General features: G+C 42.0%; 2 protein-coding genes across 5 annotated transcripts; one reads left to right on the forward strand and one right to left on the reverse strand.

Moving 5' to 3' along the window:
• The first annotated feature begins 32,044 nt into the window (after positions 1-32,044).
• Positions 32,045-77,702, forward strand: TRIM24 (tripartite motif containing 24). Of its 2 annotated transcripts, none has more exons than XM_033163124.1 (19): positions 32,045-32,499; positions 48,129-48,247; positions 48,822-48,969; positions 50,231-50,363; positions 52,295-52,411; positions 54,717-54,831; positions 57,538-57,684; positions 59,335-59,452; positions 61,979-62,256; positions 62,722-62,889; positions 67,845-68,024; positions 69,652-69,787; positions 70,565-70,625; positions 71,040-71,208; positions 71,595-71,887; positions 73,762-73,897; positions 75,163-75,237; positions 76,639-76,788; positions 77,437-77,702. In XM_033163124.1, exons 1-19 carry the CDS (start codon positions 32,118-32,120, stop codon positions 77,644-77,646), a joined length of 3,135 nt encoding a protein of 1,044 aa, XP_033019015.1. In that variant the 5' UTR covers positions 32,045-32,117; the 3' UTR covers positions 77,647-77,702. The 2 variants fall into 2 exon arrangements, with proteins under 2 accessions (XP_033019015.1, XP_033019016.1); XM_033163125.1 differs by having other exon boundaries at positions 62,725-62,889.
• Positions 77,703-80,007: 2,305 nt separating this feature from the next.
• SVOPL (SVOP like) lies at positions 80,008-105,724 on the reverse strand. Of its 3 annotated transcripts, XM_033163309.1 has the most exons (15): positions 105,620-105,724; positions 104,229-104,320; positions 101,751-101,849; positions 99,889-99,960; positions 98,811-98,935; positions 97,494-97,557; positions 96,696-96,821; positions 96,102-96,230; positions 94,512-94,585; positions 90,366-90,577; positions 89,572-89,683; positions 85,454-85,535; positions 84,257-84,346; positions 82,921-83,034; positions 80,008-80,215 (listed from the first exon to the last, which is right to left on the reverse strand). In XM_033163309.1, exons 1-15 carry the CDS (start codon positions 105,696-105,698, stop codon positions 80,204-80,206), a joined length of 1,482 nt encoding a protein of 493 aa, XP_033019200.1. In that variant the 5' UTR covers positions 105,699-105,724; the 3' UTR covers positions 80,008-80,203. The 3 variants fall into 3 exon arrangements, with proteins under 3 accessions (XP_033019200.1, XP_033019202.1, XP_033019201.1); XM_033163311.1 differs by lacking the exons at positions 80,008-80,215; positions 104,229-104,320; positions 105,620-105,724 and adding exons at positions 82,317-82,465; positions 102,406-102,434; XM_033163310.1 differs by lacking the exons at positions 80,008-80,215; positions 104,229-104,320; positions 105,620-105,724 and adding exons at positions 82,317-82,465; positions 102,278-102,345.
• Between the last annotated feature and the right edge of the window lie 7,051 nt (positions 105,725-112,775).

Here is a 112,775-nt window from a genome sequence, read left to right on the forward strand (position 1 = left end):
TAAGGTCATTTTGAAGTGTGATCCTGTCCTCTGGGGTATTAGCCACCCCTCCCAATTTGGTGTCATCTGCAAACTTGATCAGGAGAGCCAGTTTGGTGTAGTGGTTAAGAGCGGCAGACTCGTAATCTGGGGAACCGGGTTCGCGTCTCCGCTCCTCCACATGCAGCTGCTGGGTGACCTTGGGCTAGTCACACTTCTCTGAAGTCTCTCAGCCCCACTCACCTCACAGAGTGTTTGTTGTGGGGGAGGAAGGGAAAGGAGAATGTTAGCCGCTTTGAGACTCCTTCGGGTAGTGAAAAGCGGGATATCAAATCCAAACTCTTCTTCTTCTTCTTCTTCTCTTCTTCAGGATGCCCTCAAGCCCATCATCCAAATCATTGATGAAGATGTTGAATAAGACTGGGCCCAAGACAGAACCCTGTGGCACCCCACTAGTCACTTCTCTCCAGGATGAAGAGGAGCCATTGATGGGCACCCTTTGGGTTCGGTCAGTCAGCCAGTTACAAATCCACTGAATGGTAGCATTGTCTAGCTCACATTTTACCAGCTTCTTTACAAGAATATCATGGGGCACCTTGTCAAAGGCCTTGCTGAAATCAAGATAGGCTATATCCACAGCATTCTCTTCATCTACCAGGCTTGTAATTGTGTCAAAAAATGAGATCAGGTTAGTCTGACATGACTTGCACCCAATTATTATCTCCGCAGTCTTTACAACCCTGGACAGCATTGTTCTTTCCCTGCTGGTTAGGCTTGAACTGTTCAGAACATATTGCAGTTACTGTACGTTTTTCTAGCAACAAACATTCACTTTCTTTGCCTTTAAATTGATGGGAGGAGTAAATGAAATGAATGGAGAATTCAGCTGGAGAAGGGTCTTTATAACCATGTGTAGTGGACTGCAATCCTTGGGATAAGAATAGGCAAAGCTTTTCCTAGTTTCATATTTAAAGGTGTTGGAAGGTATGTCATCACAGTGAGCTACTGGGATGTCACTGGCCCCAAGAAATGTCACACAGTTTATGTCAATTATATGAAAGTTGTAAGACAAGAAAGCAAGCACAGATAAAAGTGATGCAAAACCAAGAAGCAGAGGGAAAAGAATAGTTTCTTGATCATGTTGTTTGATCTGCTTGTGTTGTCGGCAATTGAAATCTCCACTATTTCTGTATGCAGAAAGACATACAGTTCAGTATTCCTTCAATGCAGAGTAAAGTATAAATAAAGCAGGATACTATAAAAGGATACAGCTGAATATTAATGTTTCTTCTTCCTTTGGGAAATCAGACAGCAAAACTATTGAATTGTCTGGAGCTTAGGAAGACAGCAGTAGGCTAGCCACTGGAATTTCTCTCTTTTTCCAAAAGGGTTTTGATTAAAACAATCCATGCTGAGCTTTGTTCAATGGAGAGTTCCATTACTACGCCACACCAGAGCCACTTATTCCCTGAGGCAAATAAAACAAAGTGTTAGGGGGAGAACTATAATGATACCATATTTCCAAGAAGCCAACCAATTGTCAATATTTAACTTTTTGTAAGACTCCAGGCCCGCAATGCTAATTATTTGATAACATCCCAAAATTATACCACTTTATTTAAAGGGGGAGCAGAATCCCTTTAAGGCTGCAGTCCAATTAATACTTATCTCTAAGAAAAGCCCATAGATGTTAGTGGGAATTCCTTTTGAGTAATCTTGCTTAGCATAGGATAGCAATATATCTGTTATATATCACTATCATCTTTAAGGTTTAGATGTTAAATTGCTGTGTTAATTGCTGTTAGTAACCTTGGGGGTCCCAAGACCAAAAGGTGAGATACAAATGTTTTTAATAAAAATGAACTAAAAGTTGAATTGGAACAATAATTTAAATAGGAGTATTTGTTAGCTCAGGGGGGGAAATATAGGTATAAAATGAGAATTCCTGAATGCCAATATCCAAGTTTGGGGCAAGTACCCTTTGGTGAAAGGGCAGAGATATTTAAATCACAAAATATGCAGGAAAGTAAAGCGTGGAAATAAAGGCTCTTAGACCTTTAAAATATATCCTTGTGAGTTCCAAAACTTCCCTCTTCCCCAGTGTAGACCACACGTTTGGTAAGTTAAAAACTGGTTTACTTACAAACACTTCAAAGGTCAGATTTATGTGCTTTTCCATTCATCAGTCAGAAAATTTTCACAGTAAAACTTGGCTTAGTTGCAAAGTGGTGAAAGTTCCTAAATTATTAGTATAGGAATTCAAGAGAGCCTTGTTAAGAACCATGTGACTTAGCTGGAACAACCAGCTTAGGGGAACAAATCTTCATTACCTAGTCCCTCCCAAGGTGAGCTAAACCTGGCAGGACAGCTTACTCTATGGTTTTAACCCCTTCATGCATTAATTAGACTCAAGCATGCTGGTTATATGAGGCTGCTTTTCCCATAGCATTAACAGAATATGCTTACAGTATTTTGCTAGAATGGGAAACAAAGGATGAGGAGGTTAAATCAGTAATGATTAAATGGGCACAGGATTTTGGGCATAATATACAATTTGGGGATTGGGAAAAGTTGTGGAATGTGAATTTGAAATTTATAGATTGTTCTTTGTTGAAGGAAAATTATATGAAAATGATGTATAGGTGGTATATTACACCAGTCCAGATAGCAAAAATGTACAAAACTTGGATTAATACATGTTGGAAATGTAAGGAAAAAGAAGGAACTTTTTACCACATGTGGTGGGAATGTAGAGAAGTTAAAAAGTACTGGGAAATGATCTATAATGAATTGGAAAAAATGTTTAAAAGGACTTTTGTAAAAAAAAAAGCCGGAAACTTTTCTATTAGGGATTTTAGGACAAGATATACCAAAGAAAATAAAGAATTTATTTATGTATGCTACAACTGCGGCGAGAGTTTTGCTAGCACAAGGATGGAAGAAGGAAGAAACACCAACGAAGGAACAATGGCAAGAAAAATTGATGAGCTATGCGGAACTGGCAAAACTAACAAATAAATTGTGTGAAAAGGACAATCAGGACTTTAAGGAAGAATGGGAATTTTATATAAACTATTTGAAAAAACAACGAAGAGACTTAGATTCACTGGCAGGATTCGAATAAACATACACAAACTTTATTAACAGATTATGAATTTGAACAACAGGAAAATAATATTTTCAATTGAATAACACGCAGAAACAATATTCAACCAGCAAAACAGTTAAGGGAGCTGGGGGAAGTCCTGGAGGGGGGGATGGGGGGAGAGGGAGGGAAGGGGGGAAGAGCGGGGGGGAAGGGGAAAATGTATTGGATTGGATTGTTTGATAATTTGTATGGATTTAAAACTTTCTTAATAAATAAATAACAGAATAAGCCTATACAAGTCAACTCAGAAAAAGCCTCACTGACTTCAGTGGGAGTTAACTGCAGGTATAGAAAACATGTTTGTTCTGACAGACTTTCCCAGCTAGATCGTTGTGCATTTACCATGAGTGTTAACTTGTTAAGGTTTTAGTTACATTTTAAATGTATTTCTTGTGTTTTTCACTGTTTTTAATTGTCATCTATGTAAATTGCCTTGAGATGGTGGTTTAGAAGTGGAATAATAATATGATTTATGGCCTATGATTAAGATTTCACATTGACAATACCAATGAAAAATCTTGACGTACAGTGCTGTCTCCCAACTATAGAAAGGAGTATGGAAATGCATGTCTTTTTGTTCATACAAATAGGCCTGCTATAGCCTACGGGATGAGATCTCTGTGAGGAAAGATGCTCTCAAATCTACTGCTCAAGTGTGCTGTTTGTGCTAGTGGTCACAGAAGCAGTGTTAAGTGCTTTGAAATTAGTGAAGTATCCATGGGATTTCAACATTTAACTTCAAAAACCAAACTGTAAATTTATAAGGGGTATGAGTGTGTTTTTAACTTGATATTGATAATGGAGTTCATCAAACTATAAACCTAAAAATTGTGTGTGGGGGGGATATTGTTCCGTCCCAATTTAAGTCCTCAACTCTCTCCTGTAAAAATGAGACCTGACACTCTGAGTCCCACAGAACAGCAGGCCAGGTTGCAGATGAGAGGCATTAATAAGCCCTCTGATCACTGAGTGTTTTTTTCTAAGTGGTTCTATCCTACTGTGCAAAATGGTAATGAAGCAATCAATTTAATTCAGGGGCATGAGAGAGAGAGAGAGAGAGACTGAGAAAGATTCTCTGGAGGACTTGCTTTCTTTTTGAGCTGCTGTCCCCTTCCCAACCCTGCAGCTTCAGTCAGTGTCTCAAGAAAGAACGGCTTCTCCAGTTTCCACTTCTGCTGAACCAATGGCAACATGGCCACATTTTGTGAGGGGGCCTTGATAATATGTACCAGCCAACTGCAGCAAGGCTAATGCTTAAGGGCCCCTGCCTTGCAAGCAGCTTTTTAAGGAAGCCAGAAGATGATGCTCAACTAATGTAGGCCTCTAGGATATGTTGGGCTTTCTGTAGTATTCATTCAGATACACATGGGAGCACAGATGCTCTATCTCCATTGCATCTCTCTGAAACTCTGATTTGTATGTGCATCTGAGGGAGCATTCATGGAAAACAATGCATGTAGACCATTCGCCCTGAGATGCACATTGAATGAGCATACTAATCCTGTATCTATTGTCAGGAGGAGTTGGAATATGATGTCACAAATCTTGTGGCAGCTTAAAAGACTAACAATTCCCCCCCCCCCAAGGCATAAGCTTTTAGGTGCATGAAGTATTATCCTGAGTTGCACATACATGGCTGGGGTAGAATTACAAACAGTGCAGTCAGAAGGAAATGAAGGGCAGGGAAGTACAGTCAACAATACACCTGTTGTGTACAGAGGCGTAGGAAGCTGCTCGGGCACCCGGAGTGGCAAACACGACGTGCACCTGGGGTGGGGTGTCGCTACGTACGACGCATGCGTCACTACATAGCGATGCTGCGCATGCATGCTACGTAGCGGGTTGCTGGTTGTGGTGCTGGCAAGCTGCGAGCAAGCTGCGGAGTGAGGCTTTTTACTGGGCGGCTTGGGAGGCGCTGTTGCCCCGGTATACAAAAGCCTCACACCGCAGCTTGCTTGCTCACCTGCTCGGCGCTTTGCTTCCTTTCTGCTCGGGCTGCGGGCGGAGGGGAGGGGCGGGGCGGGAGGAGGCGCTTCTCTTCAGCCGCAGACGCCCCTCCCTGGCCTGCCCCTCACCTCCGCCCACAGCCCGAGCAGGAAGGAAGCAAAGTGCCCAGTGGGTGAGCAAGCAAGCCGCGGAGCGAGGCTTTTTACCGGGCGGTGGGGCAACAGCGCACCCCCCACCTCCCAAGCCTACAGCAAGTCTGGGGAAAGGGGGAGAGCTTTGCCGCTTTGCTGGCGGCCCGGACGGGCTGTCATGGCCATCACTCGCTGTAGGCTTGGGAGTCGCAGGGGGCGTGCCGAGTTTCACCTCCCCCAGGGTGGCACATGGGGCAGACAACCCCTACTGCACCCCCTTGCTCCACCCCTGGTTCTATGTTGGAATATTCTAGAAGAAACTTGAAAAATGGTCTTGAACAAGTTGCTAGGCAACAGAAAATTTCCCCAGCAACAGGTGCCTCTATTAAGGGCATGTGGCCAATAAAGGTCAGTCAGTATGTAAATGAACAGAGTTGTAAATGAGTCAGCAATTGAGTCTCAGAGCTGGATTTTATTTGTTTCATTTGACCAGTGTAAATTTTTGTACATAATAAAGATTCTCTGTAAAAAGAAACTCTTCTGCAAGCCTGGAAAAGAATACAACTCAAGAGTAGATGTTCGCGTGTCAACAGTGTATATATTTAGATACCGGTAGATGCGTATACTGTATATGTGTTTAAATTCATTAAGAATGCCAGTGGGTTTGTAGCTACCTATACTAGTCTGAAACTGAGGCACATAATGCCTGACAAAAAGCCTGACAGAAGATTATAATTGTGATGATCTTCTGATTCCCCAAACTGAATCCATTACAAGTGGCGTGTTGAGAACAGACATTTTGGCATTGGTAAGCCAATTAGCACGTGTAGTGCAATAAACATTCACTGTATCAAACCATTCCATAAGTGAGAGAGCACCGAACCCTTTGCTGAATTGTAATTCGGTGGTTTCGTGTTGAAGTCTCCCTTGAGGTATCTCTGTTTCAGTACAGCCGCCTTGGAAGATGAGTACTGCAGGCCAGTGGGCTGGTGATTCCTTACCTCTGGATGGGCTGGCTCTTGGATGGGCTGTTTTGATTAGCTATAACCCCGACCAGGAGAAAAAAATATCTTATAAAAAGCAACCTTAAAAAGAAAGTGCAGGTAAGAAAAGCGCTCATTTCTCTACTCCTATACAGTGATACCTCAGGTTACATACGCTTCAGGTTACATACTCTGCTAACCCAGAAATAACGCTTCAGGTTAAGAACTTTGCTTCAGGATAAGAACAGAAATTGTGCTCTGGCAGCGCAGCGGCAGTGGGAGGTCCCATTAGCTAAAGTGGTGCTTCAGGTTAAGAACAGTTTCAGGTTAAGAACGGACCTCCGGAACGAATTAAGTTCTTAACCCGAGGTACCACTGTATATGTTGAGCTTTAGAGCTCACACACAGAAACATTCTCCATCACTTTATAGGGATTTAGTAAGATCCAAGATATATCATGCCACAGTAACATAAATTTTTGCACAGAGACTGTACATTGTTCTCTGTACCACAAAACTCCTTACTCTCATGTAGAGCTTTGGTTGTTTGCAACTATATAATCAGTCTTAAAATGAATCCCCAATGTATGCAATTCATGCTGTATGCTTCTGAATAGCAGTTGCTAAGATCACACAGGACTTATTTAGAGAGAACCAAGAAGAATGAGAGACAGGAAGTGAAAACCAGGGTCCTTCTGACCTGTTCTTATAGTCAGCATAACCTTGAGAGAGAGAGAGAGAGAGAGAGAGAGAGAGAGAGAGAGATATAACAGGACCAAATTGAACTAGATAAACTCAGATTCTCTGAAGGAATAACCCAAACATCAGGAACCTTCTGCTCGTTTCTAGGCAGAATGGAATCTTACTTGTCAGCTATAAACTTCCAGCTTGCTCCAGCTTATATCACACAGAGAAAGTTCCAGAACCTTCTTGAATCGAATTGAATCGAATCGAATAGATCTCTACACTTTAAACCAATGCTTTCTGTACTCAAAGATGCAAGCCATGACATATACTGCGGTAGTTAATGAGGATATAAAATTAATTTCAGCAAATCTGAATGAGCTGATATTATTAGGTCCAGTTTCATACGCTTTAGTCTGTCCCCAAAAATGTTCTATGAGAGAGAGAGAGAGAGAGAGAGAGAGAGAGAGAGAGAGAGAGAGAGAGAGAGGTGCTGGTAATGGTGAAGACAAATGCAATGTTATAAAGCATGATGGAAATGGTTTGAACACGTATTTGCTGCATTCTATGCTATGAAATTGTCGGCGCAGAACTGTCGAACAGCTCTTACTGTCAGGAAGTTCTTCCTAATGTTTAGGTGGAATCTTCTTTCTTGTAGTTTGAACCCTGTGGCACCCCACTAGTCACTTCTCTCTAGGATGAAGAGGAGCCGTTAATGTCTGTCTTCGCCCTAAGATATAGTTCCAACAATATGTTCATAATCAAAAGAAATTATATAAAGAGGTCACAGAAGATTTTTCTAGGAAGACTGCTCTAGATATTTAACAGATGTGAATGTCTGCTATTAGAGCCAATAAATGTTCCCAAATCTTGTTTTTATGCTCTAACACTTGCCTACCTAATACTTTCCTATCCCTGTCCAGATAGGCCACCATCCAAATGTGATGGAAGGCACTCTGTGCCGCTGAGGCCACTTGGGCCTCAAGCAACAGCAATTGACCCAGAAGTACCTGCTCCTTCAGAGGGAATGTTACCCCATCAAGAGCAGTCCACCTCCCATCCATCTGGTCTAGGGAACTGCCCACCAACAGTGCCTCTGTCTTTTCTGGACTGAGTTTCAGTTTAATGGCTCTTATCCAGCCCATTACTGATGCAAGATAACGGTCCAGTACATCCATTGCCACTCATTGGTCTATTGGGCCATATAGTATTTAAGGCTACAAATCAATACATTTCTACTCAGCTCTATTAATATGGCTTACTCCCAGGTAACTATGTATATGATTGCAGTCTAAAACATTTATAAACTGGAGCATGACAAATGATGGAGATACAACTTACAAACAGCAGCAGTTCATACATTGTGGAGCTGACAAAAAAAATGCTGTATTAATCCTCAGTTTTTCAATGTATTGAATAAATGATGGGTTATAATATACATGAAGAACCGCTACATCCTTTAACTGAATGGTTATCTGAAACAGAAGAAATTAAGGACCTAGAAAAGACATCCACTTTTGACTGCTTTCAGAAGGGTAGTGACATAAACTTGTGGGGTGGTAAAATAACTATCCTCCAATAACAGGTTGATTGTAAAAAAATAAATACAGATAATTGTCCCAATCATAAAATAATTGAGTGTGAGGGAAGCCAAATTGTTAAGAAAAAGGTTTTATTTGCAATCTTTTGGAATGGCAAATTTCATGAAGATATGGAGCCCACACTGTTGTTTCAGTTAATATAATTTTCTAATAGTTCTTTTTCTTTGTAAGATGGTTACTAGGAAAGCAAAAAATATTTTCAGTTCATCATTAGTCAAATCTTCCTTTCACAAAGACATCTGTGCCTCCCCCCCCAATAATATAGCAGAAATGTTTGAAATGTAGGGTTTTCTCAACCTCATTTGTATAGATTTGACCTGTTTCATTAAACAGAAGGCCCACAGAGACAGATTCTTTCTTTCTCTTATTAATTTTAACATTAAATATGCCATTCATGCATTTGAGATAATGTGGTCCAAGCCATAAACCATGGGATTTCAAGCAAAAAGACATATGAACGAAACACATTGTTCACTGTGAATTTGCTAGTTCATTATTGTCGTTGGAACCATGAATACTTAAAAATGGAATATTTGAACTTAAAGCTGGGGAATTCCCATAGGGATAAACGGCAAACAGCATACTAATCATGCACATCACAGCACAGTCGTCCCCGTCCCCCCCGCAGATATTGCAACCACCCACCTTTATCTCCCATATTCCACTAGCTCTGTAACAAAAGCCCAGCTCCTGGGTATTTGAAGATATCATCCCCGTCTGCAGCCACAATTAATATTATATGACAGAAGACTGGCTAAACCCATCCACCAAGCCCTGCAGCCATCTGTGACAGGTCATAAATATTCAGCCCACAGATTTGGAGCCCTGAGACTGTATTGTACATTTTATATTGCTTTTCCTTTTGCAGAGGCACAAAATAGGTGTGTGTTGTGATGGTGCAGCAGAATAATACCGGAAACCAAGCCTATCCCCCATTTTCCATAGTACTAGAGGGTTCAGTGAGAAGCAATACACGGTTTGGTTTCCTTTGGATGAGAGACCACTGGAAGCTTACGGTGTCTTCATTGATTATCTATGTTATTTGCAGATGAGTGTGTGTAGAAACCAGCCTACTCTGCAAAGGTGAAATTTACATGAGCTGCTTGACTCACTTATGCCGCAAGCCCTGCCCACTGTTGGCAAGTGGCCTCCAGAAGATTGCCCAGATGGGAAGGTGGCCCTTGGTCTGATAAAGCATCCCCAAGCATGACTTCAATTAAATTTTGCCTTCATGTATCTTTAAAATCACAGCATCAAGTATTCTTCCACATTTGATCATAAAAGTAGTAGTAGGCTGTGGTTGACTTAGTTGAAATACCAATGCCACTCAAGTATAATGTAAGATTTTATGTGGTCATATAATATTTATTCGGAACTAGAAAATGCTTCCCAAAGACTGTCTCTTTTCTCTTTCACCCATCAGAGCCTTTCTTTACCACTTAAAGGACATGGTTGAATTTAGCTGTATTAATGAGAATTCGCCATTTGCACATATCATTCCCATTAATCTAAATGGCATGTGAAATCAAACAGAGTCCACAAATAATGGGGCCTCCCCCCACCTCTCTTGCTGCATAATGAGTTCAGGGAAGATCTGCCACCCAATAAGGAAGAGAATGGATGTCTGAGAATGCAGAGAGAAATGAAAGAGTTTAAAGTGTCCTACATAAAAGGCTGTGTAAGGCATTCTTTGGAAATGAATGCAGGCTTCAACAAAAGATGAGAGAAAAGGGGGCGCAGGGAGAACCTAGGACTTCATGCTGAGATGTGTCATGCATACAAAAAAAAGGTTGCTAAGGTAATATATAAGGCGACCATCTAAAGGGGAATGAACTGTAGGTAATGGAATGCAGGCACAAATACAGTTTGACAAGGGCCAGACAGGATATATTAAGGTCTGGCCAAGCTCTTGGAGATGAGGCATGAAGACATCTATGTAAAAAGAGGGCAGGATTGGGGAGAAACAATGACACCACTTTACAGGGTATTTTTTTTTAAAGACTGCTATTGGAGTTTTATGATCAGGTTTATTATATTCAACAATTTAAAAGAGTCGTTATCAAAAATGAAAAATCATGCATGTATTTGTGCATTTTCAATTAGCTCAATTCCATGCAACCTCCCACCCCAACACTTTCCCACTGCAAGCTATCCAGTTTCTCAGTGTTTTCCTGTGTGTCAGATCATAATTCTCTAAGAGGTCTGCACTGATCTGATTAGACATCTTTAGGTGATGATTTCTTTGAAATGTAGGACAACGATTGCCATTGATCAAATGCAAATATCTCAGAATCATTAAAAGAATAAGGCAACACAGAAAGTGACTGGCTGACTTTACTCTTGTTAGACCCTGGTAGACACACATCTAATATATCAGAGAGATCTTTAGAATTAAGAGGGACAAACATACACTCCAACATTTCTCCAATGAAAAAAGGGACGTCCTATTCCATAATGATTATTTTACTATTTATACCCTAAACATCTTACTGGGTTGCTCCAGCCACTCTGGGCAGCTTCCAAAATACTGTATATAAAAACATAATGAAACATTAAAAAAAACCTTGCTTATACAGGATTGCCTTCAGGTGGCTCATCTATGGTGGGAATACCCACATCTTGCTTTCTTCTAGAATAAGATTTATCAGGAGATATAAAAGATTATTAAAACGCATATTCAATTTTCTCCCCGTTATCACTACTAAATGTGTGGACAGATGCTATGAAGACATTTTGCCAAAAGAAACTTCTGACACAGATGCTGGCAAATTGCTGGAAAAAATCTGACTATATCCTTATGGTATAAAAATCTCTGGAATTTAGTTATTGCAGACAAAATAATACATAAGTGACAGGTCTCTAACAGACAGGAAGATCCTGATAATTTCTATTCAGTATGATGGGACTTTATTTAATATACTTTTGTTTCAGACTTACAGACATCGCTCCCCATGCCATCTAGAGAAATATGGTTGCCATGATTTTAGATTGGGTGTAGTTATTTAATATTTAGGTTTTGTTTGGCCTGCCTTTGGTTGGATGTATTATTGAACTTTTATTATTGTTTACTTGTCTTTGTGGTTCCATAATTATTTGAAAACAATAAAAATGTTGCGGTTTTTTTTTAATGGACAAAAGAGATTGGTAGGAATTAAGGTCAGTGTGAGATATAGTTATCAAACGAAACAGAAAAATCTCCTGTAGAAGCTGTGCTCTTTTTTTAGGGGGTGTGGGGGAAGGTTCTGGTACTCACCATTAAGTTGTTATAGTAAGTGCCACACTTCTAACATTTGAAAAAGAAAAGGGTACTGCATACTATTGAGTATATCCCCAGAAAAAAAGCAGTGTAGAAGGAGCAGCTCATATTGAAGAAACTTGGATAAATGAGAGTTAATATAATATACTTTGTCTGGAAATGTTTTCTCCAAATGAATTTTAAAGAAAGCATTTCTTAAAAATAAATAAATTGATGGCTGTATGGAAATATATAGATCAAAATTAAACTTTAGAAGAAATGATGCTCCATGCTTCTTTCCTTCTCATAATATGTAGTATGACTTTATTTATTTATTTATTTATTTATTTTCATCAACATCATCATCACCACCTAAAATTGCTGGTTACTACTGTATACAAATATTACAACACATGGCATTCTTTGGTTCATCACCCTGATGTCAACTCACATCACCAGCTGTTGTCATGAGATATGGCATATGACTCAGTGATGCTAGACTATACAACTAAACATGGTTGAGAAGGGAGAGATCAGGCTCATGTCTCCTATAAGTTTTAGTTTCATTCATGTTGTTCCTTCTCTCCCATGCTGAGACAACAGCTCAAAGAACCTGATGTATGGATCTAGACCAGGGATGAGAAACATTTTTGTTTGCATTATCTTCTGGTCAGCCTTCTGAAGTCTCGCCAGTAGTGGGCAAGGCCAAAGTGGGTGGAGCCACAGACAAAAGTTTACCTTTGTATAGTAAGCTAGTTTGCACACGCGCACACACACACACACACACACACACACACACACCTTTCTGCCTACCATCTTGACCAGGGTTTCCCTAACTTGGGTCTCCAGCTGTGTTTGGACTACAATTCCCATCATCCCTGACCACTGGTCCTGTTAGCTAGGGATGATGGGAAGTGTGGTCCAAAATCAGCTGCAGACCCAAGTTTGGGAAACCCTGATCTTGAGTAATGAGTTATCATCAGAGTTCAAGGATACAATCCAGTCAGGTGTTTGGATGTGCAGCAGGGCCATTGAATTGTCTGGGCAGGAGAAGAGGTGTGTAGCTTTGGAAGAGGTCCAAGTGTGAGACAGATTCCCAGAGAGCCACATTTGGCTCCTGGACCTAAGGTTCACCACCCCTGATCTAAACCCATTTCTTCTGCCATGTTGTGGACACCTCAACCCAGCCATTGGTATGATCAACCCCCTTTCCCTGAACAACATGGCTGTGCCACCCTAGGTACTTATTCTGGACTGGGAAAGGTCAGTTAGATGGCAGGATGGGGGACAATGAGAGATTCATCTTGTTCATCTTATAAGATAGTCTTTCTCAGGAGTCAAAATTAGTAGTGGCTTGCAATTAGGGCAGAACAGAAGACATCCAAACCACTTCCCAGGTAACTACTATTTGCAACACTGTACCATCAGTCCCTAGCTGCAAACTGCCTGTTCAGTTATGTCTGAAAGCATGAATTAATTAATTAGTATGATGAATGAGTCAATGCACTCATCACAGATTAGAAATATGGATTGCCCATTGAACTTCAGTTAATCAGAGCTGATCCTCTGCGAAAAGTGTTGTGGCTGATGGCATTGCAATACGGGCAATGAATGCAAAATGCAGGCAATGCGCTTAAGATGAATTTTCCAAAGAATAAATTGTGTGCATTACTTAAGCAAGAAAGACCTGGATATCTTCAAAATATCTTCTTCGGGGTACGGTAATTTATACTCTTTTAACATTAATCTATAAACAAACCAGTTAATTTATAGCCAAGGCGGGTGAATGATGGTGAGGAGGAGGAATAATTTTAAGTAAATTGGCTGTTGCTGGTGAATATAATGGATTTTCTTATTTAAATAACAATGCCTGGAGCCAGAGTCTTGTGTGCACTCTGACATGCATATGGAACTGCCGCTCATGCAAGATTGCACCATTTACTGCAGAGCAAAAAGTTATCTGAAGAAAACTTTCAGCTGGAATTTTGGGCGTGTGGTGAATGATGGGGACTTACTTAAGGGGGGGGATTTATGTAGGTTTTGGGGGCGGGGTGGTTTACAAGCAGCAACAGATTTCCTTTTGGTTGCAGACTCACAATGGCTACTACTGCACTTTGAGAAAGCATACAGACCATACATTTAAAGGCGCTCCCCAAAGAATTCTGGGAACTGTAGCTTTTTAAGGGTGCTGGGAATTGTAGTTTTGTGAGAGGCATACTAGTTTCCAGGATTATTGACGGGATGTGTAGCAGGGGTGTAAGAATTCACACAAAGCCTACCCAAGGATTGGAAGAGGGGTGAAGACAATAGGGAGAGAGAATTTTGATTCACTCCTCTGCCCACATCCATGGTTGGAACACAAACATGCAGATCAGATTGCACACCAGTGAACCTTTCAGAGCATCGTTCTTCATAAAATACCACTGTTTCCAGGAACTGATTAATGAAAACTTGTTGATACATGCGGAAAGCACCACACTTTCTAGGTGCTCCAAGAAGCTAGAAAAGTTTTTGTTTTTTTTAATGAACCAGAAAGCCCTTGGACCATCTCATTAAAGAAAAAGTAAATGGGGACAAACAATACTTGGAAAGAGTTCATAGACTTGAGATCTAATACACATGCCTGTGTTCCAGTCTGCGCATGATCTGTTGAATGTGGACTGGGAAGGTTCCACTCCAAGTTGTGGAGTGAACCAACCCTCCTCCTTACAGACATTCAACGGGATGAGCTTACCAGTCTACTCATGTGCAAGAGATACAAACTGGATTGATACCATTCTATCTATTCCTAGAAGATGAAAGCATTTTATTAAGAAGCTGTACACGTGTCATTACAAGAATGAGGGGTGGGGAGAGGGCTTGTCCCAATCCCTTTTCAAAGGTCATCATCACTATGCAGCACGATTGCTTCCTTGTTTCTGCCTTTCTAGGCAAAAGTAGTGAACAGGAGATCTTACAGCAGCTATATATCCTGAGGAGACAGATGCCAGAAACATTGAAAATCTTCTTTCAAGAAAGGTATTTCTGCCAGATTTCTGGATACCCTGGTTTTGTTATACATGTACAAAGGCAGAACAAAGAGCTATGTTTGGCAGTAATCTCAACTGTTGATAGGAATCTTCACATCTCCACTGGGAATGACCACAATCTCATTGAATAATTTAGTTTCGGATCTTTCAGAATGGTTAAACATTGTTCATACTTGCATAACCAAGTCTGCAATTAGTATTCTTTCTGGCTGGTTCTTTGCCAAGCTACATAATAAGGTTTTAAAAAGCACAGCCTTACCTCCCCCTCCCCCGCAATTTGTGACACCCCCCCCCCCACAAAAAATCCACCTGGGGGTGGGTAGGAATTAGCTCCTGATCAGACTACTTTGCCTTTTTAATTGATGCCAGTATCAAGGCTATTTATAACTGAAGCACACCAAAACTCCAACCATAACTTTTTAAAATTTACATCTACAGTGATCTACACTGAAATCAAATAAAGCTGGTATAACCATCACTTCTTTTCTATCCAGGTGATGCTATACTTGAGGATCTGTTGGCTGAAGAGAATCACCCCACCATCTTCAGTGCAGAAATGTGATCAGACTGACAGTGAGGTTGCTACCAGTCTACCCGTTGGCTGAGCAGCCATCCTGAATTGTTTACAGTTTGTGAGGAAGTTATACAGTGGAAGCTATTTATTTAATAGCCATTCCATTTTGTTAGCAGGGAGGTTATTCTACACTTTCCAGTGCACTCTCCGTTATTATTTTTTACTGCATAAAGGGTCTTTTGTTTGTTTTGAGAAGCAATTGAATCCCATACCCGCAAACTAGTGAAAGTGTCCCAAGAGCAGTGCAGGAAAATATTGATGGGTTTGAAAACTCAATCACTTGCCAAATTTCTCCTGCCTCTGCATTACTTTTGGCAATGAAGGCTTAAAAGGTAAAGGGACCCCTGACCATTAGGTCCAGTCGTGTCCGACTCTGGGGTTGCGGCGCTCATCTCGCGTTACTGGCCGAGGGAGCCAGTGTACAGCTTTCGGGTTATGTGGCCAGCATGACAAAGCCGCTTCTGGTGAACCAGAGCAGTGCATGGAAACGCTGTTTACCTTCCCACCGGAGTGGTACCTATTTATCTACTTGCACTTTGACGTGCTTTCGAACTGCTAGGTGGGCAAGAGCTGGGACCGAGCAATGGGAGCTCACCCCATCGCGGGGATTCGAACCACCGATCTTCTGATCAGCAAGCCCAAGAGGCTCTGTGGTTTAACCCTCAGCGCCATCTGCTTGGGAGCTCCTATTTGCTGGAAGAGCGGGGCATCCTACCCTTTGGCAACCCTTGCTAGCAGGAACACTTCATATGCCATTTGACTTTTAACCTTTTTTTGTTATACCATGCTGAGTGTTCTAATGTTATCATTATTGCTATTTATTAAATATGGTATTTTCTGGTTTTATTCAGTGCTTTTTCCTGGGACAAAACAAAATAAAAAATAAAATAATTCCTTCCAGTAGCACCTTAGAGACTAAGTTTGTTCTTGGTATGAGCTTTCGTGTGCATGCACACTTCTCAAAGTACCAGCACCTTCCCCCCACTCAATGTTAAAAATGTGGCAGTTACTGTAACTACTTCATGGTAAGTTCTAGAACTTAAAAAAACAACAACGGGTATATTATATATGTTTATTATTATATTATATTATATTATATTATATTATATTATATTATATTATACAGTCATACCTCGTGTTACAAACGCTGCGTGTTGCGTTCATCACGGGTTACGAACACGACGAACCCGGAAGTACTGGAACAGGTTACTTCCAGGTTCGGTGGTTCGCGCATGCGCAGACGTGGAAAATGACATCATGCACAGAAGCGCCAAATCGCGGTGCACATGGTGCTTCAGGATGCAGACCTTTCAAGTTACGAACGGGGCTCCAGAACGGATCCCGTTCATAACCAGAGGTGCCATTGTATTATAGATAAAGGGTGGTTCAAGTTGGCTCTAAAAGGCAGTTTATAAATATTTTGAATACTGAAACAAACTAATACCGGTATGTACATTGATGCATCTGTACTTCTAAGAATTTGCTGAACGAGCATGGAAGTATTATATAGAAATTATATGTATACTTAATTAAATATATTCATGCATGTGCACAATCTTAAATTAATGCTTTTTGCTTGAGAAATACTGTTTCATTTATTTATGACATTTGTTTGCTGATCATCTAAAAAATACTCTTGGGACATACAAAGCAAGACAATATTAAAATTGTTCCATATAATAGAGATAAGTATAGAGTTTATAGCTCAGATTGAAACCAACAATAAACCACAACAGCTTCAGTGAACAGGTGTCTACCTGGAGCTGAAATTGCCATAAAGTACCAGGCAAGCTTCTCTAGGGAGGTACTGTCACTTAAAAGGCTCTCTCTTCAGTAGCCAGTTGCTTCACCTCACTTGGAAGGAGCACACCGCCCAGGGCCTCTGAAGAAGATAAAGATCTCATGGTTCAGGTAGGCATTTGTGAAAGGAAGCAATCTTTCGGATGATTTGTTCCCAAGCTGTTTAGGGATTGATAGGTTTATAGCAGCACCTGAAATTGGGAAACTTACCAGGAACCAGTATGGCTGGCAAAGTATTGGCAAAATATAATCAAAACACCCAGATCTAGTTAATAGACCTGCAGTTTCATCAAGACAGTTTCAAAAGGGAGCCCTACTTGCACTGCATGATGCGAGGTCACCACAGCATGGATAACTGTGGCTAAGCTATCTTCATTCAGAGATGATCACAGCTGGTGCATCAGCTGCAGCTGATAAAAGGCAGTTGAAGCCACAGTCAGAAGCTACTTAAGCTTTTAATGATAATGTTGGATCAGGGATGGGCAACGTGTGGCCTTCCAGATGTTGCTGGATTCCAGGCTCCCATCAGTGCCAGCCAACATGGCCAATAGTCAGAGATAATGGGAGTTATAGTTAGCAACATCTGAAGCAGCATAGCTTGCCCATTCCTGCTTTAGATGGAGCACAATCTTTTCTAGAATAAGTTGAATACCATTTACCTGGGAGAGGAAACACTCACCAACACTCTATATTTGCGTTTTGAGTCTGTTTTTTCAGCCTTTCTCCAATTCAGGATGTATACTGCCTCATCGGTGCCTGATGGAAATGAGAGAAGACTTGGGTGTCATCTGCATACAGGATTTTAACCATATGCACGTTTATTTGATATGTGGGAAGAGAATGATTAATTATATGAGTTTTATTCAATTAAAATTATTTAAGCAGGATTCAGTGTAATGCTTTTGTAATAATAAATTAATAATCATTTGCAGATTTTAAAAGTCAATTTTATTAACCTGCAGCAGCAGCAGCAACAACAACAATAGGGAAGCGAAAAGTGTGGACGCAGGACACTACACCTATATAAGACAATACACAAAACTAAGTTTTTGTTTTTTTTAAGAAATTGGACAATCAATTGTAGCAGATTTATTTCATGTGAATTTTGAGGATGAAAATCGCTCAATGCAAGATTCAGTTCTATATGCTCTTACCAAAAAGATATCAAATGGGAAAATCAGCAGCCTAAACATGTCTGAGATGTTATCTTGGCTTTACTTTTATTAGTCAATATGAGAAGAACACAATGTCTCCAGCTTTGTAATATCAAAGATACATGAGGGAACATCTGCCATTATGACAGAATCATAAACCACAACACTGAAATCCTGACACATTTTCTCTGCAGTGAGAACATTCTCAAGATGAAACAACTGACAAATTGCCTAGATGAGAATATATTTTGCAAAAATATTATCTTTAGACATGACAGAGTCTGCAAATTTTCTACATCTGCTTCAAATGGTTATTTTTAAATAATGTTATTGGTGAGTAGTATTTTTCATGTGAGATCTATTCTAAAAGCCATGATATGAACAGTTAGCCTAAGGTATCAGTTTTGATTCTCAAGCACTTAGTCAGTGCACACAGCATTAATTTCAACAGGGCAAACATTAGCAGAAGCTGTGTCTTCAGCCTACAAATACACTTGTCACATTTGATTTAGTATCATTTTTCTTAGTAGGCGACAATAACCACATGCTCCTCAGACTCACATGCTCCTGCATGCTAAAATTATAGGCTTACGCTGCAATCTAAATCCTGGCCGAGCAGCAGCAGGGCTTAATGGAGTGGTGGAGCAACCATCACATTTGCAGCCTTGGTGCTCATGCCACTTGGGAAATGGGGCATAATTCATTGGGCCTAGATCCATCAAGTGAGAGCATGAGGTAATCTCAGCTCCTTTTCCTGCCCACTGCCCTCAAAATACCCAATTTTGAGGCTTTCTACAGTTTGCTATCAGTAGGCATCCCACTAGCAGAACTTCTGCCCAACTGTACATTCTCTTACATGCATTTTCTACTCTTAAGATTTTTTTGGGTCTTTAAGCTTAAAGACCGTAATTGTTGAAAAATCAATTCACATTCTACTCTTTTAAAATATATTTTACCCTTCAGCCAGCTGCTTGTAACATTCTGGATGCTGGGAAAAAAATGGTTGAGGCTCATTTGGAGGAACTTAAATTGAACTGTGATTTGAACACGAACTATTCATTTTGTAAAGGGATAAACATGAACTAGAATGTGAAAACACAAACAGAACTTTTGAGGCATGTTGCACTTGAACTATAAGTAGTTCCTTTTTAAGAGATAAACTTTCCAAGCTCTGATATTATCACACTGAATGCTTGCAAGTGGCAGCCAGTGAGGTGGAGCAGGTGTGAGAATAATCTAGCATGATGGAATCACATAATGCATTTTGTTTTGGTAGATGTTCCAGGCGGCAGAAGAGGGAGATGTAGAACTACTGCTTTCAGCAGAAGCCTTTCATTCCCTGTAGCCTTTGTCAAGCAGGTACCCTCCAGCTGCTTTGGTCTACAATGCTCATCTGTCCCAACTGTGATGAGAGAGGTAGTCTAAAACAACTGGAGGGCATCAGGTTGGAGAAGGCTGCTGTACTGCATTGTTTAGTTCTGCCCTGACAAGCCTTTCATAGTTTCACAGTGTTCTTTCCCCTTGTCTCTGACATAGCTGTCAACTTTTCCCCCCTTTTAAGGGAAATTCCCTTATTCCGAATAGGATTCCTCGCAAGAAGGGAAAAGTTGACAGCTATGGTGGTTCAAAATGGCTTCCTTCAAGAGAAACTACAGAACATCACAATAGCTACAATAGTTTGACTTGCTCAAACTTTTTAGTTTTTAATTCACAAGCTATTGCAAGAGATTTCATAAGCAACTGGTGGGGGGCAGTTTTGAAACAAGCTGCAGAGAAATTGTTTCCTGTAACCAACTGTGATTATGAAGTTGTGTGAGATCTTCATCCTGCAGGTAATTTGACCATATGTCTTAAAACCATGTGCATATTTTCTTGCAAATTTGTCCAGCTCATGTAAATAGGTGCAATCGCTGTTTAAATGAAAATATGCCTGTTTTTCCTATGCAGCAAAGAGATTATATTGAATGACTGCAGGTTTGATTTCATGGTGCTGCTAGGCCCATTTTTCAGTTCCACAAACAAGAACGGAAAGGAATGAGGAATTCAAGGCCACATCTTTCAGTTTTGCTGTCTGCTTACTTCCTCATTATAAAGGGCAGGCTTTGTTGTTCAGTCGTTCAGTCGTGTCCGACTCTTCATGACCCTATGGACCAGAGCACGCCAGGCTCCCCTATCCTCCACTGCCTCCCGCAGTTTGGCCAAACTCATGCCAGTCGCTTCGAGAACATTGTCCAACCATCTCATCCTCTGTCATCCCCTTCTCCTTGTGCTCTCCATCTTTCCCAACATCAGGGTCTTTTCCAGGGAGTCTTCTCTTCTCATGAGGTGGCCAAAGTACTGGAGCCTCAACTTCAGGATCTGCCCTTCCAGTGAGCACTCAGGACTGATTTCTTTAAGGATGGATAAGTTTGATCTTTTTGCAGTCCATGGGACTCTCAAGAGTCTCCTCCAGCACCATAATTCAAAAGCATCAATTCTTTGGCGATCAGTCTTCTTTATGGTCCAGCTCTCACTTCCATACATTGTTGTTGTTGTTGTTGTTGTTGTTGTTGTTGTTCAGTCGTGTCCGACTCTTCGTGACCCCATGGACCAGAGCACGCCAGGCACGCCTATCCTTCACTGCCTCTCGCAGTTTGGCCAAACTCATGTTAGTTGCTTCGAGAACACTGTCCAGCCATCTCATCCTCTGTCGTCCCCTTCTCCTTGTGCCCTCCATCTTTCCCAACATCAGGGTCTTCTCTAGGGAGTCTTCTCTTCTCATGAGGTGGCCAAAGTACTGGCGAGGCGGTGGTCCAGAAGATCATGATCGACCATGTCAAAGGCTGCTGACAATTCTAAGAGAATCAGCAGTCCCGACCCGCCTCAATCGTTGTCTAAGGAGATCATCTGTTATTGCAGTAAAGGACAGTCCCATAAGTGATGGGTACTGTACGGATCACAGGTTTCATGCAGCCTTTTATACTCTTTTACATACAGCTTACACCATGCTAAGTACCAGTTACAGGTAGGTAGCCATGTTGGTCTGCCATAGTCAAAACAAAATAAAAAATAAAAAAATTCCTTCCAGTAGCACCTTAGAGACCAACTAAGATTGTTCTTGGTATGAGCTTTTGTGTGCTAAGTACATAACCATGCTAAGTACATAACTAGTTCCATGTTGTCCATTCCACGTCAGCCATGACATCACATCTCCATGTCAGAACATCCTACAAGTCATACTAGTACAATAAACTAACCTTCGATCAGTAACAACAAACAAAAGCAAATTACACAATGGTTAATCATTAACCTAATCAAACATAGATCTTGGATCTATGCAGTTTTATGATATGACCATGTATTCCTATATGCATTGAATTACCTTACTAACATTCTTAATGTCTTTTATTGCTATACTAGTGGTTTCAGCCCGTTAAAATAACGGGCGCTAGAACATATGTGGTGAATTTTTTTTAAAAACTCACTTTTAAAAAATATTTCTTCTTTTTTTTGGGGGGGGGGGTTAGAAAATCCACCAACCTGGTTTCCCAGTCCTGCCATGCACTGTCCCTTCCCTCTTTCTTCCTGGCACTCCAGTTCTCTCACAGCCTTCCTCTCTCTCTCTCTCTCTCTCTCTCTCCTCCCCCCCCTTATGCAAACATATGTGGGGGGGGGGGGAGTAGACAGGGGCGCACAGAGTCTCTCCCAAAAGGAGAAAGAGCAAACAAACACGCGTCTCTTCGCTTCTCTTTCCCAATACTTTAAGATGGGGGGGGGATTAAGGGCTCAAAAATCTACCGTATTTTTCGCTCCATAGGACGCACCGGACCATAGGGCGCACCTCATTTTTAGAGGAAACAAGAAAAAAAATATTTTTCTGGTTTTCTTCCTCTAAAAGCCCTGGTTTTGTTGTTGTTTTTTTTTTTTGAGGATCAGCTAAAAGTTTTGCAGCTGTTTCTGCAAAGGGGAAAGCCCTGGGTTGTTGTTTTTTAGGATCAGCTAAAGGTTTTGCAGCTGTTTTTGCAAAGGCAAAAGGCCTTTTTTTAAGGATCAGCTAAAGGTTTTGCAGCTTTTTTGCAAAAGGGAAAGCCCTGTTTTGTTTTGTTTTTGGTTTTTTTTTAGGATCAGATAAAGGTTTTGCAGCTTTTTTGCAAAAGGGAAAGCCCTGTTTTGTTTTGTTTTTGGGTATTTTGAGGATCAGCTAAAGGTTTTGCAGCTTTTTTTGCAAAGGGAAAAGCCCTGGGTGTTTTTTTTTTAGGATCAGCTAAAGGTTTTGCAGCTTTTTTTGCAAAGGGGGGAAAGCAAAGCTCCTTTTGCAAAGGGGGAAAAGCAAAGAGGAAAAGCCCCATTTTTATGGGGTTTAACTCACATTTCTGAAAAAATCTTAAGGAAAGGGAGCCATTTCTACTGTTTGTAGACAGATAATCTAATCAGCCAGTCACATGTCCTGGGGAAACAAACAACCTCCCTCTGCAGCACATTCAACAACGGAGGCCTGGGCAAGAGGGCAGGGCTGAAAGGGAGCCAGGGACTCTTATCTCTCTCCCGATCTCTTGCTGATCAGCTGCTGAGCAGGGTCCTTTCAACACCCCCTTTTCTCTTTGTAAAATAAAAAGCACAATCTGCTTTTGGCCCCTGGGCAATTCAGCTCCAGGGACCACCAGGGAGCACCATTCGCTCCATAAGACGCACAGGTATTTCCCCTTACTTTTTAGGAGGAAAAAAGTGCATCTTATGGAGCAAAAAATATGGTAATTGTTAGGCAAAGCGACATCGCGGAAGGGGACAGCTGAGCGGCGGCTGCAGCAGCTGTGGCAGCGCCTCGGCTTTCAGCAGCGACAGCAGCAGCGTGGCCTCCCTTCTTGACGTCCCCTCGTCCTCTGGAGTGCCGGCGTTCTGAATCAACCGCCCGCTTCAACTGCCGCCGCTGCTCCCGACCCGATGTCTCTCTATCCAATCCCTGTGTCCCTGGGGCACATGCTCAGTAGCGCAAACCCAGAGACACACGGACTGGACGCAGAGACACTTGCATTTTATATATATAGATTGTGTTATTTACCTTTCACTACCATGCCAGGGCTGGTGCAAAATCCAGTCACCAACCTGGCTCCATGCCTGGGTAAGCACTTCCAGTGCACGCGCATGAAAAGTTAAGCAGCAGAGTGCCCAGACATGTGCAGTAGAAGAAATCCAGTGCTGTGTCCAAATAGAAACACATGCAGGCAGCAAAGCTCATCAGTATTAATTTACTGAGGTTCAGCAGCATAAGAACATAGTTACAGCATCACTGGATCCCCTGTGATGCTGAAAAGCTTCATAACTGAAGAACGACAAAAGACAAATGAAGAACTCCAGCCTAGAGGTCCAGATATATTTTGGATTTGTTACCTTGGCTCTTTACAGACTCAGCAGAGTTAAATCACAAACAGGTGCACACCTGCCATAACAAAGATAAAATCTAGCTGACTACTCAGAAACTGTATGTTCTACAGCTACACCCATTAAAAAAACCACCCTGACATACAATGTCTCAGCAATAAGCAGCACTATACCAAACTATTCAATTTTTGATATTAATTCTTGCCAACATTAGTTCTTGCCAACTATGATTACACACAAAGCACAGCATTCATATTTGAGAACACAGGTCCTTCATATTTGAGTATAGGTTAAGCTGACAAGTCAACGTAGGGTGATGACTTTTTTACAACTCATTTCCCTGTATCATAATTTGATGAGCTTTCATTAAAGATTAGATAAAATCTAACTTTCAAAGAGATTTGATAAAAAAAACCTCACGCACAAAATGATTTAAAAAATTTTATTTATCAGTTTTTTGACCATTTTTTGAAGTCACTGTAAGCAGATATAAAATTGAACACAAGCTTTAGAGTCACATATATATAACATTATATAGGGTCATCAAACACACAAGGAAGTCAATTATTCACGATAATGTCATTGGACAGGATGAATCTCAGTGGGAGGTTGTCCTTGTTGCGGCAGGAGTCGTGCAAGTCTTGCATAACTTTGATCACACGCTCACAGCACTGGTTGCTTTGGGCAATGTTGATTGGAGATTTATCTGTTTTCCAGTTGGTTTTCAAGCATTTGAGACCTCTTGGGTAGTCATTCAGAACTGCAGATAGTTCATCAAAATCTTCAGTGCGGAACAATTGACTGCTGAACCAATGGTCAGCCCATGAGTAGGAAATGAATGAACAAATTTTACACAGCCTGTTCCGGGTTTCAGGCATCAGAATAAACGCAAGAAGGGCTAGAATGGCAAGAGAGTTCCAGCGTGCATTGCTGATGTTTGGGATCTGTAGAAACTTCACGAAGGGGATCTCATTCCTGTCAGTGTAGAGACGGAAGACACGAGTGAGGTGGTATAAAAACTTCATGTCGTCTCTCCAGCCGCCCGTTTCCTTAATCTGAGTTTGACCGTTGCTGAAGGCTGCTTTCAATTTATCATAATTGCTCATCAAATCCTGCACAAGGAAGTACTCGATGTTTGGTGATGGAGCTCATCATCCATGACAACGCAAAAAACACGATCCAGCAAGAAGCACAAAAAGTCGTTGACTGGCAAGTTAAACTACAAGAACTAGCTGAGATGGCTCTACTTACAAATAGCATTAGAGGAAATACTAAGCAAAAATTTATTGGAAAATGGGAAATTTATAAAAATTATGTGTTAAAATACAACAAAAGTTTTGTTAGCATGCCAGCATTTGAGGGATAAGGGAAGGGAAGTAGAATAAAGGAAAGATGGTGGAGTAATCAAACTTTGAAGAATGTACTGGATAGTAACTATACGAGAAATTGCTGTGTTGTAAGCATTCAATTGAAACCTAGTTGAAGCAAAGGGATTTGTCAGGAAGTCGGACTAGAAGATGATGATGATGATGATGATGATTATTATTATTCCTTTTCTCTTTTTTCTTCTTCTATTATAAAAGGATTGGGTAAAAGGTAATCGGTCCAGAAGGATGAAAGTAAGACACAAACAACCAATTTGTACAGTATTTAATTTTATTAAAATTTTGTATTGGTTTGAGCTGGTTTGGTAAATCACTGGATAAGACACTTATTTTTATTTGATATGCACTTGCTATTTGTTAATTTGAATTTTCTTGTGGAACAAAACTATGCATTTGTTGTTTGCCAATTTGATTTTTTTTGTAAAATAAAACTATGCAATAAAAATAAAAATTGAAAAAAATAAAAAAGGGGGAAAAAGAACGCGATCCAGCACATGGTGCTGGCAACTGATGAACTTGGGTTTGGGGTGACCTTTCTCTTCGAACATCTGCTGCAGTCGAACAACAACGCCTGCCTTCTTGCCGGTATTCACGCGTGTTGTGTCGGCAACAATCATCAAATTGATCCCCACAGGTTGAACTTGTCTAAAACTTCGTGGAGTCCTACGTAACAAATCAAAGAAACTGTTATTGAGTTTCTATATCCAATTATCCATCCATATATTTTATTTTAAAACAAGCAAAAAAACAATTATTATAGAATAATTGTTTTTTGCTTGTTTTTAAATAAAATATATGGATGTCTGCGCATTTTGCGCATGCACAATTATGGCGCACATCATTCTATGATTTTCTGGAATATTCAATACAATTCTCTGGTGAAAAATTATTGCACAGCTCTGTTTGCTGACTCATATTATATATAAAATACTAGCTGACCCAGCTGCGCCCTGCTGCAGCTGATTTTGTGAAATAGAAGTTCCCCTGTTTAACTTCCGTCTGCCCCTTCTCTGTCCCCACCCCCGTTTTCAATTACCCGTTTGTGTGTCCCAGCTGCACACAGGTCGTGGAGGGGCCGCCGGAATGTTGTTGCTTCTTGCAGTGGGAGAGGCAAGCTCGCAAATGGCTGACGGAGCTCTGCCAAGGGGAAGCTTTTTTTTAGCTGCAGTAACAGTATAGACAAGGGACCCAGGTGGTGCTGTGGGTTAAACCACAGAGTCTAGGGCTTACTGATCAGAAGGTCGGCGGTTCGAATCCCTGCCACTGGGTGAGCTCCCATTGCTCGGTCCCAGCTCCTGCCCACCTAGCAGTTCAAAACCACATCAAAGTGCAAGTAGATAAATAGGGACCGCTCCAGCAGGAAGGTAAATGGCGTTTCCATGCGCTGCTCTGATTCGCCAGAAGCGGCTTTATCATGCTGGCCACATGACCCAGAAGCTGTCTGCAGACAAATGCCAGCTCCCTTGGCCTATAGAGCGAGATGAGCGCCACAACCCCAGAGTCGGACACGACTGGACCTGATGGTCAGGGGTCCCTTTACCTTTACCTAACAGTATAAACGCTGCTAGAGGGCGATGTTTTGCTACCTCTCCTAGAATCATAGAATCATAGAGTTGGGAGAGACCACAAGGGCCATCCAGTCCAACCCCCTGCCAAGCAGGAAACACCATCAAAGCATTCCTGACAGATGGCTGTCAAGCCTCTGCTTAAAGACCTCCAAAGAAGGAGACTCCACCACACTCCTTGGTAGCAAATTCCACTGCCGAACAGCTCCCACTGTCAGGAAGTTCTTCCTAATGTCTAGGTGGAATCTTCTTTCTTGTAGACATTAGGAAGAACTTCCTGACAGTGAAGGTTCTGTAGGTTCTTTTCCCAGCATGCCCGGCAGGGTCTGCTGGCTGAGTTTTGAGGTCCCAAAAAGGGGCTTTTACCTTGTGCAGGTGTGACATTTGTATACCCTATGTTGCTAAGAACACTCCCCATAGTGGAATGTGGTGTTGTGTCCAAATCTGATACAAATTGGTCAAGCGGTTACGGAGCAAGGCCTTCGCCAACAAACATCCAGCTTGAACATTTATATATATATAGAATTGTTAATACAATTTTATGAAATGGTAAAACGGCATACAAAAAAATTAAAAATGGTTTGTGTGTGACCTTTTTAAATATTTCAATGGAATATACCTCATTTTAGTCTTTAATAGGCAAAAGTTCATCCATTTGTGCTACAGGAAATAATTTTTGAGAAAAAAATTGAAAAAGTCATCACCCAGCCTTTGCTCAATACAGTCAGCGTTCCCTGATACATTAATTAGTATTTAACATCCAGATAAACAATAAAACTTTCCATCATTTCTATTTTCACGTTTATCCTAGTCTAGATGTTCTAAACAGGCATAGGCAAACTTGGCCCTCCAGATGTTTTGGGACTACAACTCCCATGATCCCTAGCTAACAGGACCAGTGGTCAGGGATGATGGGAATTGTAGTCCCAAGACATCTAGAGGGCCAAGTTTCCCTATGCCTGTTCTAAAGTAACTTGGGAGCAATTGGGGGGAAGCCATTTCTCCCTTCACAACCTTATGGGGGTAATCTTGATTTTGAAAATAGAGAGGTAGTCCTTTTTATAGAAGAAGCAGGCTGGGATTTATACATTTGATCAGTTAATAGGATCAGATAGAGAATTTGTCATTTTCAAGTTGGATAGCTAGTGCCAAATGGCAGTATCTCTTCCACTACTGCACCTTTTAGAGTGTATTTATGCAGTGGCGTAGCAAGGGAGGGGCGTAGGGGGCAGGGTGCCCCGGGTTCCAGGGGAGGGGGTGACACTCCCCGGCCCCTCCCCTGCTGCCCAGCACCCCGTCCGTGCTTCTGACCCGCCCATGACCCGCCGCTCGCTCGCCCACTTTTCCTCCTCTAAAAGCCCTGGGTTTTTTTTGAGAATCAGCTAAACGTTTTGCAGCTTTTTTTGCAAAGGGAAAAGCCCTATTTTTTTGAGGATCAGCTAAAAGTTTTGCACTTTTTTTTTGCAAACGGAAAAGCCCTGGTTTTTTTGAGGATCAGCTAAAAGTTTTGCAGCTTTTTTTTGCAAAGGGAAAAGCCCTGGTTTTTTTGAGGATCAGCTGAAAGTTTTTCAGCTTTTTTGCAAAGGGAAAAACCCTGTTTTTTTGAGGATCAGCTAAAAGTTTTACAGCTTTTTTTGCAAAGGGGGAAAAGCAAAGCTCCTTTTGCAAAGGGGGAAAAGCAAAGAGAAAAAGCCCCATTTTTATGGGGTTCAAGTCACATTTCTGCAGCTTCTAAAGGAAAGGGAACCTTTTCTAGAGTTTCCAAACAGATAATCTAATCAGCCAGTCACATGTCGCTGGGGAAACAAACAACCTCCCTCTGCAGCACATTCAACAACGGAGGCCTGGGCAAGAGGGCAGGGCTGAAAGGGAGCCAGGGACTCTTATCTCTCTCCCGATCTCTTGCTGATCAGCTGCTGAGCAGGGTCCTTTCAACACCCCCTTTTCTCTTTGTAAAATAAAAAGCATGATCCTCTTTTGGCCGCTGGGCAATTCAGCTCCAGGGACACCATTCGCTCCATAAGACGCAGAGATATTTCCCCTTACTTCCGTGTTTATCCAAAAATAAGACACCGTCTTATATTTATTTTACTTAAGAAAATAAGCCTATGGCTTATTTTCGGCGGTGTCTTTTTTATTATTAAGTACCGTATAGTTCTGGGCACCTGTCTCCTCCTGTCGCGGCCGGCGTTGCTGCTGCTTGGTCCAGCTGTCTTGGGGCACGCGGCCCTGCTTGGCGCCGACCCGGCAGGCCACCTCCTCTTCCTGCTGGCTCCCGGAGGCTCGGGGCGGTGGGCGCCGACCTGGCAAGCCTCCTCCTCTTCCTGCTGCGGTTTGACGCCTGGAACTTGCTGTTGCTGCTGCTGCTGAAGTACTGACAAAGTGCCCAGCAGCGCCGTACGGAGCACCCCGAGCCGCAGCAGGAGGAAGAGGGAGGAGGCGGCTTGCCAGGTCAGCGCCCAGCAGTGCCGCACGGAGCGCCCTGAGTCGCAGCAGCAGGAGGAGGAGGCTTGCCAGGTCGGCTTCCAGCAGCGCTGCGCTGAGCGCCTTGGGCCTCCGGAAGCCAACAGGAGGAGGAGGCGGCTCTTGCTGGGTCCCGCTGGCTCGTGGCTCCAGGCGGCGCGCACTGCAGCTCTTGCTGGGTTGCTGGGCGTTTTGACGGGGCTGCACCAGCAGCAACATCCGGGTCTGGGTGCCAACCCGACAGGCCTCTTCCTCTTCTTTGGCGCCCTCTAGAACTGCGCCCAGCACTACGGCTTATTTTTGGGGTATGTCTTATATTTTGTGAATGCTTGAAAATCCTGCCATGGCTTATTTTATAGGCACGTCTTATTTTATGAGAAACAGGGTTTTTAGGAGGAAAAAAGTGCGTCTTATGGGGCGAAAAATACGGTATATTTGTTAAGAGACTTATACTTCAAGGCTGGATGGATAATCACCCACCTTCCACTATTTGGACATATATTAATATGTATGTTTAAATCAGGATTACTGTTTCTGTTAATGTGAGTTGAAAATGTTTTATTTCCTTTTTGTTGTATTTGCAAAATAAATAAAAAACTATTAAAAATGAAATTGACATGAACTTAGTCAGTTTCAAGTAGCTCAGCATGGGCTGTATGCTCTCCCAATTATCTCTTCCATATAATTTTTTTCAACAAACATTTGCAGCAGAGATTCTTACTCCAGTGTATCTGTATTGCATTTGAAATGGTGTCTTTATTGTTAATAGCTTTGAGGTGTTTCATGTGAGGTGATTCATAAATGAACAAAATAAGATGAGGCAATTTCTCCCCCTACCCTGTCACACCTAGTTAATGGACCACTATGATTTTGCCTGTTTAGTATTCCATTAAAAGTCTTTGTCAAAATGCAGAGACACATTGGTAAATAAATGTCTCCTCCTTGCTTTATTCAGGTTTCCTATGATCAGCAAGATGACCAGTTTCCATTTATTTCAACTTTTTATCTTTTACTACTTCAAAGGGAACAAAATGTTCAGGTATTTCAGCATCAAAGAGATTTGTTCCTTTTTCTGGGTGACCTAAAGGGAAATTAGGCATTTCATGTGAGATGTGGTTATACATGCTTTTATTTATAAATAGTTTGTTCAAGATAAAAACAGGATTCTGAACAGTGGATTTTACTTGCTACCCCTTCACTTCAAGATTCTTTCCACCAAATTGTTTGTTGTGAAACTAGTTTTTTGCAATTTGTTAATGGCAGCGATACTGCCCTCAGAGACATGAACCTAAGGACTGGGAGAGTTGTAGTCTGTTAAGCTTCAATTACATATTCAGACTGGAAACAGTAATGTAGTAGGTTTTTAAAAATAGGATGATACAATATACAGCTCCATGGCAGTGCTTTAAACACAGGTCTGCTACAGTGTTTTTGCTAGATCAAGGGAAGACAGCACACCTCTGCAATGCCAGGAGTTTGTCCCAGCAACTGCCCAGCTTTCCACTGCAAATTTATATTGGGTAGTGGATACAGTCTCTTTCAGAGCAGGTCTGCATAGTAACAGAAGTTTCACTTGTTTCTCAGATAAATGTGGTATTCTCCTTAACCCAGTTAGAACATATGTTAGTTTGTCTATATGGTCCAAACGGCTACATTCCTGTATGTGTTTTTATTATCGGTACTTCTGAATAAGGAAGCCTCTTGCTTTCTCTGCCGCTTCTTGGCCTTTGAACAGTTCAAAGGATCAACTCACACAGCAAGTAATACTGCACTCCTCCATACCCATGTAAACAGAAAGCAAGACATTATAGGAGTGGTCACCAACCACTCAATCATGGTACAGCCAAACAAACACGCATCCCTACTATTCCAACTAACTCCCTACAAATAGTGCACTTTTTCCAGTAGCATGCCTCAGCAGAAGATGAGAAGCCCGGCTTGTTCCATCAGCTCTGCTGGAAAAGCTGCTCTTTCTTGAGGAGGCAAGCTGTCCTCTGGAGAAAAACAAGGGTGGGTGGTCTTTGGCATCTCCTCCCATCTCTCTCCTGCTTCAGGAGCCACTTTGCTCACCGACTTATTTCTGGGAGAACACAGCAGATATTCCTTCTAATTCAAGGAAGCTTAGTTCAGGACATGTTCCAGTTTTCCCTTGGACCAGTTCTGGGTTTAGTCTTCTCAAGGATGGGGTGCGAGGAGAGAAGATCCTGGTTTTTCTTAAGCGTAGCTTCTGGTGGAGTTGGCACTGAAGGGCTGGCCAGTTTGCAGACCTGGGGAGAAGGTTCACCAGCTGCCCTGCAGAACTCCTTGGAGGGGGCTCAGTATCCCTCAGGGGTGTAGTAGCTCCAGAAAGGAAAGAGTTAATACCTTCACACACTCCCCCCCCCCATTTGCTTCGATGGTGCTTACCTGCTCTTTCTGAGGGGCTTGCAAAGCACTAGGGCGGAGGGGGTCGTGGAAACAGTCTCACTTCACTAGTACTTTACTCTGCCCCATCGCTGGTTCGTAGGAGCAAACCAAATTGACCCACAACCACCTACCACAAGCCGTCCCCGTCCCCGTCCCCGTCCTCCTTCTCCAGGCGTCTTTCGTCCTCCTTACGCCGCCAGGCTGCTATTTCTCTCCCTTGGCCCGAAATGAACCCCCCGCCCCGAATTCGACCATGCCCAGAACAGCCTGCCAATCCCACCGTTTATACAAACGTAATAGCAGTTGGAATCCAAACGGTCGCCAGGCACCTGAGGAGGAAAATGACGCTCTGAGGCTGCTACGGCGAGAACCCCGAGGAGAAAGGGGCGGAGCTTAGAGGGGGACGATAGAGGGGGCGTGGCGTGAAGCGGCGGTCCTGTCACTGGAGGGGGGCGTGAAGGGGGCGGTGCATCGGTAGCCGTTGACCGCGCGTGGCTGTGCGCGCTGGCGACCTCCTCTCCGGGTTCGGTCAAGAAGCAACCGACGTCGCTGCTCCCAGCGGCCGTTGAGGGGCGGGCGCTCCGCTCGTAAGAAGGCGGCGGGGGGGTGAGAGCAGAAGCGGCCGTTGGGAGAGGCGTTTCGCGCCTGAAGTGGCCGGCGCCGCCGCCGCCGAACAATGGACGAGCCTATGGCGGGAGCAGGGCCCACCCCGGCCGGTCCTGTCGCCATGGGTGGGGAAAACGAGGCTGAAAGCCGGCAAGGCCCCGCGGACCGGGCCGAAGGAGAGTCGCGGCTCAACCTGTTGGACACTTGCGGGGTGTGCGGCCAGAACATCCAGAGCCGGCGGCCCAAGCTGCTGCCGTGCCTCCACTCGTTCTGCGTGCGCTGCCTACCCCCTCCGCATCGCTACCTCATGCTGCCGCCCCCCGCCGCACCTTCGCCGGGCGCCGGCGGCCCCAAAGACCCGCCGCTGCCTCCGCCGCCGCCTTTGCTTCAGCCTTCCCCGGCTCCCTCGTCGCCCGTCGCCACGCCGCCCTCGCCGCTGCACTGCAACCCGGGTAAGGAAGCCCGCTCGGCGGCCGTGTCACGACTGGGGGTGAGGAGGAGGAGAGCTCGTAGTTACCTCAGAGCAGAGCGGGCGGTTGTCGCGATTCCTCTCAGCACTTGATACCGGAAGAAATGATAAATTGAGGCAGGGTTCAGTTGGCGAAAAGTGGCGCTGAGGCTGAGGATGGAATAGCGCTCTTTGTCATGGAAATCCTCCCCCCCCCCCCAACTCCTGAGGCAGGAGAAGTGGGGAAGTGAGGGGAGGGGGAAGCATTCTTCTCCACGTACGTTTCAAAGACGAGTCCCGGGGTTTGCAAAATGGGTTCCTGGGCCGAGTCTTACCTCAAGTTGAGCCCTGGTTCCGTAGCGGCATGAGCTGTGGTAGCCAAGTCGGGAGCTTGCTTCGTGGGGTGCGTAAATATGCACAGGCTGAGAGGCAGCCGTCGAGAGACTTGAAGGCAAGCAGGCATGTGAAGGACCCAGTATCCCGGGAGCTGGCATGCGAAAAGCAAACAATAGTGTGTGTGTGTGGGGGGGGGGGATATGTTCATTTTGAGGTTGTGGACTGGAGGCAAGTGTTATGAAGACACAGGCTCTCCACAGAGCTCTGGGATTTATGCTGCTGGCCAGGAAACTTGTGGGATTTTAAACGTAGGGCGCTGAGATCCGATGTAAAACGCCACGTTTGGGAAGGGAAACCATAATGGACTGCAACTTCCCATTGTTTATACACTGCATCCTGTGCTAGCATAGGTGCGAGCCAACAAATCCCCCCTTCGGGGGCTGGGCTCCTTATTATCCTTTCTGAAGCAGATATGGTCCAAAAGGCAACTTAACAGAATGGTCCAAAAGGCAACTGTCTACTCTGTTTTGTTCCTTTACTGAAGATGTTGGGGCTGATGATAAGCACTTCAAAAGTAAAGCATCAGTCCTCGGTTTTGCTCAACAAAGATGACAGGGTAGTAACATTTTGTTATTTCTTTGTACTTCAGTAAGGTACAGCAAGCTAAGTCTTTTCTTGGTAGTTTTTTTTTTGGAGGGAGAGTTTCTTGTCCCTCTCTCGGGTTCTCAGTTTCTTCAGAAAGTGCATTTTTTACTGAAAAAAGAGCTATTCCTGTGCATATCTTGTCTGGATGGCAGATATAGCTAACATTTGTCGCTAACCCTTGACTCATAGTAAGTATGTTGTGTACTTGAGGGAGATGGCTTGTATTGATAGTGATGAGTGTGTTTGAGGATAGTCATCTATGCAGGTTATATATTTATCTCTCTTAAAAAAAAAAATTCCTTGAGCCTCCTATATTGTCAAGGATTTCCCACACATAATTTCAAACGTAATATGTTACTTTTTTCTTACCTTGAAAACTATATACAATTCTTCCAGTGACATGTTTTTCACTCTAATATGTCTGTTGTAAAGGTAATTCAGCTTTTGACCTGTCCGATAATTTTTCATCCATAGCAAAATTATTATATTGCATGGTAAGCAGTGAAAGCTCTTTTTTCCATTGTTCTACTTCCCAGACCAAAAATACTGTACAGTGGTACCTCTGGTTGCGGACACGATCCGTTCCAGGGTGCCGTTTGCACTTCGAAAAGTCTGTAACCAGAGTGGCGCTTTTGCGCATGCGCGAAGTGCTGATAGAGTGCTTCTGCGCATGCGCGAAGCGCACAGAACACTTCTGCGCATGTGCGCACAGCAAAACCCGGAAGTAAACACTTCCGGGGTTGCCATGTTCTTAACATGAAAAAACGCATCCTGAAGCGGCTGTAACCCAAGGTATGACTGTATACCAGTTTGGAATTTTTGTTGTAAAAGTTCCTATTGGTGTTATGAGTTTGGGGGCAGCTAGGTTGTATGCTTGAGCCCCCCTTCTAATTCCTGGATCCAGTGTAGATTCAATTATTGTAATAGCCAGACCTGCCTGGTTATGGCCTTCTAGGTATGAGTCAGTAGGAGAGCAAAACAAGTGGTTCTGTGCTAGATGACAAATGAGTGGGCCTCCCTCCCTCAACTGTTTGTTAGTTAGACAAAAGGCCAGAGTAGAGTTTGAGTGCTATTAGCTAGAAGCTGGGTGCAAAAGCTGCAGGCTAGAAAGGCAGAGAGACAACCATAGCTTATTTCTGCTGGAATTCAAGGAGGACCTGTGAGTGAGGTGTGGAGATTTTAAAGCAGAGGTTGGTGGGCCATCTGCCACTGATGCTTTAATTGAGATTTCTGCATTATAGGGGTTGGACTTGAACAGTGTTTTGAAAAGGACTTTTGGAGATGCAACAATCAGCTGATCATAAGCCTTCTTTTACTGACAAGTTTTACATACCCCACACCTGATTGTCATGTGACAAAGGTATTTGCGAGCAGAAGCAGTAAAGTGTAGAAAGTGTTGGAAAATGCTGAAAAGTGCAGACTCATTCAGCTAGCTGACTCACTCTGACTCATCCTCTAGATGACTCATTCTTTGTACAAATATTGTATCAATTACAGCATGGGTAGGCAAAATAAGGTCTGGGGGCCGGATTCGGCCCAACCGCGTTCTAAATCCGGCCATGGGCAGTCCGGGAATCAGCGTGTTTTTACATGAGTAGAATGTGTCCTTTTATTTTAAATGCATCTCTGGGTTATTTGTGGGGCATAGGAATTCGTACATTTCCTCCCCCCCCAATATATATATTCCAGCCCCCCACAAGGTCTGAGAGACTGTGGACTGGCCCCCTGCTGAAAAAGTTGCTGATCCCTGAATTACAGGAAGACACATGGAGCCAGAAAGTATGAATATAATGGGCTCAGTGTGCTCTCTAGCCTAGTCTAATCTTATTCTGTTTTACTTTGCTCTTCTCCATTATGTGTTTGTAAAGAAGTATGATTGCCTCAGTAGAGTTTTATTCATTTACTGTGAAAACTGTGTTTTTGACTTTGCTGCGTGACGCTGATATACCGTAATGCCAGGTGTAGGGCAGGTAAGGTGTGTGTTGACTGAAATGGCAGTTCCAAGAGGAGGCCAGGTGAGACTAATTCAGTTTGTGGACTGGGACCTGCCACCCCTATTCTAAAATCTGTTTTGGCTTTTCCATACTTTGGTCACATGTTATTTTAATGAACATAATTCATTTTGCAATAGCTCTTTTAGCATTCCATTTTTGTGACTTTCACTCTTCTGCAGCTACTTTTTTCATTTTTTTTTTACTATTGTTACTATCCTGACATCACTATACATGGCTCAAGAGTTTACAGAGGTCAGTGAACAAAAATTGTACAGGTTCTTCTCCTCCAAGAAGCATACCATCTGAAATGTACAAGAACAGGGTATGCAAGAAGAGACTTGGATAGAAAAAGAATGTGAGCAAATTGCAGTTACATATCTGTATTGTACAGCTGAGGAAACTGTTTGTAAAGTGAGACTTGATGTTACTATTTATTTAAAATATTTTAGGGCATCTTTCAGTGCAAGTTTGGCTTGGGGTTGCTTATAACAAATATCAATAATAAAAACCACAGTTTCAGAAATACCAGGGATATGCTGAAAAGGAAAAGGTACGAGAAAAATCTGGATTAGGGGAGGGAAAAGTGTGGGAAGGCAGTGATTAGGAGAACGTCATATAGGCAACAGATAATTAATGGAAGTACAAGATGCTTACTATCCACATTAAACAACTATGAATGAGTCCCTAGTGTTTGCCTCATTGATCTTAATGACATGTGCACGTAGCAGTGTTTCAGATTTTCCAGCCCAAGATATAAGGAGATTGCATGGGGGGCCTGTACAGTATATTGTATTCTTTATACAGCTTTTGTATATGTCAGCATTTAGACTTTCTACTTTAAACTACATATTTTGTGCAGGGATTTCCTCATTGACTATTTTGTTATTGCAGGAAATTTGCCTCTTAGCTTCAGTGTATTCCTGTGCACTTTCAAGAACTTCACAGATCCATAGCCCCCAACACTGTTATTGGGGTGGGTTGTGCTCCTCCTGGGGTAGTTTGTCCACCTTTGGTCCCTACGCTGCTCTCAGCTCTCACCTGTGGCTCCTAGAAGCTGTCAGCATGTGACAGTGGCCACAACACAGAAAATGGCTTTGACTGGTTTGCTAAACCAGGTGAGGGTAGCTATTGGGTCTCAAACCCTCAGTGAAGACAGGCCCTGACCAGGGCCGTCTTAGAGGGATCGGCTGCCATGGCGCGGCGATCCCTCGGCGTCCCTGGTGTGCCGCCTCTCCGCCCGCCTCCCTCCCGCACTGGCCGCCCCTCAGGAGGGGGGGTGGGCGAGCGGGGGATGAGGGGCGTGGCGCTGGAGCGGCGCGGGGCTTTGCGCACCCTTCCAGCGCTCCAGCTGGGGCTCCGGGAGGCGAGGGCGGCTGGCTTTCAGCCCGCCCGTGGGAGCGGGGGTGGGTTGGGGAGGGGGCGCCCAGTATGCCGGTGGGCTCGCGGGGGCGCCCCTGGGGGGCTCGGCGCCCTGGCGCAGCGCGCCACCAGGCCCTGTGGACGTGATGGCCCTGGCCCTGATAGATTGAGCGGGCAGAACCAATACAGTGGTGCCTTGCTTCTCAAACTTAATCCCTTCCAGACTTCTAAAAACAACCCCAAAAACAGCAATTTAACATGAATTTTACTATCTATCGAGACCATTGGCAATAATCAATGTACCCTGTACTATAAAATAAATAAAATAGTATTGTAGATGATAAAAAAATTTTTTAAAAAAAATCTTACCTGCACTGATGATAGTCATTGTTTGGATGGAGGGCTTTTATCCATTTCCGCAGTCACACATTCAATCAATCAATCATAAAACAAAAAACAAGCCACAGACACAAAAATGAAAAGGCAGCAAAAACAAAAGCACCAAATATCACCTCAGAACACTGCAATCAGAAAAGGAAGGCTTTAATTATGATGGGGGGGGGTCTTAAATTTGCTGCTTAAGGGTTAAAACGGGAGGGGGGAAGAATTACGATGAGGGGGACTCAACTGCGCAACAGTGAAAACTTCCAGGTTTGCAGTGTTTGGGTTCCGAGCTGTTCAGAAACTGAGCTGTTGGAAAACCGAAGTACCGCTGAAGTGTGACCAACAGTCAAGAAGGTGGTTGCTGCTTGGGCCCATCAACCTGGGAAAGTAGCCCATCTAGGAGAAGAAAAGCTGATCCTATATTTCCGCTGCCTTGTGGCTATACTCATTTGCAAGAAAGACTTCGGGAGTAAATCCTGAGGAAAATTCTGTACTCTTGTCTTGCAGGACATCTTCAGGAGAAGAAAAGGCTAAGGAGTAAACCGTACACAAATCTTGAGTGCAGTCCCTAATATGGTTAGATGTGTCTTGTACAACTCCTGTAGCAAAGTACAGTGGTACCTCAGGTTACAAACACTTCGAGTTACAGACTCCACTAACCTGGAAGTAGTACCTCGGGTTAAGAACTTTGCCCCAGGATGAGAACAGAAATCGTGCGCTTAGCTAAAGTAGTACCTCAGGTTAAGAATGGTTTCAGGTTAAGAACGGACCTCTGGAACAAATTAAGTTCATAACCAGAGGTACCACTGTAATGCCAAATGTGGAAAGCAGCAGTTATGAGTTAACAGTCTCTGCGGCCACAGCAGGTGCTGTGATTCTCCACTGGTTTGACTTCACCCCAAGAAGGACACCCCAAGAAGGACAGATGGATGACAGCAACAACAATCACTGCTATTCAGCATGTGGTGCTATCATGCTGGCTCAATTGAGATCTGTGTGACAGAATTTTAAGAACAGTTAGAAGTTCATCCACAACTTCGATGCTCTGCTGAACTAAAATGCAATGAACGAATGGAAGAGATTGATCTGCATGGCTATAATTCTGTTCCTTAACCAAAACAGTCTTGCGGGTCAAATAGGGATGCTCGGTGGACTAGCTTTGGGGCTGCTGGCTGGAGGTTCTTGGCATAACAACACCAATGCAGTCAGTACATTCCAAGTTGGTTTACTCATTTATCTTTTAGAAATTGAATGGTTTATATGCACATAGCTCATAATTATGCCAGTAAGCTCACCTGAGCCATGCAAGAAATCATTGCTTTGTGAAGAGCAGGAAACCAGGTTCTTCCTGTAGCATGCAACTTGGTCTGTGCTATCTAACATCTGTTGCAATGCACACACAGCCAAAACCTATTACTTATGTTGTTCTTTGATTAAATTGTTAAGGAATGATTTTAATTCCATCTGCCTTTCTTCACTCATAACATAGTTATGGTAGATAAAAGCAGGAGCTGTAGAAAGTCTGTATGGTTTGTTGACTTGCCCTCCATTGTTCTAGAGCAGTAACTACCAAACATTTCCCCCCACAGATCACTTGAAAATTGCTCAAGGTCTTGCCAGGTCACTTACAGTAATTGTAATGTCCTGTGCTACATGCAATATGATATGTAATCCCCCACTTTTATTTCTTGTATTGTCAGAGCTCCCACCTGAGCTACCAAATTTTAGCCTGTTTTAGGACTGTTCCAAACTGACCTGGTGCCTCATGCTTTGGCACAGGTCCTCACTTTCCCTGTCCCATGCACTTTTTTTGGGGGGGGGGGCTGATGCTTTCCCTAGGAAAATCTGATCTTTTATCACTGAATCAGAGCAAATATCAGTTTCATAGTTTGCCATTTACTCCAAATGTGGTAAAGAGTGGGTTTGTGTGGGGAAAGCACCAAGGGTAAAAAAAAGTGCTTGAACACAAACATGGAAAGCCCGGACCTGTGCCTAGAAATGTGGAGCAGAGGTAAGTATGGGTGAGCCCATAGTCTGACTTAGGAGCCAGAGAAGAAGTGGTAATATGCTAGGTTTACCATTTTCTATCAGAAAGAACACCCGGTTGCTCCAACTGCAAGTAGCCATGGTACTACAGAGCCACAGAGAAGCAGAGTATGACCTTTGCCATCTGCCAGAGGACTATGTTCTGCTGTGTTGAGCAAGTTCAATTAGCTATGGATGATGGGAGTTGTAGCCCAACTAATCTCTGTTGGAAGCCGCCCAGAGTGGCTGGGAAAACCCAGCCAGATGGGCGGGGTACAAATAAATTATTATTATTATTATTATTATTATTAGTGATGTTAAATTATCAAGAATAATATTTTGAAGAATATTATCGAGAATATTCTCGATTAATGAGAATATTAGAAAATTTTCATTTAAAATAGGAGAATACTCATATACTCATTTTAATGCATTGAAAAACTTACTTATTGGTCAGCAGGTCAGCACTGTTGACATATAGGGAAACTTACTGTTTAGTAAAGTACCACAGTGAAAATATATACCGGTAAGCACAAGCCTACTTGTCACTTGCAAGTATCAAATTAAAAAGTAAAACTTGTTTTATAGTTACAGTTAAAGCATTCTAAGATGATGGCACCAGTAATTGTCATGTTAAGGTTTGGTATAAGGAAACTCAGGAGTTAAATCATATTTTATTCTTCCATTAGAACATATACATGTTATAGGACAAGTCAAAAAATACAATTGGCATGTTAAGGTTTGATACACGTAAATTCAGTAATAGGCTATCTTGTGCTTCTAATAGCTCTAACACTTAATAACTGTTTTGGTGACTAAAACACAGCTTGAAAAACAAAACTATATTCATACATATAAAAAAGAAGCCATTAACATTAAATATATTATGATAAAATATTTCAGTATGTCAATCTCTGGTAAATAGCGCCTTGTACCATTGAATGGCACTGCAAAAACCAGTCAAAGGTAAAGGGACCCCTGACTGTTAAGTCCAGTCACGGACAACTCTGGGGTTGTGGCGCTCATCTTGCTTCACTGGCCGAGGGAGCCGGCGTTTGTCCACAGGCAGCTTCCAGGTCATGTGGCCAGCATGACTAAGCTGCTTCTGGCAAACCAGAGCAGCACACGGAAACACCATTTACTTTCCTGCTGGAGGGGTACCTATTTATCTACTTGCACTTTGACGTGCTTTTGAACTGCTAGGTTGGCAGGAGCTGGGACCGAGCAACGGGAGCTCACCCCATTGTGGGGATTTGAACCGCCGACCTTCTGATCGGCAAGCCCTATGCACTGTGGTTTAGACCACAACTCCACCCGCAAAAACCAGTTACTGGCACTAAATAAAAATATAGGAACGTCAACTGTTTAAATCAAGGCCACCTCACATGTTGTTACACATAATTGTATAGGCCTATATACTTTAAGTGTTGTTGTTGTTGTTCAGTCGTTCAGTCGTGTCCGACTCTTCGTGACCCCATGGACCAGAGCACGCCAGGCACGCCTATCCTTCACTGCCTCTCGCAGTTTGGCCAAACTCATGTTAGTAGCTTCGAGAACACTGTCCAACCATCTCATCCTCTGTCGTCCCCTTCTCCTTGTGCCCTCCATCTTTCCCAACATCAGGGTCTTTTCTAGGGAGTCTTCTCTTCTCATGAGGTGGCCAAAGTATTGGAGCCTCAACTTCAGGATCTGTCCTTCTAGTGAGCACTCAGGGTTGATTTCTTTGAGAATGGATAGGTTTGATCTTCTTGCAGTCCATGGGACTCTCAAGAGTCTCCTCCAGCACCATAATTCAAAAGCATCAATTCTTCGGCGATCAGCCTTCTTGATGGTTCAGCTCTCACTTCCGTACATTACTACTGGGAAAACCATAGCTTTAACTATACGGACCTTTGTCGGCAAGGTGATGTCTTTGCTTTTTAAGATGCTGTCTAGGTTTGTCATTGCTTTTCTCCCAAGAAGCAGGCGTCTTCTAATTTCGTGACTGCTGTCACCATCTGCAGTGATCATGGAACCCAAGAAAGTGAAATCTCTCACTGCCTCCATTTCTTCCCCTTCTGTTTGCCAGGAGGTGATGGGACCAGTGGCCATGATCTTAGTTTTTTTGATGTTGAGCTTCAGACCATATTTTGCGCTCTCCTCTTTCACCCTCATTAAAAGGTTCTTTAATTCCTCCTCACTTTCTGCCATCAAGGTAGTATCATCAGCATATCTGAGGTTGTTGATATTTTTTCCGGCAATCTTAATTCCGGTTTGGGATTCATCCAGTCCAGCCTTTCGCATGATGAATTCTGCATATAAGTTAAATAAGCAGGGAGACAATATACAGCCTTGTCGTACTCCTTTCCCAATTTTGAACCAATCAGTTGTTCCATATCCAGTTCTAACTGTAGCTTCTTGTCCCACATAGAGATTTCTCAGGAGACAAATGAGGTGATCCGGCACTCCCATTTCTTTAAGAACTTGCCATAGTTTGCTGTGGTCGACACAGTCAAATGCTTTTGTGTAGTCAATGAAGCAGAAGTAGATGTTTTTCTGGAACTCTCTAGCTTTCTCCATAATCCAGCGCATGTTTGCAATTTGGTCTCTGGTTCCTCTGCCCCTTCGAAATCCAGCTTGCACTTCTGGGAGTTCTCGGTCCACATACTGCTTAAGCCTGCCTTGTAGAATTTTAAGCATAACCTTGCTAGCGTGTGAAATGAGTGCAATTGTGCGGTAGTTGGAGCATTCTTTGGCACTGCCCTTCTTTTGGATTGGGATGTAGACTGATCTTCTCCAATCCTCTGGACACTGCTGAGTTTTCCAAACTTGCTGGCATATTGAGTGTAGCACCTTAACAGCATCATCTTTTAAAATTTTAAATAGTTCAGCTGGAATATCATCACTTCCACTGGCCTTGTTGTTAGCAAGGCTTTCTAAGGCCCATTTGACTTCACTCTCCAGGATGTCTGGCTCAAGGTCAGCAACCACACTACCTGGGGTGTATGAGACCTCCATATCTTTCTGGTATAATTCCTCTGTGTATTCTTGCCACCTCTTCTTGATGTCTTCTGCTTCTGTTAGGTCCTTTCCACTTTTGTCCTTAATTGTAGTAATCTTTGTACGAAATGTTCCTTTCATATCTCCAATAAGTGTATAAAGCATTAAAGCTATGGTACCCTTGTATGGCCAAGGGTATAGAATTGCTAAGAATAAGGTCACACCAAAATAGAAAAAGGCTGTTACATATAGTTGAAATACATACAAATTCAAATGTTCATCAAATTAAATGAATAGCATTTTTAAAACTTAAAAAAAGTTTTCTGTAGCTCACATTTCAGCACTGCCAATGGTGAATGACACAATGCTCAGTAATGTAACTGGATTAAAAAAAAAACTTTATTCATTACTTACACTGGCAATATCACAGCTTGACTTATTATTTACTAGATTTTTTAAATGTGGGTTGTAAAACTGGTTCTTACATTGTAATTTACAGTTTGTGGAAAATATTCTCTGGAGAATTTTCTAGCAGAGAATATTCTTGAGAATATTCTCATTCTCAAGAATATTCTCATCTCACTTCACTAAGCCCAACAGCATGGTTGAGAAAGGCGTATCTAGATTCATAGATGGCCAAAACATTAATGGGCTTCAGGTGCATAGTCAAAACATATCTGTTCTTCCAATCTCTGAGTCTGAAATGGTTACTGGTATATACTGCAGCAGTAGTTACCGGTAGTTTACTGTTTACATGACTTAAATTGTTGATGTTTTATGTATTTTATTAGGTTGTTATGTTTGGTATTAGGGAAATTCCTCTGTAGTTACTATGTGATGAAAAGCGGTATCTAAGTGCATTGAGAGGAATAGTTATAGCTCAGTGGTAGAGTCCCTGCTTTACATGCAGAATGTCACAAGTTCAATTCCTAGCATCTTCAGGGAAATCTGTGGGTGCCCAGCCCCTTCATGGGGAATTTTGTGGGTGCTAGGGTCTCAAGGGCCCCAGGGAGTTGACACCTATGCTGATACTTCCTGCATTTTGGACATGAATGCATAGATCATATTTCTGAGGGAAGTTCTGGATGGAAGGCAATGGTAACGGCAGATACCCATTTTGATTGTGCTCTGGACACTAGCAGGATATGGTGCTCATTGGTCCCAACTGTCAGTTTGCATTTCTTAGTGCAGAAAGTATTGATTTGATGTGATCTTTGCTATTCTACTTAATTCACGAGGGTTATGTGAAAGAAACAAGCAGAAGGTTCACTATGTTTGGTTTATTCCTTCAGAGAAGCTGAGTACAGCTGGCTTAAACTGGTTCTGTTACCTCTTTCAGTCAATGTCATGCTATAATAAAGTAAGGCCAGAAGGAGCCTGGGTTTCACTTTCTCTTTCTATCACTCTTCCCTCTGGTGTGGTGTTCTGTATATAGTATGCTTAGTGTTAAGTTTTAGACTTAAAATAAGTCATTGTAAGTTTAAGTAAAATCTGCTGCAACTGGATTTCTTAAGGACAGTGCCAATCCTGAATGTATTGGATTTGTTACCATTATGCTCATTTGCCTTCAGTAGCAGTAAAGCCCTGCTGGATGATGAAATACAATTGCCTCTGGTCTATTTTTGGGAATTGTGCAACGTGTTTAAGTTTTTACTCTGCTAACTATACTTTGGAATCTACTCTGGATCAATACTGAGTGGAATTAATGACACAAACAGTGGTGGGCTTTGGCACTACAGTACTGTACTTGAAGTCCTTATCTGTTTCACCACATGTCCATCGTTCCAGCATTGGCTGAAAACACATTTCATCTGGAGGTTAGAAGTTTTTTTTAAAAATTTGAGAGCCTTAATAGAAGCCACATTGCTGTTAGCCTTGCTGGCGTACACCTTAAGGTAAAGGTAAAGGGACTCCTGACCACTAGGTCCAGTCGCTGACGACTCTGGGGTTGCGGCGTTCATCTCACTTTATTGGCTGAGGGAGCTGGCGTACAGCTTCCGGGTCATGTGGCCAGCACGACAAAGCCGCTTCTGGCGAACCAGAGCAGTGCACGGAAACACCGTTTACCTTCCCACTGGAGCGGTACCTATTTATCTGCTTGCACTTTGGCGTGCTTTCGAACTGCTAGGTTGGCAGGAGCTGGGACCAAGCAACGGGAGCTCACCCCGTTGTGGGGATTTGAACCACCGACCTTCTGATCAGCAAGCCCTAGGCTCTGTGGTTTAACCCACAGCGCCACCCGCATGTGGAGGGCGTGCACCTTATCTTTTGCCAATACTTTTAAGGGTCTGGAGAGAGAGTAGATCTTGGCCTTCAGCCAACAGTTAATTGACAGAGGTGGCTAGCTGACTTTTTGCACGTATGCACTTTGAAATCTCTAACAAGAAATACATCCATGATGTCTATAAATAAAATGAAAATCAATAGCATGTCATATAATGTGTGGTATTTGGTTGGGCTACCTTTTAAACAAATCATCAGACAAGAAATAGTAAGTTTGAAAACAATGGGTGAATTGACAAGCAATATTGCCTGGCAGAAATGCAAATGTTTGTTACGGATGTTGTTGCATTTGTCTCATTATGATTTTAACATTTAGTAGATAATATAATCAAGAGATGCAGTGGAGCCAGTTTATGACTGATGCAAAGAAACAATGGTAATTTCAAGGACACAACCATTTTTAAATTGGAACAAAAATTATTGTCCTTCGAACAAAAAATATCGTCCTTTGAAAGCAATTCTGAGTTAAAGAAACATTGTAAATGGTTTATCCAGAAATATTGATAAGCAAAAGAAGTTAAACTCAAACTCTTACCTTCTAGTATTATGTTTAAGAGAAAACCTCAATCTGCACAAATGTCAGCTAAAGAAGTGCTACATGGTAAATACAGGCAAATCCTGGTGTAGGTGCCTAACCTGGGAGTAGCCCCCAAACATCAAAACACGTCATGGAAAGGGACGGGACAGGGCAGAGGGGACTTAAGCATGCTCCACCGATGAGCATGAGGCTCCAGAGCAGAACCCCTGCACAAATTGAGGATTGCCTTTACATAGGGCTGGATTCAGAGATTTATTGCATAACTGACTGCATACTTCCCTGAAGGAAGATTCACTCTCATTCGAGTGCCAGGAAACACTGACCTCAACATAATTCAGAATTCTGTGGAATTCTGAGTGTTCTGTCTAGTGACGCTAGTTTTCAGAAAAATATTCTTATATAAATTAGTATAATTTGCATCAGAAAATTTTCAGTTTATATTGGATAATTCTTTGATGTCCTAGGGATATAATTTTACACGTTCATTTCACATTTATGTAGTACACAAAGCTTAAAAAAATTGCCAGTTGTTATCTTTTTGACCTAATGCTTCTCAGATATTTGACCTGAAATATCAAGGTAAAAAATTATTGCACTTAATATGGTTTAAATGATACTTGGTTAAAATTTGTTTGCTGGGGCTGATAAGAGTTGGAATATTTGGAGGGCACCATTTTGGCTACCCTTGCCTACTACAAAACATATTACTAAATGTAACACTTCATCATTCCCTTAAATGCGGCAAGAAGATGGCTGCTTAATCCCAGAGCTCTGGGAGCTGCCTATAAAATCTGGCCACGAGAAAAATTTTCCACCTGCTACTAGCTCTCAAATTAGTGGAGGAGATAAGGAGATGCCTGTGGGTCTTTCACAAAGCGAACAAGGAGACCTTAGGAACTTTTTAAAACTCCAGAAGATGAAGAACACAGCTTAACCGAGATTTAAATAGGGAGGGAGTTTGAGAAAGGAATTTGCTCAACAACATGAGGATTAAAAGAACTCATTAAATTGACATGGAACTACGCACAGCAAGAGAGGTACTATCTGAATGCAGGTGCCCATCAGGAAGATTAGTCATAACACACAGAGAGAACAGTCTTGGCTCTTTGTTGCAAGTGTAGAGGCTGAGGCTTAGAAAAGGGAGGTGGACAAGTCCATCTTCACCAACAGTCTGGGCTGGCCCCATGCTTGACACTTACAGCCTTGAGGGCCTCTTCAGGCACAAGGAGCAGCAGCATGAGGATATGGCCACTTTCTAATGAAGGGCCAAGTTCAGCCTCCCCAGCCAACCCAACATCAGCTTGAACCAGGCGCTGCCTGAGGATCCCTTGCACAAAGAACTGCAAGACAAGCTGGCCATGTATTCAGAGGGGCAGGGAAAAGTGTGCCAGTTTTAATGGAGTTGGGGGTGTTTTGAATTGTTTAGAAATTGTTAAATGGCTGTGTGTGAACTTTTTATTAGTTTAGTTTTGCACCAAGGCAATCAAAATTCCATGCACTGTGTATATTATGTAAATTTCATGATTTATATTTTGCATAATTCTATTTTTCTAGAGATAGTGCGTCAAGGAGTGATGCAGTACTGATTCTTTGCCCCAGTTATTTGAAATCTTATTCCATTATCCCTCTGTCTCAAGAGTTTTCATTAAACATTGCACACACATTTTCAAATATCAAGACTAGAAGCTGGCTGAAAAGTAAAATGGCTGAGATGCTTTGGAAGTTGAAATTTTCTGAAATAGCACCTTCTGCACTTTTTTCTGTGGAATTCCACACACAGAGCCATGGGTTTTGGAACTGTCTTTCTGGAACTGATGCACATGGAGGTAGTTGTTTGCCAAACCTTATAGTCAAATTTTACTTGTGTTTAAAAAAGGGTATACAGGGAACGACCATTTTGTGCATGTTCAAAGTACATGTGTGCCGGTAAAACAACCTTGGATTGTAATCTTGTAATCCAACCTTGATGTTTACCGGTGCATGGGCAACTGTGGTCAAGCTATACTAATCCAGGAACTGCTAGAGCTGTCTTATCAGCCAGAGGTGGTAAAAAACACTCCTTGTCACCTATGACACCTGTTTATCCAGAGAAGCAGAGCTGGATCTAGGAACATGCCTAGACTATATACCTGCTCCTTCAAGAAGAGTGCAATCACGTGCAAATAAATTTAGCTGACCAACTTCCCAGACTTGAGAATCACTCATCCAAAGAGCCTCTATCTTGCCAGGATTCAGACTGAGTTGATTAGCCCTCATTCAACCCGGTCCAGGGCCTTCTCAGCCATTCCTGATTCAGATGTTACAGCGGAATAAAGTTTGGTATCATCAGCATACTGACAGCTGCTCCCAACTGTTTCATATAGATGTAAAATAATAGAGGTGACAATATAATGCTGTGCAGCACTGTATAGCTCAAGAGCCAAGGAGTTGGGAAACACCTATTGCCATCTTCTGGATCATCCCTGGAGACAAATATAATATAAATATTAAAATATTGATATAATATGAATATGGGGCCTTAACATTTATAAATTGTTAATTGCTTGGTTTCATCATAAGTTCACAACAAACATTTCTTTCACTGTACTGTACAGTATTGTGGAAACTTTTCAGCTATTCTGTTTTTCTGTGCCTTTTAAAATATGTTTTCTAGTTCACAGAAGTGAAAGAAATATGGTAAGTATATAAGACATGGAGATACTGGTTAAGTTTAAACAGTCCACTTTCAGTTTTCCCCAGCCTTAATATTCAGTTAAGTTTGCTGAATTTCAAAGTCTTCCTGTTGGCCCTTAATAGAAGACTGGTGTGGTTATTTGTAGCTTCTCTTTTATGAGTCAATACCTGCAACACGATAAAGCTTGTCAAGGAGCATGAAGAATTAAAACATAAAAGTTGTTTGAAAAATTTGCCTTCCTACATCACATAAATGGATTATCATGGCCTGCCCAAAAACGAAAAGAAAAATGGTACTCAACTTGTAGATTAATAAATGTTATGTAGGATCCACCTGAAAAGGGGGAAATACCAGTACGTAAGTTCCTTTTTTATTTCTAAACTTATTAATTCATGTCATTTTTTCTTTCTCCCTAGTTGGTGTTGTTCGTTGCCCAATTTGTGGCCAGGAATGTGCAGAAAGACACATTATCGATAACATATTTGTGAAGGATACTACTGAGGTTCCTAGTAGTACGGTGGAAAAATCAAATCAGGTGAGTGTGCCTGGTGCTTTTCAAATTCCCTAAGCTGTCAACTCGTCAGTCTTCTCTGCATGCCTTATACTTAAAATGAAAATGTTATTGTAGTCATATTTTATATACTAGTTGTCATCTAGGAAATGAAAGTATAGAAGCAGTAAAATATTTGTGTTGTTTGACATTTTATGTATAAGATTTGCAGTTTACAGAGAGAATCTAGTTATCAAAGGGTAATAGTGAATATTGCAATGTGGGAAGGCACAAGGTTTGGAATGGGGGAGAACTTTCTTCATCCCAATATCTACATTCACTCATGGATAACATTCTAGTGGTAGGCAGGATCAGAGGCAAATCTGAGCAGAGCAATGGATGTGATTCTTACCTTTGTAGAGTAGGCTACATTCCAGCCAAAAGTCAGTGGTTTTCAGCATTGCAATGTTAGAGAAGCCTACAAAATAACTATATGTGTAGGTGAGAAATCTAATTTCTGTTCCTCACTTGATTTCCATTCCTACTAATAATGATGCCACTGAAAGCAAATATGCTGATTTGTTTCAGTAGGCATACTTTTTATTTCTGCTTCAACTAGGTTTGTACAAGCTGTGAAGACAATGCAGAAGCCAATGGTTTTTGTGTGGAGTGTGTTGAATGGTTATGCAAGACCTGCATACGAGCTCATCAAAGGGTGAAATTCACAAAGGATCATACAGTCAGACAGAAAGAGGAAGTATCTCCAGGTAAAAGTTCTTTTACTTAATGCTCAGATCTATCTAATGCATTTTCCCACATTCTCTTCTATGTATTAGTTTTGTTCGTTTTCATTATTTCAATATACTTGAAGGTTAACATCTGTACCAGTCTTGAGATATTCTACACAAATGTTTTCAGGAAAATATCTCCTGATCAAGACTATTTTGGGGGCCAGTGGATATCCATTGTTTTAAACTACAATTTAATGTGACATGTGAATGAGGCTATTCAGTGCTAAGGAAAGAGGAAAGAAAAGGTTAACAATATCAATAAATATTATATAAAATTGTTTCTTAATGTGGACAGCAAGCCTCTGATTCTTTATATTCAATAATAACTGCCATACAATATGTTCTTGAACAATGTAATATATTTAAGGCCCACCTGAGCATCATTAAATAAATTTTTAAATTTTGGAAACATAACTTCATATTTAGATACTCATTGCTTGAATCTGGCATATGAAATCCTCAGACTATATGCACAATCCTGCTCCCAACATAAAATGAGCAAAAGTGATATTTCTATTATTTCCCTTCTTTCATAATTTGAAATTATGTTGTGGAGAACAGTGCTAGAGCTGTCCATCAAACATGCCTATAGAGAGTGCATGCTCTAGTTATCTCCCGCTTGGACTACTGCAATGTGCTCTACATGGGGTTACCTTTGAAGGTGACCTGAAAACTACAACTAATCCAGAATGCAGCAGCTAGACTGGTGACTGGGAGCGGCCGCTGAGACAATAAAACACTGGTCCTAAAAGACCTACATTGGCTCCCAGTACGTTTCTGAGCACAATTCAAAGAGTTGGTGCTGACCTTTAAAGCCCTAAATGGCCTCGGCCCAGTATACCTGAAGGAGCGTCTCCACCCCCATCGTTCTGCCCGGACACTGAGGTCCAGCACCAAGGGCCTTCTGGCTGTTCCCTCACTGCAAGAAGCAAAGCTACAGGGAACCAGTCAGAGGGCCTTCTCGGTAGTGGCGCCCACCCTGTGAAATGCCCTCCCATCAGATGTCAAAGAGATAAACAACTACCTGACATTTAAAAAACATCCGAAGGCAGCCCTGTATAGGGAAGTTTTTATTGTGTGACATTTTAATGTATTTTAATCTTTGTTGGAAGCTGCCCAGAGTGACTGGGGAAACCCAGCCAGATGGGCGGGGTACAAATTATTTATTTATTTATTTACCCCTCCTAATCCTAGCAACAACAACAACAAAAGTTTATTCCCCCCTTTAATTTTGCAGAAGCTGTTGGTGTAACTAATCAGCGACCTGTGTTCTGTCCTTATCACAAGAAGGAGCAACTAAAGCTTTATTGTGAAACTTGTGACAAGCTGACATGTCGGGATTGCCAGTTGCTGGAACACAAAGAACACAGGTATTACAATTGCATGTGACCAAGTTGAAGGTGAAACTGGAAGTTAAAGGCAGATTTCAATTTATTCCAAAAATATAAATATCCTATAACCTCTGTGGTGGTTCAGGTTGTAGCCTGGACCGTGAGAGAGAAGAGAGGCAAGCAAACCAGCCAAACCTACCACTCCTCCTTGTTAACTTAACCATTGCTGCCAAGTGGGTAACTTTATTTTTCTCTGACCACCTCCACTAAACAGGCCATTAACCTTCTGGACTTTAAGTGTCCCAACTTACTTTCTATACTGGGTAGAGTACTGTGGCACTTGGGCGTGGAATGAATAAGAAGACCTTGCACCAATTTTCCCCCAAGCAGATGGGGGCACACCTAATTTTTCAAAACAAAATAAAAATTTCTTTCCAGTAGCACCTTAGAGACCAACTAAGTTTGTTCTTGGTATGAGCTTTCGTGTGCATGCACACTTCTTCAGATACCCTGAAGCATGCCTATAGAGAAGAATCTGAAGAAGTGTGCATGCACACGAAAGCTCATACCAAGAACAAACTTAGTTGGTCTCTAAGGTGCTACTGGAAAGAAATTTTTATTTTGTTTTATTTTGTTTTGGCTATGGCAGACTGGAAAGAAATTTTTATTTTGTTTTATTTTGTTTTGACTATGCCAGACCAACACGGCTACCCACCTGTAACTGGACCTAATTTTTCAGTTTGGGTAGCTACACATAAGAGCAGTTTAAAATAAATGCACCCAGCTATACAGTGGTACCTCGGGTTACAGACACTTCAGGTTACAGACTCTGCTAACCCAGAAATAGTACCTTGGGTTAAGAACTTTGCTTCAGGATGAGAATAGAATTCGTGCGGCAGCAGCAGCAGCAGCAGCAGCAGGAGGCCCATTAACTAAAGTGGTACCTCAGGTTAAGAACAGTTTCAGGTTAAGAACGGACCTCCAGAACGAATTAAGTTCTTAACCCAAGTTACCACTTTACCTGTTCTAGACTGTTTCCTTCTGGCTTCCTTCATTGTGCTCTCTAACACATTCCAGTGTTCCTGTTCTCTTAAAGCAGTCTAGGTCCTTTTCTTTCTTGCAGCTCTTCAACTCTCAGTCCTTCGAGTTTCTGACTCCATAACTAGCTATTTTCTAGCTTGACTAATATACAATATTTCACCCCCACTTCCAACCTTTTTGTTAACCGGGAGAAGAATGTATTAGTTCAGTTTCTATTTCCCCTTAATTGCCAGATTCCTAGCATGAAGCTTTGACCTCCCCATGCAAAATATCATTTTGACTCTCAGATGAACAACCTGAGCAAAATATGGCCTGGCTCTTTTAACCTTCCTGTAAACCTTTGACCTTCCTATGCATAAGAGCCTTTACACCAAGACCCAACCATTCGACAACCTAGGTTTTACAACCAAAAGCCCAATGCAAAATGGCTAAAACACATCCATATGTTGAATTTTTAAGGGGCACACTACCTGATAAAGAGTAGCATTAAACCACTGCACTTTCTCAGAATAATCTGATCTTTTTCAGATTCAACAAAAATTAAAATATTTGACATAACCTCCTATGAAACTATTTTAGTTATATTAGTACAATTTTGGTTTTCCTCTTTTGCAGAAAAAGGGGCAGTAAATTTTGGCATGACTAGTCTAAATGTCAAAAGTACTTAGAGGTTTTACAATATAATCAGTGACAATGTTTATGGCCATAGGCCATACAATTTTGGGAATCAAATGCTTTATTGATCATTATTTTATTGGCCTCCCATGACCTATGAAAATAAAATGATTTCATATGAAAAATTGTCACATAATTTGTCTTACCTTTTAGCAACTTTTTAAAAAGTCATTGTTGTGCTGTTCATTTTTTAGTAAGGCAACATGGGGATTATTTTGCTATGTGCATGGTTTGTTGTTTTTCTTTTACTGCAGGTACCAGTTTATAGAAGAAGCTTTTCAGAATCAAAAGGTTATTATTGACACATTAATTATGAAGCTGATGGAGAAAAGCAAATATATAAAATATACAGGGGAGCAGATTCAAAATAGGTACTTGTTTTATAATAATAAAAATCATGTTTATACGACATATATTCTAGGTCAGGGGTCCCCAAACTAAGGCCCGGGGGCCGGATACAGCCCAATCACCTTCTAAATCCAGCCCACGGACGGTTTGGGAATCAGCGTGTTTTTAAAATGCATCTCTGGGTTATTTGTGGGGACTGTCTGGTGTTTTCACTTGAGTAGAATGTGTGCTTTTATTTAAAATGCATCTCGGGGAGGGGCATAGGAATTCATTCATATTTTTTTTCAAAATATAGTCCGGCCCCCCACTGAAAAAGTTTGCTGACCCCTGTTCTAGGCTAAATTTAATCTATATCTATTTCTCATGTTGTGGGTTTCAGGTGATATTTTCCCTTGAGAAGTATTTCTGTAATTGGCTTCATGACCATTGGAATTGTACTATACAATATAACAGTTTAATGTGCACAAAACATTTATTAGAATCACTGTAAAGAGGTTTGATGAACTATATCTAATGTGACTGCATTTGCATTACTATTACTATGGATTGTTGTTGTTGTTGTTGTTTTGTTCCTAAAAATATACTGCTTTACAAAAGAATAATAGAATTGTAGAGTTGAAAGGGACCACAAGGGTCATCTAGTCTAACCCCTTGCAATGCAGGAATCTCAGCTAAATCATACATTACTACACTCTGCTTAAAAACTTACAAGGAAGGTGAGTCCACCACCTCTCATGGGAGTCTTTCCAACTGTCAAACAGGTTTTACTATCAGAAGGTTCTTCCTGATGTTCAGTTGGAATCTCTTTTATTATAACTGTAATTCATTGGTTTGGGTCCTACCCTTCAGAGCAGGGGGAAACAAACTTGTGCTACCCTCTATTTGATGGACAGCCCTTTAGGTATTTGAAGATGGCTATCATATCTCCTCTCAATCTCCTCTTTACCCATTTAAACATACCCAATTCCCTCAACCATTCCTCATAAATCTTGGTTTCCAGACTCTTTATCATCTTGGATGCCCCCTCTGCACACATTCCAGCTTCACATGTACTACTGGCAATCCAGGAGTCCTCCATCTTATATTTGTGCAGCTGGTATTGCTGCCTAAGTGTAGAACTTAACATCTGTCCCTATTGAAAAATCATTTTGTTAGTTTTGGCCCAGTTCTTCAATCTGTTAAGGTCACCTTGTAATCCCTATTCTGTCTTCAGCGGCATTCGCTATCCCTCCCAGTTTGGTGTCATCTGCAAATTTGATGAGCATTGCCTCAGTACCTTCATCTAAGGCACTTATAAAGGATACAAATGAGAACTCTCTGCCCTAAGTCAAGCTTTCAAAAAATGGGAGTATGACAGAGTGGGAGATGGAACAGGAAATGCAAATAATAGTGTACTCAAAATAATATTGATAAAAACACACATTACAATATTATATTGCTTATAATTAATCTTTAAAAACTAACATTAGTCATTCAAAAAATTAAATTATATGGGAGGGGAAGGAGATTGATTTTGAGGTGTTCACTTACAAAGAGGAATAGTGGCATGCATGTTTTGAGAGAAGATCTCTGACAGAGAAGAATAAAAAGGACAGGGGAAAGAACAGTGCTTTTATTCTTTACCTTTCTGGTAACTATTGATGTGGGTTATCCAGAAAATTTTGAATGGAAAAACTGCAGAAAATGTTCCTTTGCAAATTAGCATAATTTAAATAAGAACATTTTCTGATGGCCTAAAGAGGACTTCTTTTACTTGTTTTTAGTAAACAAGGCTAAAAACTTTGAAACTATCAAGCTTTCCTAACATTGCACTTGCAGTTCACAGCTGTTCATTTCTACTAATAAAAATATGAAACAGAACATTTTCTGCAGAAAAATAAAGCACTGGAAAATTTCATTGAAAATTGTCCACTACACATCACTGCTGGTAACACAAGATGTGAAAGAAACATTTTTTTTGGTATTTCACTTTTATCCATAAGGCTGAGGGTCTTAATGTTTATTTTTCTTCCAATTTACAATTAAAGTTCAAACATTCAAAATTCATAGAATCATATAATTGTTATAGTAAGAAGGGACAATTCAAAGGTTTTCCCAAAAGCTCATGAAGTTGATTGGACATAATCAAGCAAATGCTAATCACAACAAAAATCCAGTTGAAATACTGGTAAGTGGGTCTTGAGTTTGTGGCTATTTCATTTCATTTACCGTATTTCCTAGGGCTTAGTTAGGACCAAGTTTACTAGTGTCCAAAAATTTTAGAATAAGTTATTTTGCACATTTCCCATGTTGAGCATATTAAAAAGCATTTCTGTTTTCCACCTTTAGGATTCATGAAGTGAATCGGAATCAAAAGCTGGTGGAACAGGACATTAAAGTTGCTATTTTCACATTGATGGTAGAAATAAACAAAAAGGGGAAAGCTCTACTCCATCAGCTTGAGGTAAATTATTCTTTACTGAGGGGCAGCATTATGACTCCACTCTGACATACTGCACTTTTTAAAAATCATTTTGCAGTAATATGTACTGCTAAATAGATCTGAATGTATTTGTCATGCTTTATTAAATGCATTTGTTATACTTTATTAAATTCTTTTCAGAACAACTTGAAAGGTTTCAAATTTTTCTTCTTCTGCATAGGAGGGATTTCATATTGATAGGCAAACCTGTAATTTATTAAAACTCCATTGTATGTCTTTGAATACTAACCATGAGAACACAATCACATACAGTATTGAGTATCCCTTTCACACTAGGCATGTGATTACTTTGGATAATTTATATTTACATTGAAAACAAATTGTTGCAGTGTGGAGTACTCCTGCTTATTTGTTTTTTTACAAAAATATGTATAGAGTGTATAGGCCTTTAGCCTTCCCACATTATAAAATACATCAGAAATCACCAAACACATATTTATATAAAGTAGGAAAAACAGCAACTTTAAAGCATAACAGAGACATTTCAGTAAGTTAGCATAACACATCTTCACACAGCTCAGCAATTTCAAAACCAACAGCAGTTAAAACAGAACAAATAAATCCAATTTTAAAGACTTGAACAGAAAAATCCATACACAGTTATGGAGAGAAATGCATAAAGCTTTGGGCGGAGTGGTCACCACCAAAAAGCCCTCTCGTTCTTACCAACCTAATTGACCTTAGCAACGAGCCTGTGAGCAGGGCCTCTGAAGTACTCTTTATGTACATAGAGCATGTCATATGGGTAAGGTTGGTCATTATCTTTACCTAGTTACTCCATTTCCATCTCTGCCCCTATCACCTGCATTTTGTGTCCATTTAGCATGTTGGATGCTTCTGACTATTTAGGGGTTTTCTCCCCTTGTGTCCTTTGTGTATCTGGGTTCATTTTGGCTGCATGAGGTTCAAATAACATATTTGCTATTTGTATATTTGATGTCTGGCATTGGAATGCTGGGCCATTGTAACTACACTTTGGGCTAACTTCTTCCCTCGGCTGCCCACATCACTGCAGGTAAAATGCAATGAGAGAAGCAGGATACCTTCTCTTCTGTTTGAACAAGATGTAATACCAAACAAAATGCATAATTACTTTCTTTCCCCATGGAGGGATACTCATTTTCAAGGCCCACTACTAATCATTTCCCAGGTATTAATCAAAGGATCAAAACAGCATTTGAAGAGGCTCATTGTATTCCATTATCAGCAGAGATTATCTTGGGCTGTGTTAACTTTAGATTTATCTATTTTGCAGCAACATGCTTCAATTTATATACATGTATTAGCAATAGGATTATGCAAACATAAAGAAACATGTATAAAATGGCCATAAGGGCTTCTTTAGGGTTGTTTTCAGTATTAGACCTCTGTATTAAACACTTGAAGCTACTAACATGAGTTTGACCAAACTGCGGGAGGCAGTGGAAGACAGGAGTGCTTGACGTGCTGTGGTCCATGGGGTCACGAAGAGTCGGACACGACTAAACAACAACAACAAATTATATACTCTAATTCAGGAAGCCTGACATAAGTAAGGCAGGTAAATGTCTGGTTACTGAAACAGAGGTACAAAGATATCAAATGAAAGTACCACATTTTTCCGTGTATAAGACGCCCCAATGTATAAGATGCCCCCTATTTTTGGGGACCCCAAATTTAGAAAATGGGCATATGCACTATCTGTGTAGAAGATGCCCCCAGATTTTTAACCTTATTTTAAAGTAAAAAAAACCTTGTCTTATACCCGGAAAAGTATGGTACATTGTGTGGTTAAAAACAGGTGCAAAGAATGATCGAGAGAACAGTGTGGTTAAAAGGGTTTCAGTTTCCATGAGCTTGTATTCAAGTAGTCACTGAAAACAGGATACAGCATTTAGAACCTTGAACACTATTTAGAAAAAAAACACTTTATTCTCATTTTGAGGATGGAAATGTTATTTAACTTAAACAGGCTTCTCATATAAATTAATAGTCATACAGTAGTAAGAGGGTATAAAAAGCAGAACTTGGTCTTTGTTTATCACCATTTCTTGGACAACCAAGGTAGACACTGTTGCTATGATCTGGGCAGGTACAGTCCTTCATCGATGAAGATCTTTGCTTTTCTGCTTTGTTTCTAAGTTTGCGAGTTTTACATTTTTGCAGTGGAAGGATGTGATTGTTTACTTCTCTATTTTCTGCTGTTAAATAAAAGCACTCTGTTGGGCATTATCTGACTGTGTGTTAATCAAGTGTGATCTAGTATTGCCTAGATTCCAAAAGCCTACATACTGTATTGGGAGAGATAGCTAGGAACTTGGGGGCTGTGTCCCTCTCTCAGCCCCTGGATTTTTCAGAACCTTATTAGCACTTAGAACTTCTCTTTCAGAGTGCGCTCATCATTCAAATGATCACTTCTAGCACATCATTCTTCTAGCATACCATTTTGAGTCAAAGGGTAGCTAACGGTAGAAATCAAAGGGTTTGAATAGTAATAAGATGTAAAAGAAAAGGCTTACTTGTGTTTGATCACTTGAAGAGATGGAGATAATAAACACGCACAACTAGAGTAATGTGTTAGTGGCAGTTAACACTTTATGAACACAGCTGTTCCTGTATCTTCTCTGAAAATTTCAACTGTTTGAATTGGCAAAAGAATTGATGAGTGTCTGGGTTTGTCCCTTGCAGTGTCTAGCTAAAGAACACCGAATGAAGCTTGTACAGCAACAACAGGAAGTGGCAGGTCTTTCTAAGCAACTGGAACATGTCATGGACTTTTCTAAATGGGCTGTCGCCAGTGGTAGCAGCACAGCATTACTGTACAGCAAACGCCTAGTAAGTGTTGGAAGTTGGGGTGCAACTTGCTTGCAGAGAAGAGTTTGCATGGGACTAAAATAGAGTAAGAGAGCTTCAGTTTCCTTCACTGTCTCTGTCCCTTTGATCTCAATGCTGTGAGAACCTATCCTTTGATCTTGTCTGATATTTTCAGGTTGCCTTCTCTCCAATTTACACCTCTCCAAGACACAAAGGTGCAAGCACAGCCACCTTTATTTTTTCCAACTTAGTTTAATTTAGAATTAGAAAATCTATCCTATCCGTGCTACGTATTTCTTTTTCCTCAACAAGTGTCTCCACATGTGTGATTGCAGCAGGCAAACCTTGGTATCTAACCAGATTCACAAGCTAGCCCCACATTCTGTGCATAAATTTCAAGAGTAAGGATAGAGTAAGCTACTGGACTTTTGTTTAGGAAAGCCATAGTCATGGCAAGTTGATTACAAAGACAGTGTGCTCTTAGCAGGATATGGGAAAGCAAGGAACATAAGAACAGAGTCTGCTGAACAGTTATCTATAAACTTGTTACTGTTGTTCATAGTTCTACTATGAAAGCATGCTAAAAACTAGAAAGAGTGCTAAAAAAAAAAAGGCGGAAGCAGGATTAAAAATGGAATGCATGAGTTTAATAGTCATATTTTTAGATGCATGTATTAATGAGCTGGGATTGACCAGGTGAGCATGCACCTGATGGCTAACATGGGTTTACCACTGCAAGGAATGAAGCAGTCCACTCAGCAGCAGTGGGGAGAGGGGGAGTCTCAGCAGCATCTTTGTGGTGGCAGTGCTAAAGCTGTGTGTACACCTGTGTAGCTGCCTGCAACCCAAAGCTCCCTTGATCTTGCTGCCTTCTTGCCCTTGTCTTGGCAAGTGTAGCACCTTTACATGAGAAAAACACTTTTGTCTCTATTAAATCCACAAGTCAAAGCATTGAACCTTTGATGCAGGTCAGCAGTTTCACATTGTCCCTTTGAAGTCCCCCTTTGAAGTTGTTTTGTTCCAGCAAAGCCACATAAAGGGCAGTTGTTCAATCCAGAAAGAAACAAGAAACTGATTATTATTACTTTTTTAAAAAAAGAAAACCACCACAACAATATTTTTTAAAAAGTGTAGCACCATTATCCCTGGGACGGCACAGCTGCCACTTCACCTCCATCATGCACCACTGCTGAAACCAAATTAAATAAATTCAGTCCAAGTATCTCCTCTCTCAGTTGTTACATCAACTTATAGCCAAAGCTTCCTGCATTAGACACTTTTGTCTTTCATTTTTATTATTAGCTGTTTATTATTACAATACTACATTATGTATTTATTTCAGTTTATTATTAGCTAGTGCAAGTTGTATCTTATCTGTCATGTTAGTGCACAGTTTTGAAAGAATTTCTGTTGCATTGCCAGGAGTGATGCTGTGTATTCTAATTTAAATAATAGTATTTTTTTAAAACCAATACTATTTGTGTCATGGGAATTTATGAAATATAATATTATTGTTAATAAAACTTTGCTAGGAGAATGTGAGAAACAATGATATTTTAAAATCAATTTTAGGGGGTATCATGGGGGAAATCGCCTTTATGTGGAACATTTTCCCCAGATAAAAGCAGAAAAAGTTGAACTTTTTTATACGTTATTCCTGATTTATTCTAGATTACATATCGATTAAGATACCTCCTTAGAGCAAGGTGTGATGCCTTACCAGTGTCTAACACCACCACCGTGTTTCACTGTGATCCTAGCTTCTGGGCCCAAAATATCTTCAATTTAGGTATGGTACATTTCCATGTACATCTTTGTTAGTCTCTTTGTTAGAAACTGTTGATGTTACTAAACATGTTTACTCTCTGAAATAACTGTTGGCATTGATTCCCTTTAAGCAGTGTCTTAGGAATGGTTAGAGAACGCATTCCCCCTCCAAACTTGATACCATTCTTAGAATATATCTATTTATGTTATTTTATACTTCTTCCCTCCACTTTGGGATTATGAACAAGAAAGCCTCCACTCATGATGAATTTCTACATAGAGATATCATTTATTGACAGGACATTTTGTGTTCTTTGTGTATGCTCCAAATACACACATCTGACTTGTTGCCTGTCCAGACAGTAGGAATCTCCAATTAGCTGCAGGTTTGTACTGCATGCATAAGCACATTGAAAAAATGTGCTGTCACACGACACATGTATGTATCAAGTACATTACATTTCAAAGATGGGAGTAGGGATGCTCAAGGAATCAGATGGGGTGTGCATTCCAAAGCAAACTCAGCTGATCTGCATATCCCAGGTTGGAATATGGTTCTTTTTAGAATCCACACACAAAAGATTCTGTGGCGTAGTCCAAGGGCAGACTCTCGGCCTTTGTTTTTAATAGGTAGTAGCTTCCTGGAGTGGCTAGAAAGTATGTTTCCTGTTGTACACATTGAAAATTGGGGCACAAATGCTCTTAAGAACAATGGGGGCATTATGTTCTGTCCCACCCAAGGACTTTGTACAGAAAAAGAATGTGCTTGCATGGATCTAAGGCAATTTTTGCTCTGTTCAGGGTGGAAGTCCTAGACAAGACTTCTGTGTAGTAAACCTTCAGTTTGTTGGTTAAGCAGCATTCTAGTTCCTCCTTTTACAGATGTCACGTTAAGGTGGAGCAGGGTTAATCCAGGAATGAGCCTCAGATATGCAGATTTAGTTAACACATTTCTTCTACTTAATAAGACCAGTTCAGCATTAGAGAAAATAAAATGAGGTTAGTCAATAACATGTAAAAACCTAGTATAATGAGGTAACTCAGAAACAAAGCATTACAGAAATCAGACCATTTGAATAGTTGAGGTACCTTTCTTCATTACCTAGGTGCAAGCTGTGAGTCAGAGAGAGAGGACTGAAGAGAATCTCAAAGGAGGGAATGTTTATACTAAATTCCCCCATTAAGCACAAAAATTTGATACTTTTGTAAAATTGACACAGTTTGGGGTGGGGGAACTATTCTAAGTTATATCAAAACTTTCAATTCCATAAGGTATTTAGGCTATATATGTGAAAAGAATAGGATAAATTCCAGATTCAAATTCCATATCTTTAACTCAGAACAAGATTCTTTTAGACATGGAATAATATGTGGTGTGCATCTCAGCACACTAAAAGTTATCAATTAGAGATTCTACTGCAACTTGCTATCTCTGTGAAAACAATATTCCTGGCTAATTGGGCTCATTTAGTAATTTGTTGTTTTGCAACACATCCAATAGAGGTTTGTCAGTTCAAGGTTTTATGGATTTACAACAGGGAGCTGCTTAAAGTTTCATTATTTTATGGCAGGGCGAAAGTTACATTGTTTTAAGATAAGGAAAAGGAAACCATAGGATTTATATGTGAGCACAGCTTGTCTCGCCAGTTATGATGAGTTATGTCCTGAAAATGTTCAGGACATCACAAAGATACAAAGAATGCCTTCATTCCCAGTGTAACAAGCTGAATTGAGCTTCATTAGGTTGAAGGACATTATTTATCTTGAGTATCAGCTATGAGGTCCAATCCATTGACCAATGTCATCCAAGGCAAGATGTGCAGAAGTGGAATTACTTGCCACAGATCAGTAGGGCAATTAACTTTTTTCTATACAAAGTCCTTAGGATGGACAGCAAAGCATGTCCTGCCACTTTCAGGGGCATTAATGCCAACTATTTCAACTTGCACAGCATGTTTCTAGCACTTCCAGGCAACTATTACATGTAAAGAGAGAAAATGCTTAAAGTTGGCCCTATGGTAACCTTGTAAATATTTTTAAATGTAATCCATGCTGTTTTTTTGAAAGAAAAAGATCTACACATTAAATGCTAAAGTGGGAAGGAGCAGACTTTATTGTGATCAAATAAGAAAAGGACACAAACTGAATTTAGGCTGATCCATTAATCCCTACATGGTAGTGACATCCTGTAGGAAATTTGCCATGATGAAGTGGCCATCAGTGTCTTGGAATGAATTGTACAATTGTTGAGTTGGAAGGGACCCTGAGGGTCATGTAGTCCAATCCCCTGCATTGCTAGGTTAAGAGGATAACTGATAAGTACATACTTAACAGCTCGTATATATCTAACCATTATCTGACTACATTTGTGTTGGTCTAGGCAGCTAAATAAAAGTGTATGTGAAGAGCTTAGCTCCAGAGTTAACAGATGGGTTTTTAGTTTAGATATTTGGCAATGACACATGCCAGAAAGGTTAATGTGGCAGAGGGCATTGCCTAATGGTAGACAGTAAATCCTTAACTTGTAAATATAATTATTTTTATCCAGGTTCTCTGGTAATTGAAGATAATGAGACCCCACCACACATGCCTAAAAGCCCTGTGATGGAACCAAACATACAGCCACAAAGTGGCTTACCTTCAAATCAACTATCCAAGTTCCCAACACAGATCAGTTTAGCTCAACTGCGACTTCAGCACATGCAGCAGCAGGTCCTCGCTCAGAGGCAGCAGGCTCAACGGAGGGCAGGTCCTGTGGGGCTCCCAAATCCTAGAATTGCAGGGCCCATGTACCAGACTCCACCACCACCACCACCACCTCCTCAGGTAAATTAGGGCAAGTCCAGAGTAGAAGACCCTTAGCCATTTGTATTTTGTTCAAAAGGAAAACTGAAGTCAGCAGGGCAACCTCTAAAGACAGTTAATATGAACTTTATGCATTTCACAGAATTATAGTAACACCATATTGTATGATCACCAGTGTATGTTTTATCTGTCCAAGAGTTCAGTCCCCTCTGTAGATTTCCTCTATGCTTACAGACATCTTAAGGAGATCTCTTGTCATATTGCTGTGTAGCTTTTCCTGTTGTTCAAGCAGATTGTGAAACTGTTAGTTATCAGGCTACATAGCTTTATGTTGAGGGTGAATCCCACAGTACTCTAAACTGTTACTGCTCATTTTTGTGAAAATCTGAGAGTGGATTTCTCTTTAACTTACAGAAAACTAAGAACATTGTTTTATCTTCCCAGCAGCCAACTTAGACAACTAAGAACATTGTTTTATCTTTCCAGCAGCCACCTCCACGTTTGGTTAACTTTCAGAATCACAGCCTCAAACCCAATGGCTCTGTTCCTCCAGCTCAGCCAATGAGGTTTCCTCAAAATCAGAATATACCACAGTCAGCTGTACGGCCCAATCCACTACAGATGGCATTTTTGGCACAGCAAGCTATTAAACAGGTAAACTGTTTTTATTGTTGAACACCCTGCCTCCAAAAGACTTAACTGGAGTACAGTAACTTAAAAGGAACAACGAAGAGGTTATGACAGAACCCTAGAAAGGAAATATTGACCACATGGAGTCCTGCTGTAACAGGTTTTCTAAGTATTTTGCAGTCAAAATTGGTCATATCCACTCTGATCTTGACACCACTGTTGAAGAAGTTCCCATGAAGGCATCTGAAGCACCTTTTAGTCTAGTTACTTGGAATGATTTTCATTTGTTGCAGCCTCATAAAATCATAGAATTGTAGAGTTGGAAGGGACCATGATGTAGACAAGGTTTTCACCCTCCCCTTTCTTGGGTAATTATGTTTAGCCAAAGGGGATTGACAGGATCAGTCCAGAAGGTGATAAATGCAACTTTGAAAGAGCGAATTGTATGAACTGCCTTAAAGCAGGAGACAGTGTTGTGACCGCTCTTTAAGAAACCTTGTATTGTGATCTAGAGTGTTTCTGTCTTTCTTTGGGCAATCAGGACCTATTAGGGATACTGCTGGATTACTGCCTGCCTTACTCCCTGCTCCACAGTCTCTCTGCCTGAGCTAGGAGGTTGAAGAAACACACCCACACGCTAGGCTGTTGGTGTTGGGGAACATGCTGAGGCCACTCATTCTGAGGTGGCTTGGAACTTTGTATCCTCCATGACAACTGTGTGGCTGTCCCAACATGTTATCAGACCAACACTTGTGGCTGACCACAGACTGAATCTGTCTCAACTGGGCAGGAAGAGGGTGGTGGTGATGATGATGATGATGATGATTTGTACCCCACCCATCCGGCTGGGTTTCCCCAGCCACTCTGAGCGGCTTCCAACAAAGATTAAAATACATTAAAATGTCACACAATAAAAACTTCCCTAAACAGGGCTGCCTTCAGATGTTTTCTAAATGTCAGGTAGTTGTTTATCTCTTTGACATCTGATGGGAGGGTGTTCCACAGGGCGGGTGCCACTACCGAGTAGGTCCTCTGCCTGGTTCCCTGTAGCTTTGCTTCTCGCAGTGAGGGAACCATCAGAAGGCCCTTGGTGCTGGACCTCAGTGTCCGGGCAGAACGATGGGAGTGGAGACACTCCTTCATGTATACTGGGCCGAAGCCGTTTAGGGCTTTAAAGGTCAGCACCAACACTTTGAATAAGGTAGATAATATTATTTTTTTTTTTTATAAGAATTTATTGGCATTTTTCCAAACAACATATACCCTCACCCACACCCACAAATACAAAACAAATATGACAAATACAAACAGTGTCAAGATTCTTGTAGTATCTTTCTAAAAAGAAAAATTTCTTTTTCCATATCTTGACCATTGACTTCCCCTGCCTTTTCACCTTCGATTTTATATCCTTAATCTATTTTATAACCATTTCTTCTGAGAAAAAAAAAAAAAAAAATTAGTTCAATTATATATTTACATCAAATTATCTTTTCAACACCTTACTAGTAAATACATCACCATAATAATACCTCATCCTAGTTCTTCTTAATTCAATCTTATCAATTTCTTAACTTAATCTAAGTCTTAATCTTGCTCCTCGCATCAAATCTAATTCTTCTATCCTTAAGATTACTGCTAATAACATAAAAACTTGAAATATCTCCTTTCATATACAAACAAAAATATAACAGAGTATTGTTGACAGTATTCACCCTCCACTTTCGATTTGCCGTGGTAGACTACTTTAAATTTTGTTTAAGACTTCACCCCACACCCCCTCTGTCCATTATTCTTCTCCTGGTGGCATCGGCACTGAACATCCGTGTAACTTCTCTCTCCCAACGTCCACAGATCCAGGCACAGTCCATGTCTCTTCTTGCCACGAGTTCAGAGGTGTCCATCTCATCATCTCCCTGCTTCTTCGGTTCTTTGTAACGTTCCTTTTCTTCTTGTAAATACCTTAATTCTCTGTCCCTGGCCCCCGAGCTCACACCCCGGGGACTGGATATAACAAATCTTAACGTCGCCTTGGGGCTGCCACCCCCAAAAAGCGAATTTCTTCTCCGAAGTTGCTCACTCAGTTCTCTCCATCTTTCCATCCACTCTCTCAGCTCATTAGCAAGACATTCTTCATAAGTGTCAAAAATTTTAAAAGCCTCCTCTGTGGGCAATTGGTTCCCTTTCAGATCCCCACACAAGACTTTGACTTTCCTATAAACAAGTTCCACCTTCAAGGCAATGAGTCTCTGTTCATCTGTTAGTCCAGAGTTCAATACCAGTTCAAGGACAAAACCCAGCATACTGGCAGAGGAGGGGGAAGTGGGTGTTGTATTTCTGCTCTCCTCTTTGTTCAACGCCATTTTTCTGTGCTGAAGCGCAAACACCGCAACTTTAAATGGAGATATTTTCCTCTAATTAACTGCCCGAAAAAAGAGTTTGCCAGTCTCATGTGTCAATTTTAGCTACATTGAAACCAGTTCTGTAGCAGTAAACCCTCATTTGGTTACATTCTTCGGCTCGAAGGGAGGGAGGCAGGAAGGTAGATAATATTAATGCCATTTCCTTGTCATGGTCAAATCATTTCCTGCTGAGATTTAGACATTTAGCAGCTTCTCCCCCCCACAAAGCTTGGGGACCTATTAGAATGGCTTGCCTTTGGAGGCTGGTGGAACCAATTGGCTTCCAAATGACTCTGGGAGTTTTTACGATTGATATGACTGGCACTCCTCTTGAAGCCATGGCTCTGTGCAATATGCAGGTTTTAGAAGTCAGTAAATAAGAGCTACTTTGCTGTCCATAACAATCTCTCTGAGTGAAAAATACTTCCAACTGTGTCTAATGTATCTGTTTTAACTGCAGAGCAGGGAGAGATTGTTGTTGTTGTTCAGTCGTTCAGTCGTGTCCGACTCTTCGTGACCCCATGGACCAGAGCACGCCAGGCACGCCTATCCTCCACTGCCTCCCGCAGTCTGGCCAAACTCATGCCAGTCGCTTCGAGAATACTGTCCAACCATCTCATCCTTTGTCGTCCCCTTCTCCTTGTGCCCTCCATCTTTCCCAACATCAGGGTCTTTTCCAGGGAGTCTTCTCTTCTCATGAGGTGGCCAAAGTACTGGAGCCTCAACTTCAGGATCTGTCTTTCTAGTGAGCACTCAGGGCCGATTTCCCTGAGAATGGATAGGTTTGATCTTCTTGCAGTCCATGGGACTCTCAAGAGTCTCCTCCAGCACCATAATTCAAAAGCATCAATTCTTCGGCGATCAGCCTTCTTGATGGTCCAGCTCTCACTTCCGTACATTACTACTGGGAAAACCATAGCTTTAACTATACGGACCTTTGTTGGCAAGGTGATGTCTTTGCTTTTTAAGATGCTGTCTAGGTTTGTCATTGCTTTTCTCCCAAGAAGCAGGCGTCTTCTAATTTCGTGACTGCTGTCACCATCTGCAGTGATCATGGAACCCAAGAAAGTGAAATCTCTCACTGCCTCCATTTCTTCCCCTTCTATTTGCCAGGAGGTGATGGGACCAGTGGCCATGATCTTAGTTTTTTTGATGTTGAGCTTCAGACCATATTTTGCGCTTTCCTCTTTCACCCTCATTAAAAGGTTCTTCAATTCCTCCTCACTTTCTGCCATCAAGGTTGTATCATCAGCATATCTGAGGTTGTTGATATTTTTTCCGGCAATCTTAATTCCGGTTTTGGATTCATCCAGCCCAGCCTTTCGCATGATGAATTCTGCATATAAGTTAAATAAGCAGGGAGACAATATACAGCCTTGTCGTACTCCTTTCCCAATTTTGAACCAATCAGTTATTCCATATCCAGTTCTAACTGTAGCTTCTTGTCCCACATACAGATTTCTCAGGAGACGGATGAGGTGATCAGGCACTCCCATTTCTTTAAGAGCTTTCCATAGTTTGCTGTGGTCGACACAGTCAAATGCTTTTGCGTAGTCAATGAAGCAGAAGTAGATGTTTTTCTGGAACTCTCTAGCTTTCTCCATAATCCAGCGCATGTTTGCAATTTGGTCTCTGGTTCCTCTGCCCCTTCGAAATCCAGCTTGCACTTCTGGGAGTTCTCGGTCCACGTACTGCTTAAGCCTGCCTTGTAGAATTTTAAGCATAACCTTGCTAGCGTGTGAAATGAGTGCAATTGTGCGGTAGTTAGAGCATTCTTTGGCACTGCCCTTCTTTGGGATTGGGATGTAAACTGATCTTCTCCAATCCTCTGGCCACTGCTGAGTTTTCCAAACTTGTTGGCATATTGAGTGTAGCACCTTAACAGCATCATCTTTTAGGATTTTAAATAGTTCAGCTGGAATATCATCACTTCCACTGGCCTTGTTGTTAGCAAGGCTTTCTAAGGCCCATTTGACTTCACTCTCCAGGATGTCTGGCTCAAGGTCAGCAACCACACTACCTGGGGTGTATGAGACCTCTATATCTTTCTGGTATAGTTCCTCTGTGTATTCCTCAAAAAGAAGAGGTGTTATTGGAAAGGAGACACACCTTTAATAATGCTATTTAACTTTTCATGTAAAAGTAAAAACCGTAGAGAGTACACATTGCAATGACATGTTGTCTCCCAACTTGCAATTGAATGGTAGCACCCACTGTCTTGGGACTATTGGCCACTACTGTAACTTTGTGCTAAGTACAGCTCTACAACTTTAGTCTGTCAACAAGATATATGTATCTGCTCTCCTTTTCAAAGGTTAACATAGTTGGAGAGATGTTGGTGCGTGAGTGTAAACCACAGTTCACTGTAACTCAGCAACCAACAATTTCATTCAACTGAAAACAGCTTGGAACATTTTTTTCTATTAACACCTAATTTTGCAAAATCACCTCTCACCACCAAGGTGCTACAAATAGTACAGCAAAGTGATATAAAGGCAGATTAACCCAGTGCACTGCAGTTTTATTATTGGTGTATATGATATACTATTATTTCCTTAATACAGTTGTTGTTCTTTGTAGTGGCAAATCAACAGTGGACATGCTTCTACTGCTCCCTCAAATGCCAGCAGTACAACATCCACTCCCTCCAGTCCTACCATAAATAGTGCTGCTGGATATGATGGGAAAACACCTGTTCCACCTATGATTGATCTGTCCTCAACAATGGGTGGCTCCTATACACTGCCTTCTCTTCCTGATGTAAGATGGATATTGCACTATGTTTTGTATCTTGACTTATTGAAAGCTTTATTACTTTTGTGAAAAGTCTGTTGAGTTGGCAGATGGGGAATGGGACAGCTTACACAGAAAACAGTCTAGTTCACAAATCAATAGTATGTCATTTTTCTAGTATGTCATATTCCACCAGTTTATATAGAAGTAACTGGGGCCTATGTTAGTATGATTTTGCCTCTTGGCCCTTATTTTCTTTTGGTGCTAAGAGCCTATATTTTATGTGGTTATAGTCTAGACCTTGTCATGTGTACAAACACAAAAGAATTCTGTGGGAAATTCTGACATTAAGCCACTTTGTAGTTACTTCTTCATCTGATAGATATATTAAAGAAAAGCCCTGACATGATTGTCTTTCCTAACTCCATAAAATATAAAATTTGTTCTTTTCTAGAGTTATTCCCTTAGCAGAACATAGACCCCTCTGCCAAGTTATCCATGGGTTGTCCATACACTTTCACTCCCAATAGAGCTATGGGGCTAGCCAGCTTGCCTGGATGATTTGTAGGCTTAGCACTTGTAAAGGTCTGGCAGTGGTTGTGAAATCAAACAGCTGTATTCAGTGTTGAGCACTGTATGTAGCCTAGTTAAGAAGAAGCCTATATATATATATATATATATATATATATATATATATATATATATATATATTTTTGCAGGTCCTGATGAAGATGGTTTGAGGATTAAATCTGTAAATTGAAATTTAAACCTCCTGTCCCATGTGTTTGGGAGAAATATGAGAGGAAACAGGCCATGAAGCTCTTTTTAGCAGTTTAAAACACTTGGAGGAGGAATTAATTAGTACTGAGGATGTGTCTTTCCTCCAATCCTAATGAACTACCCAGAAAAGACATTTTGAGTTGCAAAGAAGACAGAGTTCTTAACAGGTTAAAGTATTGTTGGGGAACTTGTGGTCCCTGGTCGATTTTCTTGCAGCAGATTTCCCCAAGGAAATGCATCTCTCAACAGCAAAATAGGGTTTCTTTCCCCCAGCTTAAAGCAAAGGTGGGGGCAAGCATCCTTTGAGCCTAATTCCCCCCAACCCACTGCTCCCAATGACCATCCAACAAAGGCAAGATTTGCACCTACACTGCCCTTTGTGTCTTCTCATGTTTTGAAGATTTTTTCCCTTAAAAAAATTAAACCAATACTTTTCCACATTCCTAGTTTTCCCCAGGTATGCAAACACCCTTGCTGGTCATCAGAGGGCCACCTACTTTACTCTTGGCGGGAATTATAGTTGGATTATATGTATGTTGCATTTGTTTGTTTCACTTGTTGCAGTCTTCAAATGAGTAATGAAAAGTGATGGCATTGAGCCAGTGTGGTGTAGTGGTTAAGAGCAGTAGACTCGTAATCTGGTGAACCAGGTTCACGTCTCCGCTCCTCCACATGCAGCTGCTGGGTGACCTTGGGCTAGTCACACTTCTCTGAAGTCTCTCAGCCCCACTCACCTCACAGAATGTTTGTTGTCAGGGAGGAAGGGAAAGGAGAATGTTAGCCGCTTTGAGACTCCTACGGGTAGTGATAAAGCGGGATATCAAATCCAAACTCTTCTTCCTCTCTCACCTAACTATCTCTTAATTATTTTAAGATTGACTGTGCAGGAAGCATTTCACTGGAAAGCATTGGGAGGAGAGAGGGAATTGTTGAGCAGAGCCAACCCAAACCTCCTTCACGCAAAACTGTCCAGTCCCCAAATTCGTCAGTGCCATCTCCAGGCCTTTCAGGTATGGCTATTATTTATTAATAAACTCCTAATAGTCTGATAAAATGGATACTGTTGGTGGGTTATTCTCTTGCTCCCAAATTGATTAATCACCAGCTGTGGATAGATTTGTATTTCCCCTAAAGGAGCAGGTATGAGGGCTGGCAGTGCCCTTGATCCAGTGCTATCACTGAAGGCCCAGGTAGCTTCAGTCACTATGGCTGGCTCACCAGTTAGTCTTTCCTAGATTAAGAGAGCCTGACAAGAGTCATTCACACTCTGATAACTATTGGTGTTTAGAGTTAACACACTCTTAGAAGCTGAGCAGAACACTGGATCCCTGTTGAAAGAGTACATTTCAGCCTGGATGTAATCACACGTAGACTCCTTGAATTGAGGAAAATATGAAAGCTACATTTCTTGCAAGAAGTACATGCTTGATAGGAAAGATCCTAGTTCTAATTAACTAAGGTGGAGATGCAATGAACCATGCTTGCTCTTTCATCCCTCAAGGCATGAATGTGGCCTTGAGATAAAATATTTCTCATCCCCATTCAGGGATGTCCCCACACACCTTCTTATCTGTAGCACAGGGGGGGGGCCCCTCCGGGCACATATTTTTGCTGTTCATAATTTATTTCCCTTGATTATTTCCCTTGATTTCTTCTGCAGTATTGGGGCAGTGGAGTGGAAATCAAAATAATGCTTAACTACATCTTAAGATCATGTGATCAACTTAACGGAAGATTTTAATTCTATATAAAATAAGTTTTTTGACAAGATTTTTTTTTTAATTCAGGTGCGGTTGTCCATCCTCCAATTCGTTCACCCAGTGCCTCTAGTGTTGGAAGTCGAGGCAGGTAAGAAAAAATAATAGGTCCTGAAAAAAACTGTCACTATGAATTATCTAATTAAGATGCTTTTATCTGGCAATACAGAAATCTAAGAAAATGAAGATGGGTGCTGGTTATCATATTTGTTTCTTGCATCTTGCAGATGAATGTTAGTTCCACCTCTTTTTGTAGCTGAACTTGATGGAGAGGAATGTTTTTGTTTTTTTTAATGTGGTAACTACCCACTTGAAGCACTTGATTTTTTGTGTTGTCATGGTCGAAACACAAACTTTGAATGATCAAATGTGGAAAAAAATACCACGAGCTGGTTCACACAACGATGACGTACCCTCTTCAAATTATCTAGAACATGTCACAATAGTCTTGTTTTAGTCTTGCTTGATCTTTTATCCTCTTCCCCACTACTTCCTCCTTTTACAGCTCTGGCTCTTCTAGCAGACCATCAGGTGCAGATTCAACCCAGCGAGTCCCTGTGGTCATGTTGGAGCCTATCAGAATAAAACAAGAGTCTGGTGTGCCAAGTGAACACTATGATTTCCCTGTTGTAATAGTGAAGCAAGAAACAGATGAAGAATCCCGGAAGCAAAACGTAATCAAAGTTATAAAAATAGTCTTTAAATTTGGGAGGGTAATTATTAAGTTGGCTGAGTTGTTACTGTTCTACACAGGATTTATATTATGCTAGAATACAAAGGAAAACTTCTAGTGAGGGTTACTTACATTCTTCATGCTGATCTGGGAAATCATAGAGCACTCATGCTGTCTACTCTTTCGCACTCAAGAACTAAATGTTCAGGGTTTTTTAAAATGCTGGAAGCTCTTCTAAAGCCATAAATTTATCCAGTTATAGTAGTTGACACAATTAGCTAGACCCTTACTGCAGAAGAGGCATGACTGTGTGCATTTTTATACACACATGTATATAACAATTTTACATTCTTTTCAGGCTGCATACTTTTTTCTTCTTCCCTACAGACTAGGTTTTCAGGAAATTTACTTACCTCAATGTTGTTGAATAACAATCGCAATCGCTCATCTGAAGCAACCGTCTTGAGAACAGAAGCACCAGACAGTACAGGTGACCAACCATCCAATGGCAAGGCAGCATGGATAGGGACACCTCATGTTGGAGAAAGCAGGAAAGATGATGACCCCAATGAGGACTGGTGTGCAGTGTGTCAGAACGGAGGAGAGCTTTTGTGTTGCGATAAATGTCCTAAAGTGTTCCACCTTTCTTGTCATGTTCCCACACTCAGGAATTTTCCAAGGTAAAATCAGCCAGACTATAAAACATTAGCTCAGACCTTCATTCTTTTTTCTATATACAGTCATTTTCTAGTTTTAAAGCTAAACAGGAGCCATCAGTAGTTCAAATTGTGGATGTGTGAAACGGCATACCCATTACAGTTGTGCCACAGTTTTGGATTGCGATTTCTAAAAAGTGCTCCATTGTATTCTTGTTCGTATTTATTTAGTCTGAGGAGTGCTGTTGATGTTCTAGTACTGCACTTGTTCTTTGTTATTGTTTGTCATGTTTGAAATATTTTTTGTTGTATGTTATACAACTTCAGCTATTTTAATAGAAACATTATTTTGAAAATGCAAACATGAGATCTATCTATCTATCTAATCTATTAAATTTGTATACCACCCTTCATCCAAAGATCTCAGAGCCACTTCTGGGCCCAAATAGCCTCTCCTACAATTGCATATGCAAACACACAGAATTTGCAGTTGAAATGTGCATCTTCTTCCAATATAATACCATTGCAAGATGATTTTACCTAGTTAAGAAGCAGGAAGGAGCAGTCCTTCCTGTTTTCTAAGCTATTAAGATCCTTCAAAGGAGAAAGATGTGTTTTTCTATGGTAAATAGAGGCAAAATTATGTTTTTCAGGAGCACTGTTGTAGAAGGAAAGTTCTCTACATATATGCATGTACATGTGTCTGCTTTTCTGTGCATACATACATTTGTTACCACCTGTGCCATGCAAACTCAGATCAAAATAAGTTAGTCACCCAGTTATAGAGTATAATGTATCCAAATAAGAAAGGCTGAGAGAGAGATTTTGCACACTGAGAAAATGCTTTTGGAGAGAAATTCGTGTTTTCTCTAGTGGTTGTGATCTGCTGTCCAATGGTGCTAATTGTAGGGGTCTCTTCTGTTTTGCTGTTAATCAAGAATACAATATTAAGGGCAGTGCTTAACCTTCCCCATTTACAGTGGTACCTCGACTTACGAATTACTTGACATACAAATTTTTCAACTTACGAATGAAAAAATTGCCCGCACGACTATGAATTTTTCGACATCCGAAGGACATCCATTGGCGGTTTTAGATGCGGTTTACTCGACTTACGAATTTTAGATGCGGTTTACTCGACTTACGAATTTTTCCGAATTTTTCGTTTCCAATGCATTCCTATGGGGAAATCGTTTTTTTCCCGACTTGTGAATTTTTTGACCTACAAATGTGATTTTGGAACGGATTAAATTCGTAAGTCGAGGTACCACTGTACTTCCCTGTTTTTAAATCAGAATATGCCTGTGATTTGTATTGCTTCCTTCGACAATGGCAGCAGTTTTGGTACTTACTAGCCGCTAACATTTCATCCACGCTTTTTCTAAGGAACTGATGAGAAGACAGTTTTAGCAAGGGCCACTTTGTTGAAGCCAATGGGGAATGGCAAGCCACATTCCTTCAATCTTCAGAGAGGCCGCCCAGCAAGTTCCTGTCCCCAACCAATGTAGCACTGTTTGCTTTTGGTGAGAAGGGAGAACAATAGATTCAAGAGAATGTTGCATAGCAGTGGCCTGCATGCTTATAAATAATTCTGAGAAGTCTAACTGAGAGGAGAGAAATAGGAAGCACAGTGAAGACAATAATTTCAATAGAGCATACCTCACACATCCTTCTAAGTCCCTTAAGTGTTCATATGTACTCTTAGGTTTTCTTTCTGATAATGAGATGACAAATGGTGCTTGGATGAAGAAATTCAAAAATTGCAGAAGGCAAGGCCTATCTTTTATCAGTTGACTTCGTCTCAGCCTCAGTATTTTCTAAAACTCATTATAGATAGCAGATAAGTTTGCTTAGAAACATTCAGAACATGGATTGATGCCTGTCTTCTCTTTGTTTAGCGGAGAATGGATTTGTACATTCTGCCGTGATTTGTTCAAGCCAGAAATGGAATATGATTGTGATGGCCCAAGTCATGTGAATGAAGAAAAAAGAAAACTAGAAGGCAATATGGGATTGGCACCTATGGATCAGAGGGTGAGAGTATAGTCATTGAAATGCATTGTGCATTTTGAATACACCTTGAAAAATGCCACAGTAGTAATAAAATTATTATACCTTTGTAATTTCTTAGTAAGTAGTGAGAACTTGAGAGTATGTCCTAAATACATCTTACACCTGGGTTCTGCTCTGGTCATGGCCTTTTCGATACCAGGAGTTTGTAGTATCTCACTGAACACATATTAACACTTCACTCTTGCAAACAGGAAGGTGTGGACAAATGAGACCCATAATGCTTTTTCTTGAGTTTAAACCTCACTTGAAATCAGAGACTTTTGATCATCAGGCAGGTTTCCTTTACTTGGAAAGTGGTTTGAAGATCAAGTAAATGTGTGTCAGGTATGGAGTATTTGAGTTGCCATGCCCACATTTTCTTTGTAGTTTTAGGAAATACGCTAATTAATTAGCAGAACTCCTATTCTTTGAGGTATACGTAGTAGCATGAACAAATAGCTTGACTAAGCATGAACAGATGAGCCTGCATGTATTCAGAGGAAAAATCACAGCCCTCCTGTCCTGTTCCTGCTGTACTATGCAGTGCAAAACTATGGTTTGACTTAGTGTACCAACCTGAAGCTCATATCTTACCTCCCCCAGGGACAAATCATGAGCTGTAACCAAGGTTTGTTCTTGGCTTTCCAGTTGTGGTTTCTCTGTGGAAGACAAACCATGATCCTGTTTTTCAGACACAATGCTAAGTCAAACAATGGATTCACTCTGGATAACACAGCAGCAACCAGGATCAGGGGAAGAGTAAAACTGCCACAATTTTTCCTCTTGAGTTCCTGCAAACTGTGTCTGCAGTCCATTTTGTCAATACATCTTGAAAATTATGTGTTGGTGGCAAAAAAGGCCACTGAAGAAAAAAAAATTCTTCCAGTAGCACCTTAGAGACCAACTAAGTTTGTTCTTGGTATGAGCTTTCGTGTGCATGCACACTTATTCAGCTGCATGCACATGAAAGCTCATACCAAGAACAAACTTAGTTGGTCTCTAAAGTGCTACTGGAAGGAATTTTTTATTTTTTTATTTTGTTTTGACTATGGCAGACCGACATGGCTACCTACTTGTCACTGAAGAAAAAGTTGACTAGGAGGGTGGGAGTGGATCTCACAATGTCTGGATTTCAGCAGACTGTCTTCTGTAGCCTCAGAAAAATATAGTTTCTACTGTGTTGCTGTTCTAGCTCTTCAAGGTGGTACTCTGTATAACTGAAATCATTTATCTTTTCTGTTGTGCAGAAGTGTGAAAGATTACTACTGTACCTTTACTGCCACGAAATGAGCCTTGCTTTTCAAGATCCAGTCCCTCCCACGGTATGATGGTCATTTTATTTGCCACTAACATTCTGTGAGGATTGTGTTGGCGTTCATTACTGGTCAGATAAGATATTCTCCATGCTTCAATGCAGTATATAATTTCAACAGAGAGAGAAGAAATGCTGATGTAAAAGCAGCATGCCATTTGAATCTCATATTTGAGTACAGTTGTTAACTGGAAATTTTTATTGAAGTACATTTATTAATGCAGTCGTTCAGTTTCTGATCTTCTTGCATCTTTTTATTAGTTACTGCATGTCATTGAAGTAAATGCTACCAAGAGCCATCCATTATGTGTTTTACTATGCAGTGTGTTTAGAGATACATAACTGCATAAGCAGTGTAATAAAAGAGAAAAGAGCATCCCTTTCCAAAAATGTAGGATGGAACCTTTTCTAGACTTTATTTTTCTGCAGAAAAAATTCCATTTCACAAGTTAATTAGAACAATGAATGAATGCCATCTGTAAATACTGTGGGTTGTATCTAATGCTATTCATGAGCGTAATTGCATTTATACACCATAACTTTCACCCTCCTCCCAAAAAAGTTCCCCAAAACTATGCTCCAGAAGTTCTCCCAATCCTCCACATCTGATTTTGAGGGCATGCCAGGAGCTTGAGGGGAATAGGAGAAGGAGACAAAATTCTTTTGCATGCACAGATGTGTGTGTGGAGCTCCAGCATTTGTAACAGCCCAGTATTAGGGGGGCTTTGCAGTTTCAAAATGTTTAAGTTAGTTTATAGAATAAAAACGAAACACTCCATAGACATCTTCCACTTACTTTGAAGTTCCTATGCAATATGAACTAGAAGAGGTTGTCCTGTGTAAAAAGGAGCCATGATCCATATGTTGTCATTGGCTCAGTTGCAACAGCAAATTGATCCAAAGATAAACCACCTTGTTCTGAGGCGGGTATTAGGGAGTGTGCTAGAGCAATACGTAGCATTGTACATCCTGTGCTGGGCCTAAAATAGAAATAATAAAAGATTGAGACCCAGCTCTCTGACATTTCTCCTGGTATAGGGGATGTGTTTGTGTTTTGCTGTGATTTTACTGAGATAGCCTGCAATGTGCTGCTACATGCAGTTTCTGTGGAAATTTATTTCCAGTTAGCTTGTCTAGATTTTCATTATGACACTGTCTTTAATAGCAATTTGAATCTAAGAATGTGTGTGTATGTTAGATGAATAATATGCCTTTTAGAGACATTGCAATAACTTCTGTTTAAAGTATATATATTCCTTCCAATTATTTTCAATAAGATAGGAAGATTGCTCTCTCCGTTCATAGCAGGAGTCATTTTCTTAAGATCTGCTCAGTAGATTTCACTTTCCCAAATAATGCCACAAGAAGTATGCTAATGTATTACTGAGAAGATTCATCTATTTCTTTCTAGGTGCCTGACTACTACAAAATAATTAAGAAGCCAATGGACTTGTCAACCATCAAAAATAGATTGCAACTACATCATCCATTGTACACAAAACTAGAAGATGTTGTAGCTGATTTCAGACTGATCTTTCAAAACTGTGCTGAATTTAATGAGGTCAGTAAAGACTGTAGTCTATCAATGTGTGTGTGTGTGTGTTAAGAGGAAGGTACCATTGTTTCCAGAGTCTAACTGTGGATGCTATAATAGTTTGCAGAGTCACACAGCTGGTAATTTATATGCAGAATATAATTATAGGTCCCTTTCTTTAGCAGTGTCTGGCCTGCATTGGAGTTGAGATATGATATTAGGTGACAGTTGAATCATATAAATTTCCTTACACATTAAACAGAACAGAATATTTGCATGGGGGAGAGAAATGATGACTACTCAGCAGAAGTAATATTGTACTCTGAGATAAGGTTGTTAGATCTCTCTTCTGCTGCTGTAAGTCACTATGTGAACAAACTCTCTCTTAGCCAAGAAGTGATGGGAAATACCAAAGCGCTAAGGTGCTAACATATTGTTGCATACTAGTTTTATACTACAAATGCTACTGTCAACTGTATCACAGTCACATCATATTTTGATTTGTTAAAGTTTTGATTGAGTCCTTGAATTTTAGTTTGAGTAAGATGAATTTTATTCAACTAAAATTATTAGTAGTGTTTGTGTGTTCAAGTTGATTTATTTTGGCATTTGACTTACCCCCTTTTTATGGGACTGCAAATATAAAACCTATGATATGTTGAATTTTCCCAACAGCCTGATTCAGAAGTGGCTGATGCTGGCATGAAACTGGAAGCTTATTTTGAGGAACTCCTGAAGAACCTTTTTCCAGAAAGAAAATTCCCTGCCCAGCCTTATTGCCGTGCTGATAGAGATAGTCCCAACTCAACAGATGACTCTGATGACGAGTTTGTACAGCCACGGAAAAAACGTCTCAAATGGGAAGAACGCCAGTTTGTAAAATGAACTGGATATAGGCACTGCTAAAGATTTTTTTTTTCATAAATATTTATCAACATTCATTTTTGGGAGGGCATTTTATGAGCACGTTGACAACTACAGATAATGGACATTCACTGGGAGTCCTACCTTGGTAACAAATTTGCTAAGAAGTGAGGCATGTAGGAGACATTAGAAAAATTCTATAAAATTTACCCTTGGTTTTTAGAATTCATTCTGCCACCACTCTAAAGTGACAACTGTTCAAATCTTTTATTTAGAAAGGATTTGTAAAAATTTAACTAAAGTTAGAAACAAATTTAATGTGTAGATTTCAGGAAAATGTGATCTTACCAGAAATTAATTTACCAACATGTGGCTGGCCATAATTTCAGTTCTTTGTACTGTACATAACTGTTGGCCACTGAGAAGAGAAAAGCACATGCTCTGATATTTGGCAAGGATACAATGGAATTGTCGTTGCCCACAGAGAGCTACTTATTTGAAATGTAAGGAGTGGGGAGATGAATTAAAGTACTTTGAAAATGGCTATTTGTGTGTCTTGTGCTCATATGGAGAGAAATTTTATACAATTGGTTGTAATTTCCTGCTGGCTAGCATTGCAAGTATCTCAAAACCTTAATCTAGCAATGGAAGTATTAAGGTTGACTTTCATCTTTATAGTTTATCTATATTACACCTACCAAGAGAGCTAGAAGGAAACCTCCCTCTGCTGCTTTTATTAGAATGTGTGGTCTGCTGCCATAAGCTGGTTTGGAATTTTTCATTAGAAACATACTGATTTACTCATTAAAGTATACTGTGTGGTGCTTTCCTGAATGATCACAAAGAGGAAGATCATGTCTTTAAATTTATCAGTTACAGGTAGGTAGCCGTGCTGGTCTGCCATAGTCAAAACAAAACAAAAAAACCACAGCAGTGCACGGAAATGCCGTTTACCTTCCTGCCGGAGCAGCACCTATTTATATACTTGCACTTTGACATGCGTTCAAACTGCTAGGTTGGCAGGAGCTGGGACCGAACAACAGGAGCTCACACTGTTGCGGGGATTCAAACCGCCAACCTTCCGAACAGCAAGCCCAAGGGTCAGTGATTTACACCACAGCGCCATCTGTGTCCCTTTTAACTTAATTTGGCCTAAATAAGTGAATGACCACTATTCACTTCCAGAGGTCAGGGGAGTAAACTCACCCATTTGACACTACTGGATGTGCCAAGCTCTCATGAGAGGGAGCCTGCAGACAAATTCAGTGTGTGGCAGTGTAGTAAGATTCTTCCCTCCACTTCAGTTCCTCAACTGCTAAAGGAGGATGAGATTACAGATAAGTTAAATGAATTATTTGCATTTGTCTTCACAACAGAAGATACAGGGCAGATCCCAGTGCCTGAACTAATCTTTGCAGGAGGCAAGTCTGAGCGACAGAAGGTTGCTGGTGATACTAAATTGTTCATTGTTGTTAAAACAAAAGAGATTATGAAGAGCTCTTAAAAGGATCTCTTCAAGCTGAGTGAATGGGCAGTAAACTGGCAAATGCAGTTCAATGTAAACAAGTGCAAAGTGATGCATGTTGGGGCAAAAGTTTCTTAATTTCACATCTATGTTCATATGGTCTGAACTGATAGTGATTAGCCAGAAACAAGACCTTGGGGGCGCAGTAGACAGTGCAATGAAGTTTTTGTCCCACTATGAGGCAGCTGTGAAAAAGTCAAATGCCATGCAAGGATCACTAGGAAAGGAATTGAAAAGAAAATTGTTGATATATTGCCATTCTACAAATCTCGTACGTGGCTACATTTGGAATGCTGTGTACAATTCTGGTTGCCTTGCCTCAAAAAGGATGTACTGTAGAATTGAAAAAGGTTCAGAAAAGGGCAATCAAAATGATCAAAGGGATGGAGCTATATAGTGTGTTGGACTTTTTAGTTTAAAGAAAAGACAAGAGGTGACACAATAGAAATTTATAAAATTATGCATGGCGTGGACAAATGGGAGAAGTTTTTCTCCTCTCGAAACAGTAGGACTCATGAATGTCCAGTGAAGCTGAACATTTGAAGATTAAAGACAGATAAAAGGAAGTATTCCTTCATGCTGTGCATAAACTGTGGAACTCACTTCCTGCAGGAGGTAGTGATGGCTACAAACATCTGCATACATAGAGCGCCAAAAACTACCTGGGGAACAGAAGAATTATTTTAATGTGTTTATGTATATGTCATCAGTGGGCTTATACAGCCTGTTCTGCCATGTACATATGACGGCTTGAATAATGGGGGACAAGACATTTGCACATGTTACAGAGACTTCTCAAGCCTGGATACAGCATGATGTTGGGCACATTTTAAAAAAAACAACTTAAGACACGGGGTACAGTTCCATTTATTTGTGCAGAGGTTTTCATTTTACATCATGGAAATGAAACAGGTTTATTAAAATGTAAAGACAAGAAACACCTTTTTTTGGAAATGCTCATGGAGAAAATCTCAGTAGTGCTTCTGAGAAATAGGCTCAAATGCATGAAATGTAACAGCCCTCTTGGGTTTTTCCTCTTTCTAGTGGTCACCTTCATTTCCTTTGCTAAAAAGATAAAAACAGGTGTTAAGAATAACAGGTCTCCATGACTTACCTATGCAAGAATTAAGTGGCGTCAGCTTTGCAATCGTGATTAAATGCTTCTGAATTTTTTTAGTCCAGTGCCCACTCAGCCACCATGTAGCAGCAGATACATCTATATTAACTTGCTTCCTTGGACAAATGTCCCAATGCAGCAACCACTGACCTACAGGAGATTAGCACCCAGGTTCCCCCCAGCCTTTTTGTTTGTTTGAGGGATTTTCTCCATACCACTGCAACTTATCTACAAAGGAACACTTTCCTATGGGGTGGAATTGGCGGCCTTAAATGGTTGCCTGCAGCAAGTGTTCCATGTGATATGGTTCCTCCAAACTATATGTTGGTTCCACAGTTGTTAAATCACATTGCTGATTCAGGAAGTCTTTCTCAATGAATGATTACATATGTGTAAGCCACCTTTGGAGACTTTTTCTGCCAAAGCAAGAGGGGGAAGCCATAAAATATACTGTTGCCAAGGCATCTCACTTCCTCTCTCTCGTTTACTACCTATGTAGCATTTTTTTGTATATAAAATAAGCGACATATATTTCTGCGTATCTGTTGTGACGAGGGCTGTTTTAATTTTGTAGAAGGAAACATAACAAAAGACAATAGCTTTCCTGAAGCCACCCATTCAGTTAATGAATCAATGCAAATTACACTAGATCTTCAGTTGAACCCATTGGCTTCTAATGCCACACCTCTCACAGGTGTAAAGAGCTGATGTTTCAAAGTGGATAAGCTGGAGACGGCTAGCCAGAAATTGATCCAACTACAGTGGTACCTTGGTTTTCTAACAATCCGTTCCAGAAGTATGTTCAAGTTCCGAAACGTTCAAAAACTGAAAAAAGAAGCCTCAACATGGAAAACTCAAAACGGAAGCCACATTTCCTGTTCAACTTCTCTGAGCCGCATTCAAAAATCGAGGCATTTACTTCCGGGTTTTAGGCATTCAAGTTCCAAAATGTTCAACTACGAAGGTGTTCAAAAACATGGATAATGGCCTCTCTTTTCTGCTGAGATTCTGTCTCTGTATTCATTAGCTTAGGTGCACATCTGCTTTGAAATGCGGCTTGCCCAGCTCTGTAGAACCTGGTGGTTCTACAACCACCAAACAATCTCCAAATATTGTTTAATAGCTTAATAAATGTTCTTTTCTTGGCATTGCTGCTGCATATCAAGCCAATTGCAGATGAATTAAAGATTCAAAGGTTGTGCAAGAGACAATTTGCCACTGGTAACAGAGGGTGGCATGTTGAGACCTAAGTGGTACGTAAGGAATGAATTACCCTAATTGAAAGCATTTTTATTAGCAGTGTTAAGTTATTATAAATTGGTGGGAGGTGTTTTCTGAGTTAATTATATGTCATTCCTTACAACAAATTAGTGTGACCTGGTACCTGTCAGCTTAGTGTAATAGCCACCCATAAACAAGGTAGGGCTTTTTTGTGTACTTACTGGACTCCTTATGATTTTTTTTTTAAGGGCATGATTTTTTTTATTAAGAAAAAGCATGTAAAGAATATGAAAATAAACTGCACACACAACCCTAAGCCATCCAAGGATGTCAGTGACTTCAACAGCCTACACTGGGGGGGGGGGGGGGAGAAAAGGGAAACAGTAAGATTGCCAATCTCCAGAACCTTGATGTAGCAACAATACACTTGAATTTGAGGTTGGCAGGCATCTCCAAAGCCAAGCCTTTTGGTGCTACCGAAGTACACAGAACAAAGGATTTTAGGCAAGGGTGAAAGATGTCCTTTTTTTTTTCTTTTGGTCTCTTCCAGGTTGGCTTGAGCTCTCAACAGCATTCTTGTCAGAAACTGGGGATATGCTATATATCATATTGCTGCAGGCCCCACTCAATGATTTTAATTTTCCCAATAACTCATAGTTTTCTGGTAATTATTATTAATTATAAACATACAGAATATTTCTAGACTGTCTTTCATTACTGTGTTTCATTAAACAATTACAGGGAAGTATACAGCAAGTAGATAGTCTTTAAATATAAGAAGGCATGTTACGCTACAGAGACAAACAATCAGTCACCAATACTCCTAAATATCATAAATAGCTTTACTGCCTTGGTTCCTCCCAAAGGCCTGATTTATTATTCTTGAATGACACAAATTGGAGTTCATCAGGCTTGCAAGCTGTAACTTGGAAATCCCACTGGTCCCAGTCTGAATCGGGGCAGTTAATGGTGTGCACCTACATCAATATATCCAAGCAGTTAGTCTCTTAACTAGCTCCCTTTGCAAATAGATTGGCCTTGCTAGACTGAGTCAGTTGTAATTATACAACCCAAGCCCCCTTTGACTTATGATACAAATAATCACTCCTATTTTGGGGTCTTCAAGTTCCTCCAGGTAGGCATATAGATGGCATAAAGGTTATCAATTGCGAGAGTGGACTGGAGGACTGGAGGACATTCAGTTAACAAGAGGTGGGAGGAGTCATCCTGCTAATCAAACGCCCTCCAGTCCACTCTTCAAACAGAAATTCACGGTAAGACCAATTTCCGTTGCTCCTGATGTGGAGAGGCCTCCTATGAGACTTGTTTGTTTTTCATAATAGGGTGAAGTTCAAAGGAAGCTGCCACGGTGGCCTTCGGCAGTGCAGGAGCCTGCTTCTGACCTTAAACTACAGAAGACGGGTTTACCAACCTGAAGTGCTCTCCCTCTGGTCTCAATGGGCAGAGTGAAAGCAGAGACGGCACACACGATACAAACAGAAGCGAAAAGGCAAAGTGCTCCCAAGAAAGAAGCATTCATAAGCACCTGCAAAGAAACCATGTATTAGTGCAATGCTGCCATGCAACTTTGTCAAACGCATTTTTTAAAAAAAGCCCTTTCTAGCTTTCTCAAAGTTTAGCATGCTGGCCAACAATCCAGTGCAGAAGCCTTTAAGAAGAGTTACCGTATGAAGCCTATCCAGTCCATCATCCACGTATCACACTGGCCAGCTAGATTCCTGCAGGAAGCCCACAAACAGCACTTGACTGCAACAGTACTCTTCCCATTTGAAATTTCCAGCAACTGGTACCTGGAGGCATACCTTTTCTGGCTTTAATCTAGGATTATTTTAACAGATTTGGTGATAGATGGTATTGCAACATGTAGTTGTTGGGAATACAATAGTACTACTCTGGCTTAGGGCCCCTCTAGACATCATTTTTTAATAGCATCTCCATGATGATTTGTGCTCGTGATACTATCAGGAGGCTCATACATGATTCCTCTTTCAATAGTGTTTGTGTTGCAAAGGTTTCAGGGTGGCTATACTACTTCATTTGCAATCAGTGCACGTCCTGTAATTTCATGGAAAAATCCAGTAACTTTTTATACCATGAATGTTCTGGTTTATTTTCTGCCCCAGTTTTGTTGCACCATAGCCCTTCCAGACAGGGAAAGCATCACAGAACAACTAATAATGCAGGATAAACACACTACTATTACGTCAAGAACTTATTGGGGAATAAAGGTAAAGGTAAAGGGACCCCTGACCATTAGGTCCAGTCATGTCCGACTCTGGGGTTGCGGCGCTCATCTTGCGTTACTGGCCGAGGGAGCCAGCATACAGCTTCCGGGTCATGTGGCCAGAATGAAAAAGCCGCTTCTGGTGAACCAGAGCAGCGCATGGAAACGCCGTTTACCTTCCCGCCAGAGCGGTACCTATTTATCTACTTGACCTTGATGTGTTTTCGAACTGCTAGGTGAGCAAGAGCTGGGACCGAACAACGGGAGCTCACCCTGTCACGGGGATTTGAACCGCTGACCTTCTGATCAGCAAGCCCTAGGCAGTACACCTGTACTAAAACAGCAGTCTGGAGGTGCCCTTTGAAGATCCTCCAAAAGTAAGAATAGCTTGACAAAGGTCAACATCAGCTTTGGTATCATCCTCTTATTTAAAAATGTGGATGAGAATTCAGGTCAGAATTCAGGTCAGAAACCAAAGAATTGAAACAATTTATTTAAGTAACTTTATTGAAAGTCATCTTACCTGGGCTATAAAAGGTGCCACCATAGCACCAATACGACATACAGAACCACTAGTGCCAAGGCCAACAGCTCTCATGATAGTTGGATAAACCTATAATAAAGTAATATATAATTCAAGATCAGATCTGTACTATAGACTGAAGGAAAGGGAAACTGGGAAACTGTGCAACCAAGTATCTATTGTGGGTCCCAGAGTTTAGGAGGCTGTTGACCCAGAGATGGTATCTGCAGAAGATTCAATTGAAAAGATACTGCTTTTTTTTTTAAAGCCCCATTAATTTAAATGAGAAAAATACAATATGCTTAATTTTTGTGCCCATTTAGTTTACAAAGGCAAATAATAAAAGCAATGAAAGCAAAATATTGCTGGTTGGAAATATAAAAATGTTGAATTTTACTTGGTTATTGTTTTGTTACTTGGACATTTCAACTATTATTTGGGGGGGACAGCAAAAAATAATGAAATGTTCAACTTCAGGTTTCCAGACGTTGAGGGGTGGTTGTTGTTTTTTTGCCTTAAAACCCCCCACAAAAAAACTAATGTCAAAATCAGCCTCAGCTATTCACTTCTGGACTTCAGATATGCATGAGAACAGGTGACTCAAAGTGGAAGATTATAAATTATTCCATACTTATCTAAAATAGATTTTCTTATGCCAGCCTGTGAAGAACGGAGTAACATTTACTACCAAGCAAGAGTTGGTCTAAGGCAACTTTTATGAACTGCTAAATCATTTAGGTTTGTTCATGTATGCAATATAAGCATACAATGCTCTGTTAAATCACAAAAAAGGAGTGGCACTGCAGGTAATGTGTGGATGAGTTAAATACTATCCTTCATCGGTAAGCATTGCTGCTGTTTGTTAAGCACCACCGCCTTTACTTATTAAGAGAGGAAGTATAATTTGGTGAGGTCCTGCTCAAGTGCATCAACGTCATCCAAATCCCAGGAATTGAACAGAAATGTTTTTAGCTGTGCACTGCCTTCTTGCTCCTTCCAGCTACCCAGCTAAGGCTTCAACCGCATGCTCACTTAGCGTGGGTGTCCCAATGGATTAAATGATACTTACTTCTGAGTAAATATGCACTGAGCTGAATTGTCAATCTACATTTCCCATTTATTATGGACAGCTATGATGAGAGACATCTGTTGAGTGTTCCTCCCCTTCCACAATTCATGGGTTCAAAAGCATCTCACCTCTGCTGTGTAAATGTAGATGGTGTTGAAATTTGCAGAGACCAAGGCACGCAGCATGAAGAGAAAACCAATGAGGCCCGAGCTGGTTAGAAAAGGAAGAAAGAGAACGCATGGGGAAATTCACATCGTTATCCAGCATTTGATTTGAGGTCCTTGATTGGACGTTGTGCCAAGAATTCCATAAAGGGGGATTTTATATGAGTAACGTCGAAAGTGGTGGCCCTTTTCAAAGACAGCACACAGGAGAGAATGGATGTTTGGAGCAGCTGTGAGCGGGCACCCTTAGAATAAGCAGAGCCGCTTAGACTCTCACATGGCAAGTAATGGTAGTTGTGGTGCCCAGAAATTCTTTTTGTGCCTGGATGAGAACTGAGAGGGAATGGAGAGAGAATGGGAAGGATCCCTCTGAAACGCTTCAAAAAGATTGGGAAGCCTTTTCGTGGTTCTAGTCTGCTCCACAGTAACCCTGACATTTCCTATTGCTTTTTATGCGTTTTCAGACTCACAGATGAATTCAGGGATGAAAAGCCTACAGCCCTCTCAATGTTGCCGGAGCTGAAATTACATCAGTCTCAGCATGGCTGATTATCAGGGATTATCAGGGATGATGGGAGTTGTAGTCCAACAGCACCTGGAGAGGCCCCACAAATTCTCTGTTTTAATATGATCTAAGCTGCCCGTGGTGCTTTTAAATGGAAGGTTGGGATATAAATAGTTTAAATCAGGCTTCCTCAAACTCGGCCCTCCAGATGTTTTAAGGCTACAATTCCCATCATCCCTGACCACTGGTCCTGCTAGCTAGGCATCATGGGAGTTGTAGGCCAAAAACATCTGGAGGGCCAAGTTTGAGGGAGCCTGGTTTAAACAAATAAATACGTAGCTTGCAGTCTTATCACAAGCCAATCACACACATCCCTGGCCATATACCACTAGAATGTGTGATCAAGGGTCTCAACAAAATAACTGTGCTCAGTAAGCCGTCAGAACATTTATCTATCACTCGGTATTGCCTACACTAGGCTCCACAGGGACTGGCAATGGCTGTCCAAGTTTTGAAACAGGATCCTCTCCCAGCTCTACCTAGGGATGCTGGGAATTGAACCCAGGAACCTACAGCATGCAAAACAGATGTTCTTCTCCGAGCAATGGCCTTCTCCCCTATCTACATAAATGTGGCATCTTCTCAGAAGTTTCCAGAAGATACATTCTGTCCTCACCTAGAGTTTATTGTTCTTTTTACAAAAAAAAAAGTTAAAACAAAAATAATACGCGAAATCCTTCTGTAAAAGCAGCAACAGCTCTATCTAACAATGCTACCCTGAAAAATCCTGGTTACATAAAAACCCAAACCTTGGAAAGGGCTTCCTAAAAGAACAAATGGTTGGCACCACCCTAATTTCCCCGCGGAGTGCATTCCAATGTGCTCACCGTGTGCCTAAACTCTAGAACAAAGACCTGGATGTTCCCAGCGCCAATGCAATCAGACTGGTTTGAATGAGCCAAGTCACATGAGACACATACATTTGCAGAAAGCGCATAAGACCAAATAAAAGATATTCTAGCAGATGGGCATTTGCTGCTGCCCTGGCCCCTCCACCAAATATGACCTATCCTGTATCCCAAGTCATTCCCAGAACTCTATAAAAATAGGGGATTTGAGCTATAGTATCCTGGCATATAATGTATGGGGTGTTAGGGGAGGGGGAGTAGATACTGCATGGGCTGAAGAGTTTCAGGGTGGTAAACTGAGAGAGCCAGTGTGGTGTAGTGGTTAAGAGCGGTAGACTCGTTATCTGGGGAACCGGGTTCGCGTCTCCACTCCTCCACATGCAGCTGCTGGGTGACCTTGGGCTAGTCACACTTCTCTGAAGTCTCTCAGCCCCACTCACCTCACAGAGTGTTTGTTGTGGGGGAGGAAGGGAAAGGAGAATGTGAGCCGCTTGGAGACTCCTTCGGGTAGTGAAAAGCGGGATATCAAATCCAAACTCTTCAATGCAGTTACTCAACCCTCTCCTTAGAAGAAGCAGAAAACCAGTATATAGCTATATATCTCCAGCTCTAGCTCTACATATATATAGATATAGATACCTGACTCATCTGCACCACTGAAACAGAACATAATTCATTTTTGCATGTGACATAGAACTCTTCAACTTATATTTGGGGCAGAGTTCAACAGCTCTATGAGCAACTTATTATGTTGTCAAAAGTGCCACAGCACACCAGCACGGCAAAATATCAGCAAAGGAAGCTTGTAAGCTTTGCCTACTTGGGTCTCTCTCTTTTTCTTCTCCCTCTCATAATACCAAGGAGGTTTGTTGCAAGCTTATGTAAGTCAAGCAATTAACCAAGATCAAAGTCTTGGTATCAGTCAACTGGTACACTTTGTTCACCCTGGCATCCTCAAACATCCTCCACTGGCACGAACACCATTCATTGCCAGGAACTGCATGCTGGAGCAAAACTGGTTTGAAGTTCACACTGCTTTGTCACATAGTTTTTACATTAGAGTGGCCATATTGACTCAGCCCATAGTTTAAGCTCGCTGCCTAGAGTAAACAGAGAAACTACTGTAAGCTTCCTAGACATTGCATGTAAAGGTCCAGTCGCGGACGACTCTGGGGTTGCGTGCCCATCCCGCTCTATAGGCCGAGGGAGCCTGCGTTTGTCCGCAGACAGCTTCCAGGTCATGTGGCCAGCATGACTAAGCCACTACTGGCAAACCAGAGCAGCGCATGGAAACGCCGTTTACCTTCCCGCCGGAGTGGTACCTATTTATCTACTTGCACTTGATGTGCTTTCAAACTGCTAGGTGGGCAGGAGATGGGACCCAACAACAGGAGCTCACCCCGTCATGGGGATTTGAACCGCTGACCTTCTGATCGGCAAGCCCAAGAGGCTCAGTGGTTTAGACCACAGTGTCACCCGCGTCCTCCCGCCTTTGCTGTAGGAAACTATAATGTATATTTATTAGAAGGCAAACCAGCTTTTGTTGAGCTAATGGAGGTGCAAGAGACTCTTACTATAAAGGCTTGCCCACATTTGAGCATTATTTGAACATGACCAGAGGTGTCCACACCTGCACCCATTTGTATATATGTGGTAACTTTGGTCTTTTCTGGTCATACCACCAGGCCTTCTCCCTACCTTAGTTTCTTTCCCACAGGTAAGGAAGGAGAAATTCATCGGAAGAGAAGGAGAAATGTGATGTCAATCAAGTAATGTGTACAAAAATGTGTTTATTGGGATAAAATGTGCTTTAAAGTAAAGTGCATATATTTGGTGAAAATAACAGACAAAAGTGCTTGCAAAGCTATGTCTATTGGGAGAAATGTGCACTCAAAAGCTGGTGAATTTTCATGAGCAGTTGTTTTTAATAGCTATCTGATGCAGAGATGTGCAGAGAACCAAACTGAAGGAAAAATGAGAAGCTGAGAGAAACAAAGATTGACAGATGGGCACACTGCTAGTTACAGGGAAAGGCTGTGGGAAGGAGGGGTTCTTAGCCTCTTCCAAATATGCTGGTTTTCCTCAGCAAATGTCCCCCAAGGTCATTCCACGCCCCTGCCTATGCTTACTTCTGGTTTCAGGAGTTAACTGGGGAGAAAATTAACTAAAAACAACTGAGGGGTTGCTGTGCAGGGGGGAATTGGCAGGACCACATTGAGAACTCTGAGTTCCCCCCATGAATTATAGCTCTGTCAAATTTGTAGGTGTACCAACTCCAGGATTCCCCCTGTTTGGTGACCTCCTGCAACCCTTAAGATGCCAGTTACAGTCAGCTGGAGTCTGCTAAAGTTCTAGATCAGACTTCGCCAAACTGATGGCTGATGAACGCTGCAGTCAAATACATCTGCAGGGCATCAGGTTGGCAGTGGCTGTTCTGGATCAAGCTCTCTGCGGCATGCTATGTTGGTAAGGAAGCACATTGCTGAGTTTCTGCAGGCACTGGAAGCATCAGCACTGCAGATAGCTCTTGCCATCTTTAACCCTGACAAACTAGGAATAGCACACAGAGTGTAGACATCACAGAGTGCAGGAAAGGTGTGGAGGTGCAGTGCAAACAAGACTGTTTAAATCTTACTTTGCACACACCCACCCCACCTGAAAACACTTACGTTGAAGTGCATATATTGAGCAGGAGGAAGAAGACGGCAGTAAATCCCATGGTGATTGTCAGGCTGAGACGCCTTCCCAGAAAATTGATGCCCAGAATGTTTAGAGGATTTACTGGAAAACAAGAAAGGGGAGAGGGGAGAACGTCAGGCTGCAAAAATCAGATGACCCGACTGAGCTATTGTGCTATTGTGCCCCGCTCCAGCCTCAGGGAAGACACTTTCAACAGCTACTTGCTTTATTACTTCTCTGTGATTACTGGGAATGTTTTGGATATATATACCTTACTACTGGAGTTAATGCGGGGGAAAGGAAAAGTGGCAACAGGGGCACAGATTTATTTTCTTGAGAGTGCATTGAGAAGGGAAATGGAGACATGGTCCCAGTCACAGTGTCTCTGGCCTAATAATGTGTGGGGTGGGACAGTACAAACTTAAACCAACAATGCTCTGGATTAAAAATGGCCACAACTTTATCGCACAGCCAGCCTTTTAAGCGCTGCAATGATGATAACCAGTGAAAATAAAAAGTGAGTTAGCCCTCCCAGTACACTTCCTAAGATTCCTTTGTGTGTGTCTGTAGCTCCCGTTCTGTGACCTTTAGAACAGAGGTGGGGAAGATGTAGCCTTCCAGATATTGTTGGACCACAACTCCCATCATTCCTGACTTCTGGCCATTCTGGCTGGGGCTGATGGGAGCTGGAGTCCATTATTATCTGAGGGCCACAGCTTCCCTGCCTCTGCTTTAGAGATTTACCCACATCCTGTTTTTAAATAGATAGAGCAGGAGAAGTTACATGCGATCTCTCCAATTGTGCTGATGATCATGATCTGGTAATCGGACGGGGCGAAGTGATGACAGAGGCACGGGCTCTGGGTCTCCTCGGAATAACCCCCCAACTCATCCCCTTTGCTGGTTCCTCCTCCCCCTGTGGCACAAACCAGATTCTTCTCCAGCAACTCTGCGCTGGCCAGGATGATACCATAATAAGCGAAAGATATCCCAAGCCTATGAAAAAGAGGGGGAAATGTTAGAAAGGAGAGCAACTGAGGGCATTGCGACAGCATTTCAACCAGTTAATAACACGCAGAGCTTAACTACTGTGGGATCTGCAAATAATTGCAATTCATTAAAACAGCTCTGTGCTACAATATGGAAACAAGGCCTGCTATTAAATTACACCTCTGGAGCACTTTTAAACAATTACAAATAAATCCTAGTTTCATTGAAGTAGATGCTGAAATGTTAAATTCTTCAACGTCGTGAATATCTCACGGATGTTCAATATCATCACCTGAATGAAATATTTTAAAAGGATATGAAGTTTGGGGAACAAACATCACAACTAGAAAGAGACCTGTTAAAGTGATGTCTAAAATGTATAATATGTTATTGGAATGGGATACAAAGGACAAATACTGTAAGTAAAATCTTCAATGATACACTGGGCAATAGATATTGGTCATAATAGAAATGGAAGCATGGGAATGTTTATGGAACGTGGATATAAAATTTACAGCATGTTACAGTTTAAGAGAAAACTATATGAAAATGTTTTATAGATGGTAGCTAACATCTAGTAGACTGGCAAAAATGTATAAATCCAAATCAAATATGTGCTGGAAATGTAAAGAGAAAGAAGGTACCTTTTTCATATGTGGTGGCCTTGTAATAAGGTTAAAGCAGGCTTCCTCAACCTTGGCCCACCAGATGTTTTTAAGACTACAATTCCCAGCATTCCTGACCACTGGTCCTGCTAGCTAGGGATCATGGGAGTTGTAGACCAAAAACATATTGAGGGCTGAGGTTGAAGAAGCCTGGGTTAAAGCTTACTGGGAAATGATATACTGTATAATGAACTGAAAAAGATGTTTAAGATAACATTTCTTTTAAAAACCCAGAAACTTTTCTTTTGGGAATTATGGGATCAGAACTACATAAACAGTATAGAAATTTATTTATGTATGCAACCACTGCTGCAAGAATGTTATTTGCCCAAAAATGGAAGGAAGAAGAGGTCTCAACAAGAGAAGTTAATGGACTACGCAGAAATGGTGAAACTTACTGGGAGAATAATCTGAACATCTGAAGAAGTGTGCATGCACACGAAAGCTTATACCCAGAACAAATTTAGTTGGTTTCTATTTTTATTTTATTTTTATTTATATTGGGAGAATAAGAAAAGATAACGTTTTTTTAGAAGGGAATGGAAATGGTTTATTGAGTATTTGCAAACCAACAGTAAACAGATTAAGACATTGGCAGGATTAATGAAAAAAACCTGCAGTTTCAAAATACATATGGGATATACAGTGGTGCCGCGCTAGACGAAAATAATTCGTTCTGCGAATATTTTCGTCTAGCGGTTTTTTCGTCTAGCGAAGCGGCAATGCAAACCACGGTTTTCGCTAGGCAAAAAAAAAATTCGTCTTGCGAGGCAGCCCCATAGACAAATTCGTCTTGCGGGGCAGCCTTCCGCTAGATGAATGCCTTCGTCTAGCAAGTTTTTCATCTAGCGAGGCATTCGTCTAGCGGGGCACCACTGTATACAGGAATAGATATATAAAAGAATATGTTGAGATAATTTGAAGTATGCAGGAAGATGAAAAGAAATGTAAAGAACCACAGAAAGAGGGGGGAGGGTTTTGTCAGATTTTGAAATTATGATTGAATCATTGTTGTAATAGATATAAATGAAAATTATAAATAAAAAATAAAAATATCTCACGGATGTTCAGAACTCTGGTACACATGAAGCTGCCTTATAATGAACCAGACCACTGGTCTATCTAGTGCAGTATTGTCTGCACTGAATGGACACGACTCTATTGGACTTTAGAGAAGTTTGTCTCCAGGTCCTAGCTGGGGGTTCCAGGGAATCAAACCAGTCATCTTCTGCACCCAAAGCAGATGGTCTACCACTGAGCTACAGCCCTTCTCCTGCATTCCAAGGAGGGGAAAGCAACATCCAAACACCCAGAAACATGTTGCCCTTCCCTGCTCCTTGCTTGCACAAGGCTTTGAATGTGCTAGCGGCCTGAAGGCAGTGATGGGCTGGATGAGACAGACATACTCTGGGTGGCTCGTTCTCCTGCCCAGGAATCAGGAGGGCAACTCCTCTAGAGAAACCTATGGCCTAAAGCAGGCATGTCCAACAGTTTGGTCATGATCTACCGGTAGATCACTGGATGTCTGCAGTAGATCACTGGTAGATCATTGGTTCCTCCCAAAGAAGCTGAACAACTGTGGCTCCCCTAAAAAAAGCTCAACATTTTACCTCCCCCCTGAAAAAAACTCAACAACTTTGACCTGAACCCTCCCCCAAAATGAGCCTTCCTCCTGCCTAAAAAGAGCTCAACAATTTGACCTGAACCCCCCCCCAAAAGGGGGTAGATCATTGCCAGTTTTAACTGTGAGTAGATTGCAGTCTCTTGGGAGTTGGCCACCCCTGGCCTAAAGGAACAGATATGTAGCCTGAGAATGCTCCTCGGTTCAAATCTGTCAGTAGAGGACCAAGTGGTTTGGGTGGCAGGAAGTGCTTACATCCATCTCCAGCCGGTTTTGCTAGCTATGGCCATTCCTGGACAGCCTGGTGTCATGTTCTGGTGACGTCCCACTTGAAGCACTGCCATATACTCTGTGTGGGCCCGCAAAAATAATCTGGAAGCTACAGCTAATGCAAAATGCAGCTGCTTAGTGGAGCAGCAGGTTGGGACCATGTGCTACCAATCTTAAAAACATTGCTCTGACTATTCATGAGCTACCAGGTGCAATTCAAGATGTACAAATGCTTTGGGGCCAAAGTACTTTGAAAATTGCCTCCCCCAATATCAACTAGCTCTGGCCTTAAGATCCATGTTGGGGGGGGAGTCTTGCTGGTGGTTCTGCTGATGGGCGTGGTCCAGGGAGCAGGGCCCACAGCAGGGCCTTCTCTGTGGCAGCTCCCCGTTTATTACAATTCTATGGTTCTATGAAATTCCTTCCTGGGGAAAGGGGAAATGTTACATGCAATGTCTGTGTATGTGAATCTATCTATGCATGGACATATAACTCTCTTACAGGTTTACACTTGAAGACTGTGTATAACACATCAGCGCTAAATGTCTTGATCATTGGACATTGAATAGTCCATGGGAGCAGAATTTTGAACATATGGCCAGATTGGCAAAGATTCTGTTCACATGCTAGCACGTACTGGGAATTCTACCAAGACTAAGTCCCTCTTCTAGTTCCCTCCACCCTGAACCCATGAGCCACTTTTTAAACAGATGAGGGGGAAAAACCCAACTTGAGCAATGAAGGGACTGGGAGTCCGATGATAGGTTGCAACACTGCAAGAGAAAGCAAGTTCATTATGCCCCAAATGCACGAACGGATTTGCTGTGTACGTACCTATGTCTCGCAGCTATAACAATGCATTTAGCAGAATTCAGACTGTGTGGGCATGTGGGCATGTTTAAACAGCTAAATGACATGTCCAACAGAGCAAGATCACGGACTGAATTTCTGGCAAGCAGCGGTTGCACTGCAATTCTATACAATAGCACCATTTCAAAGGATCTAGACATATATAAGTGCTTCTCATACAGTCTTATAATCTGTTTTGTATTCATCTTTTATCCACATTTACTTTCCCAAATTATAAAAGAGAAAGAGAGCAATAGATTGTAAGCGGAATGTCATTAGCTGCAATTCTGGTCCCTCTGCCTGCAACACAGAGGCAGCTGGCAGTATATAGTCCTTTTCATGAAACGGGGGGGGGGGGGGAGAGGGAATTGTGAGTTCAATTACCATAACCAATTTTCTCCCATTCTGACTGACTAGTTTCTGAATAATAGCTTTGATCCTTAGAATGCATCTGAGCCTACTCCCTTGACCGATTCCATCGATTTCAATTTGCTTATGCATTGTCATCTGAAAGAAGCAAATCAAACACATTTACCATATAATCCATATTTGCAAAGTTGTCCGTAAGTACTTGGGATCCATTAGGTCTTTGAACCTACCCCTTCTTTCCTGAAAAAAAAAATGGAAAAGGAACAGCAAGAAACACATTAGCAATGTGTGGCTGAAGCCCTGAAGTTTGCAATTCTGAAGCCCAAGCTTGGAGGCAATTTCAGGGGTAGAGTCCATTTCATCTAGCAAAGTGGAAAAGTTTATGGAGGATGGATCTGTCAACGGCAATTAGCCATGACAACAAAATATACAGAGGTAGCATACTTTTGTATACAAGGTGCTGGAGACAAATGGCAGGGTGTCAGGGAATGGCAGGGCTGTGAAGAGTTTGTGGCGGAGGCAGGAGACCCAGGCAAGGGGACCAGCGATTTATGAGGTGTGACATCACCTGCAAGGCAGGAGCCAGGGGAGGAGGGAGAGTCAGGGCAGTTCAAGGAAGGCACACAGGACATGATGGAGGAAGAAGGGATGGATCAGGTGAGAGACAGGTCCCACAATCTCCTAGAACTAGCAGGGGCTTGAAAAGGGAAGAGCAGCAATGACTTCCCAGCAGGAGAAGTCTCAGAGGAGAGCATGTAGGCCAGAAGAGGGGAGGGGCCCTACTGTTGCTGCAACTGCTTCGTAGGGCTCAGACCTTTGGGCCACTGCCTAAAGGCTAGAAGTGTATGTGTGTTTGTGTTTGTGGAGCACCAGGGAAGCTGCTGTGTTTCTCTTGTGCTTCTTTCTTATCTGGAACTGGCCCTGATACAGGGGAAGGACATCATCTCTGTGTCCTGTCTGTGAGCACCCAGAATAAAGCTAAATAAAACTAAGAACCAATGAAATTGCCCTAAATCAGTGGTGGGACCCCCCCCCCGCAAGAAATGCCACTGATTTAAGGAAGAAGTCCATTATGGGCTGCAGCCAACGGTAGGTGGCAAGCCAGGCTAGAGCCAAAAGCTTGTGAAGCCAGAACCAAAGGCCATGAGTTTGCAGGATTCTCTCCCCCTCTCTCTGCTTTCCCATTTCCCTTTCCCATACTCTTGGATATGCCATCTCTGTGGGCCACATGAAATTATGGTGTGGCCGGCATGCAGCTTGTGGGTCAATTTCCCCAATCTATTTAAAAAAACAAAACAAAAAACCACATCTTTCAGTGGATGGACAATGAGGACTAGCGTGGTCCAGTCACACATTTAGCACAGCCTGCACTCCAGATGCTTTGAACTACAACTCACAGCAGCTCTGCCCACGCTGGTTGGGGCTGATGGGAGTTGTAGCCCAAAGAATCTGGAGGGCACCAGGTTGCCAAAAGCTGGCTTAGAAGATATGTGATATTCCATGTTTTTCCTTCCCTCACCCTCTTCGTTGTAAACATATAGATTGTTTCTGTGTGTCCGCATTTGGAACAGGAGCTGGCATGCATTGCTGGTTTTTCCACCCCCAGATAGCCGTATCCAATACTGCAGAGTAGGTTAACTGTGTTAACCTATCCAAAGTAAGGAAGGAGGGCATGAAAGGGTTGAGGACTGAGAGGAGCTCCTTGTTTTTTTCGTCATCTGATCAGTCTGTACAATGGCAGTTTTCTGAATCTTACATCAGTAGGTTCTACCAACTTTCCTTCAGGCATAACAGATCGGTTCATCTTAGCGATCCACTGCAGCGTCGCAAGAGCAGCTTTGTCATTCCCGCAAGACACATTATAGCGAGCAGACTCAGGGATAAACTGCAAAGGCAAACAGGTTAGAAATGTTAAGCGGCAGAGCTTCTAGCATCACCTTGCATGTTACAATCTTCCTGCCAAGTTCTTATTAACATAAAGAGCAGATTTTACTTAGCATCTCTTGCAAGCTTATAGAACTCACAGCGACATTAATACAAAGACACCGTGTTCGTCAATTCACACCACACTTTTTCCATCCACGTGAGTCATCCTAGGGCAGGTGCACTTGGGGATGAGCATGGACCACACATAATTAGTCAGAAGACGTCCTGGGGAATGTGCCGCTCTGATGATGGAAATTGCCACTGGCTATATCCACAATTGCCAGACCAGATAGGTTTGTCTGACTGGACATGGCCAAAGACTGATCAGATCAGCAAGCAAGCTCAGGCATTTTACATGACTTAGCCCACAGCAGAATATAACTGTGTATACAATACTAGTAACTTGGTTGTAAGTCTTCCAAACCTTAAATGCTAGGAGGAGAACAATGCCCGGCAGAGAGGCAATTCGTATTAGCCACCGCCACCCAATGGTTGGGTTAACCACTGATGCCAGTCCAATAATTAATAAGGAGCCTGCCAACCAAAACACCTGTCAAATGGGGGGGAAAACAGAGGTTAAAATACAAGGTGATGGGATTCTCTTCTCATTATTTGTTTTAGCAGTCGTTCCTCTCCACACAGTCACATCAGCATTCATGATTTTCTTCAAGCTGCTGTTGCCACATAAAATATTGTTAAGCAAAGAGATTTAGTTATGCGCTCCGGCTTCCGACTAGGAAACTGTCAATACAGATTTTGATAAAGTAAGCAATGTACTCATCAACTTGGCCCTGGAAGGTTGAATGTCAGCTGCCAAACTTTCTCAGAATGTGATATATGGAGCATTCAGTTTATTGGAGAATAAATTTATTCCCTGGATAAAGGTGCACACATTTCATGATGCAAAGGGTAGCAACACAGATAGACGATGGAGATACTTCACAGACAGAAGTAGGAAATTGTGCAATTCTGGGGCATGTGGAAGCCTTATAGAAAACACAGAAAATCCTGAGGTGTCCCCCCCCCCCGTATTGAGTCTTTCAAATTTGAGTTGGTGCGCATGTTCAAAAACTGGCCTCATGTGACACACCTGAAGACAACCATAGATGCAAATATACCTGCAGTCACCCAGACCGCACAGCTGCGAGCCAGACTGAGCCAAAACAAACTTGCAGCAATTTCCACATTTTGTTTTTCAGAGTGAGCATAACTTCTAGCTTACCTGCGATAACGGTAACATATAGCCTCGGTATTTTGTAGGCAGAAATTCTGTTTTTATTATAAGCCTGAAGATGGAGGAGGAGGAGGAGTAGAATAAAGAAAAAAAAAAGGTTATGGAGAGACAAAGAAATATGTAAGCCATATCCAAGTTTATTTGCATAGTTCCAGCTGGCCCAATTTGTGATCCTGTGACTTGCAGTGCATTCTGCTCACTTGGTACGCAATTGCTAGATATGTATAGGAAGATACCCAGCATCAATCCTGGCATTCTTGAGCAGCTGATTTGGCCTGCTGCTGATGTCTGCTCCATGGATCCTCACCCACTGGAAAAAAAATATTGACCCAGCACTCCAAGCAGTGCCTGGTAGCTCAACCTAGCCCTCCTTTCAATTTACCCCCAACCTAATATCTTGCTGCATCTACAGTGCCCCTAGTCTAGTATCAGTCTGGGGCATTGTGAGAATTTAAAGATGGCTAGATCCGATCCGCTCAAGCCCTGCTGTTAGAGCTACCAGTATAGCCAGAAAGTCCATCATGGCCAGGAATGGACCTCGGGGTCTCAAATGTCAGTGACATTCTGTGTGATGCCAAAATTTGGTGCCCCCACCTCTTGCATTCCATTCGACATCATAGTTGCAGCATCCCTGATGCCCTGCGCCCAATGCAACCAAACCAGCCATGCTCCCCTAAATCCATCTCTGCGACAGTACACCACAGGACACTTTGCCAAGGGCAAACCTGTGTATGAATTACCTAATGCACCAAAAATTCACAGAGAGATGATATGGGGGAAGAGCCATAGCTCAGTGGTAGAGAATCTGCCTTGCATGCAGAAGGTTCCCCATTCTATCCCTGGCATCTCTGAAACCCTGGAGAGCTGCTGGCAGTCAGTATAGGCAATACTAACCATAACCCTATCAATTGTCCTGTGTCTAGAAGGCATGGGACTGCATGGTTTCCCCTTCGCCCTACTCTTTTCCCAAGAAAAACCCGCTCTTTAGCTTTAAATTGGAACAAATGGCAATCCACAGAAAACCCAATTGCCATTGCTCCGACTGAGCACTAAAGAGCAGTTTTCCCTGGGAGAAAGCAGCAGGATGAGAGGAAGTGTGGATAAGCCCTCGGTACAAGGTAGCTTGTGCCCCACTGCGACCTGAGTTTCCCAGAGCAGCTGCAGATCCAGAAGCACCTCCCTAACCGCAAAACTGAGTGATCAGCAAGTATGTATTGATATGGATAATCTGTCTTCCCAATGTGGCGTTCTCAACTGTCATCTGCTGATGTTCCTACTGCCGTGCTGTTTGTAACACAACATTACCCTTGAGCATGACCAGAGACTCCGCATCCCACCATGGTCCGGAGGAAGACGAACCAGATGTATGAAGGGGAAAACGATGTCAGCAAGGAAAAATAGGCTCCCCAAATGAAAGAGATGAACAAAATCTGAAAGGGCAGACAGAGAAAGGAGGTCAGCTGACACCCAAGCAAAACTCAACACTGGCCATTGAGACAGTATTGAACTGTGTTGATTCAACATTTCCAGTTCTACAATAGCCATGGGGCTATTTAGAAAACATCTGAAGGCAGCCCTGTGTAGGGAAGTTTTTTTAAAAAAAACGTTTAAGGTTTCATTATGTTCCAATATATATATATTGGAAGCTGCCCAGAGTGACTGGGGCAACCTAGTCAGATGAGCTCAGTACAAATAATAGAAATTATTATTATTATTATTATTATTATTATTATTATTATTTATTGTTATTACTGGTGTATGTGGAAAGAACTGCTCATACTTGCAGCAAATTATGTGGGTGCTGCATTTCCTTATACTATTCCCTCACTACGAGAAGTGAGGTTACAGGGAACCAGACAGAGGGCCTTCTCGGTAGTGGCGCCCGCCCTGTGGAACACACTCCCATCAGATGTCAAGAAATAGTTGTTTATCTGACTTTTAGAAGACATCTGAAGGCTGCCCTGTTTAGGGAAGTTTTTAATGTTTGGTGTTTTATCGTGTTTTTAATATTCTCTTGGGAGCCGCCCAGAGTGGCTAGGGAGGCCTGGCCAGATGGGTGGGGTATAAGTAATACATTTATTACTATTATTAATTATTATTATTATTACATCACATGCTTTGGCTGCAGGAGGCCCCAGGTTCAATCCCTGGGATCCCCAGTTATAGTGATCCTAGACAGCATAGCATGAAAAGATCTCGGTCTGATATGGTGTAAAAAAGGATTGCAAAATAAATAACTTACTTCCTATGTTGGTTGGGAGAAACGTATCCTGCTACATCCCTACATGTCAGGCTGGTGTTAAAAACACAGAAGCAGTAAAAGGTGGTGACAACTTTGCCTAGCTTTAAATCAGAGACCCAACCAAGACAGAGCATCACTTACTTTCCAGCGGCCGTATCTGTCAGCTAGAACTCCAAAGATGACACTCGATATCATATAGCCAAAAAACACCATCTGAAGGGATTGGAAATAAATTAATATTGGTAAATTATTGGGCATTCAGACAAAAGGGAGAGTGCCATCTAGGATGGGTTTTCTGTCTCAAGCATATTGTTAGAAATCTTAACTCTGAACTTAAACAGTCGTACCTTGGATCCCAAATGCCCTGGAACTCGGACGTTTTGGCTCCCAAACACTGCAAACCTGGAAGTGACTGTTCCGGTTTGCAAACATTCTTCTGGAACCCGAAAGTCCAATGGGGCGTCCGACAGAAGCTGTGACTTGGTTTTCGAACGTTTTGGAAGTTGAACGGACGATTCCGTTTGACTTCCAAGTTACAACTGTATTTGCAAGTCCTTCAGTGTTATGACTGCCAGTTTTTAATGATGTTCCTGTTCTTCTTTTCTTTAATGCTGCAGCCTTTACTTTAACACTCTCTATCCACCCAGCACCTGCAATCTAACCAGCTTGTTCTTTTTTGCATGTCTTGAGCTCATCTTAGATGCCCTTTCAGTGCCAGTTTTGCAACCCACATCTATTACTAAGAACCCCTTGAATATTGCCTCCAACCAACCAAATCATCCCCTTCTCTTTCCTCCAGAACTCCTCTCAGCTTTAAATTCATTTGTCTTAATTCTAAATCTATCAATTCAGCATTTGCCTGTAATTTACTAACATCACATCTGCGTAGGTGTTGTTCAATAGCAATCTCTCGACCAGTTATTGCATCCTAATCAATCACTTCCTTAATTTTCTCCCTGCCTCCTCTTGTGTCTGAACCTCTTTCTGAGCCTCTTGAACTTTTTATCATTGCTTTTAATTGCTTCTGATACTTCATTAATTTTTCCATTAATCTTGAATCTCACTCATGAAATAGCTCCTTAAAGCTCTCTTCTCCTAGCTTAGATTTCTCAGCTTCTCTAGCTTATTTTCTCTAAAAATCCTTTTTCCTTTCTCCAGTCTTCATATTTTTCATTCATTAGAGAAAACGCCCTTTATATCCTCCATTGCCACCTGTATATTCCCATACTCTCCTCTATCCAACTTTTAATCTTTTTTCTGTCACATTGTAAGAAAGTCAGATTTTCCCTTTGTATTCCTATCCATATAATTAAACTTCACAGCAAATTCTTCCATATTCTACTAAACCATAATGCACATACTGAACCGTCATTTAATCAGTTAACCAAATTTCTAATCACTTAAGCAATTTTCCAGTTAGTATATGTAAATTGTCCAGTGTACTGCACAATCAAAAGAATTAATTTTGACTACAATTCCTTTTCTAAAAAGTTGTCATGAAAGTTTATCACCATTTTAGCGCTATTTTCTCCTTATATAAACATTTCTGCAAACAATTTCCCCTAATACAATGCATTTTGTATAAGGGGAAAAACTGTGTGCAAAATGCTCTGAAGTAGGGGAAATTGTTTGCAGAAATGTTACACACACACACACACACACACTATAACTGCTATATGCATTTTTCCACACATTACTTGCTTGGAGAACTAAATTGCATATTTGGAGAAGTGCAAAGGATGACTGCATTCAGTTTGCATATTGCTTCAGGAACTGTGAACTGAAATATTTTTTTTCTTCCCCTCCCTAGAGCATAATGTGAGAATTGTGACCAGATAGGATGTGATTTTTGAAATATCAAAATACACAGGGGCAGGGAAGAGACAACCCAAATGCTAAATGGTTAAAAAATATGATGGCTATTCAGTAGAGGGAAATGCTTTTTCTACAGCTTCTTTCCCCACCTTTATCAGCCTAGAAGAAAAGTTAGAAACTCTACTCACTGTTGTCACTAAAGCCACTTGCCAGTTTCCAAGTTGCCACTCGCAGCGGATGACAGGACCCACCACAGCGATCAGCATTATCTCCATGGCCTCAGCCACCTTCAGGGACAAGCACATGCAGTTACCGTATCCTTTTCGTGTATAAGACACCCCCATGTATAAGAAACCCTCTATTTTGGGGGACTCAAATTTAAGAATGGGGGGAGATGGCTCAGAGTTGTTGAGTGTTTTTTGGGGGGAGGGGGCTTGCCAAAAATCGCACACCCGTATGCGGCGCAAAATCCGCCTCTCGTCTGTCCCCTCGCCGGCAGAAGCTGCCAATTGCCAGCCTAATTGCCGCAGTGTCAGCCAATCAGCACCAGGCCTTGACGCAGCAACCAATAACACACCCAATAGCCGCTGACAGCCACAGAAGCAACCAATCAAACGTCCACCCAATACACTATCCATGTATAAGGCGACCCGCACTTTTAAGCATAATTTTCAAATAAAAAAAACATAGTCTTATACATGGAAAAGTACTGTACATAGGCAAACCTTCCACCATTTCACAGACAATAAAAACAAGGACTTGCTTATCATCCCCAAAGTTCTCATACTGTCGTGGGCCAAAAGTCAGGTTCTCTTGAAGGAGCAGAAGGCAAAGTGACTCCACCTGTTACTGATCAGCCTTCTTGCTCCTGATGAGAACCAGCTGGCTCCAGCTTTCTTCAGCAGGGTTTCCAGCCTCACTCAGTTTCTGGAAACAAGATTCTTCATTCCTGACCAGACCTTGCTGCTTCTTGCTTCTCGTGACCTTGGACCCTCGGCTTTCTTGACCCCTGGATCGTCTGAGTACGTGAGCTGAGATCCTCCTGACCTTAGAACTGGACTGAATCTTGTATCTGCCTTCAGGCAAGTAACCCCCCTGAGACTCGGCTGGTTGGCTGGCTTCTCCCTCCACTGAGCTCGGCCGTGGCTGGCAGCGCAGGACTGTGACACATACTAAAATGCTCTGCCTGAGACCATCCCCTATCACAGCCTTCCCAAAGCTGGTGCCCTTCAGTTCTTGTTGGACTCCAACTTTCATCAGTCTCAAGGAGCATGGCCAATGGTCAGGGGTGATGGGAGTTGCAGTCCGACAACATCCGAGAGAAGGCAGCAGGTTGGAGAACGCTGCAATTGTCACATGGCATGGAGGGCTACACTCTGCTTCTGTAGGTTGGGTTAATTGACTCTGCAACTGTCTGTTTCCCTGTAATTCCAAAGGTAGGGTTGTTCGGTCTTTTAGCTATATGTTGATCAGATCAGATATAGTGGGGTGGGAAAAAACAAATGATCTGTGCTGATCTAGCCACTGAAAAGAAACCTCAGTGTGTAAATTGTGGGAATTTGCAGCCAAAATCTAAAAATGCATGTTTGCTAAATAAGGATATGAAGGGGTTAAGACTCAGAGTTCCTGATTACTAGAGAAGGCGCTGTGTGAGGTCACTTCCCTTGAATTCTCTGGTGGGGATAGGGGAAAAGGGTTTAATCCTTTCTACTTCCCCTTGCCTCAAAACTCAGCCCCTTTTCCACCATGATTCTGAGGCAGACGGAAATCTCTCTGGTCTCCGCTCAAGTAGAGACTCCATTTTTTAAAACTCGACTATGTATTTTATAATCTAGAAGCAGAATTTGCCTGCCTTGTTTCTGTTACTGCTGGAATCCTCAGCCTGGATAAGTTGCAATAAAGATGAATAGCCTAGTCCCAAAGTTTCCACTTTAATGCCAGGCAGAGGGCCTTCTCAGTAGTGGCACCCGCCCTATGAAACACCCTCCCTTCAGATGTCAAGGAGATAAAGAACTACACAACTTTTAGAAGACATACAAGGCAGCCCTGTAGCAGGAAGTTTTTAATGTTTCATTATGTTTTTTTAATATGTTGTAAGCTGCCCAGAGTGGCTGAGGCAACCAAGTCAGATGGACAAGGTATAAATAAAATGATGATGATGCAAGGGATGGCATTTTGAACTTGGCTAACTAATTGTTTTAAGTTTAAATGTTCTGCTCACACACATGAGTAATGCATATGTTCTTAAAGGTAAGTGGTCAAAAACCACCTCTCAAATCCGTATGCTTTATAAAACTACTAGTACATTAACCCCATTAAATTAACGGCCGCTAGAACATATGTAGTCAAACTGTTGCCCTAGCAACGCCGGGGACATGCGCAGAGCTGACTGAGCGGCTCTCGCTTATCTCGTGTTTTTTTCTAACAACGCGAGAGCCGCATGACGTAACCAGCTCTGCGCATAGCGTCCCTGTTGCCCTAGCGACATCGGGAACACGCACAGAGCGTCTCTGCGCTCCAAGTCCCAACGGCTGTCCGTGGGGCACATGCGCAGTAGCGCAATCCCACGGACACAGGGACTGGACGCAGAGACACTTGCACTTTATTATAGGTGATTCTTTCAAAATGTTACACACAGATGAATATTTTCAGGATCAGAAACTTACACCAGTGCTGCCCATGATCAGAAAGAGTGCAATGTGAAACCTCCCGAAGCCAATCGTTTCCACAGCTTCTTCCACCGTAAACGTTTTCTGCTCTAAAGCATTAAGAAAGAGAGGCAGTGTTAGTAGTAATGAGGTCACTGTTGTGGAAGGCTTACAGAGCACCCAAGCCAAGAGGGTACACAAGAACTTTATTGTCTCTCTCCAGCAAGAACAGAACAGCAACAGGAAATTCCTGGCTCCACCCCAATACAGCTGAGTCTAGCGCCACCTAGTGATTAATCTATATATGGACACTATCCACACAGAGTCTGTAGCCTTACAAAAGGCTTACTATCAAGCTGCTGTGTGATACGATAATGAAAGCTCGCGGAGTTTTTAAGAGCACAAAATGTTCTACTAGCTTAAACAGAACTAGATATTTTAGCTGCTAGAATCTTTGAAGATTAGGGAGGAGGAGAAATCGGCAAAATCGCCCTGGGGGCAGAAAATAGAGCTGAAATAAATTTGGAAAGGGGGAAGGAACCTGAGGCAAATTCTAACTCAATTCATTTGCAAAATTTGACATGTGTATTTCCCCACAACTGGTTCTTTCTCTCCACCCTCCATCTCAGTCCTCATTGATGGATACTTTTATATAGGGATGCTTGAGCAATTTAGCCTTTGCAAATAGTTTGATGAAATGACCAGATCTTAATCTTAATTAATTAATTAATTAATCTTCATGGATTAATGTGCAAACCAAGATTCGGCTGTCTACTGAATTTTGCTCATCTCCCAAAGTTGCAATGCTGGTATTGATAACTTAAATACATCAAAATACATATTTACATATACATTTTGAGAGGATCTTTAATTATACTTTTTTTTTTACAGAAATGGAACAAAAGTATGGGTTAAACATGGGGGAAATGGCCCAAAACAGAAAGAAACAGATCTACCAATTCCTATTTTTGAATTTAGGAATTTTAAGTACGGTACTGAATTCGGCCAGGTGGTCGATAACGTTATTCCCTTGGTCTTATTTGTGCAAAATGTCATTTCAGATTTAGAATGAAACATGGACAACTCCACACTACAGAGGCAAAAATAAACGTAGGGGAACTCAGACCACCAGAGGAGTGACTGAAGCTACCAGTGGACTTGATAATCAAGCATGATTTAGTCAACAACATCCTTCCTCAATGGTTCCTTCCAGATGTTTCGGACTACCACTTCCACCAACCTCAGCAGATCAACACACTTAGCACACCTCTTTGGGAAACAATAGAAACACATCTCTAGAAGGTCCTCAGCTGTGGTTGTCTATCTATCAGAACTTGGATGGAAGGTTAGTCAAGAACTCCAGGCCTATTATGGGTACAGAAAGGAAAGAATGCCCAGAACTAGATTACCTTTCTTTGGCTCCTGTTTCTGAGTTCCCATTTCCTCCAGGGCAATGTCGCCCGTTCCTTCTTTCTCCTTGTCATCCATCTTCAAATTATATTAGTATATTGAGGTTTTGGCTGGATGGTGTATTTGTTTCCCTTTACGGCTAAAAAGGAAGAAGAGGATGATGGTAAACCAAAATTTCACGAACTGAATTTGTGGCATTAGTGCTTTAAATGTGCATAGGCTGCTGATATTTATTGAATATTAAGTGCATTAAAGTCCCAAGATTCAGCCCAGGTTTGCTCATGAAGAGACGTATACTTAGATACAAGGCATATGTTGTGGGGAAAGGATTCCGTCCGTCCATCCGTGTCTCTCCCCCCCCCCCCCCAGGCCTTGACAGTTGGTGATATAGTTTATGTCCCAAGTTAATCTCTTTAGTATACCCCAGGCATAGGGAGGTGTGGCAAGATTTGTGTCTTGGCAGTCATTAATCATATAACAAGTATCTGTATTATTATTAGTGGTAAAGGTAAAGGTAAAGGGTAAAGGGACCCCTGACCGTTAGGTCCAGTTGCAGACGACTCTGGGGTTGCGCACCCATCTCGCTCTATAGGCCGAGGGAGCCGGCATTTGTCTGCAGACAGCTTCCAGGTCATGTGGCCAGCATGAATATCTAAGACGCTTCTGGCGAACCAGAGCAGCGCACGGCAACCCCGTTTACCTTCCCGCCAGAGCGGTACCTATTTATCTACTTGCACTTTGATGTGCTTTCAAACTGCTAGGTGGGCAGGAGCTAGGTCCGAACAATGGGAGCTCACTCCATCGCGGTGAATTGGAACCGCTGACCTTCAGATCGGCAAGTCCTAGGCTCAGTGGTTTAGACCTTATTAAATTTGTATATGTATCTGTATAAGCACACTTGATCTATGAGCAGTGTGAGATTCCAGGTGTTTACCCATGGTTCGGTTTCCTCGGAATGTGCGACAGCAGAGATTGTGGTGCCATTAGGATATATGATTTATTTACACATACATACATCCTGAGCCTACAGTAGAGGGGTGCACAGCATTAACACCCCAAAAGGGTCTTGCTCCCCCCATAGCCGCAGCTTTCGACCCCAGCAGAAATCAAGCATGGCTCTGACCCTCGGCTGCCCAGCCTGCAGCCTGCTTCTATCTTCTAGCTCACAAATCTCAACTCTGTCTTTTGTCTTTTTAATAGACAGCTGAGGGAGGGAGGAAGCCCCACCCATTTGCTTTCTGGCACAGAGCTACTTCCTTTTTTTAACCTTAGTGACCCTAACTTAGAGGGTCATGGCCAAGAATCTGGCCTGGCTATTCCAGCAATTGAATCCACTCTGGAATTAGAAGGGACTCGGCCATACTGCTTTCCCCTTCACCAAACTCACAACAACAACAACAGCAACAACAACAACAACAACAACAACAATTACAGGTGGGTAGCCGTGTTGGTCTGCCATAGTCGAAACAAAATAGAAAATAGGAAATTCTTTCCAGTAGCACCTTAGAGACCAACTGAGTTTGTTCTTGGTATGAGCTTTCGTGTGCATGCACACTTCAGATACACTCTGTGTATCTGAAGAAGTGTGCATGCACACGAAAGCTCATACCAAGAACAAACTCAGTTGATCTCTAAGGTGCTATTGGTCTCTAAGGTGCTACTGGAAAGAAACAACAACAATCCTATTGCAAAGAGCAAGACCCCTTTCCCCAGCTATTGCAGCTGTGCATGACACTGAGGCAAGGAAAGCAGTTTCTTCATCCTTGCCTCTAGTGATGGGAATACAGTGGTACCTCTGGTCAGGGGCGGAGGAAGCTGCCCAGCTACCCGGGGCGGCAAACACGGAAGCACCGGGATGTGTGGTTTCACTCCCAGCACGCATGTGCAGCGTGCATACGACACATGCGTCGGACGCACGCTGCGCATGTGTGCTGGGAGCAGCGCGCTGGCAGCGGGCGAGCCCCAGGCGGGGCAGCCTCGCTTCGCGGCTTGCTCGGGGCCCGGTGGCGGTGTGCAGTGCTCCATAGCGGCGCACTGCTGGCGGGCGAGCCCCGAGAAAGCCCGTCTGGGGCTTGCCTGCCCGCAGCCGCCACTCCCAGTGCTCAGGTGCAGCGTATGACGCATGCATCAGACACGCTGCGCGCTGGTAGCGGCGTGCTGCCGCTGGGCGAGCCCGGGACGGGCTTGCCCCGGCAGTGGCGCACAGCACTCCGTAGTGGCGTGCTGCCACAAAGCTTCAGCAAGCACAATGCGTCGGACGCACGCTGCGCCTGCATGCTGGAAGCGGTGCACTGCCGCTGGGCGAGCCCGGGACGGGCTTGCTTGGGGTTTGCTGGCAGCGTGCAATGTTCCGTAGTGGCACGCTGCCGATGGGCAAGCCCCGAGCAAGCCTGTCCAGGCGGAGGTGAGCCAGGGAGGCGTACCCAGAGTGTCACCCTCTCCAGGGTGGTACCCAGGGCTCACCGCCCCCTTCGCCCCCTCCCTACGCCACTGCCTCTGGTTACGTACTTAATTTGTTCCAGAGGTCGGTTCTTAACCTGAAACTGTTCTTAACCTGAAGCACCACTTTAGCTTATGGGCCTCCCGCTTTGCCGCCAGAGCACAATTTCTGTTCTTATCCTGAAGCAAAGTTCTTAACCTGAAGCATTATTTCTGGGTTAGCGGAGTTTGTAACCTGAAGCGTATGTAACCTAAAGTGTACCTGTATATAACTCGAGGTACCACTGTAAAAGAAATCTCCTCTTACCCTGTGTGCAGATGCTTTGGAATCAGCAGCTATATATCATCGACCCCTTCAGACTGGTGCAAGGGGTGTTCTGGAACATGCCATTGATAAAATAATAGTACATTAGTGGTGCATTTATACTGGACAGTCCACACATAGTTCTGCTTTATTTGTTGTTCTGTGATGCTTCCCCAGCATGATCGCCATTTGGATTGGGTACTCTTTTGCAAAAAACATCTAATGCATTAAGCACAGTTTAAAAATCCAAATGAAGTCGTCATCTCCCCTCCCTCCTTCTGCCTTAGGCAAGAACAATAGCAAGTTTCTTATAAAATGATAACCACACGCATGTTGGTATAATTTGAAAACCTCGCAGTAACTGCAGAGGCAGAAAATCACAGCAGGAAAGTTGGAGTGCGGCAATGTTTAGCAGAGATTTTATTACTTAGGATGCAATCCTGCACCCAGTTACCTGGGAGTAGGGACTCATAGAACTCAATGTGATTTAGTTCTGAGTAAATATGCACAGGATTGCTAACGGCCATTCAATGCTTAGTTTGTTACATTTAAAAAAAAGGAACAGGGGGAGATCTTCATGGTTCACTCATCCTGTGTAACATTCTCCCAACGACCTTGAGAGGTAGGCTGGGCAGACAGATAGCATGTCTGGCTACAAACTTCACAGCTGAGTGTTGCTTTGAATCCAGCTCTCTCCAGCAACGCTAACCAGTCCGCCACATGAGCTTATTAGTTAATACTAAGTCCTCATTTGTTAATTGAACAACTGTTCAAGCACCTGACTCGTTCTGCTTCTGCAGTAAAAGTTTCTTACTTTTCAATTACCAAATGGAGAAATTTTGTTCCCCTTTTCTTTTCAAATACGCACCTTTTCGTGGGTCGATTGCGCTTGCTGCAGCTTTGTGGTGGCTTTCTTCATAGCCTGAAGTACTCTGTGCTTTAAAATCTCTGCCTCTTGTCTTGTAGGAGACTTCAGGTTTAAGATTTTTCAGAGCAATTATTTCCTTGTCTTTTTTGAGAGAGAGAGAGCAGGTGGCTATTACACCTGCGGTATCTGAACGAGGGTATAATCATAGGCTACGTTTATCAATTCAAGGAAACATACTTCTAATGGGGATGAGGAGGCTGGATTTCCGTGAGTCACCATCACCAGCCTCCCTCCCCCCCCTCTCGCCATCACCACCTCTTGAAAAGGGCAGTGCTCACTATTGTTGACCAAAGGAAACCGGAGAAGGGACTACAGTACAATTGCAAAAGTACAAACTCCTTAGCCATCCGAATTTCCTGTTCGTGCAGCTGCTCTGGGCAGCCTGCTAAAGAAAACTGGTGGGTTAGTCCTGGTGAACTGACGAGAGGGCCAAGCCAGCCTTAGCCTAGGGCAGCGATGGGCAACCTGTGGTCGTCCATTTCTTATTGGTCCCCAGTTACCATCAGCCCCGGTCAGCCCGGTGAATAGTCAAGGGTGATGGGAGCTGTAGTCTTTGAATTGTAGAGGTGGAAGGGACCATGAGGGTCATGTGCAATGCAGGAATCTTTTGCCCAATGTGGGGTTTGAATCCATGACCTGAGATTAAAAGTCTCATGCTCTACCCCACTGAGCTACCCCAGCTTGACCAATGCAGCAATATCCAGCTATAACTGAAGAGCCACAGGTTTGCTTTCCCTGCCCTATGGCAGACTGTCAGCTGGTAAGGGCAGTGATTTTTACTGCAGTGAAATGTTTCCTTGGCATCGGAGACCCATGCGTGCAAGCTAGTGAGGTGGGAAGCGTGGCAACTTCAATATGTGCCCCTAGACTTTGTTGCTTGCTTCTGTCCTATTTAATGTTGTACTCGGCCAGGATTTTGATGAATCCACAACCATCACTTGAGAACATGCTCACCATTAATGGTGTCTTGCAGACACTGTGGGACTCCAACTCCCATCAGCCCCAGACATCATGAGATGGTGTTGGTCATTGTCAACAGCATCTGAAGGGCACCAGGATGGGAAAAGCTACTCCATGTTGTAGGACTTCCATGCAGAGATGTAGGAAGCTGCTTGGGCACCCAGAGCGGCAAACATGACGTGCACCTGGGGGCGGGGCATCGCTAGGTAGCGCGCATGTGCAGCGTCGTTACATACGACACATGCGTCATACGTAGCGATGCCGTGCATGCGCAATACATTGCAGGTTGCCGCCCTGGCACTCCAGCACCGTACTGACGGTGCTTGGATCCTCTGCTCGTGGCTGCAGCCATGAACGGAGGATCCTCTACTAGTGGCTGCAGCCACGAGCAGAGGATCCAAGCACCATCTGTATGGCGCTGGAGCAGCGCCACTGCCAAACCGCATGCCTTGTCACCCCCAGAGATGTGGCAAGGGGAGTGCTCTGCCCCCACATTGCTATGCCCCTGCTTCCATGGATTTGAAATGTTGGGGTTTGGGGAAGATTAAACAAACTTTGTAGCAGCCCCTGGCCTTCACACACATATTCAATTCCATCCAGCTTTCCCCCCACTTAAAGTCCGATCCTTTGGAAAGAAACCATTGCAACAAAACCGTGCAATGCCAATAAAAAAAGTAAAAAGGGGGGGATGTGCTGTCTGGTAGCATTGGGAGCAGCTGTGTCTAAAGTTTTGGGCTGTGTACACATTAGGTAAGGGTGAAGGATCCCTGGCAGTTAAGTCCTGTCACAGACGACTCTGGGGTTGCGGCGCTCATCTCGCTTTACAGGCCGAGGGAGCAGGTGTTTGTCCGCAGTTTTTCCGGGTCATGTGGCCAACATGACTAAGCTGCTTCTCATGCAATGGAACACCGAAACCAGAGCAGCGCACAGAAATGGCATTTACTTTCCCGCCAGAGCAGTACCTATTTACCAGTATCTACTTGCAGTTTCTGGCGTGCTTTCGAACTGCTAGGTTTTCAGGAGCTGGGACTGAGCGACAGGAGCTCACCCCGTCACGGGGATTCGAACAACCGACCTTCTGATTGGCAAGCCCAAGAGGCTCAGTGGTTTAGACCACAGTACCACCTGTGTACACATTACTGGCTTAAAATGCTGCTAGCTTTTTGTTTTGCTCAATTTGGATCAAAGCTGCTTTTTTGCGGTGTGTGTGTGTGGAATACACATCAAAACACAGTATTCCCTAAGAAACTACAGGGCAGATGCAGGATTTCAGCTAAAGTTCCCAAACCAATACATTGATTGCAGAGTTGCACCACAAAATTCAGAGAAGCGTGAATTTCAAAGGACGGCTTTGTTTCCATTTTCGTATTGTTCCAGAAAGTGAAAAATTAATAAATCTGAATAAAATTTATCCCCCATCCTTACTATGGATATGCAAAAGGCCTCTGGTTCAATGCCTGGCATCTCCAGGTAGGGCAGGGGATGCCCATTACCTGAAGCCCTGGGGACCTCCTGCCAGTCAGTGTAGGCGAAACTGAGCTAGATGTCTCGATGGTCTGTTTCAGTATAAGGCAGGTTGCTATGTTCCTGTATCATGCAGAGCATCAGCTCAAATAACAGAAATGGGGTATCCCTTTTCACTCTGCCTTTCTACCCCCTTCGTGTGATATTTCTTCTTTGCAGGTTGTGTTCCGGAAGATCAGGGATATCGAGCAAGAACAGAAGAATGAAGCCCTTTTAGGCCTGCTACCTGACCACCCGGTTCGTTGGCTTTCCCAAAGATTTAGGCGGCGGCAGGAGGTCTGGTTAGCTGCCAGCCAGTGTAGACAATATTGATTCTGACTCGGTATAAAGCAGCTTCAACTGTTCCACGTATATTTAGCAAGATTTATATACAGCTTACTAAATAAGTTCACAGGAAGTGGTATAAAATATGGAAGATAGCAACAAAACCAGACTTGTGAAGGCATAATGTGTGGTATTCAACTATGTAGAGTAGACCCACCGAAACAGATGAACATTACTAAGGTAGGCCTATTAATTTCAATAGGTCTACATTGAGTAAAACCTAGTTGGGTAACACCCAATAAATTCAGGGGGGAATTCAACATAGCGCTGTGGATAGTTGTTCCACCAGCACAAGCTTTTCAGCTTCACAGATGGAACAATCTGCCCTCTCCTTGCCATGCTCTTTTGTGGAGTTCTCCTGATCCCCACCTGGATCCAATTTTGAGGGGCCCTGGGGACACACAAGGGGAGGAAAGAAGGGAAAGCCACATGGCACTAGCAGAATTCTTTGCATGGGCTCCCACTAATAGGAATAATAAACTGAATCCCGCCCGTAGATAAAGTCAACAGGCTTTAAAAGCAAATGTACATAATAAAATGCAATGGTTGGGTAGGCTTGCTTAAATGAAGTTTTTAGCAGACATCGAAAACACTATAATGAAGGCCCTGCCTAATATTGTTAAGCATTGCGTTCTAAAAAAAACAGGTGCTGCCACACTGAACAGTTCATTTATTG

The sequence above is a fragment of the Lacerta agilis genome, chromosome 10 (assembly GCF_009819535.1).
Source record: "Lacerta agilis isolate rLacAgi1 chromosome 10, rLacAgi1.pri, whole genome shotgun sequence".
Taxonomy (NCBI): Eukaryota; Metazoa; Chordata; class Lepidosauria; order Squamata; family Lacertidae; genus Lacerta; species Lacerta agilis.

Excerpts from the sequence above, each read along its gene's own strand:
- TRIM24 (XM_033163124.1), top strand. The coding sequence starts at position 32,118 with ATGGACGAGCCTATGGCGGGAGCAGGGCCCACCCCGGCCGGTCCTGTC. Across the intron at positions 52,412-54,716 it reads GGGGAGCAGATTCAAAATAG|GATTCATGAAGTGAATCGGA; the intron begins GTACTTGTTTTA and ends TTCCACCTTTAG. Across the intron at positions 70,626-71,039 it reads AGTGTTGGAAGTCGAGGCAG|CTCTGGCTCTTCTAGCAGAC; the intron begins GTAAGAAAAAAT and ends CTCCTTTTACAG.
- SVOPL (XM_033163309.1), bottom strand. The coding sequence starts at position 105,698 with ATGGATGACAAGGAGAAAGAAGGAACGGGCGACATTGCCCTGGAGGAA. Across the intron at positions 101,850-104,228 it reads TGATCATGGGCAGCACTGGT|GTGGCTGAGGCCATGGAGAT; the intron begins GTAAGTTTCTGA and ends TTGTCCCTGAAG. Across the intron at positions 84,347-85,453 it reads TCTACATTTACACAGCAGAG|GTTTATCCAACTATCATGAG; the intron begins GTGAGATGCTTT and ends ACTTTATTATAG.